The following is a 118,098-nucleotide window of genomic DNA, read 5'->3' as shown; positions in this document are numbered from 1 at the left end:
CTCCAGAGGGCTCTTCCCAGGGGTCTTGAGAGGCAAAAGGCAGATGAAGGCAGGGGGAGGCTGCAGGAGCTGCTGCTGGCTCTGGGACCCTGCTCTGCCCGGCACAGAGTGCTCAGCACTGCTCAGGGGAGCTGTGCTGTCCATGCTCATGTCCTTCCTCCCCTCCTGCCATTTTCGTTCTCAGGGGACAATGGAAGTGGAAGTGGAAATGCCATTAAAACTGTCCTTGGAGCCACAGCGGGAGCAGGTGAGGATCTGGCACTGGATGAGCAGCGCTCGGGTTCACTGCCCGGTCCCAGCCCAGTGGGCTCCTGGGGACTGGGCTGGGCTGGGGGCTGCAAGTACCAGGGCTGGGGAGAATTGGGGTGCCGGCAGGAGGAGAAGGGGCAGCTCTGGGCAGTGGCTGGAATGGAGTTGTGTCTGCCCCCGCTGCTGCAGCCCTGCACGCTGCTCCTCTCCTGGCACCCAGGGCTGTCCCCGTCCCTGCAGCCCCAGCCCTCGCTGCCCGCTCTGCTCCCTGGGTGCTTCTGGGGAGGCCGGGTCTGGTGCAGGCGGCAGGGGGAGATGGGGCTCACAGAGAGCACCCTAACGCTTCATTGTCCTCCCTGCAGGAGTGCTACTCTTTGGCGTCCCACTGGGTGTTGCTGCGCTGGGTTTCACCGGGGCCGGCATCGCCGCCGGCTCCATCGCTGCCAAGATGATGTCGGCAGCTGCCATCGCCAACGGCGGCGGAGTGGCTGCAGGCAGCACCGTGGCTGTGCTGCAGTCCATCGGTGAGTGGGGAGGCCAGGGGAGCTGGGCTGCCTCTCATGGCAGGGAGAACAATGGGGCTGCAGGGATGGGGACACTGAGGCAAAGGGCGGCTCTTTGGCTCTAGAGCCAGAGCAGCCCTTTAACCCCTCCCTGCTCTGAATTGCTCCAAACTCTCTGGGTTCTCCCTGCCCAGGAGGAGTCCTTGGCTGGCTGTGCCCAGTGCTCAGTCCCTCAGCAGGCAGCCTTGATGCTCCTGAAACTTCACATCTCGATTTGTCTTTGCAGGAGCTGCAGGTCTTTCTGCTGGTGCCAAAGCTGCCCTGGGCTCAGCTGGTGCAGCAGCCGGTGCCTGGTTCTCAAAAGGGAAGAAAGCTCCAAGTGACCAACCTAAAAAGGATAAAAACCCAAGTGACCAACCCAAGAAAAAGTAACTCGGGTGACTAACATGAGGAGGTGACAACTCCAGACAAGCAACCCAAGAGAAGTCAAGCAGGTTGCTGATCCCAAAGCCGTGCCTTGCACAATGCAGCTGAGAAAACCCCACAGACCCCTCAGGGCTCTGCCTCCCCTTTCAAAAGGTTTGGATTATGTGAGCAGTGATTTCCCTGAAGCCAATAAAAGCGCCTTGCTTGCAGCAGAGTTGGTGTCTGTGTGTGGCTGCTCTCTTGGCTGATGGTGGCATTAGAGGGGGACAGGGCACAGGGGATGCTCAGTGCCCAGCACTGACCTGCTCGCTGATGCTGCCCCCAGTTCCCCTGCTCTCAGTTTGGGGCAGGGGAGAAGTTACAGCCCAAGCCAGAGGATGGATGCACTCTTTCATTAAGGTTAAAGGTTTTTAATCACTTTTCCAGAATACAGATACAACTGTCTCAGCTCAGCAGCAAAGGGGGCGTGCAGCGAGGGTTTTCAGCCGGCTTTTGAGGCTGCCCTGTGGGGAGGAGGAGGCAGAGCGGCTCCGGATCTGCTCTCCAGACTGCTGTGGGTGCTCGCTGGAGCCGCGGAGTTTCATCGGTCCCAAACCTGCTGGGGAAAGGCTCCGTGAAGCCACAGGAGCTCCGGCACAGCCTGAGCAGCCCCGGCCCGGCGCGTCCTTCCCCCTCAGCCCCCGCAGGTCCCGTCCGAGGCCATCGGGGCCAAAGGGCTCCTGAGGGGACACCCCAGGGTGAGGACGGGAGAGCCCCGGCCCTGCTCGAGCAGAGGCAGCACCATCAAGGGTTACCCAGAAAGCGAAACGGAGCGAGCGGCTTCCTTGCTGATTTCTCGGAAATCAGCTGACCGGCCGCGCCCCTTAGCTCCGCCTCTCCTCAGCCCTCGGCTCCCCAGAGCACAACAAACACACGAGAGGTTGGAGGCGTGAGGTGCCGCCGTGGGTGTGTGGGGACAGCAGCCTGTCTGTAATGGGGGGACAATAACGGGGGTTCTCCTCGCTGTGCCGGGGGAGCGGCCGGGCAGGAGCCGGGGCTGGGGAGAGGGAGGGGTTTCTTCTTGTGAGGGGAAGGGCCGGGGTCTCCTGGGTGGGGGCTGAGGGCGATCGTGCAGGGCAACAAAGCTCCGCTGATCGCAGCTGCCGGCCACGCAAAAAAATCTTGTTCTCGTTCCCCCAAGGTACCGAGATTAGAGCAGACTCATCGCAGATCTCGTCCCATCCAGATGGCCGCGGGTAAGCTGGGAAGTTCCTGGGATGGCAGTCTGGGTCCTGAGGGGGGCACAGGGACCCTGGGGTTCGCCCCTGCTCCCCTCTCCTCCCGGAGGGTTGAAGGAGGGCGGCGCTGGCAGAGCTGCTGCTGCTCTGGGACCCTGCCCGGCTCAGGGCACGGGGCCCCAGCTGGGAGGGGCTTTGGGGCAGATGGGCTGAGCTGTGCTGGGTGGAACACGGGGTTGTACCCTGGGCTTACTCTGAAGCCAAAGCAGCTGCTGAAGCCATCCCTGGTCTGAGTGTGCCCAAAGTGTGGGAAAGGGATCCATTCCAATGTGGTGGGAAGAGCCAGGACCTGCTGGGGTTGGGGCTGAGGGGATCAGGGGCTGTGCAGGGAGGTGAGTGCTCTGTGTCAAGAACTGCTGTGTCCACTGGCAGCACTTGGCCAGAGACAGAAAGGCAGAGCAGAAAGGGGCTGGGTGTGCAGCACACCACCACACTCAGGGAGCAGAGCTGACTGCAGGCCAATTCCCTGGCACAAACTGAGGATGCTCTTAGTGGGGTGCAGCCTTCCAGGTGCTACCACAGCTCAAACCACTGAACCTCGCCTGCATCCTGGAGCATCCCATCACCCACAAAGGGCAGCCACCCCCAAACACCACCCTGAGCATCCTCCAGCCACTGAGAGGCTCTGGGTCTGACGCATGCATGGATTGGCCATGGGTCTAAATACAAGGAGCTTCATGCTTAGGGGTACTGTGGGCACAGGGGCCATCTGGGCAGTGCAGGTGACATACTGGGCTGACACTTGCCGTGTGTCCTGTGCTGTTCCAGGTCGGTGGGTGTGGCGGGCAGGGCAGGGTGGGCATTCCGGGGTGTGCCCCTTCTCCCTGTTCCTCCCAATCTGGGGGGGTATTGGGACCCACCCCACCAGTGGCCTCTTCAGGGGCTGAAGGCAGGGGGAGGCTGGAGGAGCTGCTGCTGCTCAGGGGAGCTGTGCTGTCCATGCTCATGTCCTTCCTCCCTTCCTGCCATTTTCTTTCTCAGGGGCGAATATAATTATCATTAAAGCTGTCATTGGAGCCACAGTGGGAGTCACAGTGGGAGCAGGTGAGGATCTGGCAGTTGTTGAGCAGCGCTCGGGTTCACTGGCCGGTCCCAGCCACGCGTGGCCCTGGGGACTGGGCTGGGCTGGGGGCTGCAAGTACCAGGGCTGGGGAGAATTGGGGTGCAGGCAAGAGGAGAAGGGGCAGCTCTGGGCAGTGCCTGGAATGGAGTTGTGTCTGCCCCCGCTGCTGCAGCCCTGCACGCTGCTCCTCTCCTGGCGCCCAGGGCTGTCCCCGTCCCTGCAGCCCCAGCCCTCGCTGCCCGCTCTGCTCCCTGGGTGCTTTTGGGGAGGCCGGGTCTGGTGCAGGCGGCAGGGGGAGATGGGGCTCACAGAGAGCACCCTAACGCTGCTCTGCCCTCCCTGCAGGGTTGGCACTGGTTGGTGTCCCGGGGAGCATTGCTGCACTGGGATTCACCAAGGCCGGCATCCTCGCCGGCTCCATCGCTGCCAAGATGATGTCGGCAGCTGCCATCGCCAACGGCGGCGGAGTGGCTGCAGGCAGCACCGTGGCTGTGCTGCAGTCCATCGGTGAGTGGGGAGGGCAGGGGAGCTGGGCTGCCTCTCATGGCAGGGAGCACGGGCTGGCTCTAGAGCCAGAGCAGCCCTTTCACCCCTCCCTGCTCTGAATTGCTCCAAACTCTCTGGGTTCTCCCTGCCCAGGAGGAGCCCTTGGCTGGCTGTGCCCAGTGCTTGGTCCCTCAGCAGGCAGCCTTGATGCTCCTGAAACTTCACATTTCAATTTGTCTTTGCAGGAGCTGCAGGTCTCTCTCTTGCTGCCAAAACTGGGCTGACAGCTGCCCTGGGCTCAGCTGGCGCAGCAGTCGGTGCCTTGCTGCCCAAGTGATAGAAACCTCCAAGTGACCAACCCAAGGAAAAGTAACTCGGGTGACAAACATGAGGAGGTGACAACTCCAGTCAAGCAACCCAACAGAAGTCAAGCAGGTTGCTGATCCCAAAGCAGTGCCTTACACAATGCAGCTGAGAAAACCCCTCAGACCCCTCAGATCTTTGCCCCCCCTTTCAAAAGCTTTGGATTCTCTCGAGTAGTGATTTCCCTGAAGCCAATAAAAGTGCTTTGCTTGCAGCAGAGTTGGTGTCTGTGTGTGGCTGCTCTCTCGGCTGATGGTGGCATTAGAGGGGGACAGGGCACAGGGGATGCTCAGTGCCCAGCACTGACCTGCTCGCTGATGCTGCCCCCAGTTCCCCTGCTCTCAGTTTGGGGCAGGGGAGAAATTACAGCCCACGCCAGAGAATGGCTGCACTCTTTCATTAACGTTAAAGGTTTTTAAGCACTTTTCCAGAGTACAGATACAATTGACCCAGCTCAGCAGCAGCAGCAAACGGGGGTGCAGAGAGGGGTTTTGGCCGGTTTTTGAGGCTGCCCTGTGGGGAGGAGGGGGAGGCAGAGCGGCTCCGGATCTGCTCTCCGGACTGCTCTGGGTGCTCCTCGGAGCCGCGGAGTTTCATCGGTTCCAAACCTGCCGGGGAAAGGCCCCGTGAAGCCACAGGAGCTCCGGCACAGCCTGAGCAGCCCCGGCCCGGCGCGTCCTTCCCCCTCAGCCCCCGCAGGTCCCGTCCGAGGCCATCGGGGCCAAAGGGACCCCTGAGGGGGCACCCCAGGGTGCGATCCCGAGGACGGGACAGCCCCAGCCCTGCTCTAGCAGAGGGAGCGACTTCAAGGGTTAAGGAGAAAGTGATGCTCAGCGATCGGCTTCAGAAGTTCTCGTACATCAGCTGACCCGACACACCTTTGTTAGTACTTTTCCCGCAGCTCTTGTCCCTCAGAGCAAAGTCCACACAGGACAGGTTGGTGACGGGCGGCCGGTGTTTGGGGACAGCAGCCTTTCTCTGAGGGGGGGGACAGAACCGGGGGCTGCTCCCCTCGCTGTGCCGGCGGAGCGGCCACCAAAACCCGGCCGGGCAGCAGCTGGGGAGGGTCGTGGTGGTGGGCGCGGGGTCGTCTCTGCTTTTAAGGGCAGGGGGCTGGAGTTCCTGGGTGGGAGAGGAGTGGCTGGAGGCGATCGCGCAGGGCAAGAAAGCCCCGCTGATCTCATCTGGTGCCTACGCAAAATGTTCTCGTTCCCCAGGGATCCGGGATTAGAGCAGACTCATCGCAGATCTCGCTCCCGCCCTGACGACCATGGGTGAGCTGGGAGGTTCCTGGGGTGCGGGCCTGGGTCCTGAGGGGGGCACAGAGACCCTGGGGTTCGCCCCTGCTCCCCTCTCCTCCCGGAGGGCTGAAGGAGAGCGGCGCTGGCAGAGCTGCTGCTGCTCTGGGACCCTGCCCTGCCCGGCACGGGGCGCGGGGCTCCAGCTGAGAGGGGCTTTATTGCAGATGGGCTGAGCTCTGCTGGGTAGGAACACGGGGTTGTACCCTGGGCTTACTCTGAAGCCAAAGCAGCTCTTGAACCCCTCACTGGTCTGATTGTGCCCAAAGTGTGGGAAACGGATCCATCCCAATGTGATGGGATGAGCCAGGACCTGCTGGGGTTGGGGCTGAGGGGATCAGGGGCTGTGCAGGGAGGTGAGTGCTCTGTGTCAAGAACTGCTGTGTCCACTGGCAGCACTGGCCAGAGACAGAAAGGCAGAGCAGAAAGGGGCTGGATGTGCTCAGGGAGCAGAGCTGACTGCAGGCCAGTTCCCTGGCACACACTGGGGACACCCTTAGTGGGGTGCTGTCGGTTTCTCGGCTGTTGAGGTGACCTGGAAAGGCCCGGGGTGGCCTTGGACAGCCCGCGCTTCAAAGGACGAGAAGAGGCTTCAGATCTTTTCTCGGTCTCGGTGTTTATTAATTGTTTATCTAAAAGATTTTCTCTTGGCCCGACAGAGGTCTGCACAGCAAGCCAGCCACGAGCACACTGAGAGCCCGCGGGGTGGTCACCTATCTTTATACTCGAAATTACGTATACAATATTTATCATTTTTTCCCAATACCTTTTACCCTTATTAACCAGTGCACTTTTAGTAATAACCAATCCCAAAGTGCCAACATCACCACAGAAGATGGAGGCCAAGAAGAAGAAGAAGAAGAAGAAGAAGAGGACACGCCCCAATTCCTCCATCTTACTTCTTTAGACCCCCCTGTACAGAAATCCTAAACCCTGTGTTCACACTCTAATTAACTTATCCCTTCACCATTCACCCAGTGAAACCTTCCCAGTCCTCATACAGGTGTCGTCTCTTGTGTAGGATCAAAGTCCAGCCACCAGACACTTCTGGCAACATTCCAGGACTCCCGAGCCCCACAAGGGTGGTCTCGGTCACTCTGCACCTCAGTCCTGAGGTGCTGAGATCCCACAGGGTGCAGCTTTCCAGGTGCCCCCACAGCTCAAACCACTGAACCTCGACTGCATCCTGGAGCATCCCATCACCCACGAAGGGCAGCCACCCCCAAAACACCATCCTGAGCATCCTCCAGCCACTGAGGGGCTCTGGGTCTGATGCATGCATGGATTGGCCATGGGTCTAAATACAAGGAGCTTCATGCTTAGGGGTCCTGTGGGCACAGGGGCCATCTGGGCAGTGCAGGACACAGACTGGGCTGACACGTGCCGTGTGTCCTGTGCTGTTCTGGGTTTGTGGGGGCGGTGGAAAGGACAGGGTGGGTCAGCACTCCGGGGTGTGCCCCTTCCCCCTTTTCCTCCCAATCTGAGGGGACATTGGGACCCACCTCTCCAGAGGGCTCTTCCCAGGGGTCTTCAGGGGCTGAAGGCAGGGGGAGGCTGGAGGAGCTGCTGCTGCTCAGGGGAGCTGTGCTGTCCATGCTCATATTCTTCCTACTCTCCTGCATTTTTCTTTCTCAGGTGATGGTGGAAGTGCCATTGGAACTGTCATTGCAGCCACAGTGGGAGCAGGTGAGGGTCTGGCAGTTGTTGAGCAGCGCTCGTGTTCACTGGCCGGTCCCAGCCCCGTGGGCTCCTGGGGACTGGGCTGGGCTGGGGGCTTCAAGTACCAGGGCTGGGGAGAATTGGGGTGCAGGCAAGAGGAGAAGGGGCAGCTCTGGGCAGTGCCTGGAATGGAGTTGTGGCTGCCCCCGCTGCTGCAGCCCTGCACGCTGCTCCTCTCCTGGCGCCCAGGGCTGTCCCCGTCCCTGCAGCCCCAGCCCTCGCTGCCTGCTCTGCTCCCTGGGTGCTTTTGGGGAGGCCGGGTCTGGTGCAGGCGGCAGGGGGAGATGGGGCTCACAGAGAGCACCCTAACGCTGCTCTGCCCTCCCTGCAGGGTTGGCACTGGTTGGCGTCCCGGTGTTCCTCGGCGCGCTGGGTTTCACCGGGGCCGGCATCGCCGCCGGCTCCGTCGCTGCCAAGATGATGTCGGCAGCTGCCATCGCCAACGGCGGCGGAGTGGCTGCAGGCAGCACCGTGGCTGTGCTGCAGTCCATCGGTGAGTGGGGAGGGCAGGGGAGCTGGGCTCCATCTCCATGGCAGGGAGAACAATGGGGCTGCAGGGATGGGGACACAGAGGCAAAGGAGCGGCTCTTTGGCTCTAGAGCCAGAGCAGCCCTTTGACTACTCCCTGGTCTGAATTGCTCCAAACTCTCTGGGCTCTCCTTGCCCAGGCGTCCTTGGCTGGCTGTGCCCAGTGCTCGGTCCCTCAGCAGGCAGCCTTGATGCTCCTGAAACTTCACATTTCAATTTGTCTCTGCAGGAGCTGCAGGTCTTTCTGCTGGTGCCAAAGTTGCCCTGGGCTCAGCTGGCGCAGCAACTGGTGCCTTGCTGTCCAAGTGAAAGCAATGTCCAAGTGAAAAACGTAAAAAAAGGATAAAATCCCAAGTGACCAACCCAAGAAAAAGTAACTGGTGAAAAACCTGCGCAGGAGACAACTCCATACAAGCAAACCAGAAGTCAGGCAGGTTGCTGATCCCAAAGCCTTACCTTGCACAATGCAGGTGCTGGGAAACCCCCACAGACCCCTCAGAGCTCTGCCTCCCCTTTCAAAATGTTTGGATTGTTGTGAGCAGTGTTTTTCCTGAAGCCAATAAAAGCTCCTTGCTTGCAGCAGAGTTGGTGTCTGTGTGTGGCTGCTCTCTTGGGTGATGGTGGCATTAGAGGGGGACAGGGCACAGGGGATGCTCAGTGCCCAGCACTGACCTGCTCGCTGATGCTGCCCCCAGTTCCCCTGCTCTCAGTTTGGGGCAGGGAAGAAGTTACAGCCCACGCCAGTGGAACAGAACCCAGTGTGAGTGGGAACCACCAGGTGCTGCTGTGCAGGTGATCAGCTGCAATTTTAACAGTGGCTTAAAAACTACTGAGCCCTCCCCATATGAAATCTGTGAGATTCTGCTTTCAAGCTGGTTTGCAAACTGCTTTTAGATTCCAGCGTCATAGAGAAAAGGAGGATGGCTGCACTCTTTCATTAACGTTAAAGGTTTTTAATCACTTTTCCAGAATACAGGTATGATTGAAACAAAAACTCTTTTGAGGGTCTCAATAATTCACTTATGAATACCATACATTGAACTCTATAAATTCTCATATTAGAAAATCTCTGTTTAATATAGGTTATGATGCACTGCTGACCTAGTTACATCTGAATTAACACTTTGCAGTTTTATAGCACCTTTCAACACAGGGCAGCAAAGCATCCTGTGGAATTCTGCCTGATAATGCCCAAACGAGGTAGGAAAGTCTGGCCAATTTACAGAGGGTACAGCCCAGGGACAGATTGGAAGGGACAAGGTATGAGGTGTCATCAGTCCTCAGGAGTGATGGGAAGTGTGTGCTGGGGCTGGGGGTGGGTTTGTGGCTTAGCTGGGGAGAAAGTTCAGGTGCCACCACCCTCACCCTTCCCTCCAAAGCTGCAGCCTGGCTCCCAGCAGGTCCAAAAGACCTTTGCAAATTGCTCTGGCTGTTTATACTATAAATATGCAGAAGAGAGGATAAAAAGCCTCTTGACACACCCAAAGGCTGACTAAGAATCAAGGCTACCAAGCTGGGGTGTGTGGCTTGTGCTGCCCACATCCACTTGGATTTCCCAAGATTAAAACTATGTTCTTGGGATTCATTTTGAGATGTGGGGTGTAAAGCTTTATCCAACTTCCCTGTTTCATTGTCATAAATTCCCTTCTCCCATCTGAGAGGTGAAAGTCAGGTATCCCAGGTCTTTAAGAAAAGTTGAATATCTGCTAAAAATCCATCAGCTTGGGCAATGTGATGTCCAATGGACGTTTCAGTTCTGTGGCTAGAGGAATCCAAGCTGCCCAAGTTCTTTTGAGCCTTCATGACTTTAAAAACCATTCTGCATCTGTGCAACACTCCCTGGAGCAGAGCCAGCACTGGTGCCACTGGCTGAGCACCAAGGACCTCCTCAATGAGATGTTTGGAATATAAAACCATTAATCTTAGGGATTTAATATTTATATTAGTGTTTTGCCATGTACCATCAATTACCTGCCTCCCCAAAGCACATTCCCAGCACCTTGCAACAGCTCTTCTGCCACTTGCTCCTCCTGGCATGTCCAAAATTGTCCCCTCTGAAAGCACAACACAACAGAAAACTTCTGAAATGCTCCTTGGGATTTTGGTGGGGAAACGGAAGATAAAAAGACAAGTTCTTATAGCTCTGCTGCAATTGGTGCCAGTGGTCAGACTAAATGAGTGATTTCTTCCTTAGTTTAAAAAAATCTACCTAAAAAAGGGCTGAGGACAACTTCCTAACGCGTACAGTAATACTGTGCAAAACAATTTGGCCTCCTCATTGTTTCCAAACCAATTGTTTCCTCCTGGGGAAGATGCAAAAGCAGAGTCACTCCTACCTGCCCAGCTCTGTGCTGCTGGAGCAAAGGGATTTCCCTGTAAGGCAAAGGGGGGGATCCCATGGGGACTCCTCTGGCACATCACCCATGGCAGGTGTGAAGCTCTGGCCATGTGAGACAAGACCTGCAGCTCTCAGGGGCACAACACACCCATTTCAGTGCTCCCAAAACTCCTCTAGCCTTTCTCCTCACCAATGGTCTGTGATTTTTACAGACTTTTGGTGCTCATACACAGGTAAAGGAAAAAACCCAACAGTTAATGCTTGAGAGATCAAAAGCTCAAACCTTATTTCTTACACAGCATCTTACAAGGCAGGGGAAGAACTGCTAGGGAGCTGCTCCTTAATGAAGGCAGCAAATCTTTGTTTTGCCTCTGGAATGTTTAAAAAGGACAAGAGGCCAAGGAAGAATGGGGAGGAATCTGTTGTGCTGAGGGCAGCAAAGTTCCAGCCATGCCAGGGTTACGAGCACAGTAAGCACTGGCTGCAGGAGCATTTGTTCTGGCTTCTTTGGTTGTTAAGGCAACAGTGAAATTGCTGCTCAGGAGACCTGGGAGTTACTGAGATTGCTACCAAAAACCAATGACTTTATTGCACATTGCTGTGAGTCACCTGCCAGCCCTGGCACTGAGGCAGCAGCACAGCTGGGGACATGTGACAAGGGACTTTGCTGCTGTTTTAAATCTCCAAGGAGTTGGAAACTATTCCAGAGAAATCCTGGAGTGGTTTTTTTTAAAGCAGTAGTTGGCAGAATAATTTCCAAGGTAATTTAACTTCCTTTTGCACCCAGTTCTGTGGCTTTCAGCATGCCCCCAGTTCCCTTCTTTAGTGAATTGAAGCAGGATGGAGCAGTGGGTTTGCACTGAGCACTTCCCGCACTGGGAGCTGCTGGAGGAACCCTGTAGCAGGGAGTTTTCCATTTTTCTTTCTCACACCCATCTTTATTGCTTCTCTGTCCACACTGAAACTACAGTTTAACACTGGATGTGGCACTCAGTGCCATGGTCTGGTTGCCAAGCTGGTGCTGGTCTCAGGGTGGACTTGATGATCTCAAAGGACTTTTCCAGCCCAGTTAACTCTGGGATTCAGCAGGACATAGCATGATTTTTTTTTTTTTTTGGTTTAAAACAGTATCTCAATAAATGTTGTGTGCTCAGTAGTCAGAAATGTTGATTACAAACAAGATTGTGTTCAGAACTTTGAGCCTGTGTGTATAAATTGTATATACTTTAATCCTTCAAGGTAATCCTTCTTGTGTTGTCTGTGTGAACTTGAGTTGAGCTGACAAGAAATCCTTCAAGAGGCAAAAACAGCCCAGGCAGACCCTGGGAAAAACAGACCATTGCCAAAGGGCCTCCAAGCAGGAGTGAAATAGAAACTAAAACTACTTACTGTGTTAATTATTACCATGGAACTGCCATGAAACGTTTCTCATGTCACAGCCACCACACCAAAGGAGTTTACACCATGTTTAACAACTCTGCTCTCAGCCAGTGAAAGTTAAAGTGATTTCACTTGCCTATCTCTCATTCTCAGTGCCTGCAAAAAGATTGGCCACAATTAAGGTGCTCCCAGACAAGAAACAGTGAGGGTGTTCAGAGGAAGCAAAGTGTTTCCCATAAGGTACAAACATCCTGTGTTATTCTATGGGAATATTTCTGTTAAACTCTGTTAAGGAACTCTCAACTTTGGGATTATTTTGCACACCATCCTGCCCTCCCCACAGCCTGTCCTCATTGCTGCCTTCTCATTCCCAGGGGAGTCAGGGAAGGAAGAGGAGACACAGGAATTCCTGGAGCCTCCCCTGTGCCACCGAGGCTCTGGGCACACCTCAGACATTCTCAATCCCCTCCAAACTGATCTTTCCAGCATCATTTTGTTTTCCCTGTCCCTTCCCAATCCAAACCACTGTGCCTGCAATGTCACTGTTCAGTGTAACAATGGGGAGGGGCAGGTTGGTGTCCATGGAGCAGGAACTGAGCCTGCAGGAGCATCCCTGTGCTGAGGAGTGGCCAAAACATCTCCCCCTGCCAGGCCATGGAGAAAGCAGAACCTTTGCTCAGAAATGACAGACACAGATGGGCTTTGGTCAGACAGAATCAGGGGCAGGTTTTACTTTTCACATAATTTTCTGTATTAAAAAATACATCAGTGAAATCTGTTACAGGCAGGGACAGGACTACCGAGTACACAACGTCAATAGACTACTTTCTGATTTTATTTTTGTTAAATTACTTTTGTAACTGCTAAAAAAATAATAATAAAAAAAAAAAACAACCAACCAAAACAAAACAAAAAACCTGAAATATTTTTCAAGGCTGTTGATTTTCATCTCTTGAAATTTTAGTGACAAGCTCAAATATCAGACCCTTGTTACAGAAGATGGATAACTGACCAGAGCTAGATAAAAACCATATAATTCTCCTCTTCAAAAATAGCTTGGGTTTCCAGTGAATTTGTGACCACTGGTCAGCAGAAACACACACCTAGAGCTTGAGAAAACAGAGATACAGACAGTATCTGATAATGTCCTGTCCTCTAAACACCACATGGGAGCTTTACTCTTCCAAAAGACTCAGTAACAGCCAAGCCTTAAAAAAAATCTCTTTCAATTTCCAACACTATGACTAAATCTCTTTGGGTGGGGCGGGATAAAAACACACATGGTCATTTTCTACCACAGTTCTGTAGTCAGAAGTAATACTGCATCCTTTGTACAACACTGCCCGTGTTGCAAAGGTGGAAAGAGAAAGAGAGTGTGTGTATTCCTTTTTGAAATGACAAAGCCCTCTCTAGATTTGCCTTACAAAAGAATCAAAACCATAGGAGTAGGGAAAGAGGAGAAAGGAAAGCTGCCTTAAGGGAAATGAACTTTCCACGCACCACAGTATTCACTGGGTTATATGGACAGACTGCAGAGCTACTGGGCTGGGAAAGGAATTCTGCACAGAGCCCAGGACATCCCTCCTGGACATTCCCCAAAGGTCACTCAGAAGTTTGACCTGCAGCACCTCTTCCAACACAGCTGGAGTTGGTGTGAGCCTGGAGCTGGAGTCCAGCCTCGTGTGACCAGTTAAGAGCAGCCAGAGTTGTCCCTTGGGATGGCCAGTGGCTCCTGCCTTCCTAACATTTGATCCCAGTTTTCAAAAAAAAAATTATAAAAGTGTAGGTGTGGGTGTATTTATAATGGAAGGTGTCTGTTTGTCTCAACCTCACCCCTTTCTCTTGGATCCTCTGGAAGAGCTCAAGGATCTCCACGTGTTCCTTGGCAGCAAGGGCTGCCAGCCAGCAGGCTGGGAAGTCACCTGAGCCACAATCTAGCTCTCCATACCCACCAGTGTGAGGGTAGATTTTACACAACCATTCTTTTTCCTTAGAAAGATCTCACAACTTTTAAAAATCCTAAACAGATAAAGGATTTATGCACCAATCCAATGGGTGAGTTCCACTTGGATTTGTTCTGAGGATTGATCAGTGCTGCAGGACGTTGGGATTTGCAGCTTACACAGCTTGCTTCCTTTGCTTCCTTCCAGTTCCAGTTTGTACATCCACTGTGGTACAAAATCTGCCTGTAGGTGACGTTATCTTGGCTTATTTGATACACATTTTCCAAAGGCTGGACGTATTCACATTTTGGTGCTTCTGATGTGTATTCAAAGGAAAATACCCCACTGCAGTTAGTCTGATAACTCAATATCAGAGTCCTCTGATTTGACTTTGGCAAGTTCTTCGTGTACCTCCCTCACCATTAGAATCCTTGTTAACATGATGTCCAAGGTTCCTGGGTCTATTGGCAATGTGGAATACCAAATGGGGCTGTTGGGAACACAGGAGCGCTCGGGCTGCAGGTAGAACACATCACTCCTCTGCTTCACACTTTCAGAACTGCCAAGGCAAAGGAAACAAAGCTTAGGATGCATTTACAATCTTACCAAAAGTTTAAGAGAGAATCAGCAAAGAAATCAAAGTTACATTGGCATGGCAACACTGTCTCCCCCTTCTGAAGAGGGAACAGTTAAGTTGTTTCCAGGTCAGTCAGCATTAGTTGTTTATAGAAACAAAGAAAATCAAAGTAACTTCTTTACAGCAGTGGTTCTTCAGTGTCAGCCAATTAATGATAGAGTGATAGATGGATTTCACATGCAATCTCTGAGTTAAACTGGCTCTGGGATTCCAGAATTGTTGGAAATGGCCTCAAGGCTTAGACTGGATATCAGTGAAAATTTCTTCACTGAAAAGGCTGTCCAGCCCTGGCACAGCTGCCCAGGGTGAAGTCCCTGGCCCTGGAGGGATTTAACAGCCATGTGGATGTGGCATTTGGGCACATGGGTTGTAGTGCCCTTGGCAGCGCTGGGGAACAGCTGAATTTGATGAGCTTTGAGGGCTCTTGGAACCTAAATGATTCTAAGGTGGTGTTTAAGAGTGAGTAAAACCAAATCCCAGCTTGCCTGGCCATGCTGCAATGCTGAGCCCATCTGCCTGAAAGCCTGACTGACCCCAAGGCAGCTTCCAGGCTCTGGTGGGGTTCCAAGTCCCTCCTGCCTGGTTTTGGGATAAAACACCAAAACAGCAAAGGGAATTTGTACTGCTGCCTTCACCACTGCAGAGGCTCAGCTATGGAATATGCTGGGCAGCAGGAAAATGTTTCCCCAGCCCAAGAACAACTAAAAGCTTCTAAAAATGTGCCAGTGAAGGCAAGGAAGGTAAGAAGAGGGAGAGAAAGAGTCTGGACAGCTGAATGCCTGCCTCTGCCTCAGGAATGGGATATTTGTAGTGAGCTCAGCAGATCCATTTCTGAGGGTGATTTATCTGAGTTTCAGCTGACACTAATGAGATGCTGTTTCATTTTACATGTGTATTTCCTTTGAAGAGAGAAGAACATCACCTTCCACCTGCTCAAGGATCTAACTAAAGTTTATACAGAAACAGGAGAGAAAAATGATTTATATCTCTGTCCTTGCTATAGTCTCCTTCTAACTCCTAAACACTAGTTAATCTCACATCTCAGCAGGCAAAATTTATCAGTTTTACCACATTCACTCTTCTCCTGTACTCTTTCAGAAGGAACATAAAGTTCCTTTGGTATTAGTTATAATCTCCTCACAAGGATGGTGTATGGGAATTAAGGGAGAGAGAATGCCATGGGCACTGTAGTAATGTCTCACATTTATATCAAAGAATTTATTTATTTAAAGAATACATCTCTCTCTGTAACTCTGTTCTTGACTCAACATCAGTAACAAACAAACAAAAAAGCTGTTTGGGGGTCTCAGAGCAGTGCTGCTGCTGGAATTCCTGTTCTGCTCCCACTGAGGGACTGGGAAAGCACAGGCACAGAAGGTCTGAATGGGCTCCTTGCCCAAATGCCTGTTCCAATCTACACACAGACCAAAACTCAAGTTCTGTCACTCACCATTTTGATAAGTAGAATTCATAAAGTCGGACTGGGCACCGGAGGGGATTATCTGTGTTTTCAGCCATTTCCACTGCTGTGGGAACCTCCTCATCTTCACTGCGTTTCCTCTTGCCTACTGATAATTTATCTGGACACACAAAAATGGCATCACAGAAGCTCAGTGAAAAGCAGCACCTTCAGAAACAAGGCCTGGTGTCTCAGCCCAGCACCCAGTGGTGACTCTGCATCACCCAAACCCACTCCTTGAACTGGTTCTGTCACATGTCACCATCCAACCATGGTCACCTGTGTCATCTGCTGGGTGGGCAAGGACTGCACATCCTACAGGCCAGGTCCACATCTAGAAAACCCACAAGAACTTGCAGGAAAATATGGAGGATAGAATTTTACTCATTAAAGACAAATTCATGTAATGCACTGGAGCTCTGAACTGAAGAAGCCAAAAGGATCAAATATTTCCCCTTCCCAAGTGCCAAAATTAATTGAGAACAAAAATTTGTGTGTCTTTGCCTCTAAGTGCAAACCCCATATTGTTGTTCTCCACTGGGGCTGCTTGGTCTGCTCCCCACAGAGACCCAGGACAAATATGGGAATTAAAAAGACACAATAAATGTCTGGACCTGCAAAACCCAAGATAATGAAGTGCTGAGAGAAGAACTTCAGTAAAGGCCTTAAACTCTTGCAGTATTAATAGAGCTTTATGCAAGTTGAGGATGTTATGAAAGACTATTAAACAAATTTGCAGCCAAATCTGTGACTTTAAGTTTTTCCTGGGTGCCTTGGCTCTTTGAGAATTTCTCTTGAAAGCAATGAAAAATACTGCAAATGTATTCAGGATAACAGAATATGAGAATTTCTCTTGAAAGCAATGAAAAATACTGCAAATGTATTCAGGATAGCAGCATATGCAGAACATATTTCTCCCCAATCCTTTTTAAAAGAGAAGCAGACAACACAAAATCACAGAATTCTGTGATTCTGTCATTCAGACCACACAAATGTGACTGTCCAAACACCAAAGATCAGAGAGCACTCACCTGATTCTACCTCTTGTTTTTGAAAGGGTGGGAAAAAACGTAAATATGTCATCTTAGTATTATACTTCAGAGTTCGGGTGCGCCTCATAACGTGGGCAAAGGACAGTTTCAGGTGCTCACTGACATTCTTTAGTTGGAAATATTTGGTGTTGAAGAACAGAAGAGTGTTCAACAAAACGATGGGGGAATATGCACCCAGCTGCTTACACTCCCACAAGTGTTCCTCTTCAATTCTTGAGAACATATAACCTACAAGGAATGGGTAAAGAAAAAAGAAAATGGTTATTTATGCATATAAATCTTTTTTCAGTTAACCTCTATTCATGAACCACATATCAAATCAAATTCACACCTATCATCAGCAACTGTAATCCAATAAAACCAGAATATTGCATGGGCAAACATGAGGGGGAGCATGGAGAACCAAGCTGTGGAACAGCATGATCTTCCAATACATGAAGAAAAGGATAAAAAGGAGCTGCAGACACCAGCAGATTCTCACTAAGTTCTAATTTCACTGTATTAAACCACAGCCAGCCAACTGCAACATGTAATTCCTACAATGTGAAGTATGAGTTTAAAATGTCCCATTTTGTGTATAAACAGCCCATTGTGATTATCCTAAATCAGGAAAGGGAGATGTGGGGGCTTAGAAGAAATTTGTTGTAAAAAAAATATCACTGGGTGCAGCAAACTATAGGTAATTGGATTATTTCTGTATGAAATAAAAAGTTCATTTTTCTAAATGAAAAGGCAGTTTTGGAGTTGCCAATATTAATTCAAATTTCACTGATACTCTAAAGATGTTGTGTGCTCATAGGGCTGGTGTTCAGCTCTATAAACACCATAATCAGGCTTGAAAACCAAATAAAAGTATCTGCAGAATTTGGGAAGTCTTAATTTGGAGTCGAGACAAGATCCCATTGATTTGTTAATGTGATCCCCAAACTCACCAGGAGTATTCCCAGCACTAATAGGGAAATATCAGTGCAGCTGTACACAGATTTTGCAGTACCTCACCTCAAATACAGCATTAAATTCTGGCTAAATTCTGGCTAACTTTTTTTCTGTATGAAAAAAAGAGCTGAAACTTGAGGGATGAAGAAAACTAATGTGTTGAGTGCCAGAATAGAAATATTTTCTTTCTAAGGATTGATCAGAGGCAAAGATACATTTAAGAATAATCATAACTGGTAGAAACAGATATAAAATCCATGGTGTAGAGAGGGGAGACTAATGTGAGAGCCTCAGATCACATTCTCTTCCTGGTCCTGAGAAAACATTAATTTATGATACAGCTTTGTCATGCAGCTATATAAAACAAAAGAATTGTCCTACCATTTGGAAGAATTGTAGGTTCCCAGATTTTCAGAAGTTTTGTAAGTTCAATCATAAACCTGGAATAGGGCTCGGTGAAAATGTTATCTATTCTACCATTCTCAAACAGGTACTGCAAGAGAAAAAAACAGAAATAAAAACAGTTTATGATTATAAAACATTGTGAGAAGATACAGCACATCAAATTATTTTCCTTTCTTATCTCCCAGTGGCTTATGGGGACAAACACTTTGGTGAAATTTCCAGTAAAACAGTAAATCAAATTTCCTGCAGGGACTGGGACCACTCCAGTATGAAAGGAGAGGCTCAGCAAGAACTGTGGTTAATATTTCAAGCTCTAGAGCTGTTTTCTGCAAAATCATCTTCCTCTAAATATTTTTGAAATTCCTTTAAATATTATTCTGCCTATAAAAACCAGAATAGTTATTAAGAATTTTTCTGTTGAAATGAACTTTACATGTTAATACCTCCTGACAAGAGACACAGGCTGCTGAAATTGCTCCACTTGCAGCACCAAGGAAGAAAAGTTCTTTAAACTTTTCAAGGAGCAGTTTAAAAGTTTCCTAAAAGGAGTTTGTATCAATGAATAAGTCAAAACTGTGACATAAAAATCCCTGATACTCTGAGAATTTATCAACGGCCCTTTGAATTTTAACTCTTTCTACATTTTGTCCAAACATAGCAAGGAAAAAAATTAAGATAATTCCATATCTAATTAAATAGGCTTTATGTCAAAATAGCTTTTGACTCTTAATCTCAAAATGAGTTTCAGAACAGGACCAAGCAGGCTGTTCTAAAGGAAACAGAAATGTACTGAACATGGAGTTTTAAACATAAATTAGCTTTATTCTAAGTTTGTACTGCTACTGTTGCAAGACTGGTAATAAGGACTTACTACATTATTTTTAGTATTTACTAATTACAATACAGTTATTCCCAGTGTATTTTCTCTGTAAATATTGCCAACACAACAGCTATTTGTCTTGTCACTGAGAATCCTTCCTGGGCAACCTCTTCCACATAAAGTTATATATTGGAAGAACTCTGGGTAATTATTTTAGCTCTAAACCATTTCATCTTAAAACAAGAATTTCTGAGGAGCAAATCCTTCCTAAACATGAAAAATGATCCAAAAAGTTCCAAATCCAAGTTCTTATGTCTAGGTAGAAACACTCAACATCACACTCCTATAAGGACAGAAGAATTTGGTCACTGTGACCATACGAAAATCCATAAAAATGGGTCATATGTGGGACTAAAGCAAACAATGAAATTCTTGCCTCCTCTATAAAGCCCAAGCTGCTCTGTGGGGCTGTGGATGTCCCATAAGTGACCAGAGCAGTTCTGTATTCCTCAGGAGTGCCCCAGTCCCAGAGTTACCTGCTGAATTCCAAGGCACAAGTATAAGATGCTGTCAGGGTCGTATTTTTCTCCGTTTGGTCTCCGCACCTCTTGAATAAACTGGCACAACCCAAAACTCAGCTCAGCAAATGTGCAGGAGAGAATGTCCTCCTTGAGCTTCACAGGATGAACTGGGGTTGAGGAAATGATCAGAAAAATTAATTCAGCACATTAAATAGTCCCATATTCTTTATTATTTCATGTAGGCAAAACTCCTAAATTCCTGTCTCATACATGAATTACCCTGTATGATTAAATGGTGAATTCCTTCCTATCTGTTGGCTGAGAACTGAATGATTTGGCCAATAAAACCCAGACCAGCTGCATGTGCAATCAGTGTAAATGTTACAATGAGTGCTGAGGCTGCAGGAATTTGGAGTCCAGACATGTAAATGTTTGGGAGTCTGCTGAACCCAAAATGTGGGACAGCAAAGGCTGCAATGAGCTCGAGGCTGATAAATGGGTTTCACCCCTCCAGCAGGACTCAGGGGAGTGAGAGACTCACTCCAGGATCAGAAAAAGACCCTGAGTATTTCTAACCATGAGTTGAGTGCAGCAGATCTCACTTCTTAAAGGAAGAGCTCAATGGGACGTGCAGGTTTGGAAAGGGAAGCAGCACAACCAGGAATTGATTGATGAAATGATCTGCAATGAAATCACCAGGCTTGGCTGCTCCACACCTCAGAAATGCCTGCTTGGGAATCTTTCTGGGCACAGTTTCCTGGAAATGACTGTAATATTTACTTCCTTAGCCTCAAGAAGAAAATATAGTAACTCATGTGAATACTCCTGGGAAATAAACCCCAGCTGCTGTCATGGAATGACAACAAAAATTCCAAGTAAGAGATGAAAAAGCAGATCTCATCCTAACTAGAATTTTTCCCTTTGCAGGTTTTTCTTATCATAGCTCTGCCATGCTCAGTTCTTTAAACTGCAGAAGTATTTATTATGCTCAATTCTATTCCTAATTTAAATTCTCTGCTTGACTCTGAAAATTTGCCCACAAAACTCAGTGCAATGAAGTAAGATCTGAGACCAGGGAAAGGGGGAGTTAGACACTGCCAAATCCCAGTTCTGCTGAGCTTTTGTAAAAAAAAATAAATTAATCATTGGAAAAATAAACAAAATTGTATTTAATTGTCATTGTTATCTATCCCCCTGTGAGACATGAGGAGTAATAACATTTCAGGCAGGTTGCAGCACAGAATGGGCAGACTTTTGAAATGTTTCTTTCCAGCTGTGAAGCCTAGAAATAAGGTGTTAAGATTTTGATGTTGGATCAAACAATTTTTTTACAGCAAACAGTTCTGCTGACCAACAAATACTTTGGGAATGTGCCAGCTACAAATAAAATGGATGGGGCCAAGTTGGTGCTGTCAACTTAGAATTATGGCCTGATAGATCTGTAATTTCATGGTTCTATAATAGCTCAGAAAAGCTCTGCAGCTGCATAAAGCATCTGTGCTGCAAATGAAGAACTACTGCATGCAAAGGAAGGCAATGTGGAGATTTCTAATGCTTTAAAGACTTTTTTTAAAGGAAACAGATCAATTGAAAGTGTAATAGTTATGATTTTTAAATGCATGGAATGATGCAAGACAGAATTCTGTAAAATTTGTTTTCTACTAATGGGCACTGCAAAACTCAGTGGTATCTAATCCAAATTTTTACCTGAACAATGAATCAAACCAAATGCTCTTCAACTAAGTAGTTCTGTTTCCACTCAGAGACAAATTTACCTGAAAACTTCAGGTCCCCTTGTTCCTCCTGTGCATTTTTCCATTGGACCCAGTTTTTCCAGGCATTTACCCCATACATGTATTTGAGGGTCATCCCAGAAACAGAGCAGCCAGGGTAGGAGCCCTGCATCAAACCCCGGGGCTCCACAGCAACCACCGACTTCTTCCGTCCCTACAGGCAAACAAAGACACCCAAACCAAGCAGAATTTCATCAGCTCCTCATCCATGGATGGTTAGATTAGTGGTTATTTCAAAATGGAAGGGATTTGTGTTGTAGAAATACTTCCTTACCCTTCTTTTTGGCTGGGGGAAGCCATCCCTGTGTCTCCGTCTCGCTCGTGAACGTGAATGCAAACCCGGTCCTTTACTGAGAGGGTCAAATGAGTCTGGAGTCAAATCAACACCATGAAGAGTTTAATCACATGATTTAGCAGCCCAGGTAGAAGTGTCACTGTCACTGAGGTACTATGGGACACCTTACAGCTGACAATCACACTTGTATATTCAAGTAATCCTGATATTTTGACTAATTTAGCAATCCGTGCATTTGCTGTTTAAAGATGGTAAATTCTCAGCAGGACAAAAAAGCCCCCCAAACAGTGGGTGCATTTATTCAGACAAATATCTTAGCAACCACTCCACATGGATTATACCCAGGGATACAGAAATGATGAATTCAAAGGAGGTAAGCAAGAACTTCCTGCTACTCCTGTCAGAGGCTGTCTTTAAAGACAGCAGTAATATTCTAACAATAGTAATATTTTATAGATGTGATCAACTACTGCAGCTTTAAATATCCACTGTCACTAGATGAAAATGCACAAGCAGGCTGCTGGGACAATGTTCATGCAGAGAATTGTGTGTGCTTTTATAAAACAATGAGTTTTTCTTCACATGACACCGACCTGATGGGAAATCTGCCTCCAGATCCTGTTCCACATCACCTTTGGAGAACGGCTTGAGCTCTGGATCAGGCTCTGGCAGGGCATTGGATCTTAAGGTGTAGTGATTCAATTCCTCCTCCCAGCTGTGAGGAGTGGACACTGCCTCTGATTCCAGATCTCCACTGTATGTGCTGCCCTGGTCTGCAACGAGAGGGACCACAGGCACCATGTGCTACAGGAAAGGCAGAACCAGGAGGTTGCAAGAAAAGATGCAGCAGGATCAAAATCCATTTGGAAAATAAAGAAATCTGACTGACCTTTCTCAAATATCTTGGGGTCCAGGAAGAGCTCGTGCTCAGATGTTTGAGATCCTTTAGAAAAAAAAGGAAATCTGTATCTACACATGGCTGACAGTTTGCACAACTGATATAAAATACTTTGAACAGCAAAAATCTATGTATTAGGTGATAACATGAACACACATGCTGTGCCTTCTCCTCCACTGCAGCTCTCCTAGCAGCTTTCTACCTTGCTTATGCTATTGCAGGGGAGACAGAAATCACAACTAATGTAGGTTTGCTTTTCCAAAGGCTTCCATCCCTCCCTGATTGTTATCCAGTAGGATATTTTGTTTATCTTTTTCCAGCTTGTTTCACTTTCATTACATGGATTGGTCGTTCTCCAACAAACTCTGACCTGCCTCACCCTCCATAAAAAGCCTGATAGGAAAATTTTCTTTCAAGGCAGCTGCTCTGTCTTCTTGATTTTGACTCTTCCTTCTAACACATGATGTACTGATCTGGAGGTTTCCACCTCTGGTAACCTGTCCCTGTCACCACGAGTCAAATCAGCATGTAGAATGAGGGAAAGGGAAATTCTGTGGTGAGAGGACCTTCACCTCACTGCATTTCATATCCTTTTTAAAACCACCACCTACCACCATGAGAGTGTGTTTTATCTCTCTCTGCATCTTCTGCAATCATTTCTGCCATCTGAAGGAGATCAGCTTCAAATGGATTAATGGAAACCTTTTCCTTGTTTTCCTGAATGTTTTCAATGATCTTATCAGCATTGTCCGGGGTGCTTGGGATGAGCATGGGAACTGGTACCTATGGAACAGGTGGAAAATGTCAGAACATACTTAGGGGTGAAGGGAAACAGCAAATACACCTCAGGAAGTCCCTCCATTTAGCCTTATGTATATTTTAGGACTACTAAAATGAAGTTAAAAATAACTCCAGACTGGACAGCTCTGTACTCTCCCTACAATTTGGTAGTTCTGTGTGATAATGTTTAACCAAATATGATGTAATAAGGAGGAAAATGGCATCAAAGACTCCAAATATCACTTGCATGAGCAGACAGAGCACCCAGTGACACAGTGAACCACTGCCTTCTGTAGTGAACAGCATCATAACTTACACAGAACTGCAGCATAACTTACAGGTATTGGCATTCCCAGGGGAACTGGTGTGTACTGGGTGTAGAGGTGGAGGGGCACTGGCACAAACACTGGTACAGGAACAGGTACCACAATGATCTGGGGTTGGGCAGGTGCTTCTTCTCCTTCTGTTATAACAAAAACAGACCAAAAAATGTTGGAAAATACCATACAACAACCTGAAAACTAGTTAAGGTTTAATTATACATTCAAAAATACTCTCTGTTACATAAATCATGTACTCTCTCTCAACTGCAGTACAGATAATTCCAACAGGGGTAGGAGATCACACACCCACCTGTCTGGCATTCTTTGTTTTGTGTGTGAGGTTTGCAGGAGGTGGCCTTAGTCTGGGTGATTGGCTTACACAATAAAGCTTTGTTTTTCAGAAGCCTGGGCGGTTTTGATGATGGGAGCTTTAGGGCATCTGTCTGGGTACTTGCCTGTTTGGAAAACACAAACGAGGGTCGAGTCAGTATTGGTTTGAAAGATAACATAAGACTAGAGTTTGTTCTATACTAGGGGAAGCTGAACAATTTAAAACTGTATTTGCTGATAAAAATGATCATTTAAAAACTACTGCAAAATAAGCTTGCTTATTTGGTGCTTTCTGGTCTCCATCTTAATTTAATTTGATTCAACAATAATGCTGTTTAAAGCTAATTTTGCTAATAAAGCTTATTTTGTTAACAGTGCAGTGAACAAATCTGCAAGAATATTTGGTTTCTGTAGTCAAATAACTGCTATAAACTTTTGACCTTGGAATTTTACTGATGGCAGAGATATGAAGAGGAATTATGTTAAGATACTTTTGATGACTAAAAGTCTGCCTGATACAGACACTGATAAAATTGAGTAAACTAATGTGAAACCACTGAAAGCAAATAAATGTAAAAAAGGAACAGCAATGCTGGCAGCAGCAGTATCATTTCCTGATACACACAGACTGACTATTCATGCTTGTACTAATGTCCTGCTAACTGTAATTTGCAGTCATGCATTCAAATAACAGGATCTGTTTCAAGAGGGAAAACTCATACTCTAATTCATAAATGACACTCCAGCTAAAAGCAAAGCTGTCAATCTTCCAGAAACTAAAGCTACATAAAAGCATCTCTGATTTTAGGAGAGTTGCAGGATGTTACAGCACAAACCTCAAAGAGCTCAGGAATAGGGACTCTCAGAGTTATCCCCAGATAAGTGGTGACAGTGGCTCCCCACAGCTCTGTCACCACACTGCCAGGGGCTGGGAAGGAAAATGAAGCTGCAGGAGCTTGGTCATGTCAGTCCCAGCAGCCCAGGCTGGTCCTTTTGCTCTTCTATCCCACTTCTGGGCACAAAAGGCAGCCTCAAGTGCAGAAACCACACATGAATTACTTGGGAACCACAGACACCTCAAGAGCTACAATCTGAGCTACAATCCCAAGAGCTACAGTCTTAAATTTTGCTTTAAAACATCCAATCTGTCAGTGGACACAAGACTTTTGTACCATCTAAGTTCTATGCATTTTTTTAAAAGCATCCACAAGCTGGATGAATTTTAGTTACAAAATGATAGTGCCAAAGTCTTGGATACTTTACTTGTTATTTATACAATCTGAAAAGTGAAAAAAGTCTTGTAAAACTTACATCTCCTATTGTTTTTGCTGTCACAGTAGGGACTGCACCTGTGAAGGAAAAAAAACATACAATAACATGTCTACTTCTCATCAAGAACAATAATCCATATTCTGCCAAGGTCAAAAAAAAAGAAATCCAATTAAAACTCATTCCCTGATGTATGTACATAAATTTAAGTCATTATTTATCCCTAGATAAAGGAAGGACAAAAGCAATCATCTGCAGTGACGTGAAGCATAATGAAGAGGTGGCCGCTGTTCTCAGTAAAATCCCTGAGCAAATATAAATGTTCAGGAGTAGAGATGTAAAAGTACAGGCATGGTATTCAGCTGCCTTACCCTGTAAAACATTGTTGGAGTTAACAGTAGGCTGGGCAGCTGGGGTGCTTGCAAGGGACACCACGTTTGCTATGACAGGGGTTGAGTCCTTTCTTAAAGAAGGAGGGCCTGAGGAGGAGGCTGGTGCCATGGAAAGGTTTGCTGGACACAGTGGACAGAAGAAAATGAGAAGAAGCAGTAAGATAATTGAGAAAAAAAGCATTTCTGAAACAACACCCACCCTTGAGATCTGTCTCCAGATGAAAGAGGCTGCTGTGTGAAAAGGGGATGGAGGTGTCAGGTTGCAGCATTTCAGTTTAAACAGGAGCTAGTTCCACAAGCAAATCAGGCAAGAAGGGAAAAGAGCTGCCACCAATGTAAGCAGCAGATTGCACCGAATTGAAACAATGTGCACCATGGCCTAAAAACTGACAGTTCATATTTTATTGGTTTTGGGTATCCTACTCTTGCAGCCACTCAGTGGGAAATTATGCCCTTCTTTAGGATCAGTGATATTCCTGCTTTTCCTTTCCCTTCCTGTCTTTGAGGGCCTTTTATCTCTTTGTGTCTCTACAGAAACTCACAGTTCATATTCCTGTGGGCTTCATTCCTACCCTCATTCCCATTCCACCTGCTCAAGGAAACAGCTACAGCACTTGTACACCTTGGGATTGATAATTCCCAAGAATCAACACTTAATGCCACAGAAATGGGAAGTCTTCATATGCCTACAGACGGCACAGAAGCGGCTGCTTTAAGTGCATATATAGGAGTCTGTATCTAAAACCCTTAAGTCTACTAATTTCATTGTTAAAAGAATATTAACATTCTACCATATCTTCTTGGTGTTATGAAGACAAGCTAGATATTTAATATTTAACATGTCTGTGCTAAATATCAGTAGATTTTAGCCCAATGAAACAGCTTTTTGTTTCATGAAATGGGAAGTCTTCATATGCCTACAGACTGCACAGAAGTGGCTGGTTTAAGTGCATATATAGGAGTCTGTATCTAAAACCATTAAGTCTACTAATTTCATTGTTAAAAGAATATTAACATTCTACCATATCTTCTTGGTGTTATGAAGACAAGCTATATATTTAACATGTCTGCACTAAATATCAGTAGATTTTACCCCAGTGAAGCAGGTTTTTGTTTCATGAAAGGGACTGAAAGCAAGTGTTTTTGCTTCATCTTCTTGAAAATTTGTTTGGTACACAAAGCAATTGCATTTCACACCTACAGAAGTTTGAAATGGTCTCAAGCAAGAGTGATCTAAACCAGAGCCCACTCAACAGCAACAGAAAAGCTCCCCAGGAGAAGACAGATCTTAGAGAGTTCACTGAAGTGAATTTGCAGATAAATATCCATTTCACTGCCCCACACATCAAAAGGCAACACCATCCTCAGGCTGCTTTACCTGTGTTGTTTGGGAGTGGAGGGTCAGGAGCACTTTGCTGTTTACAGAACAGCAGAATACAAAGCAGATTGCAAAAATGCTTCATCTCCCCTTGCCATTTGATGGACTCGTTGAGTTTACCTTGTCTCTTACAACCATCACACTTTGCCATCTAGGAAAACAGTGAGGGAGAAATTGAGCACATCTGGAAACACCAACAAGGGGTAGAGGCATAAAAACCTAGAGGATGTGAGAATATAGCTTACCTGGTAAAACAAAACAGTGAATTTAGACATGCACTCCTCTGAGCAAAACTCCTCTGTTTTCCCCCCAAAGTGATTCTGGACCAGTTTGGGGGAGGTTTGTAAACAGTAACTGCACATTTTACAGTGGTTTCCCCAGCGCTTGGACAAGTCGTGTTTATAGAGCAGTTTACAGACTAAAAGAAAAACAGCAAAATTATTCTTTAATACCAATATGATAATCCCTCAGCACTCCTAATTCCTGTACTAAGTGATGTCTGTAATTATTCATTGAAACATACCATTAAAATGTAAAGTGTGAACAGGGTTCTGTGTTCCTAAACATAAAAACCAGATTCCTAACTTAAAAATATTAGATTTCTTTTAGTATTACTGATAATTTTTAGGCAAAAACACTTGTGACTTGATTTCTTTGAGGCAGGGTTTTGCCCTTTCTTACCTTCACTACAGAATGTTTTATCTATGCCTGAGACTCTCACTGTCTCCTTGATAATTTTCTCAAACCTGCAGTATTCACACAAAGCCATCATATTGCCCTTCTTCTTATATTCATCACAGCAGGTCTTCCCACAGAACTGGAACATTTTACCCTGCAACACAGCCAGAATGTTTTGGTTTCAGTGTTTGAATGAGTCACATCCCAGATAATACATTTAAATTGTTAATAGAAACGCAGAAGAGTATTTATACCCTTAGAAATCAGCAACAGAGCACTGGCAGATGATTCTCCCCATTTAGTTTTATAATAAAGCAAAATTTCTTGCAGAAAGCCCTCACCAATGGTCTTTGTCCTTGGATTAAAAGGTACAAGAGACAGGGATGTGTTTATTTAGACAGGCAATTGTTTGGTTTGGGGTTTTTTTGGAGTTCTTTTTTTTTCTGGTTTTAAGACCATAGAGATAATATCAGTATTAATTTGATATTGGTTAAAATCAGTTTTAGAACTCTCCACAGCAGGTCTGTGCAAGCAACAAAGCAGTACTGACAGATCAGTGCACATAAACAAGAATTTTTTGAGTTTCTGTTGTGAAAAAAGAGCTTTGAAAGCCCTGATCTTTATTACCTTGTAGTCAAGCAGTTCAGGTTTGGTGGCAAATGATCTGTTACAGTGGTGACACTTGATTTTCACAACAGAACGAGTAAAGGTGACCTGCTGGCACTGGGCTGCCAGTCTCTGGAGCCCTGCTGCTGCTGGGCTGCTGGTGGAGCTGGGGGACACAGTTGAGGTGGTGCCAGTGGCTGACACTGTCCCCGAGGAGATGCTCACAATGACCTGGCCCTGAGACAGGGGCACCACTGAGGAGTTCAGCCCTGTAGGCTTGTTGAACAGATTCTGTGGGAAAACAAATAAATAGGTTTTATTTTACGTGGTTAAATCTTACACCTGGGTATTTCCACCATCAATTTAGCATTCTGTTAATTCAGCTAAAAAGAAATCCTAGAATGTCACACCTGAAAAGCTACTACACAATTGTAGCTGCAAAAATTTCGTATGCTCCCATCTGACATAGCCAAGTGATACTGAGGGTTTGCTGAGGTTTTACAGCTGTTGCATTGAACTTGAACACCTGAGGGTGAAACAGAGAAGAAAAAGTGATTTATGCAACATCAAGTTGTATTGCAGCTAATTTTGCACAGTGCATACAAAAACAGAGTCTGAGTGATGAGCCAAGGCACAGACAGAAGCCCACGATGATGTTTTCACAGATTCAGAAGCAGACACTGCAGCTGCTGTGCCTGGTGCTTGCCAGAAATTTAATTAATCTCCCAGTATCCCTAGGATGTCAGTAAGCATTTTTCTGTTTCCACATGAAAAATAGCTGAAAATGTTTGCCTAGCTCCATGCAATGTTGGGTAGAGGTAATAAAGCTGATCACCCCAGGGAACAAGGGCCAGGAGAGTCCCAGCACTGGGATGTCCACACAAGAGGTTTCTCTAGCTGGAAAACCCACCAGCTGCACTTGCCAGAGCAAAAATAAAATAGATTTAAGATTGGTTACCATGTGGAGTTCCCTAAAACCAAAATTGAAATAGCTGTACTGTCACTGCTACATTTATCTACAATAGAATGTCCTTTCATTCCCATCTCAGCACTTAAAAAACACTTTAAAAAACCTTAAAAAACACTTCCCACCCTCCCAAAAAGAATATCAGCCTTAACTTTCAAGACAAATAAAGGTGGGATATGAGCCACAGGAAATGAAGCTTCTATGGAAGTAAAAGGATGAGCTTACCTGAAGAAGTGACCAATTTTACTCTGTATGCTGACAAACAGTTAACAGAACAAAACAGTTCCATCTTCCCCAAGTTATTTGTGCCCTCCACCATCTCAGCTGAAGATCTCAGAGATTTACACAGTGTGCAGGGTGTAATTTTAGCTGACTTCTGTGGAAACAGGGAAATTGTTTAATTATGTGAAACTTGGCATTTTTTATTAACCTGGAAATTGTCGTTAATATATAAAATACTTATAAAACGTGCTTGAAAGAGAGCTTGTTTTACAGCTGTGTTATTTATGGTGCAGATTCATTGATCTGAGCTGTGGTTTGAGCACCTGCCCAGGCCACTTTAACCAGTACCAGGCTCTCTGGGTACTGCAAACACTCCTACAGGTACCAGCAAAGATCTGCACCCTGTACCAGACAACTTCCAACAATTGCTGAGGGGATTGACATTTTGCTTATGGTTTTTAATGCATCAGCTCTGTAGATAAACAATATTCCCACTGAAGAGATGAGGAAACAAGGAACAGGGAGAAGCAGGTGCCCTGATGATGTTTGATAGCAAAATGGGAAAGAGATCCTTATTCTAGTAATAATCACAGTTTTCAGTGTGTGGTCTACAAACACAGGAAAAAGCCTGATTTTCATAAATACATTTTCTGTGTTTAAGATTTTTTAAGGTCTTTAAGTTTGGAAAAAACTTTTGAGAATTAGTGCACCAGATTATTTTAATATGACAGCCTTAAAAATGCACTTTGTTCTACCACCAGCTATTCCAGCTCTTCACAGGACAGAACAGAATACAAGCTTTTAGGGATTTTAAAACACCCACAAACCTCCAGAAACTATCAGAATGTACCTGACAATTGAGTTGAATACTATTTAAAAATCAATTAAAAATAGATTTGACTTAATCTTATAAGCTTTGAACATACTGTATTTTCAAGAGAATTATCACATATGGGGTTTTGATGTGTGATATAAAAGCAGCATGAAAATGTTTCCAGCTTATTTAATTTTATCTCCAGATTTGTTTCAGAGGACAACTAATTCTGAAGGCTATTTTCTGGATGAAATACATTTACCATAATTTTTTTTTTTTTCTTCCCAATGTCCACCTAAGCCTGAAATTTTTTCCCAATGTCCATCTAAGCCTGGAATTTCTTCCCAATATCCATCTAAGCCTGGAATTTCTTCCCAATGTCCATCTAAGCCTGGAATTTCTTCCCAATGTCCACCTAAGCCTGGAATTTCTTCCCAATGTCCATCTAAGCCTGGAATTTCTTCCCAATGTCCATCTAAGCCTGGAATTTCTTCCCAATATTCATCTAAGCCTGGAAGTTCTTCCCAATATCCATCTAAGCCTGGAATTTCTTCCCAATATCCATCTAAGCCTGGAATTTCTTCCCAATATCCACCTAAACCTGGAATTTCTTCCCAATATCCACCTAAACCTGGAATTTCTTCCCAATGTCCATCTAAGCCTGCCCTCTGGCAGTGGGAATCCATTCCCCCTCGTCCCATCACATATACCTGCTTGTAACCTGTCACACATATGGAACTGCAGAATTTTTTGGACTGTCCCTCTATCTGCAGGATGTGACACTGGCCAGAGCCACTGTAGCAGTATCCCCCACAATATTCACAGCAGTTCATGGTCAGGTTGTTGGCCGAGCGGAATTGGGAGAAGCAGGCGTCGCTGCAGAGCTTGTGCACCACGTTCTGGTAATTCACCTCATGCCTGATCTGCAAGGAAAGGAATAAACAGCAAGGACAGGAAGAATTTCTCTGGTCATCTCTGAGACAGCAAGTTGTGCTGAGCTAAAATTTAAATGAGGAAAATTGAAATTACCACTGCGTTCTTCTGGCACATGCTGCACTTGCTGGAAATGCTGTTGGTGTGGATAGTGACAATGGGTTTCCTTTTCAGTTCATATGTGGACAGACAAGACTGGCTGCAGAAATCTTTACTGAAGTCTGTGTTGTCAAACTGGGCAGTGATTACATCCTTTGGATTTAGAATTTCTCTGTGGAAAAAGAAAAACAAACACAGAGATAAAGGATTAATGTGAGATCCATGTCAACTTGCTTATTCTGGAGACTAAACATTCTCCAGGAGAGGGTGCATCCATTTAACTGAAACCTTGAATACATTAACTACCCATGTTTTCCTTCATTTTAGGGATTCATAAATCTGTTTTTCTTTAGAAGAAATAATGCACAAAATACTTTTTGAAAAGGTACTCTTGTTAGCAATTTTGAGAGTGCAATGACATTTTGAAATGGCAGGTGGATGCTGGACCTTTTGAAACACAGTTTTTCATATTTGGCTCATTTAAATATAAAAAAGAGAAGATGCATTCTGCACCACAGAGGCTTTTAAATCTATGTGTGTGTAAAACCCAATTAAGGAAATGGAACTGCAAGCAGACAGACCAATTAACACAGAACAGCATCAGCCACCAATTTTTGAAGGGAAGCATAAGAGGAGCAGCACTACCAAAGCAGCAAGGGGCACAAGAGCAGAACTGAAGCCTTTCATTATCTGCTTGAATATCAATTATTAGTGGAACTAATAAAAGCACTGTCCTACTTTGAGCAGCTTGAGCAGGTTTTCTTGGTAGAAGCTGGTGGGCGAGAAGCTGGAATGGTGTATCCAGTGAGGCACAGTGTGGAGCAGAAGAGCTGGGTTGAGCCTTTCCTCTGGTAGGCAGTTTGTCCCTTCTGCAGGATTTTTTTACAGCCAGAACAGGAAACCCGAACAGCTGTGCTTGGAACTGAGGGGAGCATTTTACTCATGCCAGAGGATGCCACAGCAGGCTGGAAACCTGATGACAGCTGTGGAACTAAAAAAAAACCACACAGAGAAAACACAGAGTCAGTGTTACAGATCCATTACAAAGAACTCACTGGTGTGCAGGGGCAGGCACAAGCTCATAGTTTTATTTGGGTTGTCAGGATCTAGAGGAGAATCAAATAGCAGATGAACTCTCCACAAATGCATGCCCTGGGCTGGTTTTCTGCATAGCAGATTTTTATAACTACTCTGAAGATGGAGAATGCACTTTTAACTTCCCTTTCATGGAATCACAGAATGGTTTAGGTGGGAAGGGGTTTTAAAGATCATCCATTCCACCCCCTGGCAGGAGCAGGGACACCTTCCACTATCCCAAGTTGCTCCAACCTGGCCTTGGGCACTGCCAGGGATCCAAGGGCAGCCACAGCTGCTCTGGGCACCCTGTGCCAGGGTTTCCCCACCCTCATAGGAGAACAATTTTTTTCTAAGATCTAATCTAAATCAGCCCTCCTTCAGCTTAAGACTATTGAACACATTCAGTTCTCCTATGCATTTTACATTCAATTTTCCTATGCCTCAATCCACAATTATTTTATAATCTCAATTTCATTCTCTCTAAACCAAACTAGTTCTTCATTCCTACTGGGATCAGACACAGCAAATGAAATGCAGAGTGACCTGCAGTATTTGCAAAGGTGACACATTTTACAGATTTAAATGAAATTAGTCTTGCCTATTCCTTACCAAGAGGATTGCCACTGACTGAAAATACAGCACTGATTTTCAGCTCCCCTTCCTGAGATTTTGGCTGTTGGCCGTACTCCTAAAACAAAGGGAAAGAGAACAAACACACAGATGTAATAACAGCTTACATGGTTCCATTCCTTCACAATGCTGCATTGAACCTCAGGGAAGAGTGGCTGTCCTAAGCCTGCTCCAAAGGCTGGGTGACAAGTGAGCAGCACAAACAGCTCCTGCTCAGAGCAAACCACACCTGAGGGGGCACAAATGGACAGGTGGGGCTGCCTGCTGCATCCCCCTCTGCAGCTGCACTCCAAGACACCTCAGAATTGAGTAAAACTTAAGGAAATCTTTGCTTTCCATTCCAACTTTCCAGCTGGAAGTGCCCCTGTTCTGGGAAAGAAGTTTTATCTTCACATAAAGGAGGATAGCAAGGAAATAGAGCTGGGAGGGGAGAGTTCTGTATTAACCAGGAGTTAAAATCTTGGAGCAGCCTAAGGTGAAGCTTTACAGCAGACCAAGGCTGGACCATCACAGTCCCAGCTCCAGCATGAAGGGAATCACCTCACATTTGGTACAGGATGAGAAAATCCCTGGCCAGCTGCTGCTGGAATAGCTGACATGCTCTAAATGACTGGCTGAGTCCCCAGCAGCTATTCACACTGCCAGCACATTTCCTGCCCCTGCTCTCCCCAGAAATCTGAGCCAGAAAGCAGCTTGGAACACTCCACATGGAAATCTTAATAGGCTGAAGAACATAATCTCTTGGAACTCCAGAGATGATAAGATTTAGCCTACTTCCAGTCGTTTGGGAGTAGTGAGGCATGATGTCATGTTATGACTGAGCTAAATTCACAGTTGCTGCCTGGCTGCCAGGGAAACCAACTCAGAATCACTAAGCAAAAGGAAGCTTTCCCTTTCCAGTGGCAGTGAAATGCTCCCCCAGCTCCCGAAATCCCACAACAACCTCCACTGAGCACTCCTTCCTCTCACTCCTGTGGGAAAAATTGGAATTTCTATACTAGACAAGCAAACTATTTCTCAGCATGTTTCCCAGGAGACAGGCACTGGTATTCCTTGACCATGTGAACCATCAGACTGAAACAATCAAATCTCAGGTTGAGAAGCTCAAAGCTGGGTATGGACATGCTGTGATGAGATTCTTAAGCACCATTTTTATTATTATTATTATTGAAAAATTAATCATTTGCAGACACACAGTTTTTAAAGCATTTTAACTGTAATTGTATCATTAGTCAAGAGTAGGAAAAGAAATGGAGGCAAATCCTGACATCAACTGTGCATGATCAAGCAGTTTCACAGCAGCTTAACAGTGCTGAAAGCCAAAACCCTTCAGCTCCAACTATTGGTTACAGCAAGAAATGCTCTTATCTTTCAGGAAATATTTTTAAAAAATCCATAAAATCCCCCCCATAATAATTCCAATCTAAAGCAAAACAAAATGAACTCAGTTCTCCTACTTTTCCAGTATCAGGCAGAGTTGATAATCACAGGATTTTACTCCAGGAAGGAATTTTTTGAACCATACGATATTTGACATTTAATTCTTCAAGTCTTCATTTTTACTTATTAATATGATCTTTGATAACCACAGACATCTCGCCTTGCATTCCACACAAATCCACACAGCAGATGCCATCTTGGGAGGACAAAAGAAGAGACAGATTTAACTAATCTACACGTGGTTTGATATTCTACAGGTGCAAGGAAAAATAAACCCAAACAATCCCACAGAGACTGAACAAATCAGAAGGACAGTAAAATCTGAAGTTGCAAATATTTTACTTATTCAATTGAGAGTATTATGGGAAAAGAAGAAAAAGTGCTGGGAAGACAGGCCCAGAGAGCAGAGGAGCTTCAGCAGAAAGACAAAGACCGATGCTAAAAACTAACACCTGCACAGAACACCAACACTCACATGTTGGTACAAAGGGATGCATCATTTTGGGAAGTTTTGCACACTTTTAACATATAAAATCTGACATGTAACCCAGATATGAGCAGTGAGGAGCCAGGAATTGCAGCACAGCTCATTCCCCTGGTGTTACACATCAAACCAGAGGCACAAAACTTGGCTGGAGCTCAGCAATCCTGCCCCCAGCACTGCCCAATCCACAGGTCAGACCTTCTCCAGGTTGCAATTACTGAGTTTTACCTGTATCATCACAAAAAGTGTCAGTCTTGAATGAGAAAGTCACTTAAACACATACTTAAATTGACTTCACTGATGTGTAAGTACTTAAATATTTTCCTAAGTCCTTTAAGTGCTAATTTAAAACAAGAACTACTATGCTTGCAAAGGCAGCTTTTAAGAAGGAAGTAGCAGCACTAGCTGCTTTAATTAATATCTCTAATTATGAGCACTCATAAGTTATTTAACAAAATGTGATTTACAGTTTATTTCCTAGTTAGATAAAGTGTCTATGTAGCCACAGATTTAGTTACAGAAGTTTTAGAGCACTTGGCTTTGTTTCTAACTGAAAAGAAAAACATTTTCAGAGACAAGGTAACAAGACATCAAAAAGTTGAGGGGGGTGGGTAATTTTTTTATAGTAGTGTAAGAGGGAAAAATCCTTCTACTAAACTATGTTCTTCAAGTTAAATTTCGGTCAATAAACCAATAAATGGCTGAATTTTTGTTCAGCTTAAGCGGTCAGCTGTCAGACCAAAATGAGAAATGCAATGGGAAACTTACCTCAGAATTACCAGGTTCATCTTTAATTTTGTCTAATAGTCCCTGCTGTGGGGCCATAGCTTTAGCATATTCGTCATCCAAAGGCTCCTTCTTAATTCTAATATTTGGTGCAAAGGAATTCCCCAGCTCTTGTCCAATAGATTCCTTACTAGAAAATAGGTAGCTAGACTCCTGAAACAATAATATGAAAAAGAATTCACCCTCCTGCATCTGCCATGAGGAGTTGGGCTGCTGCCAAGGGGAGTTTGTGCTGCAGACCAAGAGATTTGGGTCCTGCCAAGGTGGGAGAAATGCTGGGCAGCAGCTGCTGCCTCATCCTCCCTGCAGCCCCCTCTCTCATCCCACCCCCAATGCTTTCCACTCCTCTGGGCAAAGCAGAAAACACCCAGCTCTGTAAGTTGGTTGTTTGGGAGTGTCTCCTGTGGATACAGCTGCTCCCTGGCTCATGTGGAAAAAAAGCAGCAGGTCAGGTGGATGCATCCAGCTGTAGGTTCGGCTCACCGGTCACTCCAACCATGCTGAACAAGAAAAGTGGCTACCAAAAGAATCCTCAATCCAAAGAGAGGCTCAGGAAAATTTTACAAAATTATATGTACTGTTTAAGTAGCAAAGATGTCTAAGAGTCAGAAGATCAGTTTCCTTAACACTCAAATTTACACTCAAATACAAAATACGTATTTTGAATTATTCCAGCATATTGCTGCACTTGCAAAAGTGGTTGAAAGATCTATAGCTTACCCTGAAGTTAGTTTCTGGAGTTTGTGGCGCTAACTGCGTCCGTAATGTTTCTTCTACTTGATTATGAACTGAGGAAAACATATACATTAAATAGAAATGAATACAGGTTCCAATGCATTTCCTTTAAAACTATCAGAGTCTCATCCTGCTCCCCAACCCCAGTGGCTGACAGCACCTCACCACTATTAAACTACTCCCTTTCTCCTCCCTGTAGGAAAGGTGGTAATCCCTAAAGAGAATTGGCTCTTTTTAAATTATTCTATTGGATCATCATTTTCCCATTCCAGCAAAATAGTTGCAGGCTTCCGATGCAAATTCTTCATTCAGAATTTTCCACACCTCAGCAGGTTCTGAACTCCCCTGTTTTGACATTTAAATCACAAAATACTTTTCAGAGCAACATCTTCCAGCTTTTTCTTTGCTGTTCTGTTCTTTTGCCTTTTCCCCTCTTCTCAGGAAATAGCATCTTCTGCTTTTTTAGAATATATCATTTAAAAACTTTGGATTTGCCTAGATATTGGATATTTCCATGAGCATTTATCATTCTGGTTTCAACTACTGACTGCTTTACCTGATCTTTTAACTGTATGTGTTTACAACTTTCTGAAATACATCTTATGTACAGAAACATTCTTCCCTTGACTTCAAACTGAAGTTACAAGTAGAGATACATCTGTAACTTTATTATTAAAGATATCTTTATTGCTTCTCTATCATTGGTGCCACCTGGAAGCACTGATTTGAAGATGCTGTTGCTGAACATTTAAAGTTTAAACCACAAAACTAGAAGCTGTGAATGTGAACAAGCAGCCAGGAGTGCCTCACGTGCTGGCTCACCCTCCCTCTGCTGAATAAGATTAAACCATGTGTTCCTGCTTGGTTATTCTTAACTCCTTCATTCACTGCTCTGCTGTAACTTTCAGAGCTTGGGAAGACAAAAATAAATGTGTGGGCAGCAAGATTATGGAGACTGTCAAATGAGAAAGGGATTTTAGGCATCTTTGGTTCTTCCCATGTTGGCTGGATGAAGTCCAAGACACAAGTATTGGAGGAAGAAGGGGAGCAGTCTCCCAGGAAAAGCAGATTTCAAGCTATGTTCTGGCTTAGTTCCTGCAGACACTAACTCCTTTCTAGCAAGCCTTTCCCTGATACTATCAAATCCACACTGCTTTAAATGCCTAGGCATTAGTGAACAATTGGTGTTTTGCTCAAAAAATCTTTACTGGCCACTAACTTAACCTAAACTTCATCACCTTTTCTTTTAAGAAGCTCCATGGTCTATAAAAACCAGTGAGAAAAACCAAAAGGAAGCTTGAATTGTCACCCAGCTTGGTTTAGGAAACCACAACAACAAAGGTTATGTTGAGGCTCTGTAACAAGCTGTGGAGGATGAGACCTCCCTGACATTGCCAAGCCCTTTGCAAATCCTCCTCCTAAGACAGTTCATTGGATTTCAGGGTTCTTCATAAAATGCTCCCCTACACACAGCTCTGCCTGTTCTCTTCAACAAGGTGATGTTTTTAATAATTAGCCCTATTGCTGATTTCTGTCTAATTCTTTCTTCCTCTTTGCTGGGCAGCCAGCTCTATGATGGCAACAGTTACCTGCTTTGTCAAGAAAACTGCTTTTCAATCTAGAATCCATATCTTTAGGGATTTTTTCCAATCGTTTTTCACGTTCTTGAAAATGTCCTTCTCTATTCTTGTCCTTGGCTGAAAAAGTCTCTTTGCCATTATCTCGTGTTCTGCTAAAATCTTTTCGAAGTGATTTAAATACAGGGCCCTGCTCAAAGGGGGAAGTGAGATCCTTCTGGATTGCATTCTGAACCTGAATTTCTTTTTCACTGTCCAGTTCATGATCTGGAACTCTCTTGCCCTCTTGCAGATGATCTTCATCATGAATTGCTGAAGAAAGAGTGTCTTTTGGAGTGAAATTCTGCTCATCTTCGTTGTCACTCCCAACAACAGGTATGCCTGCAAGATCCCCAGAGTTCAGAAAATAATCATGATCATCACCCTGCAGTGAATTCTCAGCTCCTGCTCGGTTGGGTGCTCCGTAAGACAAGCTGTCCAGGGCAGGTGCTAAGTTGTGCTCAGCGTCCTCAGACATCTCTGCATCCAGAATTTCACCACCTAGGGAGAAAAAAATCTCAGTGAACTGTCAGAAAATTGACCAATTTCACGTGTAATGAAGGTGTGAGTGTTCTAATCTGGCTGATGCTGCAATTCCTTGAATATTCTCAACCTTTTCATGCCAACATGACTGTGAAAACATTGCTGACATAGAAAGGGTTCAGTTGCCCTCACCACTCTGAAGCAGAAGCTGAACTGAGTAAAACTAACCAAAGAAAGAAAAAATATTAATTTCCATTCACCTCACTTGGAGCACTTGTGGAGAAGGCAATGCAGGAGGGAATGAGCAGGAAGGGCTGGGATGAGGGCAAGACAGTCTTGTTCAGCAGCAATGACACTTCCAAGAAAGGCTTTGTGAAACTATGACATTAGAGAATAAATAGAAATACTTACATTTTTCTGTAATATCAAATACCGCATCAGATTTATCTTCAAACTGTAAAAAAGGAAAGCACTGTGTCATTGTCTTGGTCAGCTGCCATGTACTTTGCTAAAAAGTATCTGATCAAAACCAAGCTGAAGGATCACAATTCCTCCTCCTCCTTCCTTCCTTGCCTCAAGCAAATTTTTATGAATTAAGACTGAGAAGCCACACTAACCCTAATGAGTTCAGAATGCACAGAAAATGCACACAAGGAAAATTTAGAAATAGTGTTGCTTCCCAGAGGAGAGAGGAAAGGGAATGTCAATTTTCTCTACTACCTGGGATAGCAGTACCGGGTCAAGGCCACAGATTCTGCCCTGATACTCCACAAGCCTTCATTCCTTCTGAACATAAATAAAAACCAGGAGCTTGGGCAGCTCCCACTGCCATGGGCTGCACAGGCCCAAGGGTTTCACCTCTCTTAGAGGGAATTTTCCCCTTTCCAGGAACAGGAAAATGCAATGTTTAAATTCCCAATCCAGAGAGTGTCAGTGTGAGCATAAGCACAGAAGACCCAGATGCTGAGTGCTGCACAAACATCTGGCAGCATTAAACATCCTCTGACAGATGTTGAAGTTGTTGGCATGTTGGATGGTGCCTGGAGAAGGAGAATTAAAGTTTCCTTCAGAATGTCCAACTCATTAGCAGCCTTCTTTTCTGCCCAAGAGATAACAGTAATTCATTTAAGCCCTCTCTCCTTTCTCTACACTTCTTTCCTGCTAGATCCTGCTCACACTGCAATTCTTAAGCCATCTTAGGGAAAGTAATGGGATTTGAGAGCAAAGGGATGAGCCCTAATTTCATTTAACTCAAGTCATTTAGTTGATAAATCCAGTATTTCTCAGGGCTGTGATGGGAGCTATCAGTTTGGTAGCAGGGAGCTCTAGGAAAGGATGACAACAGACTGTCCCAGAGGTCATTTGATGGCAAAATCTCCTTTTCCAACACCACTTGCAGGTCTGCAAAGACAAGGCAGCTCCTTCAGCTTAACTGGACACACATGGAATAGTGAGGGCATGTCCATCAAGTCAGTTGGATACCTCACCAGAACTTTCTGGTTTCTCTGAGCAGACACTTGAGGCTGGAAAAATAAAAGAGAACCAAAACAAAACAAAAAAAAAAGGATACAGTTCCACAAGGATGATGCAAGTCTTCTCCATGGAATTATCTACAGGGAAAGAGTAAGGAAACACCTCCCAGGACGGTTTGCAAGGCCTGAGCTCTGCAATAATTTCAGGAGTGGCTGGAAGATGGAAGTTTAATGTTGATCTAGGAGCCCATTAACAGTCAACTAAATTTACACAGGTGTAAAATTAATCCCCATAAATACTGGATATACAAGTGCTCACAGAGGCTGCTGAGGACAGGGACAGCAGGGTGGGCTGCTTTTACAGAAGAACATGGAGAGGAACTTGTTGTCATTTGATAATAATATCAGAGCATGAAGTTTTTGGAGGCAAAACAACAGCCCAGGTCCTTGACTCTACACTGACCTTTTCTTGGTCCTTTTTTGCTTCCTGTCAGGAATTTTCTATCTTCTCCAACAGATTTTGATGGTGGGATGAAGGGAATTTTCAGCTGAGATAAGCTCATCCTTTTCTCAAGGTAGATTTGTATCAAAGGAGTTCTTTAATCTTTTGAGACCCAAAGTACCTGGGGGAAAATATTCCAGGTCCTACACAGCCCTGGCTGCCTTACACACCCAAACCCTAAGTGTTCCTTCTCCTCTTCTGGTGGTAACAAATCTTTGCCAACAGCTGACAACCCCAGGAATGCTTGTATCACCAAGGGATACATTTTGCAGTGTGAATCTCTCTCACTGTTTCATTCAAAGAAACACTAACAGGCAGGTCAGCACAAGGGGCCACCTGCAAGAGCATGACGGACTCCCAGAAACTTTCTGGAGGAGCTGGAAAACATTTACAATCTACCTGGAATGAACCCAAGACACTTCCCAAACACAAGGTCATCCTAGGGAAAAAAACAACCCTGTTTTGTTTCTTCACTCATTATTTTGTGAGGATATGAAAAGAAGAAATCATCTTCTTTCAAAAGGTTTTTGGATACAGAGGAAGATCTGTGTCTGTGGTCAAAAGCTTTCCCTGAAAATATTTATAAACCTATTTATAAACCTATAAATTTATAAAATTCAATGTTTTAGGCTATGCCTTTAGGAACTCCAGCATCTAACAATACCAGCAGCTTTATCTAAGCCACCATCTAGTTTGTGACTGTGAACAGCATCAGAACTCCCACATAGTGTAAATTTAAAGGGAAAAAACCAGGGAAAGTGTTGGGATGATTGTATGTGTGTACACATATGTATTTACATACAAATATATATATATCCCAAACAAAATACTCATTCTATAAGTCTATAACTGTATTGTCCCTGAATTTAGAGCTTATGTATTTTTTTTCAGCATTAATGTGGGGTATTTTCTTAGTTCTACACTTCTAGTCCCTTCCCCAATGTCACTGCAGTCTTATTTAATGGCACCTCAGGAGGAAATCTTGTGTATCACCAGTTACAAAAATGTGTCACTTTAATAAATCATGTACATTAGCTTTTAACTGGATTATGGCCTTGTATCACACAGAAATATGAACAATAATGCCCAACTTACTATTTCTACCTTATTCTATTACAGTTCTGCAAGGCAATTCCCTCTCTCCAGTCCTCATGTTTCCTCCTTTCATCACTGTTAATTCCTTCTCCTTCTTCCACTCAGATTTTTTAAGATTTAGTGAGAAGTGGAGCAAAAGTACTTGAGGGGCAAACATGGAACTGATGGCATTTCCTCTGCAGATCCAAGGAGAAAGGTACCTCAAGACCTCACATTAAGTCTTTGATAAAAGACTTTCCTACAAAAGTCTCAGGAACAGAGATTTCTGTTCAAATACTGAGGCTTCAACTCTTCAACTCAGTCCTCAAAACACACTGGTATTTGTAAAACAAAACTCAATAATACAATATTCTAAACCACCTTCATTAAGTCATCTTGGCAAATATTTGCCAGAGAATAATAATTCTTAGTGGTTTTAATCATTTAACTCCATAAGGGTTTAATACAGAACAGTTGAAGTTTGGTATTAGTGAAATTCAATGTTTTAGGCTGTACTTTTTAATGACTGCCTCATTAGCTAGGACTGCACACAAAGTGGTGCTCTGCCTACTCAGGCTGTAAAAAACAAATAAATGAATGAATGAAATGAAACAAGAATACAGAAATGGTGACAAAACAATGAGGTACTTCTGAAAGCAATGTGACTTGCTTAAAAGTAAGTACTCTATAAAAAAAACAGCATTGCTTTTATAAACAAAATAAAATTCCACCAGATATGTCACTGGTTTTTATAGATGTACATGAGATTGAGGGAGCAGTGTCACAGCCTCAGCACCAATCTGCCTGTGCTGGGAGTGGAGGACAGAAGGACACACATTTCCACTTCAATACAACATGCTAATTTGAAATAACTAAAAAGCTGATCCATACCTTCATGATGTTCAACATAGCCATGTCATCCATAAATCAAACAATTCATAGATTATTTTTGTGCAGTATAAAGAGGGAAGCTGCCTATGGCTACAGTATTGCTTTGTATGCAAAACAGAGAATTCCATTAAGAAATAAACAAACAGTGTATCTACTTTACACACACAGAATGTCTTTCTAGCAAGCTTCTGAAGTTTGATCCTAGATTTTAACATACCCATAAGCAAACTGTGGAAAGGAAGCAGATGTTAAGAGAACTGCAATTAAAAATAGACAGAAATGATTCTCAGTTTGCCTGTAGTTTCCTTGTCCCTCTATGCACACAGCATAACCCCCACTCCAGGACTCATTCAATTGAGAAGACATGAAAAAAAAAAAAAATAAAAAAGGAATTGAAATTTCCATTGCTGTTCTTGAGGGAGGTGGGGTGAGCTGAGGAAGCATCCCCTGAACTTTTCCACGTGGCAGGGAGGGATGGTAGGGAGGGATGGGAGGCAGGGATGGAGGCAGGGATGGAGGCAGGGAGGGCAGAGAGGGATGGCAGAGAGGGATGAAGGCAGGGATGGCAGAGAGGGATGAAGGCAGGGATGGCAGGAAGGGATGGAGGCAGGGATGGAGGCAGAGATACCAGGCAGGGATGGAGGCAGGGATGGAGGTAGGGATGGGAGGCAGGGATGGAGGCAGGGATACCAGGCAGGGATGGAGGTAGGGATGGGAGGCAGGGATGGTAGGGAGGGATGGAGGCAGGGATGGCAGAGAGGGATGGAGGCAGAGATACCAGGCAGGAATGGAGGCAGGGATGGAGGCAAGGATGGCAGGAAGAGATGGAGGCAGGGATGGCAGGCAGGGATGGAGGCAGGGATGGCAGGGAGGGATGGAGGCAGAGATACCAGGCAGGGATGGCAGGCAGGGATGGAGGCAGGGATGGAGGTATGGATGAGAGGCAGGGATGGAGGCAGGGATGGAGGCAGGGATGGAGGCAGGGAGCAGCCAACCACGCTGCACCTCTGGCACCGCTGAACTCCGCGGAATTCCCCAGCAGCTCCTGGCGGAGCCGCCTCCCCCCAAAGCACGGCAGCCCTAAGGGATTTGTACCTTCCGAGCACCTGGGGAGGGCAGAGCCGGGTAACAAAGAGCCGGGCTGCTGCACACACCTGCCACAGGAAAGGAAAGGCTGCGGCAGGAAGGGAACCCGCCGGGGTCACAGCCATAGAGCCGAGCGGGCCCGGCCGGCAGAGCCCCCCCTGGCCGGCTCCGGGACCCCGGCACGGCGGGGACAGCGCGGGGACAGAGAGGGGACAGGGAGGGGACAGCGCCACCCCTGCCCGCGGACAGGCTCCGAGTCCCTCTGGGGACAGCGACAGACGGAGCTCGGCACGGTGAGTGGCGCTGAGGCTTCCCTGAGCCACGCTGAACACTTGGAAAGATTGTTCTTAATCTACGCTGAGGGTGATGCAGTGGGGAGTTCTTTAAGGCAAATCCCAAATGTAAAAAAGCAGGAATTTCCCAGCTGCTTGTGGCTCCCTACATTCTGTTACAGAAATAGTTTCACCTTGCAATTCACACATCTTCAATTTTCAAGTGTCAGGACAGAAGATTCAGGTAATACAATGATTGGAGTTGTTAAAGGCAAATCCCAAACATGTAAAAAAGCAGGAATTTCCCAGCTGCTTGTGGCTCCCTACATTCTGTTCAAGAAATACACTTTTATCTTCCATCTCACACATTTTCAATTTTAAAGTATCAGGACAGAAGATTTAGGTAATACAGTGGAGATGGTGATGGGAGTTTTTAAAGGCAAATCCCAAATATGTAAAAAAAGCAGGAATTTCCCAGCTGCTTGTGGCTTCCTACATTCTGTTCAAAAGATACACTTTTACCTTCCATCTCACTTACACATCTTCAATTTTTAAGTGTCAGGAAAAAGGATTGAGGTAATACAGTGATGCGAGGTTTTAAGGACAAATCCCCAAAACATGTACAAAAACAGGCATTTCCCAGCTACTTGTGGCTCCCTACATTCTGTTCAAGAAATAGAGTTTTACCTTCCATCTCACTTACATCTTCAATTTTAAAGTATCAGGACAGAAGATTTAGGACAGAAGATTTAGGTAATCAAGTGGAGATGGTGATGGGAGTTGTTAAAGGCAAATCCCAAATGTAAAAAAGCAGGTGTTTCCCAGCTGCTTGTGGCTCCCTACATTCTGTTCAAGAAATACACTTTTACCTTCCATCTCATTTACACATCTTCAATTTTTAACTGTCAGGATAGAAGATTCAGGTAATACAATGACTGGAGTTGTTAAGGGCAAATCCCAAACATGTAAAAAAGCAGGAATTTCCCAGCTACTTGTGGCTCCCTACATTCTGTTCAAGAAATACAGTTTTATCTTCCATCTCACACATTTTCAATTTTTAAGTGTCAGGACAGAAGATTTAGGTAATAGAGTGGAGATGGTGATGGGAGTTTTTAAAGGCAAATCCCAAATGTAAAAAAGCAGGAATTTCCCAGCTGCTTGTGGCTCCCTACATTCTGTTCAAAAGATACACTTTTACCTTCCATCTCACTTACACATCTTCAATTTTTAAGTGCCAGGACAGAAGATTTAGGTAAACAGTGGAGATGGTGATGGGAGTTTTAAGAGCAAATCCCAAACATGTAAAAAAGCAGGAATTTCCCAGCTGCTTGTGGCTCCCTACATTCTGCTCAAGAAATACAGTTTTTTTTACCTTCCATCTCACAAACCTCCATTTTTTAAGTGTCAAGAGAGAAGATTCAGGTAATACAATGATTGGAGTTTTTAAAGGCAAATCCCAAATGTAAAAAAGGAGGCATCTCCCAGCTGCTTGTGGCTCCTTACATTCTACTCAAGAAATTGTTTTACCTTCCATCTCACTTACACATCTTCAATTTTTAAGTGTCAGGACAGAAGATTTAGGTAATGCAGTGATGGGAGGTTTTAAGGGCAAATCCCAAATGTAAAAAACCAGGCATTTCCCAGCTGCCTGCACCTCCCTACATTCTGTTCAAGGAACACAGTTTTACTTTCCATCTCACTTACACATCTTCAATTTTTAAGTGTCAGGACAGAAGATTCAGGTAATACAATGATTGGAGTTTTTAAAGGCAAATCTCAAATGTAAAAAAGCAGGAATTTCCCAGCTGCTTGTGGCTCCCAACATTCTGTTCAATAAATAGTTTAGCCTTGCAACTTACACATCTTCAATTTTTAAGTGTCAGGACAGAAGATTTAGGTAAAACAGTGATGGGAGTTTTTAAAGGCAAATCCCAAATGTAAAAAAGCAGGAATTTCCCAGCTGCTTGTGGCTCCCTGCATTCTGTTACAGAAATAGTTTTACCTTCCCTCTCATTTACACATCTTCAATTTTTAAGTGTCAGGACAGAAGACTCAGGCATGTGCTGCTCCCCTTTCATTTCTGCAGTTTAAGAATTCTGGATCATTCACCAGAAATCACAGGGAGCAGTTCAGCATGGGATTTTATCGTCCCTTTCTGCCACCAGGCTTTTCTGATATTCCTGAGCTTTTGGAATATTCACAGGCCAATTCCAAACAAACTTTATAGTTTCCACACCCACCCAGCACACACACAGAACATGTATATTGTTACCAACATGCACAGGGCCAAAATGAACTTGTCAAACACACAGAAGTTGCAGAGAGCCTTATTTTTTCTGGAATATTGGTGGGTTTCATCTATACCTACAAAACCCACAAGAGGATTCAAGCCCTTCTCCCATTCACACACAAAATCATGGATTTGAGAAGGAAGCAGCTCCACATGTGATGGTTTCACTCGGCAATCACAAGATCCCAGTTTGGTTTGGGTTGGAAAGGACCTTAAAGATCATTTTGTTCCAAACAACACCTCCCACTATCCCAGGCTGCTCCAAGTCTCCTCCAGCCTGGCCTTGGACTCTTCAGGAATGGGGACAGCCACAGTTTCTCTGGGCACCTGTGCCAGGGATTCACTACCCTCAAAGGGAAGAATTTCTCCCTAATATTTGTTATTAACAACAAATTTCCTTGCAATGGTCTTTGCAAAGATATCAGATTTCGATGTGCTTTGGGTTTTTCAGTTTAGAAACAGACACAAACCACACAGCAAGCAAACAAACCAAGACATCCACAAGAAAGACTTTGTTTCCAAACAAAGAATTTCTTCCCTCAAAACCTCACCCTGGCTCTGTGCTGAACTTCTCTGCTGCTGGTAAGACACAAACAACCACTAATGCTGAGATTTTGGTTACACTGAAGCTGTAAATAAGCTGAAATAAAAACAATTCCAGTTTCTCACAGCATAAGGAAGGAGAGCTAAATGGGAATTACAAAATGTAAAAATGCTCAATATCAGAGCAGGGTCTGTGTCACAATATGTGTGTTTATGCTGTGATACTCAGCAGTTACTCCAAACCAAGTGTTTCAGTGCAGTTACATATTTTAGCTTATTCCACAAGCAGGCCAGCACTGTCCAGACCACAAATGTGCGATTTTGGCCAAAGTTTTCAAAAATTTGGCTAGTGAGAAGGTTCTGCTCTGCAAAGCATGGAATCCCCTTAATTCCATTTAGCTCATCAAGAGAGAGCCATCCATCACTGTGTCCTTTAGGGAAAGCCAGTCCATGAAATACAACCAAGAAGTGCCAAAGGTGACAATCCAGGGTGGAGCAGCAGCACTAGAACCTCAGGAAGATCACTCAATGTTTCATCCAGAAAGATGATTAATTACGTTAGTAATTAGTTGCTACTAGTTATATTACTAATAGGAGAAAAAAACAAACCAACCCACTGTAAATTAATTTTTAAAGAGAGTGAACTGTTTGAACTGTTTGAACCTGAAGTTCTCTGCTTGTCATTACAATCTGTCCTCAATTAAGAAACCCACAAGGTGGTTTTGTGAACAAATTGGGAAAATTCACAACTGTAGCAGTTTTTGCTTGACAAAAGCCAGCAGGAGCATGTCCTGCCCAGCCTGCTTTGTGTTCCCAGCCCCACTCTGGAGCCTGGCTCAGCTCCATCAGGTCCTGCAAGTCCTCTCCCTTCTCCTCAGAGCTCAGTGCCAGCAGCAATTGATGGTGCAAATGGGAGAGCCTGGATGTACATCCAACTCAATTTCAGTATTTCTCTTCATTCTTCAAAGTACCTTCCTAATTCTGGCTTCCTTTTTGCCTTTTCCACGATTCAACACAACAAAATCCTGTTAATAGCCTGCATTAACTGTACTTCATAAAGCTTTCTGAGCAAACAGCACCATATAAAGATGAATTTCAATGCAGATGAAATCTTTTTCATGTTCTTTCAAGTCTTTTAAGAAATATCAAGACTTGCAGAAATACACAAAGAAGTTATTAAAAACATAATAATAATAAAAAGGAAGTACTCCAAAATGCCTCCTGTGGGAATAACTCTGTATAGTTGTGCTAATTCTGTTTTGAGTTCTTCTCACCTAAATTTAGACAACTAAACATTAGTTTATTAGGCTAATGATTCAGATTTCCTCTCTTTGCAAAGGAAATTAAAGAATTCTGGCAGCAGCAATTTATCCTGCCCTGGGAGTGTGGACCAGCTATCAAAAGGGAAAAGGACCAAATATAGAATTAAAGTCTTGGCTTTGGCACCAAAATTCTGATGTATTAAACTTTGGTTATGACAACAATTGCTCATCACACTTTTTTTACTAAAAAACTCAAAGGCATTAGACACAACACACTTTTAAATTATCTAATGTAGAGGTAACCCCTATAATACTTCCAGCTACTCTTAAAATTAAACAAATTTATCTAAAACGGTAGAAAACAAAATTAAATGCATTACCATCATTCATCAATCAGTATTTGCAGAAAAAAAAATACATCACATAATTTTTGGATAGATATCAGTTTGGTAAAACAAATTACAGTCTCTTAAATGTCTAATTTTCCTTGGAATTTCTGAGGAGCACTTCCAGAGGAAGGGAATGGCACTACAGGCAGAACACAGGCTGAGAGGATGGACACTGCAGCACCCCAATCCTGCTGAGATGTCCTCAATGAAATTTTCTCTGCTGCAGAAACCTTTTGAAGAGTTCAGAGGATCCCAGAATTCAGAGGATCCCAGAGAACAAATGTTACAAGCAAGAGCACAAGTGAGGTCCAAGAGCTCTTAGGCCTTTACCACTCCTGGAATGGATGATGGAAATCATCTGAACTGAGTCAGCACTGACAGAAAACCTTGGAGTTGTGAGAGAAAACCCCCTGTAAGACTTAGGGAAAGGCACTGTGGAAGGAATGATGGGGTACAAGTCATCAGTCAGAGAATCACAGGGTGGCTTGGGTTGGAAGGGACCTTAAAGATCATCCAGTTCCAACCCCTAAGAGAGAAGAGTTGAGATAACCACTTCAAGAACATTGTGAGTGACTTCAGAATTAAATTCCACAATTCCAAAGATGCAAAAGGCCTTGAATTGGGCACAAAGAGCTGACTTAACTTTCTGTATTTTACACAACTTAACCTAAATGCCTGGGATCAATTATGCTCATTTTTGGAAAGACAATTCCAAGATTTTGACATTAAAACATGCCTTGAGAGGTGCACAAGCCTTGGCAGAGAAACATCTTCATCATCTTTCTACCATTCTGGAGTAATTCAGCACCAAAACTTTCTAAATAAGATGCTCTCCTTCAATTTTTAATTACAGTCATGCAAAATTAAAAATCTTTTGCAAACATCTGTTTTATTAATGTGGACACCCAAGTGTTCACCTGTTCACACCACATTCATTTCCAACAGTCCAAGTGTCAAATTTCAGTACAGCCCAAATTGTCTTGCCTGGTCCAAGGAGTTATCAACAACTGTTGTAAATAAATGAACATTCCATTCAAAACAAACAACTGATCAAAACAATGATATTATACACAAATTAAAGTTGAATTGCCAAAAATGTTTTTATAAACTTCATAAAAAACATACTAGCAGATATCTTGCAAGTTAATATTGATCTTGTATAGTAAATGTTTTCTTAGCATACACAACAGTTTGATTTAGGGCAGAAATTAAACTGCTCTAAAACAATTTAGACATAAAACTTTACCAAAACCTATTAAAAATCAAATTAGATAAGTCTGTCAGTCTTAGATTGGCAAAAATTTTATTCTTTAGTTTGTTGAGTTAAAAGATGGTGATTGCTTACCCATGGGATTTGCAACATGCCAGCTCCAGTGGATGTGCTTCTGGAATAATTGCAGAGATTTTAATACTGCAAAGAACAATTCTGAAAACACCACCAACTGCTAAGCTCCTGTCTGAAGAAATCATTAAATCACTCTTGATTTTCTCCACACAAAGGAAAATAATTTTTACAAGAAATTCTTGTTATGCCTTAGGCACAAGACTTGGAAGAATCCAAACCCATGACCTCCTGCAGAATGGGAACTGGGCCACTGTGGGAAGAGAACTGGGAAATGCAGGTCTTCCACAAGCTCATTAATTATTAAGAGATCTCTGTGTGCTGGATTTACAGTATGCTCACTCCTCACAGGCTCCATCAGCCTTGGGAGCAGCCCAGGATTCACTTCTCCCCACGTTCCTCAAGAACATCTTGTGGCAAAAGCAGCTTTGGGATGATGCTTCACAAGGCAAGTTGTGTTTTCTCTTTCCTAATTTACTTCACCAGAGCAACACCATTTTCCTGGATCATTCCTAACTTTTACTGAAGTCCTGTGCTTCAGCAGGAGCAGAGAACATTGTCAATGCCAACAGCATGGGAAGCTTTCCATAACCTGCAGGGACACGTGGAGCAGGAACTGATGGAGACTTCCACACTTGGCACCCAGGGAATAATTAGCCAACAGGGAGAGAAATTATTTTTCCCAAGACCAATGAAGATTATATTGACCAGATGATGAATTTGTTATTCCTCAGTGGGTAAGTGACAAGCTTGGGAAGGAAAAAGGCAACATTCTCTTTTTCTGTAGGTAACACCAAGTAACTCTACAGATAAAAGGAGCACGTCAAGGCAATGAGCACGAAGAAACCAGAGACACCAGCACAGACTGCACAACCTCTGAACAACCTGCTGCAACACCTGGCTGTCCTCATGGTGCACAAGTGTTTCCTTATGTCCACTAACACTTCAATCACTGGCAGTGAAGTTTAATTCAAGAATTCTCAAGTTACTGCCCCACATGCAGCCATTTCCCTTCACACCTCTTGCACCTAGCCAATACCTGATTCCCCCAAAGACCTGCACATTTATGTACTCTGTGAGCAATTCCACAAAATTCCTGGAGCCTGTAAGTGAAGGGTTTGAAAGACACAGGTTTAAGAAACTCAGAGATGATTTTCACTCCCTTACTGCAGAGTAATCAAACATCTACACAACTCACTCAAGTGAGACCCTGAGAGGTCATGCTCTCTTTGGTAACAATTAGTTTTCTCTTTGGTAACAATTAGTTTTCTCTTTGGTAACAATTAGTTTCAATGTTAATCAACAATTACTTTCACAAGTTTCAAGTTCCCTGATACAAATTCAGCAATTAAACTTCTCTCCCGTGCCCCAATGGAAAAGTTGAGCCTCTGCTCTTGTTTTTCCCAAGGCTGGAGAACGAACGGGAAAGCTTCTTCATCTTTGGGGAAAGGGAACTGGACAGCTCAGTCTTGTAGTGGACTGTTGACTCTTCCACTCAAGCAGAAACATGATTGAAACCTCATTCCTGGCAAAAAGCTTTCAATTAAATGCTACATGTGTGAAGGAAAGAGGAGTGGACTCATGGTAAGATTATTTTCAGCACTGCTTAAAACATTCACCCACATTTCCTTCACAACTACAAAGTGTTGGCCACAAAGAACCTTCCACTGATTTAAGAGATGAAGCAGTTCTTCAAGTAAAGTTGGACTTGATCATCTTGGAGGTGTTTTCCACCCTTCATGATTCTATGATACCAAACAGATGAGAACGGACAGTGTGCTTACAGACCAAGAGGTGACAACGATGGCCCAAGCTGTGACAACGAAGCACCAAGAGCTGGGATGCTCATGGCTAAAGGCACTGGCACAAGGGCTCCAGCCAAGTCTGGAAGGGGCATGGCCAACACGAGTCACACAGGGGCTACAGCCAAACCCTGGCATGGCCAACACGAGCCACAGAGGGGCTACAGCCAAACCCTGGCATGGCCAACACGAGTCACAGAGGGGCTACAGCCAAACCCTGGCATGGCCAACACGAGTCACACAGGGGTTACAGCCAAAGCCTGGCATGGCCAACACGAGTCACACAAGGGCTACAGCCAAACCCTGGCATGGCCAACACGAGTCACACAAGGGCTACAGCCAAACCCTGGCATGGCCAACACGAGTCACACAGGGGTTATAGCCAAACCCTGGCATGGCCAACACGAGTCACACAAGGGCTACAGCCAAGTCTGGAAGGGGCATGGCCAACACGAGTCACAGAGGGGCTACAGCCAAACCCTGGCATGGCCATGGCTAACAGAAACCATTCAATGCTCGCAGCCTGAGCACCCAAGAACTGCATGGTGCTGCCATCTTGGCTCACTCTGGCCTGACATGGACAACTGGAATTAAGAGGAGCAGCAAGGACATCGTGCTTTAAACAAGGAGACGGACGGTGACGACAGCTCCTGCTCAGCTGCAAGTTTATTACCGAAGTGATGCCCAGACGCTCGTGGCGGGGATGCTCGGGCACTGCCCTGGGGGAGAGGAAGCTCAAGGGCCCCGAGGGGCAGCGCTGCTGGCCTGCGGCCGGCCAGCTCGTGCGGCTCGGTGCTCCCGGGACCCCCGGCCGCGCCCGCCGCCTCCCGCCCCGGCCCGCGCCCCCCGCGCCCCCCACTCACCCTGCCGCGGGGGCCGGGCCCCTCCTCCTTGGCCTCCGCCATGTTGCGCCCCCCCTCAGCTGTCCCAGCCCGGGGCGAGGGGCCGGGGGTCACTCCCTCTCAGCCTCCCCCGCGCTCCGGGGGGCGGCGGCTCCGGGGGGCTCCGCGGCGCGGCGGGCGGGGCTGAGGGGGGGCCCGGCGGCTCCCCGAGGGCGGCGGGGGGGGGGGGGGGCTCGGACCCGCCAGGCCGCGGCCGCTGCTCCCGGAGCTGCCCCGACCAGCCCAGCGCGGGGCCGCTCCGCGCATGCGCCGCACGCCTGCGCGCGCCCGCGCCTGCGCGCCGGGGGCTCGGCGGGGCCGCGGGGTCGGGGGTGCCCTGAGGCGGGGGGGACGCGCCGGGATCCCGCGGCGGGAGCGGCCCCGGGGCTCCGCCGCCCTCACGGCGCTGCCGGCGGCGACACTGGGGCGGCGACCTCGTGGCGCGGCTGCCGGGGCTGTCGCGCTGGCGGCAGGTGGTCGGTGGGCTCCTGCGGTGAGGGCCCGGCCAGGCCACAGCGCCGCCCTCACGGCGCCCACCTCACCTGTCCTGCCTATTGTACCTCTGCTGCGTTATGCGTGAATGAATTCATTTTGAATGAAGTAATTTTTAACCTGAGTTTAATTAATTTTGTTGGTACTGTTGCAAAACGTGGAATACGTCAAAATTTTCTTAAGGGTGTTCTGTGATGTTGTTGTTGGTAGAAGTTATTGTTGGTAGCATTGCCTTGTTAAGGGTCAGGCCTGGACATGCTTCGTGATCTCAGACCTAGAGGGAGTTTAACAAAGCTGGGGGAGAAGGATGTGCAGTGATGGTGGCCACAGGAAATGCACAATTGACAGGACACAAAGACACCTGGCAGAAATGCAAGATCAGGAACAGCCAATAAACCCAACCTGTAATTGTGCTGAATCAACAGCTGGGTGAAGAATAATTTTTGTGGCAGGGGGAGATCACCACTGGCAACCCATGGACCCAAGAAATCACCAGCCCAAAAGAAACACCGAGCATGGCACTAATTAGCATGAATAGCAAGAGAATTACCCAGCAGAACATTAATTAAAAGAGAACTATATAACATCTAGCCAATGAACACTGATGGCCTATTAAGAAAACCTTTGAAACCATATGTGAGCTTCAGATTATTGAGGGTTTTTTATTGTGAGCAATGTTGGACATTGCCAGCGCCCAGAAGTTGGTAAGGACAATGCGCTCTTGTCTCTTTAATAATTAAATAATCTATCTGCTAATTAAAACTTGGTCTTAAAGGAAATCTCCACTTCCCAGTTTATCTGATTTGCACAATTATAGACTGGTGCTGAGCTGCAGCTGCATTTCAGTGGTGACTGAAGTGATCCTTATTTAAACACTGTCCTTCAGCTGGCCTGAAATGCTGGATGCAGAATATTGGGATTTGTTTAGGAAATCCTGTCAGGTCTCTCTTAGAAATCATGGCATTCCAAGGACAGGGAGATAATTAATGTCATAATTTAATAATTAATGCTTTTCACTTATGCAATAATCCTCATCCTCAAGTCTAAATTAAAATAATCCTTATCTTGAAGTCTAAAATAATTACAGTTGATGAGTTGTTTTGTGAAATTTCTCCAAAAAATTGTTTGTTTTTTTTTTTAATGGCAAAAGATGTTATATGAGAACTGTGAGCCTGATAAGAAATTTTATAAAAAAAATTTTTAATTCTTTTCTTTGTAGCTATCTAATTAAAAATTTAGATAGCTACAAAGAAAATAATGAATATTTAAATATTTTTAAAATGGGGACAAAATACAATAATATTAAAAAATTAATAGGGATTTATATTTAATTTTTTTAAGAGTTAGAAATTCTAATACTGTCTCAATAGCAATATAGGGCTGCACATATCAGGGTTCCTCAGGTGTTTTGCACAAATTTCACTGTGAACACACAGTGGGGGTCACAGCACAGACTGTGGACCAGCTGAAAATGCACAGATTTCTCAATGGGATTTTCTAGGGAGACAGAAAATAGAGAAATAAATTTACTACATAATAAATATAATAAAGAATAAATATTTATTAACTTAACAAAAATGCTGAGGAATTCAAGTATGAGGAAGACAGAAGTTTGAGTTTGGTTTAGGAATTAAGATATTTAGGAAAACAAACGTCCTTTTCTTTTTGTCCTCTGCTTCCTGAGGCTTTGCAAAGGCTGCCTTCATGTTTTCAAGCTGAAGTTTAGAAATTGTGGGTGTTTTTATGTTGACTAAACCTCTTTTTTCTTGTCATCCTAGTGCCAAATGCTGAACCACTCAGGATAACCTCAAATACCACTGAGAACTCGACAAAACTACTGTAACTTCCTGGGGCTACATTGTAAGTTTCTATAGAATGATATAAAATGAAATTGTTCAAGCTTTTTAATGGGAAGAGACATCTTTGTGTGGTTCTCCTAAGGAATCAGGGAGTGATGGAACTTTGAACATCCAACAGAAAATGCTTTCAGACCACTGTACAGAGTATTCTGTGAGAAATAGATCCTGTCACTACAGCAGGTGGTAAATCAGCCATGTGCTGTTGAAATCTCTGCCTGCTGCAGGTTTGCTGAGGGTGCACAAAGGACAGACAAGGGGGTGACAGTGAGAGCCACCATTTAAAGCCAGATTGACCCTAGTGTGGGCTGAGACATCCAAACCTGTTCTCTGTAGGGTGTTGGAACCAGAGCAGGACATTCTTCAGCTTCTTCAGACTCTTGGGTGTTGTTGGTCCAGCTTTGGGAAGACCTGGCTGTGGCTTTCCAGTGCCTGAAGGGGACAGCAGGAAAGATGGGGACAGGCTGTTTGCAAGGCCTGGAGTGACAGGACAAGGGGAAATGGCTCCCCACTGCCAGAGGGCAGGGTTAGATGGGAGATTTGGAGGGAATTGTTCCCTGTAAGGAACAGGGAGCCCTGTGTGTTCACAGGAGGCTCTGGAACAGGTTGCCCCTGGATCCAAGTGTCCAAGATCAGGTTGGATGGAGCTTGGAGCAACCTGGTATAGTGGAAGATGTCCCTGCCCTTGGCAGGGTTTGGAACAAGATGATCTTTAAGGTTCCTTCCAACCCAAACCATTCCATGATTCTGTGATTCTGCAGGAACTGTCTGTGCACTAACATGGCTAAAAGAGACACTGCAGAATATGTGGATAATGTGGTGATGACTCCTCAGAACAGAGCAAGATAAATGCCTGGATAAGGCAGGGGAAAGATAAGATTGTTCCACACTATTGTTTTTGAATTGCTTTTTAATTCACCCCTGGAGTGCCCGTATTCCAATCTGCTGCACAACCCTGAGTGAGACTATTCCTCTTTAAACCAGTCACATTTAAAAAGGAACCACAAAACCCCCTCCACATGCAGGCTGCAGTTCAGTGAACTGGATGAATGATCTTTGCACATCCCCAGGGGCATGCACAGCTGAATATAGATCACCCAGAAAAGCTGCCAGCTGTGCAGAGTGGGGCTGGGCACCCCTGAAACCTGCCAGCTGTGCAGAGTGGGGCTGGGCACCCCTAAAACCTGCCAACCCTGTGGGCTGGGCACTCCTAAAACCTGCCAGCTGTGCAGAGTGGGGCTGGGCACCCTTAAAACCTGCCAGCCCTGTGGGCTGGGCACCCCTAAAACCTGCCAGCCCTGTGGGCTGGGCACTCCTAAAACCTGCCAGCTGTGCAGAGTGGGGCTGGGCACCCTTAAAACCTGCCAGCCCTGTGGGCTGGGCACTCCTAAAACCTGCCAGCTGTGCAGAGTGGGGCTGGGCACCCCTAAAACCTGCCAGCCCTGTGGGCTGGGCACCCCTAAAACCTGCCAGCTGTGCAGAGTGGGGCTGGGCACCCCTAAAACCTGCCAGCCCCATGGGTTGGGGTTGGGCATTCCTGCCTCTGCTCCTGCACAGGGTCTGCAGAGAATTCCAGCTGCAGGTGGAACAGCCCTGCTGAGTGTTTCAGGCCAAACATGAATTAATAATAATAAATAATCTTTTCTTTCCAGTGAGCATCCAAATAGGACAGCTTTGGGAGATGGGTGGAGGAAAATACAGCTGTTGCAGTTGTTGTACCCACAAAAAATCATGAAATGGTTAAGGCTGGAAAAGACCTCTAAGATCACCAAATCCAACCATCAGCACAGCAGCACCACCACATTCACCACTGACCATGTGGTGCTTTGGGCACTTCTTTGTCCTTGTTGCTGTCATGGACTGAAAAGGGATGTGGAGATGAGCAACCAGTGGCCTTTTATGTCCCAGAGATGGACAAAGCTGTGGACATCTCTTAAATTTAGGTGCTCTCATACTGCAGACTCTTCCAAAGCAGGGCTGTAATGCTGTAAGAAAATACAGGGAATATTTCAGAGGAATAAAAACCTGCAGTGGTGTCTCCTCTTGAGCCCTGAGCAGACAGGGGATGTGGGTTTGTGCCCCAGCTCAGGGGCTGCTCTGGTTTGTCCCTCACGTGCTGGGTGGGATCTGCGTTTCCCTGGAGCTGCCAGGACAAAGGGGAACAGGAGGCTTGGAAACAACAAGGATCAAGGAAAGAGAAAAGGCAAGTTTTAAAAAGCAAACGCTTAGTCATAGAGACACAGACGCAGGAGGGCTGGCAGGGGCCTATTTCCATCCTGAAACTCCCCCTCATTCCCAGACTTGCTCTGGCTGTGTTTGCTGTTAACATCCCCTTCCCCCACCACCCACAGATAACTGAAGGAGCAGCCGTTGAAAAAGGGAAAAAAAAAAAAAAAAAAAAAAAAGAAAAGGAGCAGTTGCCTTGCTCTGCCTGCAGGAGAAATGTCAGGAAGTGTCTGGTAGTGGGTGGGATGAAAGGAGGAAGCTGAACTCTAAAGAGAATATTCTAGCTCTGCTCGTACAAACAAATGCCCCTCTGTATTCTGTTTGATAAGAACATCCAGGAGCAGATCCTCCTGCGTGTAGGAGTGTGAGTAACTTCCACACCTCTGAGTGATTTATTTGTACATGCTGCATTATCCCCAGCACTCCATGAACTGGAAGGGAAAAGATGGAATCAGCTCAGGAAAAGCACAAGCATCATCAATAATTAATAGTGCCTTTTTTATAATAGGAATGATCCAATATTAATTAGGAAGTTAATTTCTGTTTGGATGGTTTGTGCATGTGTATGAAATTTGGACCAGGATTTAAGTTCAGTGCAATCATGCTTTTATTCTAATTACAATAATTATAAATCTATTTTGCATCCTCTTTTTAAGTCTCAATAACACAGGCTTTTGTTTCCAAACATGCCAGACAGCAGTTTTTGCACACCAAATATGGCAGCTCTCAGCTCCCCAAAGTGAATCTGGTTATAAATAAAAAGGAAATTGTTTTGCTTCATTGTCAATGTGCAAATGTGAAAATAAGCCCAGAACATGGATCAAGAGAAATACTTTGGATTTCTAAAGTCACAGAGTCAACAGGGAGGAAAGAACTTAATTGCACACATCATGAAATATTTAAACAGACAGTGACCAACGTGCAGATGTGGGATGCAGACTTTTATAGCTAATTCTGTGTTACAAACAGCTGATGCTGCTCTGCATCAGGGACTCTGAATCTTTCTTACTCTGGAGCCTTAAAAATTGTCAGTGCAAAAAGGCTTCAAATTTTGAAGCTTTTTTTTTTTTTTTTTTTGTACTGGGTGATCTGTTGGGAAAAATTCTAAGGCAGAAGCACAAAACCCAGACAGAGTACTGAGTTTCTTATTTACCTGTAGATCACCTCCCTCTTGGGACATGGGTGCATCTCATCCACAGCAGACTGGTGGGTGGAGGTTGCCATAAAAGCAAGCAGAAAATTTCTCTTTGTTGCACTTGTTTTCTTATACAGTCATTATCTATTTTCCAGCTGTATTCATGCCTTTCTTGTGCTACCAGGACACTTATTGGAAAGTTTTCCTGATGGAAATCCAGTTTATGTTAAAAGAAGTTTTGTGGCAGATTCATAGCAGATTTTTTTGTTGAAGCAGAAGAAAGCAAATGTGAGTTTTCTTTTAGCTTTTGGGTCTTCATTTTGTTTTTCTATCTGCTCTTGTCTCCCTGAAGAAAATCCAAACTGCCACCCCAAGCAGCAGTGGGAGAGCTCATGCTGGCACCAAGCTCACTCACCCTGTGAACCCCCAGAGTAAATGGGGTGAGATCAGTAAAACCTGCACAAGATATCCCAGATTGCTTGCAGCTCTGCTAGCCATCATGTCACTGTGATGTTTAGATCTTATTATTTGCCATAATAAGATGCCAAAAGTAATTTTCAAAAAGGGAACTGTTAGACTTTTGCAAAATGTGATTGTGCTCGAGGTCTGGGATAGGTGTCAGGTTGTCAGAGCATCATCCCCTGGGAAGTCTCTTCAAGTGCCTGCTGCTACAGCAGGATTAATTTTATCTTTGTCTTCTGAGAGCCACTGAGGAGTGACATGAATAACCTTTGCAGTTCTTTAGCCATTTGTGTTGTCTTGAATCTTTATTGGCAATTACTGCCCACTCACAAACTCTGGTTGCTGCTTTTTAATATCATCCTGAATTCATGCTGTGACTACATCACTTTTTCCAAAGGCAGCATAAAATTGTTTATTTTAAAATGTCCACCATTTTTGTCTTATGAAGAAAAAAAGGGTTTGATTTTCTCTTTCATCTTTTGTGTTTGTCTTTTAGAAATAGCAGTATATTAAAAAATAATTATAGAGAAGACATTGCCAGTCTTCAGATTTTTGAGAAAGTCATGGCAGCCTTATGAAATACAGCCCTGTGAGTTTACTCCCTTCTGCCCCACTGACATTCCATGCATAGCCAAACATTAACCAGGGCTCAGCTCAGGACTGCTGGGATTTTGCAGAGTTGTTGTCTCTGTTTCCCTGTTTGGCTCTGTGGGATGGAAGAACAGGATTCTCTGTAACACATCCCATTCTTGCCACATATTTATTGTCACAGAATCCCACACTGGTTTGGGTTGGAGGGGACATTAAAACCCACCCAGTTCCACCCCCTGCCATGGGCAGGGACACCTTCCACTATCCCAGGGTGCTCCAAGCCCTGTCCAACCTGTCTTTGGATACTTCCAGGGATGGAGCAGCCACTGCTTCTCTGGGCACCCTGTGCCCACCCTCACAAGGGAGAATTTCTTCCATTTATCAAGCCTAAATTTCCCTTCTTCAGTGGGAGGCCATTCCTTGTCCTGTCACTCCAGTTTCTGATGCAGAGTTCCTCTCCAGCTTTCCTGGAGGCTCCTGCAGATCCTGGAAGATGCTGTGGGGTCTCCAAACAACCTTTTCTTCTCCAGCTGAACAGCCCCAGCTCTCCCAGGCTGTCTCCATAGGGAAGGAGCTCCAGCCCTTTATTAAATTCACATCTCTCTGGACTTGCTCCAACAGTCCATGTTCCCTTTATGCTGGGGAACCAGAACTGGATGCAGCATTCCCAGTCAGTCTGAGAGAATCCCCTCCCTCAGCTGCTGAGCCAAGGCACAGCTGGATTTCAGGGCTGCATCTGAAGGACCCTGCCCAGTAGGTGACAAAACATGACAGAGTTTTAAATTCTCTTTATCAAAGAAATACAAAATTAAATTCTTTCTAGTAGGAAACCACAGAAGATTAAATTATTTTAATAGATGGCATGCTTACTGTTAACTGTAGGGCAGTGGGATAAATTCTAGTTCTGTCTATCTCATTTCTCTCCACAGCTCAAGGACATGTCTGGATTGACAGCTTTGTGCTGAGTGTTCCTGCAAGGCACTGAGCATCCTTAACTCCAATTAACATCACTGGGAATGGAGGCTCTTGGAGCCTCTCTGAAGACAGTCTTGGCATGCTCAGCTGTCCAAGGATCACTCTGGGATCACCCACTGGCACAGCAGCTGCTGCTGAGAGAGGAGACACAGGCAGCAAGAGGAGGGAAAGATCATTTTATCCAGATTGTGTGGTCTCATCAAGTCACAGAACTTCCCAACCTCAGAGCTCTCTGTTTTTAAGCCTATAGGCATATTTGTGATGGTGTGGAGGAAAAACCTCTTGGGGAGCAGATTCAATCCTTGCTCAAGGAGAGGTGGAAACAGCCCTGGAGGGAGAGGAGAACCCTCATCACTGAGTGCCAAGGGAAGTTGCTGTGAGCTGAAGAGTCTCTGCAGCAGCTCTTCCACTCCTACAGTCCTGCCTCAGCTTCAGATACCAGGTGATGCTATTGGCATTTTTCTTCCTCCTTTATTCTATCAAAGGTCGCTTCATGACACTGTGGTGAGCCCCAGAATGATGAAATATTCTGCAGGAATCCCTTTTCTTCAGGCAGGTTTATCCCAGTGCACCACAGACTCTGTTTAGGAGAGGCTGCAGCAGGGCAAGGACTCTACCCTGCACCTTCTGGGTGCCTCCCTGCTCTGCTCTCCCTTCCCACTCCTCCCTTTGCTTCCTGATTCTTGAAATTCCTGAGCACCTCTAGTTCTGGGACATACTGGAATTTGTGCACACAGCCCTTCAACTGTTTTCCTCTGAGTCAAAATTTTCCAGGGAATGCCCAGGGAGTGCAGACATCTCCTCACAGCATTTAATTGCTTCTTAGTAGGAAGGGATGTTAGTGGGATTCCTGTTTGTTGTACTTGGGACACTTACAGAACCTCATGGGGTAATTATTCCTAATTAGCAACTTGGACACACGCTGCTCCTTCCTCCTCCAATCTGCAATTAATAATACAGACATAATTCAGATTTCTCCTTGCCAGTCTTGTGTTTGTGTTTATAACAAGAGGAAACAGTTTAGGGGAAAAAATGTATCTGAATCAATCACCTGCTGAGCTCCACACAGGGATTACCTGAGGATTATCCTGTGCTCGTGGCAGCTGAGACATTCAGAACTTTGGGCACCTCTGTGGCAGCCTGATTCCCTGGCATATTCCTCTAAGGTCTTTTCCTCATTAGTCACAGACTGCTTCTTACCACGGCTTAATTCAATTTTTAGATCAGTTGTACAGTATGAAAAATCCTCAGAATTAGTAACAGCAGTGTTATTTTTAAATAGATTAGTATTTTGAGGGTGAAAAAGGTCTGGAGTTCTTCCTTTTTTGCTTCTCTCAATGGCTCCTATTAAACTGAACTAATGTATGTGTGCACTGAACATCCCAATGAAAAGATAAATGTTAGGATGGAGAAATTCTTCAACTCTTACCCCAGGTGTCACAGAACATTTCCAGTCTCAGATATATTTATTTATAGTGGAACAGAACTATATTTATTTATTTATACTGGGGAGAACATCCCAAGCTTTTTTCCTCAGTGTCTGTTTTTATACAAAACCAGCCAGCTGAACACTTACAAAGCAGGCCACTGTTACCAGAGGTTGTTTTTACTTCAAGTCCTGCTCAAGCATCAGTTTTTCTCTGATTTGAAGACCAGGATAAACATTCATATTGCAGCTGCAAAATATGGATCTTACCCTGGCCTCTACTAGATCTGGAGAAATTCAAATCCACTTTGCAGACTTCAGATAAATTCCACAGATTCTTGTATAGATTTTTCATAGAGTCATAGAATCACAGAATATCTTGAGTTGGAAGAGACCCAGAGGGATCATTGAGTCCAACTCCTGGTCCTGCCCAGACACCCCATAAATCCCCCCTTGGGTCCTGCAGAGATCTGAGCTCCCTTTTTCTGTTCTGATCTTTGTTCTGCAGATTTTTGCAGAATTAGGAGAATAATTACACTCTTTATCTCTTTTGAAGAATGATAAAAATTAGTAGCTCCTGAAAATACAGTTCATTTATACTTAAGACACAACACAGGCAAACTCAACCCTTTTCCACTCAATATTATTGTTTCCTGGAGAGACAGAACCAGATGTGACAGCAAGGAGATGCCAGTTGTTAGTTTGTGATAAGAGCCAGTCCCAAATTTGTTCTTGCAGTGATTTAACCTCTGAGACACCTCGTGGTGGAAACACTCACTGCTGGCAGCACGGCCAGAATCCATTTTAAAACAATCTGGAGTTTCCATCCTGCAGTGCTTGGAAGTGGCTGAAGTCCCACGGGCAGTATAACACTGATTCAGGGCCAGAATCAATCTGTGGCTCCTTTTTAATTTAAAATATATAAACCCACAGAGACATTTATTTTGTTGCTGTCCTACAAGGAAAGGCTGAGGGAATTGGGAATGTTCAGCTGGTAGAAAAGACTTTGGGAAGAGCTGATTCTTTCCAGGACCTGAAGGAGCTGACAGGAAAGATGGAGAGAGACAATTTACAAGGGAAAAGGGGAATGGCTTCCCAGTGCCAGAGGGCAGGGATGGATGGGATTTTGGGAAGAAATTATTCCCTGTGAGGGTGGGGAGACCCTGGCACAGGTGCCCAGAGAAGTTGTGGCTGCCCCATCCCTGGAAGTGCCCAAGGCCAGGTTGGACATTGGGGCTTGGAGCAACTCAAGATAGTGGAAGGTGTCCCTGGGGTGGAACTGGATGGACTTTAAGGTCCCTTCCAATCCAAACTTCTCTGTGATTCCATGATTCAATGAAGAATGAAACCGACCTTTGACTTCCCCAGGGTGTCAGAAATATTCATGCAATTGATGTTTTACCACAGCACTGGCACAGTTCAGGTCTGTGAAATTAACGTGGGACTTTCCCTTAGGTTCACACGGAGTTTGATTTTTTTAATTTCAGACCTGAAACTGAATGTGAAACATTGCTGGGAGCTTGAGAGGGGGATGGACGGAAACACTGCTGAAGGGAAGGTATAAAAATGGCACTGCTGAAAGCAGGCACACTTTAAAGAGTTGGAATGTGTTTTTGGTCTGTTTTCTGTAATGGAACATGGAATGTCGGGACTGTAACCACCACGGTCTTGCTACAGCTGCTTTATTTTTCACCTCACAATGCACCGTGGACATTTTGAGGAGCTGGCGTCACTTTTTGTTCGCACCAAGCTCTGTCCTGCTTTCCTGGGGCGTCTGGAAAGTAACTGCGGATCGCTGTTCCCAAATCAGGCTCATTTTGGGTGCTTCCCTGCCCGACTTTTCACACAAAACACTGAACGTGACTCCCTATGCTGGCGCCGGGGTTCCACTACCACTCTTGAATGCATAAATCGGATATTTACTATCTCAGATTGGGTTTCAGAGCAGCGAACTGGAATTGAAACTACGTTTATTTGACATTTTTCCAGCCGCAGCCAGGGTTGAGTGCGCCCTGAGGCGCCGCGCAGCCGGGCCCGACCCGCGCCTTCGCCTGACTGACAGCCGAGCCAGCCAATCACGAGGCGCACTCGCGCCGTGACTGCGCCGCCCGCCGCTCAAACTGCCCAATCAGCACGCGGGGGGTTAACGGACCGGCCCGTGCCAACGTCGGCGGTCAAACGCGCCAATGGACAGAGGGCAGGCTCGTTACCAATGAGATCAAAGAGTTAGCGGAGTTGCGACACGCTATTGGTCACTTTGCTTGTCAGTCACCGCCGCTGCTGTCGGTGGTTGGCTGGTGAGGAGGAGGGGGGCTTCCGGGGGCGGGCGTACTATATTAGGGGCGGACAAAGGCGGCGGCGAGGCCGTCCAGCTCACCGCCATTTTGCGCAGCGGGCGCTGAGCAGTAGCAGCCGCCGCGGCCGGAGCTCTCTTCTCATCTCCGCCTCCTCCCTCCGCTACACCATGTCGCGGGATCGCTTCCGTAGCCGTGGCGGGGGTGGCGGCGGGTTTCACCGGCGTGGCGGCGGTGGAGGACGCGGCGGTCCCAACCACGATTTCCGCTCGCCGCCGCCCGGCATGGGCATGGGACAGAACCGCGGCCCGATGGCGGGCGGCCCGCAAGGCCCGGGAGGTCCGCCGGGAGGAGGCCCGAAGCCCGAACCGCCGAAGCCGCCCACGTCCACCTCTGCTCCGCCTTCTTCATCCTCCTCAGCCTCCGCCACCACGGCGGGACCCACCGGCAGCCAGGCGGGAGCGCCTCCATCCTCTGCGCTTCCCGCGGGGCAGCAGCCACAGCAGCAGCCGCCAGTTTCGGCTCCTTCCTCGTCTCCTGCCGGTGCACAGCCGCAATCCAAGCCCAGCCCCAGCCCCACACCGGCCGGCGGCCCTAAGAAAGGACAAGGACAGTCTCCCGGCGGCGGCCCCAAGGGGCCGGGCGGCCCGCAGCAGGGGCCGCACAAGGGCGGCCCGGGGCACCGCGGCGGGCCGGGCGGGGAGCCGCGGGGCCGCGGGCAGCAGCACCAGGGCCAGCAGAGCCTCGGGTCTCAGCAGGGCTCGGGAGATAGGAGCGAGAAGCTGTCGGACGAGGTGAGTCACGGCCCCCTCCACACCTCCCTCAGGCACAAGATGGCGGCGGCTCCGCGCGCCCGCGCCGCCATCTTGAGGGGAGGAGCGGGGCAGAGGCGGCGGCGCCTCAGCGGGATGCGAGCGGTCCCCGGTGTCGGGGCGGCCCCGGGACTGCGGTTTGCGTTCCGTCGCCTTGCCCGGAGCTGCGGCTTGGGTTCCTTCGCGGTGCCCCCGGCGGTGCCGCGGCTGCGGTTTGGGTCTCTTCGCGGTGCCACGGGGCTGCGGTTTGGATCCCCTCGCAGCGCCCGGGCGGTCCCGGCGTTGCGGTTTGGGTTATCCGGGGTCCTCAGGATTCCCCGCAATTCTGTGTGTAGCACTCAGTGATAGCTTGGTCTGATTCTTTGTAGGGCTTTAAAGCGAACCTCTCTCTGCTGAGGCGGCCCGGGGAGAAGACGTACACACAGCGCTGCCGGTTGTTTGTTGGGAATTTGCCTGCTGATATCACAGATGAAGACTTTAAAAGACTGTTTGCCAAATACGGGGAGCCGGGAGAGGTTTTTATCAACAAGGGCAAAGGCTTTGGATTCATTAAATTGGTAGGCATTCGTGTTGTGTGTTCATCCGTTTCGTTCTCGCGGTGTGGTGATGTACAAGTTAGTTTTCTAAGGCTGGGTTTTGCACTTCCCCCAGGAATCTCGAGCTCTTGCAGAAATCGCAAAGGCAGAGTTGGACGATACCCCCATGAGGGGCCGGCAGCTCCGCGTTCGCTTTGCCACTCACGCCGCTGCCCTGTCGGTGCGGAACCTCTCGCCCTACGTGTCCAACGAGTTGCTCGAGGAGGCTTTTTCCCAGTTCGGTCCGGTGGAAAGAGCTGTTGTGATTGTAGATGATCGAGGTAGATCAACAGGAAAAGGCATTGTTGAGTTTGCATCAAAGCCAGCTGCAAGGAAAGCGTTTGAACGGTGTACTGAGGGCGTGTTTTTGTTGACAACGTAAGTACTTTGTCAGGAACTTTTAGTTTTAAGCTGAATAAAGACTGTAGGATTCTAGTTGTTCAGAATAAGGGCTTTTAGAGGAGTAAAACGGGTATTTTCTGTTCAGCACTCCCAGGCCAGTTATTGTGGAACCATTGGAACAGCTGGATGATGAAGATGGTCTTCCAGAAAAGCTTGCTCAGAAGAATCCGATGTATCAAAAGTAGGCACTATTTTTTGATATAAAGCGGGCATTAATGATGTTTTAAGTGGTATTGTCCCTGGCACTAAAGAATATGGCAAATTTTTCAGAAACAGGCTTTAGATTTTCAGTTGTATTGCCAGTTCTTGGTTTTATTTTTTTGTTTATTCATAGTTTAAAGTAACAATGATTTGTTTAGTGTATTCACGAAGTGTTACACAAGCAGTTTTCTACATTGTAGTACAAAGAAATAGCAGCTTGACACATGGTTTTGGTATATGTAGAAACTTGAAAAATCAGACTTGAACTGTTTCATGCTATTGTTAAAAGCTGAGATCTCCCTTAAGGCATGTCTTGGGTTGATGATCCCATGGGGAACTTGAAAAATTTACATTCGTGGTTTGAAATGAGAAGCAAAGTGAAATTTTAACTCATTCCCTGATTTGTATAAACTTGTTGCATGTGGATTTGCCTTATGAGCTGACTACTGGCATAAAGGAACAAAGAGTCTAGAGGAGTATTAAAGAGTTAAGAGAAATCTTTTCTGAAACGGCAGTTTTGTGTTAGAATCTGTATATTAAACCTGTTGTAGGAATTTTATATTTTCTCAGATCACAAAAGGGAGTGCAGGGAGGGAGATCCAGTCAGTCTTGCTTGGCTTAGAAAGAGCTCAAAATTCCTTGCTTTGATCAAAATTTTTAAGTGGTTTAGAGGCAGCTTTGAGAACAATGTGGATTAATACAATGTTCCAAGTATTGAAATACTAATTCATACTGGTAATGCATGGAAAGCTTTTGAACTTGGTAATTTTGTTCCATAAATTACCGAATTTTAAATTGGAGTTTATTTATATGACAAAACAACCTGTTGGCCCTCAGGCACTTCTATAATTATTTCCCTGAAAGCGAAGGCTGTTATTTGCCTTTGACACAGAGTGCTTTGGCACTGGAAAACTCCACCTTGATTGTGCCTGCTTGGGCAAAGGCCTGTCTTTTTTGAACATTTTCCACCTGCAGTTGTCAGCAGTGAAATGTCTAAAGACAGTTAAAAATGAGGCAAACAAGCAGTAACACTCTGAAGATTTTCTTGGATGTGATAGTGCAGGAATCTCCACATGTGCTGTGATAATTATTTATATTCAGTGCTGTTGTCTGTATATAAAATGCAGCAGTTCCATCAGAGCCAGTTCTCCTGTGCTTGTCAGGTGTTCTCAGGGTGTCCTTGATGTTCCCTGATAATTCAGTTATTTTGGTCATGATCTTGTACTGACCTTGAATTTCCAGGATTGCCCACTCTGAGTATCTTCCTTTCTGCAGGGAAAGAGAGACTCCTCCCCGTTTTGCTCAGCCTGGCAGTTTTGAATTTGAATATTCTCAAAGGTGGAAATCTTTAGATGAAATGGAAAAGCAGCAGAGAGAGCAAGTGGCAAAAAATATGAAAGATGCCAAGGACAAACTTGAAAGTGAGATGGAAGATGCTTATCATGAGCATCAGGCAAACCTCCTGCGTCAAGGTAATGGCTTCTGAATTATTTTTTTTTTGCTTTAAATGCTGGCTTAAGTATATGGTTCTTTAATGGTTTATTGAGGAAATTCATGCTTTTGGCTATGAACTTGAGAATTTCAGAGTTAAAGAGGAACTGGCAGTTTTTTTAAATTTCTGTGGTGTATTGGTAAGAGCAGTGACACTGGAATGTACTTTCAGTGGTGTATTGGTAAGAGCAGTGACACTGGAATGTACTTCTCTGCCCCAGTGCAGATGTAATTCAGATGTAGTTAAAGTGGGACATTGTGTGGAAAAGCTGCTCACAGGCTTCATTCCTGCAGACCTCATGAGGCGCCAGGAGGAGCTGAGGCGGATGGAAGAACTTCATAATCAGGAAATGCAGAAACGCAAGGAAATTCAGCTGAGGTTAGTTTGGCTTTCATGGGATTTTATTAAAAATTAGATTGACCTTTTTCTTTTTTCAATTACTTACATGTGAAAGTTTTTATTTTTCAAGAAACACCATTGCTGCTTCAGTTTGTGTTTGCGAAATTGAACTACTGTGTAAGTTTCTCCTTAAATATTTTGGCATCATAGAGTATATTTTTGTTCTGAAGTTTAATCTTTCAGTGCCTTTATATTGTTGGAGGAGTTGATGTTAGTGTGTGTTCAATGTGCATCATTCCTGGGGTTTAACATTGCTTTCTGGTGACCAGGCAGGAGGAGGAGCGCCGCCGGCGGGAGGAGGAGATGATGATCCGTCAGCGGGAGATGGAAGAGCAGATGAGAAGACAGAGGGAAGAGAATTATAGTAGAATGGGTTACATGGATCCAGTAAGTGACATGGTGGTGGGTTTGGGTCATGTTACCATGCTCAGGAGTTTTGTAGATATATTTTTAACATGGCTGTGTTTTGCTTCCTTTGGGTTGGTGATTGCACTGTGTGTGTGTATGGGCAGTGGCAGTATTTGCCTTATCTGTATTTTGTCTCCTGAAAAGTTTGGGTTTTGGTGGTTGATTATCCAAGTTAAAAGTTGTTTCTTCTATGCAGAGGGAGCGAGACATGAGGATGGGTGGTGCTGCCACAATGAACATGGGAGGTAAAGAACCTTTTAAGTAATTACTTTGTGTTGCTAACTTAGAAATTGCAAGAATGTGATTATATATTTCTCTCTCTTAGATCCTTATGCTTCAGCAGCCCAGAAATTTCCACCTCTGGGAGGTGGTGGCGGCATAGGTTATGAAGCTAATCCAGGAGTTGGCCAAGCAGCCATGAGTGGTTCTATGATGGGAAGTGACATGGTAACGTATCCTGTGGTGGCTTTAGCTTAGCACAAGGGAGTTATGGTTGGGAATGAGTTCTCCAGTGTTCGGATGGTTGTGGAAATGTCACTGTTAACTGCTGACTCTCTTGTCAGGTGTTTAACACAGGACAACGTGGCAGTGTGTAGCCCTAGAGTAGCTGATAACCTTTATGGTAGCTTACACACTCAGAAATTGTTGTAAGTGGATTCAAATGTGCTCTTGAGCATATTTGCAATTAACTGACGTCATTGGACTTTGGAAATTCTGCGTCACTGTTAGGCTTGGAAGGATTTTTTACGAATTCTAGAGAATCTGACAAATTTCATCAAAATACTTCATGTGGTAGTTTTTTAGTAATTTGATGTTCTGTATTGATGGACAAGAGAGATTTTTTTGTTCTCCTTCCCAATGTGTAACACTGTTTTGGCCCTTCCAAGCCTAGGTAGGCTGGATGCTTGTTGGTCTGGGTGTGCTGTTCAGTCCAAAATCTGCGCTCAGGTCTTTCCCAGCAGCAGATAATCTTAAATTATCAATGGTACACAGCATATCCCTTAGTCTGTGCTGATGTTGCTGTAGAAGAGCAGAAATGCTGGTTTTTAGCTTCAGGCATGTTCCAGCTATCCTGGACTGTAGCCATTTGTGGTTCCTGTCTCCCAAAGGAATGCTAGCCCGGTCTGTTTTCCTGTGTTGGGCATGACACAAAGGTAGAGCCTGTTAAACTGCAGCATATCTCCTGTTCAGAGGTATGATTCCAAACTGTACTAATTTCTGGCACACTACATGTGTGGCTGGGCTTGGAGCCTGTTTGGTGTTCCTACACTGAAGCACCATGGATGCAGATGACAGAAGTGTTTAATGGGCAAGATGGGAATCTGTTGGCTTAGGTGGCGATAGCAGTGTGCTTTCACCCTCCTGAAAGGGTGTACACCTGCAGCACAAGCTGAACTAATGATTTTTGGGTGGGTTTAGGCCTCTGGCTTAATGAGCTGAGCTACCATGGTAGCTTGTCAGATACCTTCTGTTTTATCTTTTTGGGGAACATATCTTTGGAATGGTAACTTCCCAGAGCATCATTGATTCAGTAGACAGTGCTGTTGGCCTTAAGGTACCTCAATAACCTACTGATACATGAGCAGTTCCTGAGCTTCCTGTGAGCAGTTAGGCAGTGTGTGGTGGATACTATGTACATTTTTCTCCTGAAAACCATTGTAACAGGTGCATGTTGAACTTGTGTAATCCCTGAGATGTGATCTGGTCAAAAGATGTGACAGTGAGGTGCATTAACTGCCTGGAGTTTCTTAGGTTGGGGATCTCTGCCACACAGTGTGGTCACAGTTCCTGGGCTGATACCTTTAAACAGAGCTGGAGATGAGCTGAAGCTGCCATGAATTAGGCAGAAATAACCTAAGTAATATTTGTGAAACTCCTTTCTTGGAAGGATTGATGCTGACTTTCAGAAGTCAGGAGCTCTGAAGTGTGCAATTTCAGTTGCAGATACTTTTTGTAACAAACCACCTACCATTGTTCTGTGACTCAGTAGTGGGAACCTTGGTTGAAATGAAAATTTAAAGCTCTCTTTCACCTCATAATGTGTAACTTCTGTAGGTTGAATGCTGATCACACCCAGTAATACAGTAACTGAACAAAGTACATGCAACTAGAGGTACTAGTAAATAGACCTGAAGTCTCTGCTTTATTGCAGAGTAACTTAGCTGGTACACCTTGGTGTGAAACCTTTTCAATTGCTGTGAAGCTGTGAATTTTCCAAGAGCTTGTGGTGAAGGTGGGGTGGGAAGGGAGATACTGCCTGGATGCACACAACCCTCTGTGCATAGCTCTAACTGGAAACACTGAGTGCTTGGAACACGTTTTGCATCTGATGCAGCACCAGCAGCTCCGGAGTACGTTGGGTTTGAACAAGTGCCAGTCTGTGCTCGAGCAGTTGCGTTGGTTAGGTAAAGCACTGGTCAGTAGCTTTTTTCACATTTTTTTTTTCTTCTTGCAATGCAGTAGTGCTCACAATGAGTTTTGGTACTGCCAAAGGCCTCTGCAGTTTAGTCAGCAGACCGTAGTCTTAACCCCATCTTGAAAAGCACATGGTCTCTAGACAGCACATGCCAGTCCTGGTGAGTAGGCATTCTGTTACATTTGATGAATGTCAGCTCCTGCTTCAGCCAACTGGAGCTGCATTCTCTCATTAGGCTTATTTGGAAATGACAGTGATGTAATCTGAGCTTTTACTGCACTAAAGGTGAGAAGTTCACAAGCTATTTGCATTAACTTGGTTGAAAGTTTTGCTAGAGCTCATTTGGAAAAGTTGTTAATTCACATCTGCACTAATGCTTACATTTCTAGCACTGCAGGGAGGATCTGTTCTTTGTAACAGATGTATGAGAATGCATCAAGTGGGAACATACCTCAAGGCATGTATTACAATAAACTAATTTTTAAATTACCCTTTTTTCCTTTCTATGTTCCCGGTACCTGTGGATCGGCTCAATGGTGATTGTATCGACGAACCTTGACTACGGAACCTTCTAAAAATATATACTTAACACACATGGACATCAACTACTTATAATGAACTGTTCATTCTGTTCCAATAGCGTCCTGAACGCTTTGGGCAGGGAGGTGCGGGGCCCGTGGGTGGCCAGGGTCCTAGAGGAATGGGGCCTGGAACACCAGCAGGATATGGTAGAGGGAGAGAAGAATATGAAACCCCAAACAAAAAGCCCCGATTTTAGATGTGACCTGTAGTTTCATTCCAGTTTGTTTTTGTCTGTCTTGTTTAGACACCGACTTCTTAATTCTTGCATTTTAGTAAGAAAGCTACGTTTTTATGGATGTTAGAAACTTACTGACCTAATATTTGTAAGTGGTCTGTTTGGGCGAGTACAATTTAATTATGTAATGCAGTGTTTCAAAATCAAATTTAGCTGTTTTTTTTGATGTATAACGTCCCTAACTTGATGGCAGTGTACCTTGTGCCACTGAATTCCCAAAGTGTACCAACCTTTTTTTTTACTGTGCTTAAAATAAATAGAAAACTAAATGTAGTAACTCTTCTTGCCAGTCGTGGTTAAACAAATGAGGCCAAATACCACACCTGCCACAGTAAACCTGAGAGCCTCGAGCTGAGGTTGAACCTAGACCAGGGTGTGGAACTACAGTGAAGAGAGATCTCTTCCCACAGTGCCTCTCTAGCCAAAGATTGGGTTAAATTGTAGCTGAACTTTGCAGTAGGTGCAGATTTTTTGAGCAGTAATTGTGCTGCAACAAGGAAGCAAATGGAAATCTTAGAAATGCTGTAAGATACATTATTTAAAGCTTCAATGCAAGCAGTGCAGTAATGAATTCCATATTTTAGCTATGGGTGGTGGGATGGTAGCACTTACCACCCTGGCAGTTACTGCTTGGAATCTTTCAAAGACTTTAAGCAGAAGACTAGCAATGGTTATTTTTAAATAAATTCATAGAATGCCTTGTATTGGCTGACTTCCTCACTAAAGGATTGTTAATGTGATATTTATATGCTCTTAAGCTGTCTTGAGATTACAGGATCTGGCCTTGCTCCATATTGTACACCTGCCTGAAATTGCTTGGCAAAAAGACCAGAAGTGTTACTCGAGTGATTAAGGTTAATTTGCTTATGTCCTCATGCTAACAGTGGACTAATTTGCCTAGTTCAGAATACAATCATTTGTATTATGGGGACTGCAGGAACTATTCTTAAATTGTGTAGCTGGTGGGCAAATCCGAAAATCCTGTATGTAAAATACAGCAATCAGCTTGCTTGCATGATGGTTATCGCTTTTTTATTATTGATGTTTGGAGATAATGCTTCAAAAGTAGTATCTGAATCTGGAGTTTTAAGAGTTACTACTACACAGTGCAAATAAACTCCCTTTAAGGTTCTTTTTGTAGAAGATCTGATGAATTCGTTAGTTTGCTGTTCATTTTATTAAGCCCCAGAAGAATTTGAAAGCATTCTGGACTCATTGGTAAGGTAGTTGCTTTGCTTGTTATTACAATGTACCAGGTAAACTGGGAACTTGACTTCCCAGTGTCAAATACCTCAGTGTTAATGCAGGATACATCAACCTGCTTGGCACAAAGTAGGTAAACTTAGCTTGGCTGTACCATCACATGATCCCCAACCACTGGAGTTCTGTGAATAGCTTTAATCTTCCCAATATCCTTCCATTCCTCGTGCTGAGCATTGGCTAATTCTAAATTTTCTGCTAAATTTTCCCTGTGGTTAAAACCTTAAGTTTCAGATTGCAGGATTTTAGGGTACAGATATCTGATCCCTCTTGAAGTACTGTTACCCCTTGAATGACAGAATAGCAAGTTGGGAAATGCTGATACAGGTAACACTGACGTGGAACACGAAGCTCACTAAAGAGTGATTCAGCTTGTTTGGTGAATGCTTTCTGTTTACCCAGAAAAGTTTGGGGGTTGGTAACATGCTACAACAATGAGGAGGAAATTCCAAATTGGCAGTTCCTAAACTGCAGACCAAGTATTTGGAAGTTACTTGTATTGGGTAGTTTACAAATGAGCAGTATGGATGCAATTTGCATTATTGAAGTGGTTTTAAACAATATCTTTTCTGGAGGGTGTTCATGGGACACCCTCAAAAGGTGAAGGTGTCCGAGGTGGGGAATTCTAAACATGAACATTAAATTAATTTTTTCAGTTTATTTTTCAGATTACATGTCATTCTTTATTAAAAGAGATGCTGGTGCATATCCTAAAGTATGTTCTTTTATAGTTCTGTAACTTGGAAGAGTGAAGGATGCTGCTGTCTTTGTACCTTACAGAGCTTTTCTTTGGGTACCCCTGTTTTGTATGTAAGCTACCGTTGCTAGGTATTAAAATAGCTGAGCTGCAAAACCATGATTAGTAAATATATTTGAAAGATTTGGCAGTTTTCAAAAGATCTGAAAGTTTGGTTAAATCTGGCTTTGTTGTAGCTGCATAAGCAGAATTTCTAAAACAAGTTCTGCTTTGAGTTGCATGTACTAAACAGGCATATGATGAACTAGCCAACTTCTTTTCAAGACCTTTTAAAGATGGTGTCTTAAAAGCTGGCAAACATGTCAACTTTAAAATCTGATAAAAGTTACTAAATGTGGGAGGCGAGAAAGTGACATTCCTTTGATCTATTCCTATGAGGTTTTGGACTTCTTTCATAAACTCAGATTTATATAATTGAATCTTCTAAAATCATTCAGAAAAGTGCTTTGCTGGTCAGACCTGTTTTTGGATGGTCTGGATCACGTAACATTTTTGTACTGGACTTGGAGGACATTGGCTGTTGCAATTTAGCTTGTTTTATCAAAATTGAGCCCATTTTGACACTCAGAGCTCTAAAAACTGCAGCAAGTAGAAACTGGTATCGTTACACATATGTCTTCACACTTTCTCAGAAATGAATACAGAATAATCTTACCTTCTGGCGTAGATACACTAATCATTTATACAGCTGATGAGAAATTGAAAATGCTTTTGAGATTTTGTGGTATTTTTGTGGTAGACAAATTCTTGGCTTCTCCTTGGCAACCATTTACTGTGGCAGCAAGTTCTTGCTGGAGTTTGAGACTGCAATTTACACTTTAAACTAGTGGCCTGCTACATAACTGCACTTAGCCAGCATTTCTGCAGTTCATAACTGTGAGGAACGTAGTACCACAAATGGCAATGGACATTAGGACCCGGATGTAGTATTCCTGCTTGCTCCAAGATTCTCATTGCCGACTGCGTCCAGGTAGGTAACAAGCAATATCATATAACTTGGTGACTTTCTATGTAATCTTATCCTGTGGGTATTCTGACATCACACTTCTGACTGTGGAATTACAGTGCAGCACTCCATACCTGTATGCTGAGCTTGCATCAAAGCTGTGTGGTTTTCGGTTGGAAGCTTTTGTCTTGTTCAGAGACAAGAAATAACTTACTGTGGTTCTTAGCTGAGCATTTCCAGACCCGATTCCTCTGTACTTACAACTTGGCTTGGGTGGATTTTTCTTAGTTCCGATGTAATGAAGATATTCTTAAATGAACACTGTGGGGAAGAGGGAATGTGATCTTAAACTCAGTTCAGTAGTTGACAAGGTGCTCTCAGTGCCTGGAAAAGAACACGTTTAAATTCTCTGTAGTGATGAAGTGGCCCATCTGCAGCTCATCCATGTGTAGAGTCTTGGCTTGGTGGGAATGTGTCAGTAACCGCTGCTCTTGCCTCGTGTGTGCTATGTGAGAGTCACCTCAAGCTACTGGTGGTGCAAGCAGTTCTGAGACTGATCCAGAATATTTTTGAGGACATAAATGAGTGCTTGATTGAATATCCCTGTGAGTTTCATAGAGCTTATTGGACATTGCAGTAGTCTTTATTTTAAACTTTGATTGACAAGCCTGATATATTCCTCTGCTTTAATTGACAGTGATGAGATTCTGTACTTCTACCTCATAGAGTCATCTTGATAGTGCAATGCACAATTTCATTTTTCATCAGTCTTGGGATGTAATTCTAAACTCTTCATTACTAGAACTCCTGACTACAGTGTTCCAGGATTAACATGCTTACGTTGCTAGACATCCAGACATGCTGATCTCCAGCTCTTTTGCATTAGCTCTTGAACCTCAATTTCAAGGTCCCTTGTTCCAACGAATGCTCTGGCTCTTGTCTGATACTCAGTTTATTTCACAGGTGCTGTAATGTGTTTTCCCTTGTTCTGCAAAGTTCTGCTTTGCATACTTGTTTCTGGTATTATTGTCACTTCTGGACCCTTCTTTGTTACTTTCCAGGCAGGACTCTTGCTGGTGAACAGGGATCTGCTGGACAACCTTGCCCTCTGCTGTAGCCACCTTTCCATGTTCCATTGAACCCTTGAAGTAGCAGGTGCACCATGAGTTAATGACAACAGGTCTTTGGTTACACCACAGTGAGTGTAGCCCACGCCAGCTGGTCACACAGTGACACCTTGTCACAAAGTCAGTTTGGCTTTTTATGATGGTTTACCTTTACCTGTGACTTGAATCCATTTTGTGATGGCTTATCCTTACCTGGGACTGGGATCCAGTAGCAAACCTGCTGGCAGCCACTGTGCTGTCAGGTAGCAAAACTGAGTTAGTGATCTTAAACCATTGCTCAACATCTGACTTAAGTTTTTCCATTGTGCTCTGGATACTTGACCTGCAGGAATGTCATGGAGGGGTTATTGGCACATCTGCCTCATTCTACGTACTTGAACTAAGCAGGTTTTTGACACTCTTGGAGCAAGCAATTTGTGAGTAAAACCATGGGGCTCAAACCAGCTCTGGCTGCAGTAATGAAACTTGGTGTGGTAGCAAACTTAGTCATGTCTGCTCTAAGTCAGTCTGTAACAAGTGGGTACAAGAAATGACATTCAAGTGCTTGCATTGTGTTTCATCTTGGTTTTATCTGTGTGTGAAACACACTTTTTCTCAAAAGCTTACCTGAAGCTCAGAAGTGTGGTGTCAGAATACATCTGCGTACTGCTAGGCCCTCCGAGCAGAGCCTGCTGCTGGCAGGAGAGCACAGCACAGCGTGGATGGGGCTTTATTGTAACATTAAGCATACAAAGTGTTGATTTGCTTGCAGTTCTCCCCATAGCTAAACACTGAGGCCTGTGAGTAGTTTTAGGACTGGAGCAGTAATGGGGTTGCATGTCTCTGTTAATCATTGCCAGCTGCAGTGACATGATCAGGAAGGCCAGTGTTCTGTTCCATTATGTTCAATGAGGCTGAGCATGTTGGGAAGGATGCATCCAAGTATGCTGCTCTGGGGAATCACTTGGCTTCTTCCACTACCAGCAAGTTTTGGAATCAGCTAATTAGCTTCAGATTTTTTCACACTCTCCATACCAGCTAGTGGGGCTGTTAAATAGCTGCTGCCTGGAAAAGGAAAAAAGGGAGGATTGGCCTTCTCCCAGCTGTGTCATTGCTGCTAGGTAATGATTGACACGTTAGGACTTGGCTGTGCAATCCCGCAGTGGTCTGTGAACACCCCATCTCTATAAATGTTGCTTCTGAACACCAGTACTGAAGAGCTAACTGGGGAGGGCTGGGAGGAGTGTGGCTAGCAGGGAATTTGCAGTGTTCAAAGGATGCACAAAGATATAGTATCCCTTATGCATGGTGTTTGTTGCTATGGCAGAGAAAACAAAACGTGCATAACTCTCCTGCTCCCGAGGGCTGTGAGGAAACCCAGTGGGTGGTGGGTTGGAGACTAAAGCCTGAAGTTGTCCCTGCCTGGTCAGATCATGCTGTGCCCATGCTGGGATCTGCCTCCCCACTGGAGCTGTGCAGAGCCTTGCTCCACATCCCCAGCTCTCACCATTGCAGGCTGCCCTCAGCTATAGTAAAAGGAGGCCTTGAGGAGGGAAGAACCTGCTGAGGATAAAAGCAGTGACAGTGCCAACCTGTAGTGTCTGCCTCTGGCTTCTGAAGCACTTGTTCTACTGTAGAACACAAGAGCTCCAAGAGGCCAGGTCCACTGCACTGCCTCAGGAAGGGGAAGAGAGAGGGCATTGCTACAGGAGACAAGTAGGGTCACCGAGTTGGAGTAGCTGATGAAATTAAAGCCTTCACATAAGGGATAGTATACCTCTGGCTGCAGTCAAACCTCACTGTGCTCACACTGGGGTTATGGTTTGTGCTCAGGGTGCAGTTCTTCAGGCAACTGCCTGCATATTCCTTCAGCTCTTGATGAGTGTTTAGGTTAGCCTATTTCTGCCCCTTATTCTTCCACGTAATAGTTTGGAGTAATTGATAAGTTCCCCCTCATAACTAATCAGTCCATGTATGTTAAAACCTTATTTTTAAGTTAGTTTTGAAATGGTCACAATTTGTTGTGTATGACTCTAATAACTTCAGTTGTTATCCTTTAGGTGAAGATGAAAGCTGAGTGACACCAGAGTGCTCATCCATTGGAAGTAAGTATTGCTTTTTTGGATTAAATAATAAAGGTTTCTGGACACTTGGTGTTCAGTCACTGAGTACCTTTGAATTGGGGATCACTGAAAAATGGATACATTAAATGTGTAGGGTAGAACACAGTCCCTGCTGTCACACTGTGGGCTTGAGCACCCTGACTCTACCTGGGCTTGATATCTTGACAGCAGCAACTAAAAATACCTTTCTAGACGTGGGTTTGTACAAAAGATTTCAAAATCACTTGGGGGTGTAATAACTTGGGAATGTTTTTCCAGTTGAGGAGTTGAACATGAGCACATCCAGCACGGTGCCCAGTGGTGTGTGGAGGGACCAAGGGAACAGGTGGACAAGTAAGTAGTTGTTGTTCTTACACTGCTGTGAGGGCTTGCTAGCCCATCACCCTGTGCTGGTTTATGTAATTCCTGCCTGAAACGTGTGATTAATCTCAGTTTATATAGAAGTTTCTGCATCTTGCTTTTGTAGAGCCAAAATGTAATGATTGTCTAAAGCTTTTCAGCCCTGCAGCAGCAAATAAATTCTGTCCTTTGTGTGCAGCAGGTGGTCAAACAAGAAATGACCATTCCTGCACTCAGGCTGCAGTTGGTGATTGTCAGCATGGGAAAAGGAGAATAGAGCAGCTGCTTCTCAGATGTTAATTCAACTAAACCTTGTTAAAAAGCTATTTGCTGAAATACTTTAACAATGAATTAAAAAAATAACCTGGTGTATAAATCAGCATGTACAGGAGTGAAGCAAATAGCAATTCAGGAAAATAAACCAACTTGCAGAGCTGGAATTAATGACATTTTCCCTCTAATTTGCCACTAAACTACAAGGGGAAACTTCAGATATTTAAAATCTTGTTTGAGGAGCAACATGCTGAGTACCTTAACTCTGGAGTCACAGGTGAGTAACAACAGACCTGTAAGGTGTGAAGCCAGTGGGATTCAGTGGGTGAATTCCTATTGAATCCTCTGTGGTTTGTCACTGCTGCTCCTTGCTGTGGGGTAGGAAAACACACAAAGCCATAGCTGGTCTTAAAAATACATGAATTCTGTTCATTTAATCTAAAATCTGATGAGAATACTTGAGAATATTTGGCAGGCACATGGCCTGTGATTCTGAATGGTGATTCCATGTCATGTAGTTTCTGCTGTTGTTGTCTTTCTTTCACAATCTCTCTAATTATGTGCTTTGCACTTGCAGAAAAAGAAGTCTGAGTGCAATGAAGAGGAACCAGGAACATACAGCTCTTAAAAATAAAATATTTAAATATTTTTATAAATTACTTCTGTTTTATTCCAGAGGGTATTCAGTGAATAAGCAGTCTGTCAGTGTGGGGTGGTATGGCTGGGTCTGAGAAACACAAAAATCTGGACATTTCACTCATTCCTTACTCCCTTTTTGTGTGTTACATAGTTTGTATTGTGGAATTCCACATGTTTACCTGTGCCTGGTTGGTTTTTAAGAGCTTTCTTGGTGTTAACTGTAGTAATTAAGCCTGAGATGCCAAGAGTTAATTCTCTAGAAGCCAGAGCAGGGCTGGGTTTAGCTGTTGCAGCACAAATTGCAGTGGTTCACATTGCTTCACTTGGTGCTTTGGCAGCTGCACTGTGCACATACACTGTGGTTCATGCTGTCATTGATTAAATACAACCCTTTGTTTAAATATCAAGTTGTTTAAATGTTGAAATACACCAGTGGTGGCTCTGCTCATTGTAGCAGGGTTTCCTCCTGCAGTGGCACGAAGTGTTGTAAACATTTGGCTGGGACCAGATTAGAAACAAGAGAATAAATTTAATTTCATGTGGCAAAGTGGTATGAAACACTTGAGAGGGGTCTGAATGCCTGGGAGTGCTCATGGCAGGGGGGTTGGTGCTGCACTAGGAGCTGCTGCTGTTCTCTCTCAGGCAATCAGGCGCTGGTTGAGGGCAATCTGAGGTGTTTCACTGATTTGATGACTTTGTGGTATTGTGTGGATCCTCAGTAGCTGCCCTGCAGGGGCTGGGGTTCAGTGTATTTGTCTCTACAGCTACTGCAGCTTGTGCAGCATTTTTTCTTCAGATTCTGTTATTTTCCAGTAACTTGTCCTCATTTCCACTGTTGCAGCCCTGGCTGCTTCCTGTGAGAAATTGTTCCAGCTTTCCATGTGCTGAACTGCATCTCCTCAGCTCCCTGCTACGAGCAAACTGCAGCCTGTGCCCTGTAGGGACAGGATGGGTTTTCCATGGTGCTGGTGTTGGCTGTGTCCTCTGCTGACACCTTGTTCTACCAGATAATTCATTAAGTAGCTTCTGTAATCAATGAAAGATCAGAGACTGAGAGCAGATACACTTGAACAGTATCCTGGGAGCAGTATGTGCTGCCCTGATCGCACTGAGCTGCTGCACTCACTTTTTCAGGTTTTGATGTTTATTTTTTAATTCCTTTCTTACCAAAGAGCTTTCCAAGCTGTGAAGGCCTGGAGCCTGCCCTGGCCTGTTGCTGTCATTGCGTGGTGTGCCAACCCCAGCTCCAAATCGTGTTGAGCAGCTGAAGAATCATGTGCTGCCAGGATTAAAAATAGTGTCACTGCCCCTGGCCCCCGTCCAGACAGTGCCTGTGGCAGCCCCTGCAACCTGGTGGCCAAGCTGGGGCCAGTGCAGGACCAGGCTGGCCGTGCTTTCTGTGCCCCACAGTGCTTCCTCGTGCCTGGAACACACTTCGGGCTCTCCTGATTTATTGGCAGTAAAAAAATATTTCCACTTGAATTACACAAACGTCAGCGCCCGCGGCTCCCTTGGGGCCCGGCTCGCCAGTTCCGAGCTCGGCCTGTGCCGGTGCTGGAGCAGCGCGGGCGGTGACGCAGAGCCGGGGGAGCGCGGCCGCCTCCGTCCCCCCGAGGCCGGGGCATCCTCGCTGCTGCCGCTGCCCGCTCCGTCCGCTCCTGCCCGCTCCGCAGCTGTGCCCAGCACTGCCCGTGCCCTCCTTGCCATCGGTCCCCGCAGCCCCTCGCACCCAGGTGCTGCCATGGATCACAGCTGCTCTCAAAGCCCACGAACCCAAGCTGTGGGATTTGTTGTGGGGTGGGGGGTTCCCTTTTTCCTCCAGCTCTGTTTCTGCGAGAGGATTTGTCACAGCTTGGGAGGTGATGCTGCACATCTGAGCACCCCCTGCCCCCGCAGCACCCAAGGGTGAGGGGGTCCCTGAACCTGCGGGCTGGGCCGGGCTCAAGCGGGCAGGGAGCGGAGCGGAGCCGGGGCTGGGCTGGGAACGGGGCCGGGTTGGGATCGGGGCCAGACTGGAATCGGGGCCGGGCCGCTCCGCCCCGCTCCGCCCCCGGGCCCGCCCGTCCCGCCATGGCGGCGGCCTTCACCGCCCTCCGTGTCCTGCTTGGGATCTTCTTCTTCCTCACGGGCGTCCTGAAGGTCTCGGACTGGCCCTCTGCCGACCTGCACCGGCACATGGTGAGCGCGGCCGCGGGCTCGGGGGCCGCAGGGCCGAGCCCGGGCGGAATGAGCAGGATGGGGGCAGAGCAAAGAGCAAAGAGCGCTTTGGTGTGCAGGGCTGAGCTCCGGGGGAAAGGGAAGGAGCAGGTTGGGGTGCAGGGCTGAGCTCCAGGGGAAAAGGAAAGGAACAGGTTGGGGTGCAAGGCTGAGCTCCAGGGGAAAGGAGAGGAGCAGGTTGGGGTGCAGGGCTGAGCCTCGGGGGCAAAGGAACAGGTTGGGGTGCAGGGCTGAGCTCCAGGGGAAAAGGAAAGGAACAGGTTGGGGTGCAGGGCTGGGCTCCAGGGGAAACCTTCAGGGCTGATCCTGTTGTGGTGCAAGGCTGAGCCTTGGGTAAGAATGAGCAGGTCGTGACTACAGGGGTTCAGGGTGGAGCACTTTGGGTGCAAGGCTGAGCCTTTCATTGTGAGTCAGCCCAGAATCCCTTGGAGTGCAGGGCTGATCCCCTTAGGCTGTGTGGTTATTTAGGATGCAGAGATGATCCCCTTGGAAGGCAGGGCAGGGCAGAGCAGACACACTGGATGGGGTTGTATTTCCTCAACCCCAGGCTCAGGGCTGCCTCACCCCTCTCCCACCCTTCCCAGGCATCAGAGTTCGTGCGTTTTGCCAAGGTGTTTCCCCTGAAGGACCTGGGCTTTGTGCCGGAGCCGGGCAGGTACCTGGCGGCCGTGGGCTGGGTGGAGGTGACGGCCGGGCTGTTGCTGGCATTTGGGCCCCAGCTGCTGCAGGAGATCAGCAACTTCATCCTCAGCGTCGTCATGATCGGTGAGAGCCAGCGGGCACCCACTGCCCATCGGGGCTCTGGGGACACCCTTGGCCAGCCAGAGACCCCCATTCCTGTGCTCTGCTCCTTGCCCAGGTGCCATCTACACGCTGCTGGCGCTGCAGGAGCCGCTGGCCATGTGTGCCCCGGCCACCCTGTCCCTCGGCCTCCTCCTGCTGCTCAACATCCGTGGGTACCCAGCTGCCCCCCGGCCCAAGTTCGAGTGACGAGAGGCAGGAAGGACAGACAGGAAGGACAGACGGCTCAGCTGCTGGGGAGCAACACCTTTATGGTGTTTTTGGGGACGATGTCGCATCCTTGCTGACAAGACACAGTGTGTCCTCTCCTGCCTCTGCCCGTGACTCTGGTGCTGGTTGTCCCCCCCCTGTGGGACCTGGGCTGGTGCTGTGGGACGGTGGCCGTGGCACCATGGTGACACTGCTGTGGCACTGCTGTGACCCTGCTGAACTCGCACAAGGCGTCCGGCTCTTTCCAGTGTTTGGCCACACTAAGCAGAGGCTGGCTCTGCTCTCTTTCAAATTTTGGAATAAAATCTCTTGTTTTTCATGTTTTGCCTCCCTGTTTATTTCTGCCTTGCCCCCATGTTAAGCCTCAGGGGCTGAGGGGATGTCCTGGGGCTCGAGGACCCAGTCCCTGGGGACAATGCCTGGACACAAGGCCTGGGGACATGTGGGAGCTGGTGCAGGAGCTGGCACAGAGGCGGATGGACAGGGGGGTGGGGAGAGCCCATCTGAGGTGGGATGCCACAGCCCCCCCACAATGTGTCAGGCCCCTTGCTGCACACCCAGGCAGTGACAGGATTGAGTGCCCAGGCAGGCATGTGCTTTTTGTGGATCTTGCTCCCACAGAGAGCCACCCTCTGCCACCCCAGATGGGCACAGCACGCTCAGGATGAACGTGAAGTGGCTCCCAGCAAGGGGGCTGGGATGGCTGTGCAGGGAGTGTGGCTGTTGGGATAAACAAGGGGTGTAAGACACCCCTGTACCCCTGGTGAGACTGAATTTAAATATCACCTACCTCGGGGTGACATCTTTGGTGTCCCAAAGGAGCACACACAAACTTCAGGGCCACACAAAGCAGCGACTCAGATGCTCACAGACCTTGGGGGGGCCTGCAGGGCTGCTCCCCTTAAAACCAGCTTTGAAGCCAACAAAAGAGGCAGGAGGAGGCAGATTCCTGCTTTGATCCCTTTGGGGCATCCCTCTTCTCCCCAGCTGCCGGCTGCAGAAACTTGACCCTCTGCTGCTTTCATGCAGGCGTGGGTGGGAGAAGGGCCCTGGGAACTGGAATGAGATGAGGCTGGGGGCACGGGGGGGGGGGTTTCTGGCCACTCCCACATGCCCCCAGCCCCGTCAGCCGGCGCAGGGGGTCTTAGGGTGGCTCCAGCAGGGAATTCCCCATTACATACACACACAGGTGCTCTCCCCACTCCAGCTGCTGTCCCACAGACACTAACACAGGGGCGTTTGGGATGGTGGGTGGGGGTCAGGCAGCCCCTGCCTCCCCCAGCGCTTAAAGCCATCCCCAGCCTGGCTGGGTCACAGTGAGGAGCAGCCAGAGGGGACGGAACCGCTCCTGCCTGACCCGACGAGGTGAGTAACAACCGTGGGGTGGGTGAGATGGAGCATTTGCCGTGTGTGTGATGGGGAAGGAGGAGGAAAAGGGGACCCTGAGGGATTCAGACTCAGGTCCCCCAGGCTCAGCAGCTCGTGCTCTCCGTGCCTCAGCCCGGGGCTGGGTGCTGTGCGTGCCGAATCCAGCCCTGCTGTGCTGGAAAACACCAGCTGGTGACTCAGTGCCTTCGTTGGCGAGGTGTGGGCAGGCAGTGATGGGAGGTGAAGGAACTGCAGCCACTGCAGCACAGTGTGCTTTCCCATGGCCAGGACCAGAGGCAGACCCTGCTGTGCAGGACCGGGGGGTGTGGGGGGATTCTGGCCCTGTGTTTGTACCCCCTGTCCCTACCTGGGTTTCTCCACTCTGGAGCTTGCTCATGCCTGGCTCCATGGGGCATTTGGGGTGCTGGGGGAGTGCTGGGGGAGGGCTGGGGTGGGTGGCCCCACAGGCACGTGCTGTGTGGGAGGTGTTAAGCCCTGCAGCTGCTGACTGGAGCCAGTGTGGCACCTTCGGGTGCCTCGGACTGCAGCTCTGTCCCCTGGCTGTGCTGCAGCTGTGCCTGCCACTCCCTGTGAGCTCTAGATGGGCAGTTGACAGCGGCCTCTAGGCTCCTTTGTTGTGTGGGGGGACAGAGCTGGGGTCTCCTCCTCTCCTGTGTGAGCTGAGCCCTTCCAGCACACTATGGCATTCCCACATGGCTCTGCCTTCAGTGCCCAGCGGTGCCAGCCAGAGAGGTCATCCTGTCCTGGTCAATGTCCCTCCCCTGTCCCCAAGGGTTGCCCCTGACTGTCCCCATCTTTGCAGGAGCCAGGGATGAACAGCTCAGTGCCAGGAACGCTGCTGGTGGAACACCCTGAAGAGTGTGTGCCCAACAACCCGGTGCAGTTCGTGCTGGTGCCCATCACCTACTGCCTGGTGCTGTGTGTGGGGCTGCCGGGCAACCTGGTGGCGTTGCTGGTCTTCCTGCAGAGCGGCAAGGTGAGGAAGGCCATCCGCATCTACCTCATCAACCTCACGCTGGCTGACATCCTCTTCAACCTCACCCTTCCCCTCTGGATCCACTACTACCTGGCTGGGGGGGACTGGCTCCTCTCGGAGGCCACCTGTCGCCTGGCCGGGGCCGCCTATTACCTGGCGACCTACAGCGCCATCACCTTCATGGCTCTTATCAGCTTTAACCGGTTCTGCGCGGTGCGGGCGGCGCGCCGGGTGCTGCCGCTGCCGGGGCCCCGCGGTGCCGCCCTGGCCTGTGCCCTGGCCTGGCTGCTGGGGCTGGGCTGCGCCGTGCCCACCCTGGCCACCCACCAGACCTTCCCCACGGCCGCCGGGACCACTGCCTGCTTCGAGCAGCACGGGCGGCAGCGGGGCTATGCCTACGCCATGGTGGGGTTTTTCTCTGCCGCCTTCCTGGTGGTGCTGGGCACCTACGCCTCCATCGCCAGGGCGCTCTCCGTGCCCGCTGCTGCCTCGCCAGGCTCGCACCGGCAGCAGGCCCGTGCCATGGTGCTGGGGATGCTGCTGGTCTTTGTGGTCTGTGTGGCCCCCTACCACCTGACGCTGGCCCCTTGGGTGGGGAGCCGGCCCTCTGCAGCTCTCTGTGCCCCCCCGGACACCCTGGATGTGCTGCACACGCTGAGTGTGGCCCTGCTCAGCCTCAACAGCTGCCTGGACCCCGTCATCTACTGCTTCTCCATCCGGCGTTTCCGCGCTGACCTGCACCGCACCCTGCGCAAGATCGGCCGGTGCTTCCCGCTGCCTCCACCGGCCCCGCCCGGGCCGGCTCCCGGTGCCCGAGCATCCTCCTTCACCTCCTCCTAGAGGGATGGGCACCGCGGTCCTGCCCCCGCCTGCCCCGGTGCCACATTCCCGCTGGGACCCGGTCCCTGTTGCCAGGTGAGGGATCGGGAGCAGCGTGGGGGGAGCTCCGGCTTCGTGCGCTCCCCTCCTCCCACCCCGCTCTGCTCTCTGTGCGTTCCCACGCTCCGGCAGCTCCTGCTCCAGCACAGATCCTGCCCCACGCATTGCAGGCACCGGCAGGGTGGCACTGGCACCGGCAGGGTGGCACTGGCACTGGGAGAACATCACTGGCACTGGGAGAGCAGCACTGGGAGAGCATCACTGGCACTGGGAGAGTGGCACTGGGAGAACATCACTGGCACTGGGAGAGCAGCACTGGGAGAGCATCACTGGCACTGGGAGAGCAGCACTGGGAGAGCATCACTGGCACTGGGAGAGCAGCACTGGGAGAACATCACTGGCACTGGGAGAGCAGCACTGGGAGAGCAGCACTGATACTGGGAGAGCATCACTGGCACTGGGAGAGTGGCACTGGGAGGGCAGCACTGCCACTGGGAGAGCATCACTCGCACTGGGAGAGTGGCACTGGCACTGTGAGAGGGACTCACCCAGCAATGGGAGCTGAGCCACAGTGGGGTGGTGAGGGATACTCAGAATGGTGAGGGATGCACAGTGGCTGCTGTCATCTCCCAGGGGTCTCCATCCTGCAGGGACATGCATGACCCAAGACCCCCATGGCATCCGCTGGGCTGCTGAGCTGTTTGAGTCCCCCTATCCTGTCCTGCAATGTCCCTAAGCCTCACGCCTGCACCCCTCCTGCTCTTGGCCAGGACTAAAAATGAACGAACCAAAGGCTCCTTCGCTGGCCCCTCACCGAGAGGTTTCTGTGCCCTGGGGAGGGCTGGGTCCGGGGTAACGCTGGCCCTCAGCCCAGCCCTGCTCCTGCAGCAGGACCCTGTCCCAGGGTGGATATTGCACCGGGGGCTGCTGGCCCGCACCCCCTGCCCCATTCCCAGCCCCATCCCCTGCCCATGCGGGGGCGGCCGCGCCGGGCGCTGCCCCCACCCCGCACCCGCCGCCCCCGTCCCGTGAGCCCCGGCGCGGCGGGGGCGGCGGAGCGGGCTCGGGGCCGGCCGTGGGCGGTGTGTGGGCGGGAGATGGTGTTTTCCCAGCCCTGGCTCGTCCCTGCCGCCAGCACAGCCCCGGTGCTGCACGGGCGGGAGGGCAGAGCGGCTGCTGTGCAGCCAGGGGGGTTCTGGGTGTGCTGGGGGCCAGGGGTGCATCAGCTGCCCCCCAGCTCGGGGTGCTGCTCCCCAGCACACTGCAACCCACGTGCGTGGGAGGAAATGTGAGGGGATGTGATGTCTGGGGACAGCTGGCACGGGATGGGCAGGGTGGCAGTGGGCACCAGGACGGGTGGGTGATGCCTGTGGCTGGTCAATCATTAAAGGCTGCCTGGATGCCAGCAGAGAGGAGGAGGTGCTGGGCAAGGCCTGACCCTGGGGAATGGGGACTCTGTGCACCACTGTGACCCAGGGACAGCATGGCTCAGTGAAGCCAGTCGTGGGTTCATGGGGTGCCCATGATGCCCGTGCTGCCTGGGCACTCTGCCCCCATGGCTGGGGCTGGATGATGCCTCCATGTGCCGCAGTGCTGCTGCTCAGCAGAGCTGGGACGTGTCCCAAGGTGCCTCAGCTCCACACCCGGCCCCAGGCCAGCTGCCTTCGACCACCCAGTTCTTCCCCTTTTGAAGTTCCTATTAAATTTTAATCCTTTTATATAACTGCTGAAGGAGGGGGCAGAGCTCTGCTCCCCGCCTGCAGCAGGAGCAGCCGTGTCGGCAATGCAGGATGCTGCAGGGCCTGGTGGCCTTGGGACTGGAGATCCCTTCCTGGAGGCACCAGGACTTTTGGGGGCTCTCTGCACACCAGGAGTGGGGACAGCCCCAGCTCCAGCTCTGGCTCTGCCAGGGTGCCCTGTTCAGTGGGAAAACCTTGGTACTTGAATCACAGCACTGGGACATGGACAGCACTGATAAAAAACACACACAGGGCACTCGTTTGGGCCATGTCCCCCCACGCACTGGGCAGGGCCTGGTGAGGGGTTCTGGGCTCAGCTTGGCACCAGGATGGAGCTTGTGCCACCACGCTGCTCCCACCACCATGCAGGGCGTTACCCAGGTTATTGTTCCTGCACTTCCAGCCCGCGCTCGCTGTAATTATTATTATTATAATTATGATCAAATTACAGGGTGTGGTGTGAGTGGCTCAGCGGGCAGGCAGCAGCGGGGTGGCCCTGGGTCTGCTGGGGGAAGGCTGGGCCTCGGGGGCTGCACCCTGCCCAGGGCTGTCCTGGCACCCTGGGGCTGTCCCTGCACCCTGGGGCTGTCCCTGCACCCTGGGGCTGTTCTGTCACTCAGGGATTACCCCGGGGCTGTCTCAGTACCCCAGGGTTGTCCCTGCATTCTGTCCCCTCCCTGGCAGGCTGTGTGCCCGTGGACAGGTGTGGGTGACAGTCCCGGGGTGCCCTCAGCTCGCTGGGGTGATCCAGGGGATGCCCAAGGGTGGGTACCCCTTGTCTTGGTGCCAGTCTGGCTCTGCAGGAGATGCCCACGGGTGGGTACCCCTTATCTCAGTGCCAGTCCAGCTCCACAGGAATGCCCACGGGTGGGTACCCATTGTCTCGGTGCCAGTCCGGCTCTGCAGGGGATGCCCACGGGTGGGTACCCCTTACCTCAGTGCAAATCTGGCTCTGCAGGAATGCCCACGGGTGGGTACCCCTTGTCTCGGTGCCAGTCCGGCTCTGCAGGGCGCCTCAGGGGATGCCCGCTGGTGGGTACCGCTCATCCCGCGCCCGCAGCATCTCCCCGGCCCCACGTGCGGCTGCCCCCGCTCTCCCCGCCCGGGGGTCCCGGGGCGCCGGGAGGCGGCGGCAGAGCCGCACCGGAGCCATTTTGCGCCGCCGCCGCCCGCTCTGGCTCCCGGGGAAAATCCACCGCCGTGTCTTGGCGGCGCCGCGGCGGCCCCGCTCCGCTCCCGCCGCTCCGCGCCCGCCCGCGCTGCACTGCGGGGCCGCCGCCACTCGCATGCTGCCGCCCGCCGCGCTCCCACGCGCGGGGCGCCGGCCCGGGCCGAGCCGGGACCAGCCGAGCCCAACCGAGCCGCGCCGGGAGCAGCCGGGCCGGGGGCGGCCGAGCCGGGCCGTCGGGGAACCGCCCGGGAGCCGCCGGAGGATGTAGGAGGCGGCAGCGGGGTAAGAGCGGCGGGGGGCGGCCCCGGGGGTGCCCGGCGCAGAGCGGGGGTCGGTGCCCGGGCTCCGCCGTGCCCAGCGCGGGGGGGTGCGGGAGGGGATCCCGGGGGTGCTCGGTGCGGAGGGGGGGCTCTCACCAGCGAGGCAGCGGAGCCGTGCGGAACCGGCCCCGCGGGAACGGGACGTGGCACCTGCGGACCCATCCGGCATCACCGAGAGGGTGTCCGGGGGTGAACCGGGGAGGAAGGAGCCGGGGGATGGCCGGGGGCGTCTCAGCGGTGCCGTGGCGCTCGGCTCCGCCAGGATTCCCCGTGGGTGGGGGAGAGGGGGTCCCCATCTCCTGCTCCCAGCGGGCATCCCCATCTCCGGCTGCCCGAGGCGCTGGGCAGAGCGGCGCAGCCCGCAGCCCCTCCAGCCTCCCCTGGATGGCGGCGCCAGCCATCCTGCGTTCTCCCGCTGCTGCGGAGGGCTCGGGGCAGGCCCAGGACCCCTCCCCACCCACAGGCTCCCCCTCCCCATCCTGGCGAGGGGGTGGTGAGGACCGTGCCCGGCTGAGTGCTGAGCTGTGCCCATCACCGTGCAGCCATGGTCCCAGCCAGCCTGGCAGGCAAGCAGAGCTTCGGGGGCCCCTGTCTGGCTGCTCCCTCTTGCTGCTGCCTTCCTTCCCCCGGGCTGTTGGGGTTTCTTGGAGGAGTCGATCTGGTCCCTCCATCCTGTGCCAAACCTGCAGAGCAACTTGGTGCTGGGACCGCTGGTGTGTCTCCATCCTGTGACATCCAGCCCCTCATGTCACCTCCCTCGCCCACAGCCGATCCCTGCTGTCCCCTGGCCAGGAAGAGGGGACAGAGCCTGGCTGGTGGGGGTTGATTATCCCCGTGGGAATCCAGGCAGCCTTGCTTGGTGTAAATGGGAGCAGGATCCGGTCAGCAGTGCAGATTCTCCTTTAGGAAATGGATGCAATTTTTGGTCTTTCTCAGTTTCTCACCCCCGTGCTCCCACTGTTCCCCCCAAATGCATCCATGGCTCGCAGCCCTTGAGGACTCTGTGTGTGCAGGGATGGAGCAGGGGAAGGCCACTGGGAGCTGGGCATGGCTGCAAGGAGCATGTCAGCCCTTTCAAGCATTAGCACAGCGCCGGCAGGGCTGGGAATGCAAAAATAGCCATCAAAGTGACCGTGGAACATCCGAGCCTGGAGGGGCCCCTTTTGGCTGTGGCAGTGTGGCAGCACTGACGTGGGGAGATGTTGGTGTGAGCCAACTTGGGGCTGCTCCGGGTGTTGTCACCCCACTGAGCACCGGGACACCAGGATCAGCCATCCCTGCTGTGGTGAACAGGGTGACAAAACCGTGGTGTCCCCCTCCGAGCCTGGCTGAGATGGTGCTGAGCTTGGTGCCCAAATCTCCGTCCTGAGTGCCAAGGCTTGTGCCACGTGGGCTTGGAGGAGCAGCCCCCAGTCCCCTCAATCCTCCTGCTGGGCCTGGCTCCCACCCAACAGCTTGGGCAAGGCACGGGGTGAGTGAAGGTGTTGGGAAGCCCAGGCTGGGGGTGTTTGGGGGCCCCTCCTTCAGCCTCCCCATCAGCAGCTCAGAGGCAGAGCAGTGCCAGGAGCTGTGGGATGCAGAGCCTGTGTGGGTGGCTGGTGGCTGAGCTGGTGTGGGTCTCCCCAGCTCTGCCCACGCTCAGGGGCAGGATCAGGGCCCGTGCTGGGGTCTCATGGCCAGGTGGAGCTGCTGCGCTGGGGGCTGGGGCTCCAGATCCAGGTTTTGCAGACGCTCGCATCTCTCCGGCAAGCTGAGCCGAAACCCTGGATCCCACCCAGCCAGAAATTTGGATCTGGAGCCAAAGGTGACTCTTGGCCCTTATTGCCAACACGGGCGAAGCTAAAATCTGGATCTGAGCAGAAACAGGAGGAGCCTGGATCCTGCGCAGGGGCTGAACGTGTGGCTTGTGCTCCTTCTGGCCATCAAATTGGATTTCCTGAAATAGCCTGTTGAAGACCAGAGCCCAGCAGGGACCGAATGACAGGTCACCAGGGGTGTGGAAGCCCCATCACGATCCTGGCTGCCTGCTTCAAGACGTTGGCAGCCAGCAATAATAGTAATATACGGTGCCATTGCCGGGAGAGCGCAGCGCTGCTGGAGAGCTAAGAATAGCAGGCGAGACGTGCCAGCAGAGGGGGACTCTGGGCCGGGCGGGGGCCGGGGCTGCGGCTGGACGTGCCCTGGGGGACACCCCGGCCGCGGGGTGGCAGCTCCTCCCAGCGGGAGGACATCCCTGTGATGCAGGTGGCACAGGACAAGGGGATGTGGAGAGTGCTTGGTGCTTGGTGCTGCAGAGCCTGGGTATTGCCCCTTCAGCCTGGCCTTTGAGCTTTGCCATCCCCAAGAACCAGGTGTAGAGCTTGCTCTGATAAAGTGGCATTCAGATCTTGGCCATCTCAATGGCCCTGTCATGCCTGGTCCCTCTATGAGCAGCAGAATGGGGTGGGAGCCACATGGAAAGCCATGGACAGGGCAGCAGCTCATCACTCCACACTCACCTGCCCCAAACCAGGCAGGATTGAGCCCCTTCTGCCCTGTCCTGCCCAGCAGCTCATTCCAGGGCTGCACAGTGTCACTGGCAGGGGACAGAGAGGGCCTAGCCACCACAGGTTCAAAAGCTGAGCTCTGTCAGCCACCACAGCACGTGGCAGTGGAGCAAGTGCCCATGGGGTTAAGGAGAATTGATTTGTACCTTCCCCATATCTGCAAGGCCAGGGGTGCTGCAGCACCCCCTGTCCCCCTCCCACAGGCAGCTGTGCTCCTGCAGTGCCTGTGTCAGCGCCTCTGCAACCTGCCCTCAATCTTAATTAGATTTTCCACGTCGCCCCCCAGCTCACTCCTCCCCAAAATGCTGGAGCAGGAACAAGAAGCCATGACATGGTTTCTAATCAGCTTCTGAATTCAGATTCCTCTTGGCTGTTGTTGGAGGCTCCTCTCAGCCTTTGCTTGGTGCTGCCCGAGCAGGGTCTGGGAGCCCTGCGAGCGGTGGCTCAGCAGCTGGGACAGCCTTGGACACACGCTCGTGTTTGGTGACAGCAACTTGAGCAACACCTGCCAACCCCATCAGAGAGGCATCCAGCGGGCACTGTGGCTCTGCCCAGCTCTGGGCACCACTGCTGAGCTTTCCTGGGGTTCATTCTGCATCACTCCAGTGTGGGAGCTGGGCACGGTGCCCCACGGCTGGCCCCAGTGTGGCTCCTCTGCAGCCAGTGCCGTGCCAGCTTTGGCTCTGCCTCCAGCACCCAGACCCTGTCAGCAGCGAGTTGTGGCTCTGAGCAAAGCCAGGGGATGCAAACAATTCCCAGAGCTGCCATGCCCCAATTAATAGCCTGTGAATCACGGTGCTGTTGGAAGAGCAGATGTTTGTGGCGTGGCTGCCAGAGCTCAGTGTTTCACCAGGAGCCTGCTTGGCCCTAAATTGGCAGCTCTGGGCAGCGGGTGGTGATGGGGCCTCGCTGCCTGCCTGGCCCTCTCCTGCAGGAGGATCAGGAGATGTTTGGGCTGGGAATCAGCTGAAGTTTTTGGTGGGCAGAGGGGAGGGGGAGAACAGCCTGTGTGTGGGCACGAGGGGTGCTGTGTTGGAGTGAGAGGAGTACAAAAGCTGAAGGTATCGAGTCCTGTTGTGACAGGACCTGCTGATTTCCCATTCCTGGGGAACCTCTCATCTTCCCAAAGGGATGCAGGCGCTGTGGTGGCACAGTGGGTGCTGGGGCACTTGTTTGGGGATGGTGAATGGTTGGTACTGGGGAAACACTGCGTGCCTTGGAAGTGGCTGTCCCTGCTGTGGTTGGTGTCCCCAGATGTGGGGTTGGGATGAGACCCCATTGATCACCCCAGGTCGGTGCCATCTGTGCAGCTGAGCTGAGGGATGGCCTCAGCTCTCGTGTTTTGTGTGATGACACCCACCTGCCCCAGGCTCCCCTGGGCCCTCTCTGGGTGGGGCACACTGGGGACAGCCCCATGGTGGGGGAAGCACAGGGTTCCCCTGCAGCCGGGGTGTGTGGGGAGCGAGGGCAGCACTCGGGTGCCTGTGGGTGCACTGTGTGGGGTGGGCCCGTGGGATGCTGTGAGTGGGAGCAGCCAGGTGCACGTGGCCATGTGCAGTGATACAGAGCTGCTGAGTGTCCATCTGTGTGTGCGGGGTCCTGTCCGTCAGTCCATCCATCCATCCATCCATCCATCCATCCATCCATCCATCCATCCATCCATCCATCAGTGTGCGGGTCTGTGTGTCCCTCTGTGTGTGCAGGGCCCTGTGTCTGTCCATCCGTCCATCAGTGTGTGGGGCCATGTGTCCATCTGTGTATGTGGGGTTGTGTGTCCATCTGTGTGTGCAGGGCTCTGTGTCTGTCCATCCATCAGGCCGTGTGTCCATCTGGCTGTGCCGGGTGTCCATCCATCCACCGGCCTGCGGGGCTGTGTGTCGGTCTGTCCATGCAGGGCTGTGTGTCCGTCTGTCTGTGCGGGGCTGTATGTCAGTCTGTCCATGCGGGGCCATGTGTCCATCAGTCTGTGTGGGGCTGTGTGTCGGTCTGTCTGTGCGGGGCTGTGTGTCCGTGGGGCTGTGTGTCCATCTGTCCGTGCAGGGCTGTGTGTCCATCTGTCCGTGCGGGGCCGTGTGTCAGTCTGTCCGTGCAGGGCTGTGTGTCCATCTGTCCGTGCGGGGCTGTGTGTCCATGGGGCTGTGTGTCGGTCTGTCCGTGCGGGGCCGTGTGTCCGTCTGTCTGTGCAGGTCTGTGTGTCCATCTGTCTGTGCGGGGCTGTGTGTCCATGGGGCTGTGTGTCGGTCTGTCCGTGCAGGGCCGTGTGTCCATCTGTCCGTGCGGGGCCGTGTGTCGGTCTGTCGATGCGGGGCTGTGTGTCCATGGGGCCGTGTGTCGGTCTGTCCGTGCGGGGCCGTGTGTCCGTCTGTCTGTGCAGGTCTGTGTGTCCATCTGTCTGTGCGGGGCTGTGTGTCCATGGGGCTGTGTGTCGGTCTGTCCGTGCAGGGCCGTGTGTCCATCTGTCCGTGCGGGGCCGTGTGTCGGTCTGTCCATGCGGGGCTGTGTGTCCATGGGGCCGTGTGTCGGTCTGTCCGTGCGGGGCCGTGTGTCCATCTGTCCGTGCAGGGCCGTGTGTCGGTCTGTCCGTGCAGGGCCGTGTGTCCATCTGTCCGTGCGGGGCCGTGTGTCAGTCTGTCCGTGCGGGGCCGTGTGTCGGTCTGTCCGTGCGGGGCCGTGCGTGGGCGCGCGGCGCTGCGGGCGTGGGCAGCCCCTTCCCGGGGGTGCTGTCGGTGCGCGGGGGTGGCCGAGCGCGCCGGGGAGCGCGCGTGGGTGTGTCCCCAGCGCGCGGGGGCGACGGCTCCGCCACCGCCTCGCTCCGGCTGCGAGGTGCCGGTGCCGGTGTCGGCACCCGGAGCGTGCCCGCCGCCGCCGCCGCCGCTGCCGGGGGTGGCCGTGACCCCGGGGACGCCTCCGGCCTCGCTGCGCGGCCTGGCCCCGGCATGGGCGGCCCGCGGGGAATTTGCAGGATCGCAGGGAATCCATCGTGCGGCTCCTGCCCAGCCCAGGCCGGCAACTTCATGGCTTAGCAGCGGCGGAGGGTGAGTGGGGTGCTGGTGGGAGGGGAGGGGGCATGGCTGCGTGCAGGGGGCTCCGTGCCTGGCACAGCCCCAGTCCTGGGAGAGCCCTGCTTTGTGCCCAGCGGTGCCAGTTCAGCGAGATCCCCCGGCCCGGGCAGCCCACAGCACTAACCCTTTCGTGGCCGAATCCTCTTCCCCGGCAGCCACGTTCTCTCCTCGGTGTGCAGCCTGTGGCTCCCGGCCAGCCCTCGCTCAGACGAGCCTCGACACAGCCTTGAAGCTCGCCCGACCGGGATGGGGAGATCCCAGCCCCGAGTCTCTGCTCCTGTTCCCTGCAGAGCTGGGCTGGGGGCTGTGTGTGCTGGGGCCGGGGGCTGTGTGTGCTGCAGGGGGTGTGTGATGGGGCTGGGGGCTGTGTGTGCTGGGGCCGGGGGCTGTCTGTGCTGCAGGGGGTGTGTGATGGGGCTGGGGGCTGGGAGCTGTGAGCACTGGGGGAGGGGATGTGCTGAGTGGGGGCTGTGGGGAGCAGGGCAGGGCTGCCCCTCTGTGTATGCGAGGGACAGGGTCCCCTCTGTGTGTGTCTGTGTGTCTGTGTGTCGGTCCGGGGATGGAGCTGGGGAGCCCCAGCTCTGCCTGCCAGACGGCCCCGCTGCCGGGGAGCGGCACAGCCGGTGCTGACATCTGTGCTTCGAGCCCTGCCTGTCTTCAGTCGGCTCCTTGGCACAGTCACAGTGGCAGTTGGGTCCCTCTGTACCTCTCCGTGGATTCCCCCATCACCCTGCCTCTCCGTGACACAAACCTGAATCTCTGCTGTGCTTTTTGGAGGGGAAACTGAGGCAGGAGGGAGGGAAGCAGCAGAGCCCTCTCCCGATCCCTGCCATCCTGAGCTTGTTTTTTCCTACCAAGCGATGCCAAGAGCCGGGGGGGAGCGAGGGCGTCCTGGGACACAGCTCTGGGCTGTGTCTGCCCTGGAGCCGCCCAGCTCCTCCTGCCGCTGTCTGGCACAGCCCTGCCCTGGGGCTGCCACAGGGGCTGCCGCCGGGGACACCGGTGGCACGTGTTGTTGGGCACTGTGGGGACACTGGTGGCAGTGGTGGCCGTGGTGGCAGTGGTGGCCATGATGGCTGTGGTGGCTGTGGCAGTGATGCTTGCAGTGGGAGTTTATCGTGGTGGGAGTTTCTAGTAGAGGCCATGGTGGCAGTGGTGGCTGTGGTGGTGGCAGTGGTGGCACAGCAATGGCAGTGGTGGCCATAATGACAGTGGTGGCCATGCTGATGGTGGTCATGCCACAGCCATGGCAGTGGTGGCCGTGCTGGTGGCGATGGTGCCACGGCCATGACAGAGGTGGCCGTGCTGGTGGTGCTGGTGGCGCTGGCCATGGTGGCTATAGTGACAGTGGTGGCCATGGTGGCAGTGGTGGCCACACTGGTGGCAGTGGTGGCCATAGTGACAGTGATGGCCATGCTGGTGACAGTGGTGGCCGCATTGGTGGTGCTGGCCATGGTGGCCATAGTGACAGAGGTGGCTGTGCTGGTGGCGGTGGTGGCATGGCAATGGCAGTGGTGGCCGTGGTGACAGTGGTGGCCATGCTGGTGGCTCTGGCCATGGTGGCCATAGTGACAGTGGTGGCCGTGCTGGTGACAGTGGTGGCCGTGTTGGTGGCGCTGGCCATGGTGGCCATAGTGACAGAGGTGGCCATGGTGGCGGTGGTGGCCGCGCTGGTGGCGCTGGTGGCGCTGGCCATGGTGGCCGTGCCGGAGCCGGGCGCTGTCCGCGGTGCTGATCCCCGCCCCTCTCTGCGAGTCCGACCCGCAGCACAAACCGGCGGCGATCCCGACCCTCGCTCCCCCCGGGGGTACCCACGGGCACACCGAGTCTCGGGGTCCCCCCTTCCCTGGGGACATCCCGCCCGCCCCTGCCCTTTGATGCGCGCAGCTCCAGACAGGGCCGGTGGGACGGGAACCGCGCTGAGCTCTGTACCCAGCGCCGTGCCCGGCACCCACACCCTGCCCGCCGGGCTGGGCACGGCCGCCCCTCCACGGGCGCTCTGCTCGTCCCGCCGGGCAGGTCGGGCAGGGACGGGCTGGAGAGCGGGACAGGGCAGGGCAGGGCGTGTGGGGACACGGCCACCAAGGCTCCAGCACTCCCTGCCGGCTTTGGGACAGCCAGCGAGGGGCCGCCGGCCCTGCTCGGTGCTCGCACAGGTTGGCTGATGTGCCCGGAGCAGCGCTGCCGGTTGGTGACGCCGGGCTCACCTCGGCCCCCCAGCACCGTGTCCCCAACCGCAGTGCCGGTGTCACTGCTCCCAGAACAAAATGTCAAGCCATGCAAATGAGACTGCGGGAGCGGCTGATTGAAGGGCCCTGCCCCGCCCCGGAGTTGCAATCAAATATGCAAATGGCTCCCGAGGAGGCTAGTGAAGGCTATTAATAGCGGGGATGAGGCTGGGAGAAAGCGTGGTGTTCCTGACGGAACGAGCCTGGGGACGAGCTGGTTCTGCTTGTCCCTCTGCCCAGCGTGTCCCTCTGCAATGCCCGGGCAGGTGACAGGTACTCCCTGCAGGGAGCCCGGGGGCACCAGGGCTTGCTTTGGCCACCAAACCCTTTGAAGGGCAAGTGCTGCCCGTGTGCCCATTGCCCAGCGTCCACAGGGAAACCCAGAGGAACAATCACAGCTGCTGAAACCCCTGGGCTGAGATTTCAGGAGGGATGAGGGGCCCAGCAGGACCTGGGCTCTGCTGAGGGGGTTCCTGTGGCTCAGCCTGGGCAGGAGCTCAGCTTGGGGCAGCTCTCACCATGATGGGGAAGGAAGGAAGTGTCGGAAGGAAGTGTCGGAAGGAAGGAAGTGTCAGAAGGAAGTGTTGGAAGGAAGTGTCGGAAGGAAGGAAGGAAGGAAGGAAGTGTCGGAAGGAAGTGTCGGAAGGAAGTGTCGGAAGGAAGTGTCGGAAGGAAGGAAGGAAGGAAGGAAGGAAGGAAGGAAGGAAGGAAGGAAGGAAGGAAGGAAGGAAGGAAGGAAGGAAGGAAGGAAGGAAGGAAGGAAGGAAGGAAGGAAGGAAGGAAGGAAGGAAGGAAGGAAGGAAGGAAGGAAGGGGGTCCCTCCCACCCCTCACCCTGTGCTTCCCCTCCCTCTGTTGCCATTGATGTCCCTCTCCTGCCAGCTCCAGCAAGAGCACAAGGCACTGGTGGGAACCATGCTGTCCCCAGTGTCCCCAGCCAGCTCAGGGGTCTCGGTGTGCTTGGCCTCTGCTGCAGCCCCTCCACCCCATCTCTTGTGTTTTGGGCTCCAGGAACCATTTGACCTTTTTATAGAAAACCGCGGAAGTCAGGCTGGAGTCAACAGTAACTAATTATTTCAAATCTGAAACTGGAATAATTAGCCCAATTAACAGTCTCAGGTGACGTCTGATTCCATCTGATAACAGCCCGAGGAAGAGGGAGAGTAATTAACCTGTCAGCCTGACATTTGTAGGTCAGCACTGGCTCCTCAGGATGTCGGGGTGCGCACAGGGGTATTTTGGGGTGGGCACAGGGGTAATTTGGGGTGTGCACAAGGGTAATTTGGGGTGTGCACAGGAGTAATTCGGGGTGGGCTCAGGGGTATTTTGGGGTGGGCACAGGGTATTTTGGGGGGGTCCCATCTCTCTTGCTGCAGGGGGTCTGCACCTTTGGGGGTCTCAGTGCAGGGAGGGAGCTGTGGGTGAGCCCAGGTGGTTCCTGAGGGAGATGGGCTGGGGGCTGCTGGATGCAAGGATGGAGTGCTGGGGGCTGAGTGTCCCCCAGAAATGCCAGAGCCGCTGGTGAGGCAGCACCTGTGGGCCTTTAAGGTTGCTGTGGAAACGGGGCTGCTCGTTACCAGGAGGAGCCTCCTGCTTTCCAGGCAGGGCCCCCATCCCTGCAGGAGGGGATCCCCACCCCGGGCACCTGGCACTGCACAAACCCCCCGTGTCTGTGAGGGATGTGACAAGGACATGGCTGTGCACGTGCAGGAGGGTGGCATTGGGTGGCATGGACCCCTCAGCCCAGCTTGCCATTGGCATGGGTGGTGGTACCAGGGGGCTGGGCATGCCTGGTCACAGCTGGACACAGCTGGACACAGCTGGACCCACATGGACACATGGACACACGTCCATCCTGACCTGTCTGTGCAGCCCACCATGCCCTTGTGCCCCTTGGGGACCCTGTCCTGACACCTCAGCTGGCACACGGACCCAGCCTGGCACTGGGGCTGTGCTGGCTGCCCCCTGGCAGGGCACAGGGAGCAGAGTGTGCCAAGGCACAGCGCGCAGCCACAGCCCGGCGCCGTGCTCAGCTCCTGGAGTTTTAATGAGGTAAATTGTATAAAAAGCTCCGTTTGCCCTAAATGCCCATCCCTGCGTGAAGCTGCTGCAGCACAGCCCGGGCACACCCCTGGAGCTGGGCAGGGGGCTCCGGGGCTGGGCACACGCTCCCGGGCTGGGCACGTGGCAGCAGCAGCAGGAGGAGGAGGACGAAGGCGGTTTAGCACATTTGCAATCATTTCCCTCCTCCCCCCCAAGTTTACAGCTTAGCTCAGCGGCTTATCAGCCTCCAATCTCATTAAACCAGGCAAATTGTAGCATCTGATATTTTATGGAGATTAAGGTGTGCGCCCAGACTCTATAATTATCGGCAAAGATGTATTTACAATACCTTGTTGCTAGTAAACACAAAATAACTTCAGATCAAAGCTCTCTTACAGGGGAATAAATCTGCCCGTCGAGCGGAGCACGGCAGGGACACACCCGGGGTGGGTGGGCATCACCGGGGGGACACGGGGGGGGCGTTCCGGGGATGTCCCCGCTCCCACGTGGCCGCTGCGGGTCCCCCTGTGCTGGATCCATCCCCAGGCGCTGCTCCCACCCCTCCGGCCGCGGCTCCAGCGGGGATTCCAGCGCAGGGACCTCCCCGCCGAGACAAACGCGGGATTTATCGGCACATGTGCGTTGCCCCTGGATTCCTCACGGCGGTGGCAGCGCTGCGGATTACCGATGTGGTGACGCTGGTTTATTGCTGCCTGAAGTGGATTTATCCGTGCGGCAGGGCCCGGGCTGGCTGCTGGTGTAAATCACCGCTGGCAGGAGCCTCGGGGATGTGGCTGCATCCTCGGCATTCCGGCATCCCTGGGGGTTTTATTGCTGGGCTCCCCGCGGGACCGTCCACTGCACGCCACAGATCAGCTGCCCCTTCTCCATCTCACTCACTTGTGCCCATTGAAACGAGAATAAAATGGTGATAATGCTGCAGACGTCCTCTGGAAAGGGCTCTGAGGCAGATGAAAAGCCCTACTTAAGAGTGAGGCCATTATTATTAATAACTTGGAGCCAGGCTGTAAATTCAGCCGACACAGCTATTATGGGAAACGAACCTGCTCCCGTGCTGGCTGCCAGGTGTGGGATGGGGATGGGGAGCAGGGCTGGATAACCCCAGTGCTGCTGCTGGGCCGTGTCCACAGCTGGGCCAGCAAGGCCAGAGGGGGCAAAGCCACTCGACTCCATCTCTGGGGTGATTTCTTGGCTTTTCTGGGAAGGATGGAGATGTGAGGGAGAGATCCTGGGGCACAGCAGGAAAGGAGGTGGCTGAGCTTTGCGACAAGGCTGAGAGCTGGCCCAAGCTCAGGTCAGGGGTGATGCAGGGTGTGAGGAGCATGGGCAGAGCTGAGTGTTGGCAGAGGCCGGGGTGGCACAGCTGAGGCTGGGCAGGACCCTCCATGGCCATCCTGTGCCCGTCTGAGGAGCATCCAGGGCAGCATCACACCTTGGCAAAGGCTGCATTAAAACAAAAATAACTCGGTGCCGTTCAGTGCCCAGCGCCTGCAGCCAGGGCAGAAAAAGGCAAAGCTGTTGTGGCTCCCATTCCATCGGGATGACCTCACCTCCGGCACTGCCACCCCTGAGCAGGACAGGGGGCGACCCAGGGTGGCAGAGCTGGGCATGGAGCCAGGCATGGAGGGGGTGTGGAGTGCCATGAAGTGCCACACGGGTGTCACGGGGGTGCAGAGCGCGGCCATGGGCTCGTGGTGCTGCCTGTACCCAGCTCGGGAGCTTCTGCGGGGGAACGAGCTTTGATATAAATATCTTTTTGCTCAGCACACGACCTACTTTCCAGACAATGCCATTAGCCTCCCGACTCCCTCATTCATCTTCTGCCGTCCTCCCCCAGCCCTCCCTGCGCTGGCACCTGTGCCAGCACAGCACACAGGCCATGGAGGGGTGAGCCAGGGTGGGCACCTGGCTTGGTGGCACTCTGGGGACCCTGTGCTGGCCTTGGGGATGGCCAGCAGCCCCGTTCTCACAGCTGTTGCTGCTCCTGCTCTGGTTTGGTAGAGGGTGGCTGGGTCTCCTTGGGGCTTTCCCCACCCCATCCCACAGGATACTCAAATGTGTCTCCTCTCTCTGCCTCCAGCCCCGTTCCCTGCCAAGTCCATGCCCTGGGTGGCAAATGGCATCATCCAGGGGCATCCTCAGCCAGGGACATCCTCCTTGGGTACATCCTGGTCAGGGCAGAGGGGAGCACAGCAAGGCAGCCACGCATTGGCCCAGGGGGAGTGTGTGGGGTCAGGACCTCTCCTGAGCACCCCCAGAGCTGGTGATGGACCCACACACACATGGTTCATCCAAGGATGATCCCACAGGACCTCCACGTGCTGGCAGAGGCTGTGGAGCTGGTGGGATTAGGGGCAGGTTGGGCAGAGGGTGCCCAGCCCCACTGCCATGACAATGCCCAGCCCCACTGGCTCGTGGGGATGGCTCTGACACCAGTTTTCCCCCCAGGAGCTGGAAACATCTCTCCAGGCCCACCCCACCACCTGCACACCTCCGTGCACCCCTGGGATGAGCCCCCGCTCCTCCCCTGCAGCTAAAATTAAATATTCAATTTGTATTGCTGGTAAATCCTGCAAATCTCTTTTATCTCTAAGCTGTTGTAGCAGGAATATCGGTGGTGTAATCTGCATGGGGGCTCATCCCACTGCCCTTCACAGCTCCCTGGCTTGGACCACGCTCCGTTTTCCCCACATTTCTCTCTGGGATGCTTCTGGGTGGTGGGACAGCTCTCCAGTGCCAACAGCAGAGCTCGCCATGGCACCCATTCTGTGGGTGCTGCTGGCTTTGGGGACAAGGGTGTACATGATCCCCAAATTGTGATGGAGGTGCTCTTGGCCCAGGTGATCCAGGTGGTCCCACCAGAGCATCCCCCACGCCTGCTGTGTCCTCACTCAGCAGCCATTCCCCCCTCCCCGTGCTCTGTCCCCGCGCTAAGAGCATTGTGCAGAATTATGTATTTAAATATTTAGGTTTTCATCAGCTTTGCAAATTAAGCCCATCCATTAAAGCAGCAGTTTGGGTCCTCTGCTGGCAAGCTGGGCTGTGCCAAGCCTCGGGCTGGCTCTGCTCATGCCAGCCCTGGCCCCAGGGGATGCAGCCTGGGAATGGGACGTGATGGCCCCGAGCATCCCTGCGGGCACAGGGACCAGGGCTCTGCTTCCTCCCTGTTCCTGGAAACTCCGGGCCCTTGGGAGGGGCGTGGTGCCCTGAGGGGAACCAGCTGGGATTGGTGTTATTTGGGATTGGTGTTATTTGGGGTTGGTGTCATTTGGGATTGGTGTTATTTGGGGTTGGTGTTATTTGGGGTTGATGTTATTTGGGGTTGGTGTTATTTTGGGATTGGTGTTATTTGGGGTTGGTGTTATTTGGGATTGGTGTTATTTGGGGTTGGTGTCATTTGGGATTGGTGTTATTTGGGGTTGGTGTCATTTGGGGTTGGTGTTATTTGGGGTTGGTGTTATTTGGGATTGGTGTTATTTGGGGTTGGTGTCATTTGGGGTTGGTGTTATTTGGGGTTGGTGTTATTTGGGGTTGGTGTTATTTGGGGTTGGTGTCATTTGGGGTTGGTGTTATTTGGGGTTGGTGTCATTTGGGGTTGGTATTATTTGGGGTGGAGCAGAGAGTGCTTCATGCTGAGGAAAGCGGGATGAGGAGCAACGCTGGTGACAGGTGAGAGCAGAGCAGGGATGGCAGTGCCAGCCTGCTGGGGGCTCAGTGGCACTGAAGCTGGGCATGGAAGGGGCAGCCTGCCCAGGGGCTTGGAGGAATGGGCAGGAGATGGTCAGGAGTTGGCACTGCTGCCATGCTCGGTGCTCAGGCTGTGCTGCCCCCAGCTCACCAAAGAGGCTTTGGAGTGATCCCTGGCTTAAGTCATTATACAGCCTGGCTGGGGAGTAAGGGGCTCTTAAAACCTCGGGGCCTGGCTGGTGGCTCCATGTGGGTGGGAGGGAAAATGGGGGTAATGGAGAAATGGGGTTCATCCAACACCAGGAGGGACAATGGGGGTGATGGGGAAATGGGGTTCATCCAACACCACTGCCAGCTGGGCTCCCTGGCACAGCCACAGGGCCTGAGGGAGCTGCCACGGCCCCCAATGCCTCTGGCACAGGCAGATTCAACTCCTGGGAGATGCTGGAGCCCACCTGGGGCACTGCTGGTGCCTGGAGTGCCCATGGCAGTGTGGGCAGAGCCCCCAGGGTGAGCACAGCACTGGGGATGTCCCTGCTTGTCCCTTCCCTTCCCTGCAGGTGAGCAGCAGGCTGTGGCCTCTCCCTGGTGTCACCTCCCTGTCCCCCTTTCCCAGCAAGCCCTGGAGGCACGGCAGGAGCTGCTGGCTGCCCCAGACAGTGTGGGCAGATGTCAGTGTGCCCATGGGAGGGGAGCTGTCCGTGGGCATCACCGCTGATGGGTGCCCATCTGTGCGCCTCAGTGCCCACAATCCCTGTGCCAACTGGCAGGGTTTGGGGTCCCTGCAGCCCTGCCTGGCCTGGGGGTCCCTCCATGGGGGTCTCCCAGCTCTGTTGGTGCACTCCTGGTGCTCTGGCTGTGGGGTCGCAGCTCTGGCAGTCGATGCCCTCTGTGCCATGTCCTGGTTCCTGTGAGCAGGATGGGAACTGCTGTGGGGGTTGGAGGTGCCTGTGCCATGGGGCTGCTGGACTCTCACCCCTGCCAGCCCTTCCTGTGCATGCTGCCATGGCCCATTCCCTGTGCCACCTCTTTCCTTCTCAACCATCTTCCCATTCCCTGTGCCACCTCTTTCCTTCTCAACCAGCTGCCATGTCCCATTCCCTGTGCCACCTCTTTCCTTCTGTACCAGCTTCCCATTCCCTGTGCCACCTCTTTCCTTCTCAACCAGCTGCCATGTCCCATTCCCTGTGCCACCTCTTTCCTTTTCAACCAGCTGCCATGTCCCATTCTCTGTGCCACTTCTTTCCTTCTGTACCATCTTCCCATTCCCTGTGCCACCTCTTTCCTTCTCAACTATCTTCCTGGCACCTTGCTGCAAGGCCCAGACGTTCCCCATCCTAAAGAGCTTTTGAAAATGTGGCTCTTCCACCAAGATCTGCTTTGGGCTTTGCAGGGATGGAATGCCAGGCTCCTTCCTTTGCCTTGGCGGCTCCAGGATGCTCCAGCTCCTTTGCACACCCAGCACAGCAGCTCCCGCCCCCAGAGAATCAGGTCTGGGGCCGGGCTGGGTGGTCCTGGGCTGTGTGTGCAGTGCAGGGAGGGGGTTCCTGTCCCCCCGAGGTGGCAGCAGGCACGGTCAGTGCCGTTGTGGCGGGAAGTCCCCGCGCTGGCGGCCGTGCGGGATCCCTGGCAGCTGTGGGCGCCTCGTGGCCGTATTTCCTCGCTCTGCTCCAGGAGTAATTGCTCAGATGGGGACGTGGGGCAACTCCCATCCCTCTCCCGGCATGGTAATGAGTGAAGAAGACTCAAAGACAAATGGCTCATTAGGAAGCAGTGCTGCATTGCAGGATTTTTCATCCCACCAACCGCTGCATCAGCAGAGGCAGCACCTCTCACGCTCGCTCTCTCAGCCCTGGAGAAGGAGCTGTCAGGCAGCTGGGGCTGGTGCCAAAATTAATCATGTGCTTAATAACGTGCCCAGCCCGTCGAACGGCCTGTCCTCAGCCTCCAGGCTCTGGGGCAGGGTGGCTGTGCTGGGCTGGAGCCCTGGGGCATTGTGGATTTGGGGTTGGTGCCTGGGAAGTGCCCATTCTAGGTGAGAAGGGATGTGTCAGGGCAGGGCTGAACCAGGGGAGATGCCCCCAGCCTCGGGGTGCCAGAGCCCCCCAGTTATGTCAGGATGTCAGGATCTTCCGGATTTTTTGGGGTGCTGGAGCCCCCCAGCCCTGTCGAGGTCCCAGCCAGCTGTGCTGGATTTTGTGGCCTTCCCAGTGGCCTCAGCAAACACTTCCTGCTCCACTCATATTTGCAAATCCTCAGCTTGTGTTCATCTTTCATGACTTTTAACAAATCTTGCCTCATCCCTTTTTTCCAGCGGTGCTCGGTTGGATCCTGCCCCTCACAGCCCTCTGCAGGCAGCGCCTGCCTGCAGCTGCTCTGCTTTCTTTTATTAACAGTAATTGGTTTTGATTTCCTGATTGCAGCCAGTGTATTTCTGTGATCTTTGCATCCTGCTCACACTGTTCTCCTCTTTCCCTTCTCCTCTTTCCCTTTTTCTCTTTCTCCTTCCCCCATTTCTCTTGCCTTTTCCTCTCTTTTTCCCCTTTCCTTTCCCATTCCCTTTCCCTTTCTTCACCTTTCCCCTTTCTCTTCTAAATTAGGTGATCTCTTACTAAGCCCCTCTTTTTTCCTCCAGACTGTGTAAATTTTACTAATTCAGCCTCATAAAATAACAGTGCAATTAGTAATAAAATAAAATGTTTGCTTTCCACAATCCTTCTCACTTACAACGAGCGGGGAAAGAGTAAATAGATTAAAAGCACGGTGGAAACGACCTGGCTGTATTCCATATTTATTTTCTTACGATGACCGTAGATCAAATTTGCTCAGCCCCTAAGTGGGAAAACCACTTTATTTTTTTTCCCCGGCTCCAGCTCGCTCACGCTGCGTGTTTGTTCTCTCCCGCTTTCATCCCAAGCCGTAAAGGTCCCCAGCAGGACCCAAGCTGGCAGAACCTCGCATTAATTTGCAGAACGGGCCGAGCTCGCACTTCTCCCGGGCTGGAAGGTGGAAATAAAGCCCCTTTGGTGGCGCTGGGAAGGCGGGGTGGCAGGAGGAGGCTTTGTGGAGCGAGCGGCCGGAGCCGGAGCGGATCAAAGTCGGTGGCGAGGTGGCCGCTGGGCCGGCTCTGGCACCCGCTGGCAGGAGATTGCATAACAGGATGGGACTGGCGATGGTTTTGGGGCTAAACTGGGTGAAACACGTGGCCGTGGCCGTGCGGAGCTGTCCCCGTTGTGCGCTGGTGTGGGGCGGCCTCAGGGGATGATGGAAGGCTGGGCTGATAAAAAATACACAGGGAGGTGGTTCAGGCTGGTTTTGGGGGGGAACACCTTTGCTCTGGCTTCATCCCCATCCTGTTCCTCCCCCAGAGCTGCTGGCCCAGGGATTCCCAGCGTGGAGGAGCTGCTGCTGGTGAGGCCATGAGGACAGCATCCCCCTGAGCGCCGGGCGGTGAGTGCCACCCGCAGCCGCCCCAGCGTGGGCTGCCCATGGTGGGGCTGCTGGGGAAGGACAGGGGGCCAGGACCCCCTGAATGCAGAGCCATCAACCCCAGCTCTTGGGGTTAGACATGGAAGTGTTGAAAACCCAGTCTTGCCCTGTGTCAGGGTGGTTTGCCAGACCCAGACATTGTGGTGGGGTTTTGATGTCCTCTCACATCCCCGCTGGTGTTCCTGGAGCTGGAGGAAGGATGGGAGGATCCTGGGTGCTGTGGGGTCCCAGGGAAGCTCAGGCTCCTGGTGGGTCTGCCCTGAATCCCTGCAGCCCTGGGGCTCAGCACGGTGCTGCCTCCAAGGCAGGGATCTCATGGGGCAGCTGCTGGGAAGCGGAGCTGCCTCTGCCAAGGGCTCCCATGGGAAATTAAGCAGGAGAATGAATTTCAGGATGGCCTGGAGCACCAGGGACTCCGAACCCCTCTCCTCCCTGTGCTGACCCTCGAGCCCCTCTCCTCCCTGTGCTGACCCTCCAAATGGGGAGAGACATCAGAGGAGGTGGTGATGGGGAGCCACTGGTGGGAGTTTCTCCAGGCTGGAAGCAATAAAGGCGAGGAGTGAGTTATTTGTAATGGTAATTATGCTCTTCCAGTTTATCCTAGCACATAATTGTGTGGGCGGTAGGTTCCCACTGGTGGTAATTACCCTGGTGTTAAATGGCACAAAATTCAGCTGGGCTGGGTTTTTCCCCCTTGACTTAAATCTGCGCTTTGGTGGCACAAATCCTTCCATCCCAAAGGCTGCTCAGTGCATTTGGAGGGACACAGCTCCAGCTCTTGGCCGTGTGCCCATGAGCCAGCCCCAGTGCCATGTGCCAGCCTGCCCACACTGCCCTCCTGGCACAGGGGACAGGAGTGACATCTCCCATCATGGCACGAGGCCATTGGGATGGGGACCTTGCACTGTGCCACCCATTCTGAGCCCCACAAGGTCTCTCCCAACCCTTTCTCCATCCCGAGGCTGCCCTCAGGGATCCCGGCAGGTCCCTGGGCAGGGCACAGACGCCTGTGTCGCCTTGCTGAGCTGGGACACGGATGCTCCAGCCCGGCGCGTCCCCACCCGCTGCCGGCGCTCCGCAGGTGCGGGGGAGCGGCGGCGCTGCCTCGCCTCGCCCGCGGTTCCGGCTCTGTTGAATTCCTGCACCTGCCGAGCACAAAAGCCCGGCGGGCTCGTGCTGACAGGCTCCGCAGATATTTTGACTCCTTCTCGCCGCCGCGGCAGCAATATTTGGATCAGCTGAGAGCTTCCCTCCCCGAGCAGGAGATGATAGCTCAGCCCGCGGAGGCAGAGCTGGGCTGGGAGCCTGTTTGTCTGTCTGTCCTTCTGTCCTTCCGTGCTGCTGCTCGATCCCAGGCCAGGGAGGCAGCTCCATCCCACGCTGCTGCTCCTGCTCCCCGCAGCAGCTGTCTGGGGAGGGGAGAGGATTCATCTGCACCAGCTGCACCTTCCGCTCAGCAATTAGGGAGCCTTGTTAGAGCAGGAGCGGGATCTGAGGATGGGGAGCGGAGCAGGATGGAGCCATCCAGCCTCAAAAAAGCTGGGAAGGAAGGTGGTGATGGCTTAGGGCAGATGTGTTCTCAGGGCTCTCTCTGCTGCTCAGGGCCAAAACGCCATCGCTGCCCACTCCCACAGCCCTTGGGGACCCCAGCTCGCTCTCTCCTCCAGGCCTGCTCGGGGGCACGACCCCGTCCCACCAGCCGTCATTTCCAGTCTCCATGGTCAAATCCCCACGAGCCACAGGGAGCATCCCACGGTCACCTTTCCCTGCAGCCAGTCTGGGAGACGTGCTGCCTGCAGCACCCTGCTCGAATATGACAACAAGAGCGTTAACGATGCCTGTTAATTAGCAGAGATACTCTGGAGAATAAGTAATTTCCTCATTTACAGTCCAACCAAAGACGGAGCCTTTGAGGGGCTGCAAGGCACACAAACCTCCATGGCTGCAGGTGGCTCAGGCTTGGTTGGCACTGGCTTAACGCTGTCCATCCTCCTGCTTTGCCCTGGGGCTGCCCCTCACACAGCACAGCCACCTCAGCTCCTGGCTCCCCATCCAGAGGGTTTGCCGGGCAGGAGAACCCTGGATCGTGGGTCTCCATGTGGGGCTGGATGGAGACATCAGAGCTGGACCCCCCTGCACCCCACGGCAGATCATTAGCGGTGCTGTGAATTGCAACGGCTGAAAAACCCAGCCAGAGCCGCTTTCTAATGGAGAAACACTTCATAATATTTGGTGTTGCAGAAGAAAACAAGAATCTGCTGATGGCAGCATGTCCTCCCTCGCCGTCTGCAGGCCCTGCTGCCTGCATGGCTGCTGGCAGCACCTTCTCCTTGCCATTGCCCCCTCCAAGCACCCGAGCTGGGGGTAACCCCAGGTACCTGGTGTGCGCACTGTGCTCCTGTCACCATGTGGAAAGCCAGGATTCTGGCACTTCACAGAAGCTTCCCAGCCTTCTCAGCTGGTTCCTGTAAGATAGCCCCCAATGTTCTGCTGGTTGTGGGTGTGCAGAGGGGGTCTTGACACTGTTCTTGTCCCTCTCCCCACAGATGAGCCCGCAGGGGCATCCCGGCAAGATGCCGAGGCTATGGGGTGGGTGCTGAAATGATGAAGGGCTACCATGGGGAGCGTAGCCAGACACAGCCCTCCTCCGGCCACCGCTGCCGCTGCATCCCTGACAACTGCGAGCATCCCGCCGACTGCATCCCCGAGGGCCGGCCGCCCTACCTGCCCAGCCCCAGCGAGCCGTGTTCCCTGGAGCATCCCTACTGCCCCGGCGCGGGCAGCGAGTGCCCGGGCGGGCCCCTGAGCGAGCCGCCCTCCGCCAGCGCCAGCAGCACCTTCCCGAGGATGCATCACGCGCAGCAGCAGCAGCAGCAGCAGCAGCAGCACTACGACTCCTGCGACGAATGCATGGCGACCGCCCACCCCGCCAGCAAGATCAACCGCCTGCCCCCCACGCTGCTGGACCAGTTCGAGAAGCAGCTGCCGCTGCACCACGACGGCTTCCACACGCTGCAGTACCCCCGGGCCGGCGGCGCCGAGCCCCGCAGCGAGAGCCCCAGCCGCATCCGCCACCTCGTCCACTCCGTCCAGAAGCTCTTCGCCAAGTCCCACTCCCTGGAGGCGCCGGCCAAGCGGGACTACAACGGCGCCAAGATGGACGGCCGCGGGGACGGCTACCACCACCACCACCACCACCACCACCATCACCACCACCACCACCAGTCCCGCCACGGCAAGCGCAGCAAGAGCAAGGACCGTAAGGTGGACTCTCGGCACCGGTCCAAGATGTTGGGCTGGTGGAGCTCCGACGACAACCTGGACAGCGACAGCAGCTACATGGTGTCCGGCCGGCACGCCGCCGACCAGGGCAGCCAGTACTGCGTGGACGCTCCCGAAAGTGCCTTCAGAGACTTGACCTTGAAGAGTCTAAAGGGCGGCGGGGAAGGAAAATGCCTGGCCTGTGCCGGCATGTCCATGTCTCTGGACGGCCAGACGCTCAAGAGGAGTGCCTGGCACACCATGACCGTCAGCCAGGCCCGTGAAGCCTATCCCAGCGCCGGCGGCACTGAGAAGACCTTGATGCTTCAGGAAGCAAAGGCCAAAGACCGAGCGTACCAGTACCTGCAGGTGAGGGGCTGGGCAGGATGAGGGGATTGGGGTGACTGTGGGGCGAGCCTGAGCTGGGACCCTCCATCCAGCAGCCTGGGGTGCTGTGGGGATGCTCCAGCTCTGCTCTGTGTCCCCAGCACCTGTGCCCCATTCCCATGGCCCCGATGTCCCCTTGAAGTCCATCTGCTGCCTCCTGCCCTGTGCTGCATTTGGGGTCAGACAGCTCTGTCAGCTCAGGGCCACCAGCAGTCCTGTGTCTGCTCCCTTCTCACTGCTTTTATCCTGCCTGTGTGTCTGGCTGGGTGCCACTGCCTGCCTCATCACCGGGCTCCCTTCTAGGTCACCCCCCTTCCAATTAAAAGCTAATTAACTCTTCTCTCCCTTTCCTGGGGGAAGGAGACAGGGAGCAGCAATGCTGTGCTGGCCGGTGGTGGGGGTGGCTGGGGCCTGTCTCTGCTGGCAGTGGGGGCATTGGGGCAGGGTGCTGCCCCCATCACCCTGGCTGGGGGCCCCAGGGGACACTGTCCCCCTGTCACTGCCCTATAAGGACCCCGTGGTGCTGGCGTCAGCAGCACGTGATGCCACTGGTGTCCGATACGTCAGGAGGGTGCTGCGCTGGCATGGGTGGGATTTGGCCCAGACGCTCCTGCCAGAGGGGCCGTGAGGTGGGAGTTGCTGCACCGCCCCGCGCTGTGGGAATGGGGAGCTGTGCCTGTTAGGAGGGATCTGCTCTCCTGGATTTTGGGGCTTTCCAAAAGGGTCAGAGCCCCTGGGGTCTGTCCCTTCTGGGGCTTTCCAAAAGGGTCAGAGCCCCCAGGGTCTGCAGCTTTGGGGTGCATGGGGAGGACAGGGGAACAGGGCACACATGCTGGATTTGGGCTGAATTTGGGCTGGATTTGGCCTGGCTCTGCATCCCACCTGTGGGGCCCCAGCCACCACATCCTCCCACATTTGCCTCCTGCTCCAGGTGCCGCAGGACGAGTGGAGCGGGTACCCGGCGGGCAAGGACGGGGAGATCCCGTGCCGGCGGATGCGCAGCGGCAGCTACATCAAGGCCATGGGCGATGAGGACAGCGCCGACTCGGACATCAGCTCCAAAGTGCTGCCCAGGGCGGCCACGCGGCGAGACAGCTACCGCCGCTCCTCCAGCGCCGACCAGGCCAGGACCAAGTAAGGGCTGCTGCCTCCCAGCCCCATCCCAGCTCTGCAGGCAGCAGTGGGGCCAGGGCCAGGGCTCCCTGGGAGGACGAGTGGCATGTCCCTGCTCACGGCATTGTCCCCACTCACAGCACTGTCCCCTCTCACAGCACCCTCCCTGTTCACGGCATTGTCCCCTCTCACAGCACCCTCCCTGCTCACAGCACCATCCCTGCTCACAGCTGCACTCCCCAATGCAGCAGCACCCAGCCCTGTCCCTGCTCGGTGTCAGGGCACTGGGGGGGACATGGCTATGCTGGGCTTTTGGGGAGGACCTGCTGCTGCAGCCACATGTAGATTGTGGGGAGAAGAGGCATGTTCAAAGGGGGGATGAGTGAGATGTGCTCCAGTTCCAGTAGGTGACAGTTTTGGGGGCAGTAAGGAGTGGGGAGAGCAGTGGCCAGCGGGAGGATCGCTGCGGCTGCGTTTCCCAATGCTCTGCTGGAATGTGTTGCTTTTGGTGCGATCCCTTCTATTCCCACTGTCTCTCATTAGGTTTGCAAGTAGGCACTATTCTGATTCATATATCTGTAACTGTCCCAGCTGCTGCACGCCACCGCGAATGCTCCCGCGGGGACAGACCTACGGGCGCTCCTTCACCACCGGCCAGGTATGTCCTGTGGCTCGGGTTCCACGGGGCAGGGATGTGGTGGACATCACTCTGGGCATCCCCTGCCCTGCCTCAGCCTCACCCACCGCTCTCCCCAGATCAACGATGAGCTCAACCACCAATTTGAGGCCGTCTGCGAGTCGGTGTTTGGTGAGGTGGAGTCGCAGGCCGTGGAGGCGCTGGACCTGCCCGGCTGCTTCCGCATGCGGAGCCACAGCTACCTGCGGGCCATCCAGGCAGGCTGCTCCCAGGACGACGACTGTCTCTCACTCTTCTCCATGTCGGCCCCTCCTGGGCCACCCATCACCAGCAGCATCCTGAAGCCCAGCACTTGTGAGTCCTATGGGGTGGTGAGGGCTTGGCCGCGTGAGGGAACCCCACATCTCCCTGCCTGCTCACCTGGGCACATGCCAAGGGCTGCTGCTGCCCTCCCCCTGGCCTTTGACCCCTGTAGTGCCCGGGACAGGGTGTGAGCATCCTGTTTGTCACCCAGTCCCAGTCAGGGGGCTGCTCTGTGTCCCCAGCAGGCATTTGCCATCCCCTCCTTCTGTCCCCATCTCTGCCCCTTGCTGGGTGCTGCAGCAATGTGGCCAATGTGGGTCTGGGGTGCTTTCCAATCCCAAAAACTGGTCAAACAGCACCTCTGAAATCTGGCCCATATCTAACCCAGCTTAGGGGCAAACCCTGTGGGGCCATGATGCCAGGGCTGTGGGAGGAGATGGGCAGAATTCCCTGGGGCCCCTGTTCGTGGCGGGAAATGAACAAATGTCTGTGTTTTCACGTGCCTTTTCATCCTGCGCCTCTCCCACAACAGCCTTCAGTTACAGAAAAGCTCCACCTCCCATCCCTCCAGGAACCAAAGCCAAACCTCTCATCTCCGTCACGGCGCAGAGCAGCACCGAGTCCACCCACGAGAGTTACCTGCCCAGCGAGGTCGCCCGCAGCCCCGCCTGGTCCAAAGACGCCGCGGCCCGCTGCAACTCTGCCGAGAGCCTGGAGAGCTCCAAGGTGACGGCCGTGGCCCTGGACCTGCCCCCAGTGCAGCCCCGTGCCACTCCCAAGCCCTCCACCCTCATCATCAAGGCCATCCCAGGCCGGGAGGAGCTGCGGAGCTTGGCTCGGCAGAGGAAGTGGCGTCCGTCCATCGGCGTGCAGGTGGGCTCTGCTCCTCCCTGCGGGCTGCCCCGGTGGTGTGGGCTGTGCTGAGCAGCCACGCTGTGTTTTGGGGATTCCCTCCAAGCTCTCTCTCTGCCCCTCGGCAGGTTGAGGCCGTCTCTGACTCGGATACGGAGAGCCGGAGCCAGAGGGAGTTCCACTCCATCGGGGTGCAGGTGGAGGAGGACAAAAGGTACCACTGCTACCCCACAGCATCTTCTCCCTCTCCTCTGTGGCTGAAACCCCAGAGCTCACACCATCCCCATCCTGGGCTAGCTGCCCCCCCCTGGAGCAGGATTTAGCCTTTCCTTTGTCCTCTCTGCTGCCCAGAGAAGGTTCTGCCCTATTCCTGCCCTATTCCTGTCTCCTCTGCTGGGCTCAGCCCTTAGCTTTGAGCCCACGCCAGGTGCATATGAACCTTTGGGCATTTCTGTAGCTAACCATGACATTTTGGCTGGGATGGGAAGGCCAGGTGTGCCAGAACCTGCGTGGCCTGCGGGAGGGGAGCTCTGGCATGGTGCCCATGCAGCCTGGTGCTCCTCTCCATCCCTGGTCCAGCACTGGTAGCCATGGAAACAGGCTGAGAGCAGAGGAGATGAGGGACTGGCAGATCGCAGCTGCTCAGGGTTGTGCCTGTGGCCTTGAATGCTCCGGGATCCACCCCGGCATTCCCAGCCCCATCCTACCCGTGGGTGTCCCTCACCCTGCCCCTGCCACTGTCATGCCTGACAGGGGGGATTTATTAAAAAAATATGGATATTGATCTAGTACCGATATCCAGCTGTGATGGACAAGAACTCTCTAACAGTTTAGAGTTAGAAAGTGTATGTTTATAGGGGGATAGCTCCCAAATACACACCCCAATTTACAGGTGATTGCAGAGTCCTTTTATCTATACAAGTATTGAATACCCAAAATACAAATACATATTCATAACTTTGGTATATCCCCTTCCCTGCTTCGTATGGTAATTAGTTCAAAAGCTATTAACCATGCATAGTTTGTTCCTTGAAATGGGTCAGTGGTCCTTTTCATGGGGAGGGCTCCCAAAATGAGGAAGTAAATGAAGTCTTCCTCATTCTGACCTTTCTACCTTTTCAATGCAAATATGACAAATGAACCCTTGGTAGAACTCCCACTCCCTGTCTTCAATTTGTTTCAGAACAGAGGAGCCCTACAATTGTCTTATGTTCCTAAAAGCTATTTATCAATTTCTATATTCTTCATCATAAACCCAGCTAACCAAACATTGTGCTGACAAGCAATCAATTATCAGTTAACTACCAACTCTTAACTTCATCAGGGCTTACCCATTTAATTTAATTAACTCCAACGAAGCTTATCTCTAACTAAAATCTTAGCTCCTCTAAACCCTCTAAATTCCTTAAAGTTTATGTTTCACGGGGATGGGACAGTGAGGGACTGGCAGTGAAGGTCCCCACACTCTCCCTGTCTCTGCTTCAAGCGCTCCAAGAGCATCACAGCAACTGCTAACTCTTAACTTCATCAGGGCTTACCCATTTATTTTAATCAACTCAAATAAAGCTTATCTCTAACTAAAATCTTAGCTCCTCTAAAACCTCTGAATTCCTTAAAGTTTATGTTTCAGTGGGATGGGACAATCCCTGCTGGCAGTGAGGATCCCCACATTCTCGTCTCAGCAGGCGAGCGCACTTCAAGCGCTCCAACGGTGTCAGAGCAACTACTAACTCTTAACTTCACCAGGGCTTACCCATTTATTTTAATCAACTCAAATAAAGCTTATCTCTAACTAAAATCTTAGCTCCTCTAAAACCTCTAAATTCCTTAAAGTTTATGTCTCACGGGGACAGGACAATCCCTTCTGGCAGTCAGGATCCCCACACTCTCCCTGTCTCCGCAGGCGAGCGCGCTTCAAGCGCTCCAACAGCGTCACAGCGGGCGTGCAGGCGGACCTGGAGCTCGAGGGCTTCACCGGGCTGGCCGTGGCCACCGAGGACAAAGCGCTGCAGTTCGGGCGGCCCTTCCAGCGGCACTCCTCGGAGCCCGAGTCGGGCCGGCAGTACGCCGTGTACAAGACGGTGCACACGCAGGGGCAGTGGGCGTACCGCGAGGATTACCAGCTGCAGTACGACACGGTGGAGGTGCCCCGGAGGGATGCCTGGATCGAGCGGGGCTCCCGCAGCCTCCCCGACTCCGGCCGCGCCTCCCCGTGCCACCGCGACGGGGAGTGGTTCATCAAACTGCTGCAGGCTGAGGTGGAGAAGATGGAGGGATGGTGCCAGCAGATGGAGAGGGAGGCCGAGGACTATGACCTGCCCGAGGAGAGTGAGTCGGCTGGGGTGGGGTGTCACACCAGCAAAGGGAGGGGCTGGGGATCCTGCAGAGCTGGGTGGGCACAGTCATTGTCCTGCAGCGCTCCCACCTTGGAGCATCTTCCCAGCCAAGCCTGAAGGGGTTGAGTGAGGGCAAGAAACACTGGGAAACCCTCTGGGGCTATGAAGAAGAGGAGAGACATGGTGTGTTGGAGGGCTCTGAGCTGCCTGTGACTGTCTGCTCTCCCCCCCAGTCCTGGAGAAGATCCGGAGTGCGGTGGGCAGTGCCCAGCTCCTCATGTCTCAGAAGGTGCAGCAGTTCTACCGCCTCTGCCAGCAGAACATGGTGAGTGTGGGCAGGGCAGCGTGCCAGGGGTCAGCTGTGCTGGGGAGGGGGTGTCTCATACTCTCAGCCATGGACCACCATGGAGAACAGCTGGACACAGAGCTAGCACAGGGAGCTGGGATGGCCCCATGGCCAGCAGAGCCAACATCCCACTGATGGATGAGGGTGGCACTCTGTCCCTCTGTCCCCGCAGGATCCCAACGCATTCCCTGTGCCCACCTTCCAAGACCTGGCTGGCTTCTGGGACCTCCTACAGCTCTCCATTGAGGATGTCAGCATGAAGTTTGGGGAGCTCCAGCAGCTCAAGGCCAATGGGTGGAAGATCATGGAGCCCAAGGTGAGGGCAGGGCTCTGCCACTGGCACTTGTACCTGTCACCTCTTCCTCCCTCCTCGTCCCCAAGCACATCTGAACCCAAACCACTGCTGGGCTCCCACTGGTGGCTGCTTTTAGCAAACCCTTGAAAAACAGGGCTGGGAAAAAGCGAGGCCAGAGAAGGGCTGTTCTGCCACTGCAAAGGGCCAGGCAGGGTCCTGGCACGGGGTGGATAAAGGGATGTGCAGCCCTGCCTTGCAACCTGTGGGAGGGTCTGTGGAGCCTCTCAGCAAGGCTTGAGCCCGCTGATAGGGATAAATAGGGATGCCCATTCCTGGGAGGTCCCGGCCTGACTCCCCTGTTGTCTGTGCAGGAGGAGAAGAAGGTGCCTCCCCCGATACCAAAGAAGCCGCCGCGCTCCAAGGTGCACCCGGTGAAGGAGCGCTCCCTGGACTCGGTGGACCGGCAGCGGCAGGAGGCCCGCAAGCGGCTCCTGGCAGCCAAGCGAGCCGCGTCCTTCCGCCAGAGCTCGGCCACCGAGAGCGCGGACAGCATCGAGATCTACATCCCCGAGGCGCAGACCCGGCTGTGACCGCAGCCTCCGCTTTTCTACCCGGACTGGACGGCGCGGCCGTAGCTCACTGTGATGGGGGGCCGCGGGGACACCCTGGGGCACCTCTTGGCCCCACTCACAGCTTCTCTCTTTTCTATCTTAGCCCTTTCGTGGATCCGACGGCGGGCGAACGCAAAGCCCGGTTCTGCCCCGTCCCCTTGCCCCCCACTGCCCGCATGCCCCTGCCAGCCTCTCCTGGGGTCCGGGGCTCTCCCTCCCTCCCTCTGCCTTCCCTGGGGCTGTGTCCCAGCTTTCTGTCCCCTTCCCTCTCCCCCAGCCCTTCTGCACAGCCGCCCCTGCATCCCAACCCAAAGAGAGGTGACCTCCAGCGCCCGGCCCCGTCGGGCTGGAGGGGAGGGGGCTGCAGGCAGGCCCCCCCGCCTCTCTGTACTCAGTGCAATCCCCTGGTATGTGGCAGGGACGGGCCCCCAGCCCTGACCCCGGCCACAGCCCCCCAGCCCTGCCCTGCCGGACGAGGCTTTGGGACGTGCTGGGGACAAAGGGGTCCCCTCGCTGCTCCCCCCAGCCCGCGGCTCAGGTGCCGTGGGGACCCAGGGCTCCCTCCCCTATATACATATATAAATATAACCCAAGGAATAAACCAGAAACTACACGTGACCAGCGCTGTGTCCTGCCTGGTGGGACGGGCCAGAGCAGCAGAGGCCCCCCGGTCACGGCGAGCCGCCCCGCTTCCCTCGCACGGAGCATCGCCACACGCGCTTCTCCCCTTCCCGCTCAGCCCTCCTCCCCCTCAGCCCATCCCTCATCCGTCCGTCCTTCCCTCCTGCCAGCCTGGAGGCCAGGAGCACCTCTGCAATGTGGCACTAGCCAGGGACAGGCAATAGTCCCCCCGTCCCGTGCCTTGCTGCAGGTGGGAGATGCTCCTCAGTGAGCCCACCTGCAGTGACAAGGACCACGCTGGGCTTGGCACCAGTGGGTGGCACCGGGGTGTGGACATGGCCAGCAGCTGTCCCAGAGTGTGGAGTTAGAGACCCCCTCAGGGGGACACTCCTTCCCCCTGAGCTCCTGGAGCCCTGTGGGGTGGGACACCCCAGGATAGGGCTGTCACCTACCTGATGCCTCTCAGGGCCAAGGGACACCCTGGCATGTGGCTGTTCCCAGCTCCCCCATCACTGTGCACAGAGCCAGGAACAGGGTGGAGAGCTCCCTCCAGGGCAGAGCAGCGTGGTGGGGCAGGAGGCTGCATCTGCCTCACCCCTGTCCTTAACCCCGCCCCCCACAATCCTGTCCCCCCTCAGTGTCCCTTTTGGTGGCAGAGGGGGGAAAATCCCACCGCTGTCCCTCCCTCTGCCGCGCCAGCAGCCCCACGCAGCATCACCAGCCACCCCCAGGGCAGGGCCAGTGGGTGCCAGGTAGCTCCTGAAATCTGGGGCCAAACCTCCCGAAATCTGGGGCCAAGCCTCGCCCAGGCCCTCAGGCAGGGCGGTGGGGACAGAGGCAGCTGGGGGACGCCTGGCTGGGGTCCCTCGCTCCTGGGGGTCCGTCGGTGCTAAACACCTCCGTGACGGCAGCGCCCACAAAGCCCTTCCCCACCCCACTCCCCCTGCACCCCCAATTTAGGGATGTGCCTGGGAAGGGCCCCCCGGCCCCCGCCCCGGCCAGCGCCGTGCAGTGACCGTGACACGTGGCTCCCTTTTTATTGTAACGAACCGCCGCAATTAATAAAGATGACTTTGGTTACTCCGGGCCAGCGGCCACTTCCCTGCGGGGACATGGCCGGCACCGGGCTCGCCTTTCAGCTGTCTCCCCTCCTTTTGTGTCCGAGGGATGGGAAAGGCACGGGTGTGGTGTGGAAATTGGTGATCATGGGGTGGGAGAGGGGTTTTTGCAGGTCTCCTCGTGGATCTCCCCATGGAAACCTCCCACGGGTCTCTTCCAGCAGGGTCTCTGCTTCTGAGTCTGTCCCCATGGATGTCCCCCTGTGGGTGTTTCTCTCCCTGTGGGTTTTTCTCTCCCTGTGACTCCCCACGTGAGTCTCCCCTGTGACACCCCCGTGGGTGTCTCGCTGTGACACTCCTCGTGACTCCTGCATGACTCCATCTCCCCGTGGCCAAGACACCCTCTGTGATTTGTGCTTGTCTCTCCCTGAATCGTCCCTGGGTCTCCCCTGGGGCTCCTCCCTGTGTGTCCCCCCATGGGTGACACCCTGTGACTCTCCCCGGGGGTCTCGCCCTGTGGGTGTCTCCCCGTGACACCCCTTGTCCCCTGCATGGCTCCCCTCCATGTTCCCCCCTTGTCCTCCCCCGTGTATTCCTCCTTCTCCCCTGATGACTCCCCATCATGTCCCTTCCATGCTCCCCTTCGTGTTCCCCCCGTGTCCCCCCATGATTCCCCCTCACTATCCCCCCACATATTCCCCATGACTCCTCCTCGTGCCCCTCTGCGTCCCTCAATCTTCTTCCCTTCAGTGTCATCGCAGTGTCCCTCCTCGGTGTCCCCCATGATTCCCCCCCGGTGTCCCCCCGTCCCCCTCATGTCTCCTTCGTGTCCCCCACCATGG

General features: G+C 50.6%; 6 protein-coding genes and 1 long non-coding RNA gene across 11 annotated transcripts; 6 read left to right on the top strand and 1 right to left on the bottom strand.

The window, feature by feature from the left end:
* Window positions 1–5,286: 5,286 nt before the first annotated feature.
* Window positions 5,287–8,437, top strand: LOC132083935 (interferon alpha-inducible protein 27-like protein 2A). Its single transcript, XM_059488916.1, has 5 exons — window positions 5,287–5,303; window positions 5,585–5,641; window positions 7,301–7,351; window positions 7,716–7,877; window positions 8,142–8,437. Exons 2-5 carry the CDS (start codon window positions 5,638–5,640, stop codon window positions 8,219–8,221), a joined length of 297 nt encoding a protein of 98 aa, XP_059344899.1. The 5' UTR covers window positions 5,287–5,303; window positions 5,585–5,637; the 3' UTR covers window positions 8,222–8,437.
* A 3,920-nt stretch (window positions 8,438–12,357) lies between these two features.
* Window positions 12,358–52,407, bottom strand: ZMYM4 (zinc finger MYM-type containing 4). The gene is made up of 29 exons (XM_059488854.1): window positions 52,220–52,407; window positions 38,843–38,885; window positions 37,922–38,449; window positions 36,318–36,385; window positions 35,580–35,750; window positions 32,867–32,945; window positions 31,919–32,171; window positions 31,178–31,352; window positions 30,859–31,071; window positions 29,338–29,488; window positions 28,556–28,671; window positions 28,167–28,436; window positions 27,543–27,693; window positions 27,107–27,279; window positions 26,862–27,012; window positions 25,463–25,603; window positions 25,134–25,171; window positions 23,803–23,947; window positions 23,508–23,632; window positions 23,001–23,172; window positions 22,381–22,434; window positions 22,085–22,264; window positions 21,471–21,565; window positions 21,179–21,350; window positions 19,419–19,570; window positions 18,039–18,150; window positions 16,701–16,949; window positions 15,661–15,790; window positions 12,358–14,132 (listed from the first exon to the last, which is right to left on the bottom strand). The coding sequence occupies exons 1-29, from the start codon at window positions 52,259–52,261 to the stop codon at window positions 13,925–13,927; spliced, it is 4,557 nt and encodes a 1,518-aa protein (XP_059344837.1). The 5' UTR covers window positions 52,262–52,407; the 3' UTR covers window positions 12,358–13,924.
* Window positions 52,408–52,608: 201 nt separating this feature from the next.
* LOC132083938 (uncharacterized) lies at window positions 52,609–60,925 on the top strand. Its single transcript, XR_009420008.1, has 4 exons — window positions 52,609–52,837; window positions 54,508–54,589; window positions 58,102–58,234; window positions 59,929–60,925. It is a non-coding gene; the product is annotated as an uncharacterized LOC132083938 (long non-coding RNA).
* A 2,845-nt stretch (window positions 60,926–63,770) lies between these two features.
* SFPQ (splicing factor proline and glutamine rich) lies at window positions 63,771–78,676 on the top strand. 5 transcript variants are annotated; one of them, XR_009420002.1, is made up of 13 exons: window positions 63,771–64,488; window positions 64,875–65,063; window positions 65,158–65,459; window positions 65,569–65,664; window positions 66,960–67,156; window positions 67,470–67,554; window positions 67,845–67,962; window positions 68,180–68,228; window positions 68,309–68,430; window positions 77,346–77,390; window positions 77,667–77,741; window positions 78,228–78,297; window positions 78,598–78,676. XR_009420002.1 is itself a non-coding variant. In XM_059488866.1 (11 exons), the coding sequence occupies exons 1-10, from the start codon at window positions 63,865–63,867 to the stop codon at window positions 77,364–77,366; spliced, it is 1,803 nt and encodes a 600-aa protein (XP_059344849.1). In that variant the 5' UTR covers window positions 63,771–63,864; the 3' UTR covers window positions 77,367–77,390; window positions 77,667–78,676. The 5 variants fall into 5 exon arrangements, 2 of the variants coding, with proteins under 2 accessions (XP_059344849.1, XP_059344848.1); XR_009420000.1 differs by lacking the exon at window positions 78,228–78,297; XR_009420001.1 differs by having other exon boundaries at window positions 78,228–78,676.
* A 2,039-nt stretch (window positions 78,677–80,715) lies between these two features.
* Window positions 80,716–82,206, top strand: TMEM35B (transmembrane protein 35B). Its single transcript, XM_059488913.1, has 3 exons — window positions 80,716–80,837; window positions 81,461–81,641; window positions 81,736–82,206. The coding sequence occupies exons 1-3, from the start codon at window positions 80,730–80,732 to the stop codon at window positions 81,864–81,866; spliced, it is 420 nt and encodes a 139-aa protein (XP_059344896.1). The 5' UTR covers window positions 80,716–80,729; the 3' UTR covers window positions 81,867–82,206.
* A 1,881-nt stretch (window positions 82,207–84,087) lies between these two features.
* On the top strand, window positions 84,088–85,092 carry LOC132083687 (platelet-activating factor receptor-like). Its single transcript, XM_059488508.1, has one exon. The coding sequence runs from the start codon at window positions 84,088–84,090 to the stop codon at window positions 85,090–85,092; it is 1,005 nt and encodes a 334-aa protein (XP_059344491.1).
* A 3,200-nt stretch (window positions 85,093–88,292) lies between these two features.
* DLGAP3 (DLG associated protein 3) lies at window positions 88,293–116,233 on the top strand. Its single transcript, XM_059488858.1, has 12 exons — window positions 88,293–88,323; window positions 105,316–105,397; window positions 107,983–109,066; window positions 110,016–110,218; window positions 110,741–110,855; window positions 110,954–111,188; window positions 111,670–112,010; window positions 112,118–112,203; window positions 113,893–114,317; window positions 114,559–114,650; window positions 114,844–114,987; window positions 115,338–116,233. The coding sequence occupies exons 3-12, from the start codon at window positions 108,038–108,040 to the stop codon at window positions 115,554–115,556; spliced, it is 2,889 nt and encodes a 962-aa protein (XP_059344841.1). The 5' UTR covers window positions 88,293–88,323; window positions 105,316–105,397; window positions 107,983–108,037; the 3' UTR covers window positions 115,557–116,233.
* The last annotated feature ends 1,865 nt before the right edge of the window (window positions 116,234–118,098 follow it).

The sequence above is a fragment of the Ammospiza nelsoni genome, chromosome 25 (genome assembly GCF_027579445.1).
Source record: "Ammospiza nelsoni isolate bAmmNel1 chromosome 25, bAmmNel1.pri, whole genome shotgun sequence".
In the NCBI taxonomy this organism is placed as follows: domain Eukaryota; kingdom Metazoa; phylum Chordata; class Aves; order Passeriformes; family Passerellidae; genus Ammospiza; species Ammospiza nelsoni.
Note: the sequence above shows the minus strand (reverse complement) of the source record. Positions and strands in the feature narration are given on the sequence as shown.

Coding starts and splice junctions, on each gene's coding strand:
- LOC132083935 (XM_059488916.1), top strand. Junction 7,352..7,715: donor TGCAGCCACAGTGGGAGCAG/GTGAGGGTCTGG, acceptor CCCTCCCTGCAG/GGTTGGCACTGGTTGGCGTC. Junction 7,878..8,141: donor GGCTGTGCTGCAGTCCATCG/GTGAGTGGGGAG, acceptor TTGTCTCTGCAG/GAGCTGCAGGTCTTTCTGCT.
- ZMYM4 (XM_059488854.1), bottom strand. CDS start 52,261: ATGGCGGAGGCCAAGGAGGAGGGGCCCGGCCCCCGCGGCAGG. Junction 35,751..36,317: donor CTCCAGAAACTAACTTCAGG/GTAAGCTATAGA, acceptor TTATTGTTTCAG/GAGTCTAGCTACCTATTTTC. Junction 19,571..21,178: donor AGGGGACCTGAAGTTTTCAG/GTAAATTTGTCT, acceptor CCTCAACCCCAG/TTCATCCTGTGAAGCTCAAG.
- SFPQ (XM_059488865.1), top strand. CDS start 63,865: ATGTCGCGGGATCGCTTCCGTAGCCGTGGCGGGGGTGGCGGCGGGTTT. Junction 65,064..65,157: donor GCTTTGGATTCATTAAATTG/GTAGGCATTCGT, acceptor CACTTCCCCCAG/GAATCTCGAGCTCTTGCAGA. Junction 67,157..67,469: donor GGCAAACCTCCTGCGTCAAG/GTAATGGCTTCT, acceptor TCATTCCTGCAG/ACCTCATGAGGCGCCAGGAG.
- TMEM35B (XM_059488913.1), top strand. CDS start 80,730: ATGGCGGCGGCCTTCACCGCCCTCCGTGTCCTGCTTGGGATCTTCTTC. Junction 80,838..81,460: donor CCGACCTGCACCGGCACATG/GTGAGCGCGGCC, acceptor CACCCTTCCCAG/GCATCAGAGTTCGTGCGTTT. Junction 81,642..81,735: donor CCTCAGCGTCGTCATGATCG/GTGAGAGCCAGC, acceptor CTCCTTGCCCAG/GTGCCATCTACACGCTGCTG.
- LOC132083687 (XM_059488508.1), top strand. CDS start 84,088: ATGAACAGCTCAGTGCCAGGAACGCTGCTGGTGGAACACCCTGAAGAG.
- DLGAP3 (XM_059488858.1), top strand. CDS start 108,038: ATGATGAAGGGCTACCATGGGGAGCGTAGCCAGACACAGCCCTCCTCC. Junction 109,067..110,015: donor GAGCGTACCAGTACCTGCAG/GTGAGGGGCTGG, acceptor CTCCTGCTCCAG/GTGCCGCAGGACGAGTGGAG. Junction 114,651..114,843: donor GCCTCTGCCAGCAGAACATG/GTGAGTGTGGGC, acceptor CTGTCCCCGCAG/GATCCCAACGCATTCCCTGT.